General features: G+C 42.6%; 2 protein-coding genes across 3 annotated transcripts; both read left to right on the top strand.

Annotated features, from left to right (window-relative positions):
• Positions 1–4,099: 4,099 nt before the first annotated feature.
• Positions 4,100–35,713, top strand: LOC306934927 (uncharacterized protein; the record flags this gene model as incomplete). The annotated part of the gene is made up of 5 exons (XM_079517750.1): positions 4,100–4,211; positions 17,719–17,754; positions 33,544–34,148; positions 34,468–34,673; positions 35,443–35,713. The coding sequence occupies 5 exons, from the start codon at positions 4,100–4,102 to the stop codon at positions 35,711–35,713; spliced, it is 1,230 nt and encodes a 409-aa protein (XP_079373876.1).
• Positions 35,714–58,389: 22,676 nt separating this feature from the next.
• Positions 58,390–133,284, top strand: LOC306935422 (SH3 domain-binding protein 4). 2 transcript variants are annotated; one of them, XM_079518473.1, is made up of 6 exons: positions 58,390–58,439; positions 59,515–59,640; positions 92,169–92,365; positions 93,481–95,843; positions 130,967–131,155; positions 132,514–133,284. In XM_079518473.1, the coding sequence occupies exons 3-6, from the start codon at positions 92,242–92,244 to the stop codon at positions 132,739–132,741; spliced, it is 2,904 nt and encodes a 967-aa protein (XP_079374599.1). In that variant the 5' UTR covers positions 58,390–58,439; positions 59,515–59,640; positions 92,169–92,241; the 3' UTR covers positions 132,742–133,284. The 2 variants fall into 2 exon arrangements, with proteins under 2 accessions (XP_079374599.1, XP_079374600.1); XM_079518474.1 differs by lacking the exons at positions 58,390–58,439; positions 59,515–59,640 and adding an exon at positions 72,976–73,087.
• Positions 133,285–144,179: the final 10,895 nt, after the last annotated feature.

Here is a 144,179-nt window from a genome sequence, read left to right as displayed (position 1 = left end):
GAACATCTGATTGTTAATGCTAGTGAACCTTTTGACACAAATCGGGCTGGACTGAGACAAACATTCGGCCCGGACCTTTTCGTGGAATTTGGCCCAGACCACCACGCAGATACTAACTAACAACTAATTTAACATTTGCCACAGACCATCCCACCAGAGGGTCGGCCCACCGGACATATGCCTGGTTCGTCCTGTGGCCAGTCCACCCCGTCACACGATCTAAATCAAACAGCCTCAATGCAACAGTATTCATTTATTCACTAATTTAGATGCACGACACATGCAACTTTAATACGGGTCAGTAGACCGTAATCTCACAGCAGCCATATTGACAAATAATTGTATGTTACTTCCTTACCAGGTGTTACCAATGACACTAATTGAGGTTCTGTTCCATGTAGTGCAGCAGAGTCTTTCCAGTGAGCCAACATACGCACACTCTTGTTTGACCTGAATGGAACAGAGCCTTAATTAGTATCATCAACGTGTGATGTGATGTGAGGCAAGCAACATTACACTAGCCTGGTTAACCACTGAATGGAGGAGTGGTTAATCAAAGTCAAAGTGAGACGCCTGAGGGCGAGGGCGCTTGCACGCATCCGCCTTGTTGACGGCCGACTGCTGGGCGAGCGGTGGCGCATTCTCACAGGGTTTGATGAGGGCCCAGGTAGGGCCTTAATTTTCGGGCCTGTTGAGAACTCTAGTTTTCGCCGGCTGCCGGGTGCGGCTGCACTAAGTTATTAGTGCGGCTGAGTTTAAATGGCATTCTAGAGTTTGAATGGTATAAGGGAGACATCGAAGAGGAATGATGGATGGGGAAGGATCAACATATGGAATGACAGGTTCTGACATAGGCCTATATCCATATATGGAGATCTAAGGGTTTGAGGTCAGATGAGTTGCTGGCCAATATTGATAACATCAGGGATCTAGAGCGCATATTATGGGCTTAACTGCGACAGCAGGTCGCATTTACTATATATCCATCTCTGATGATGTCACGTGATGTCACAATGACCTGGGCACCATATATGGGGGCTGATGTCATGTGATGTCACGATGACCTGGGCACCTGGGGGCTTGCCTGGGGTGACCAGGGGGCTGATGTCACGTGATGTCACGTTGACCTGGGCACCTGGGGGCTTGCCTGGGGTGACCGGGGGGCTGATGCCACGTGATGTCACGATGACCTGGGGGCTTGCCTGGGGTGAGTGATGGGGATTATTTGAGTTAGGTGTCGTGACAGTGATTGTGGGTTAGGTGTCAAAAACACCTAACCCAGGTTTCATAGGTTAACTGTGACCTTCGGTCACAATTACACAGCTATATGTCATTAATATGAGGCTTGTTTGAATGCTCGATTCAAATTGGTCAATCACTGAATTCAGCACTCAACTCAATGGGTTGAGTGCCTGGCTCATATCAATCTGTGTTTCATGTAATTTTTGCCACATCCAACATGGCAGCCATGACAAACATGTCATTTGAGGCGAGAAATAGACAAAGTAACAGAATATTGAGTCATATTTCAACACTTCCAACTGGTGTTTTCCGAGCCAACGATCATCAACATTCTGACACGTAGAATGCATGGTTGTCTTTTCACAGTCATTTGAGTCTGGCCCACTGCATCAATGAGCAAGTTAATGATGGAGAAATAACAGCCCACTCCAGAGGGCGGCTAAAATTATTTGAAAACAGAAGGTTTTGGAACAGCTGTAGGTGCAAGTCATTCAGTGGACGCCAGTTTTCTGCCACCACTTTGGCGAGTATCTTTTTTAACAGCTTTCTAACTCTAATGAGACAGCAGGGGCAGCCTAAATGCAGTATTTCCACAATGAATGGACATGTAACACTATAAATCAAACATTACAGTACATTGGAGTACATAATTCATATAGATTCAACATTGCTCACAGATCCACTTTTGCTGCTTTCTGAATCTGAACCCTTCATGACTGTATACAGTAGGCTACTGACATTAACCCTTTAGTTTAAAGGAGCATTCAGTGATTTCGCTTCATTCAAATATCACTTTTTTTTTTTTTTGATAATCCTCCCTACTATAGAGTGTGCTGACCATATGGGGGTCAAAAAACCCTAGTTTCAGTTTTGGTGGCGGGTGGCAAAGCCTTCATCCAATCAGGATGAGAGGGGCCTTCTTCCAATCATGTGTGGGGGCGGGCCTTGGTGCACATGCTGTTGCACTTCCCCCCACTGTAGAGCGTGTGCATGTGCACATTTTGTTACCGGGCGGACTGGGTGGTTTTCCAAATCACCAAAATCACTGAATGCTCCTTTAAGACCTGAGACAGATCCTACTATTGCCTTCTAGATCAGTAGTTCGCACACTTTCTCGAGATGTTATCAAAAATGTTCAAAAATAGCAGATGTAGAAGCTCACATCGTGGCAAACTTGTAGATCTGCTATTTTTGAATAGTCAACGTACAGATATTAATATGCAATTCGCCGCAGATACCCATCTGAAAATATTTTGTGCCAGGGACCCCCATGCTAGATTTCTGTATTCAAAAGGTTTAAAAAATCCTCCAAATTGATGCTATACAACACATTTTTACCCCCTGATACCTGACGGACCCCTGGGGGTCCCCTTTGAGAACAATTTAGGTATTTATCAGATGCTCTTAATCCACAGTTTACAGTAAGCATGGTAAACATGAGGTGGTAATACATCAAATGCATAGAAATAGTGATCTAGCATAGTTGATGCAGTTTGTATAGTTGTACAGATGATTTATTTCATGATATGCTATTTAGTCTGATGATAGGTTCTTTGTAGGAGTATAGGGCAACAATCGCAGAAGGGTGCATCAGCCCTCGACGGCTTCTGTAAGAAATGTGGAGCCCCTCCCTTACTGGGCGGGGCTTTTCGTACCCCTCCCTTACTGGGCGGGGCTTTTTGTACCCCTCCCCTACTGGGCGGGGTTTGTCTACATGAGTTGGGCATTGTCATAATCTAGAGCCTGGAAACCCATTCTGGCAGCCAGCTCATAGCATGCTTTGTTAGTCAATAGACTTTCAATCCATACCTCCTGGGTTTGAATCCTGCTTATGCCACTATGTGTGCCAACCTTTTTTTCCTGATAAAGTAATGTTTTAGACCATAGCCGGTTAAGACTGAGGTGACGGAGTCCAGCATACATGGCCGGTTAAGACTGAGGCAACGGAGTCCGACATACATGGCTGGTTAAGACTGAGGCGACGGAGTCCGACATACATGGCCGGTTAAGACTGAGGCGACGGAGTCCGACATACATGGCCGGTTAAGACTGAGGCGACGGAGTCCGACATACATGGCCGGTTAAGACTGAGGCGACGGAGTCCGACATACATGGCCGGTTAAGACTGAGGCGACGGAGTCCAACATGGCCGGTTAAGACTGATATGACGGAGTCCGACATACATGGCCGGTTAAGACTGAGGCGACGGAGTCCAACATGGCCGGTTAAGACTGAGGCGACGGAGTCCGATATACATGGCCGGTTAAGACTGAGGTGACAGAGTCCGATATACATGGCCGGTTAAGACTGAGGATAGGTTTCTGGTTTAAGGACTGGGTTAGGGTTTGGGGTAGGGTTAGTAATATGTCCGACATACAGTACATACGTTCACTCGTGGCTTCGTGTGGTGCCACTCAAAGTGACTACTGGGTTGGGCTTGCTGGATGCATGGGCCAACTCCTAGTATGTATGTCAGAAGCAGTTGAGGGCTGATTTCACCCCTGTGTACAAGGATCGTGGACTTTAGGAGGCCTTCGGAGAGATCATGCACCTATCCTCATCGATGGTGCTGCAGTGTAAAGGGTCAGCGAGTTCAAGTTCCTCGGAGTACACATTCAAGAGAATCTCAAATGGGACTCACACACCACTCATGTGAGGAAAAAGGCCCAACGACGACTGTACTGCATGGCTCCGACGCCTGAAGGTAGGACACCGCTTCCTCAGGTTGTACTACAACAGCTCAGTTGAAGGTATCCTATCAGTGTCACGTCCTGGTATGGGAACTGCGCTGCCCGAGAAAAGATCAGCCTACAGCGAATAATGCGCTCGGCAGTGCGCATAATGGGAAGCGAGCTCCATGAGCTCCAGGACTGTACAAGCCCAGCGCATCATCAAGGACAAGCACAACCCTAGTCACAAACTGTTCAACCCCTCACAACGCCAGCAGAAGGGCAAGGGGGGCTACCACAGTATCAAGAGCAACAGGGCAAGGATGCCTACCGCAGTACCAAGAGCAACACCACCAGGCTAAGGAACAATTTCCACCCGACAGCCATCAGATTGCTTAAGCATGGCATGAGTCTGTCAGCTGACTGATGACAGGTAATGCCCTGCTCAGCGGCCTGATAGCAGGCAATTCCCTGCTCAGCGGCCTGATAGCAGGCAATGCCGTTAGGCTGGCCTTAGACCTTCTTTTAGCTCTTCCTGAAGCTACTGTGGATTATACCAGGGACAAGCTGACTTGGACTTTAGCTCTTCTTGAACCACCCGCAGACTATACGCACCATGAATAATGTTGCACCTTGAATAATGTCCTTACATGTAGGTAGGCCTATATATAATGCACAGTACACAGCGGCTGCTATATGCTCACGCACCCTATAAAGAAATCAGGTACTATGTGTCAATTTATTTTGTGGCAAAAGATACCCCTCGGTTGTATGGCTGTACAACCTGTAAATAAGCTAAGATAAACCCAACGGCTGTGAAACAAGCTTCTACATTATCTGAAACCCTTTACTTCGCTCAAACTTTCTTCTTTCCTGCCTTCCTTACCTTAGTTTAATGTCTCCGTGTCTCATTTCTAATACATACAGTACCTAACCTAAGCATCTATCCTTCAGGATTACACTATGCACAAAAGTGCTACGGGCTAAGGTTGAGTCTGAAGAGGTGAGTCTTACAGAGGGGAGTAGCTGAGAGAACCATGCACTGAACTAACAGACCCCCTACTGTCTGGTGTTTTGTTTGGCAGAGCCCTGTGGGGCTACAGTATTTCTCTCCAACACTGCTAATGAGAACATATGGAACAGATGTGTAGAATGTGTTTACAACAAGAAAAGATCACCGCACACACCACACTACAGTGTAGTACTAATTAATGGAAGTAGTCCACTTCATAATTAGTGACGCCTGATGATAAAACAAGTTAGATCCATTGAATGGTCTGCAAACAGTGCCTTTATCCAAACTGCTTTACAAATGTACATAGAATTGATAATTGAATAAGATAATAGATCAATAATTGATTCCATTTAATGATTATTATCGTTGTGAGCTTGTAGATCGACTATTTACAGTAGTAAAGTATAAAAATCACTTCTGGATCAAAAACATAATCTCTACGAAAAAAAGAAAATACAGAGTTGCAGCCCTGCTTTACAATGTATGATACATTCACCCATTCACACACCAACTGCGGAGGCAACCATGTAAAGCACCAGCCTGCTCAATGGGAGCAGCTACAGGGCTTCTTGCAATGACACTTCAACATAATGTGCAGGCACTCACTGCTGCCTGAAAGAATGAGAACCATGGCAGACTTTTCTAATGTAATAGTTCTGGTAGTTATGTGAACCGTGGTACGAGGATAATGCACTGTGAGCAGGTAATTTAAGGTATTCATGGTCATGATTCTAAAGAAATATGCAAAGATTCTCTCATAAAATGATGTCCTACTCTACTCATCTGATTAATATATCAGCATTTCTCTCATAGAGATATTTCAGATGAGTCTGGTTGGCGGTCAGACACTCCTCGAGATATGCAGAGGACGGACAGACTAAAATGGTGCATTTATATAGCGCCTTTATCCAAGGCGCTTGACAGAGATTGTGCATTACATTCACCCATTCACACACACATTCATACACCGATGGCAGCGGAAACCATGCAAGGCACCAACTAGCACATCGGGAGCAATTAGGGGTTCAGTGTCTTGCTCAAGGACACTTCGACAGTAACTCTGGGGGAGCCCGGGTGAACTGGCAACCTTGCGGTTACCATCCAGGCACTCTACCCCTGAACCACCACCGCCCCAATCCACTTGGTTTGTAATTAATAGATCATGAGCAACAAAGAGGAAAGTAAACACACAGCATCTGACTTTTGGAACACTATACTAATTACATCAGATCCACAACAGATACACAACAAATACCACCATGTGGCCTACATGCACGCTATCACCCAGTGCAGGTCCTCGTGGTGTTAAGCTGATATGGCTTTGACAATATTGACCATTCCGTCATCACGTCTGTTAATTTGCTTACAAATTACAGGAGCAGCGCAGATGCTCTAACAACCGTATAACTGGATCATACCATACAATTCTTTGTATGATGAATAGCAAAAAATAGCCTGTCTACAAGCTCACAGCATGTTGCGATGTGATACATCGTGAGCTTGTATATCTGCTATTTTTCTTTTGCTATATTTGAAACGTTTGCAACATTTTGAAACCTATACAGACATGGCCAAAATAGGAATAACAGGGTTATGTACAGTATAAAGCAGACTACACACTGGCAAGCTTTCATTCTCTTTCTTTTTTCACAGTGGAAAAAGGACACATGAAAATATGTTGGCCTCTTGCCTGTGGCAAGACCCTTTGTGTAGCCCGCTGGGATAACACAAATCAAGAGCAACCTCAAATTCCTCATGCACTTCCTCACAATGATGCTTAACGTTGCCATTTGTGTGGGCACACAGTAATTCCTAGCCTATTCCGAAAGCAACCGTCATTTTTTCCACTTCATGCCTGCAGGGGCCATGGTGCTCCTGTGGATCACACAACTCTGCGAAAGACAAGGAAGGTGAGTCAAAGCCCTCTTCCCCAGACCTCCACTCCAAAAAAAGAAAAAAAACCCAGACATATTGCTGACTGAGACATATTTCCCCTCTAGCTACTCTTGCCCCTGGACTGCTGGGATTGTGTGTTCTTTTGGGAGAATTAGACCTAGATGAATTCATCAAATGCTCACATTTATTTTTTTTGTTTCGGTCTGGATAGTTCTAGGTTGCGGTCTTCAGATAAACGTTGGTCGAGCACCTTCAGGGAGCTTAGATTTAGAATGAGGCTTTTGAATCAAATGGAATAGCAAATTTTGAAATGCCATCCATTATTCAGTGATACTCAAACGCCCTTCTGACCCACAACACATCTCGGCTACATTGAAAATGAGGGCCTGCCTCAACATGAAATAAAGGTTATAACAATATAATTTTGATCGGGCCCTCACTTTTGTGTGATCATACTACAGCGTCACACAAAAGTAGCAGATTCACAAGCTTGAACGCGACCCGTTGAGCTTTTAGATCTACTACTTTTGCTACTTTTGAATTCGGATCCATGAAAACATTTTGTACATGAGCTTTCCACCCGACAGAGCCCATATTATCAGCCTTTCAATCACCCTGCTGCTCCATCTGGACATGGGCAAACACATTTATAGAGATGTTTGAAGGAGACAGAGCCATAATTAGGATGGAATCCATATTAATCTCCGTTTACGTCTCTGGCACAGCCATTAACCATGATCTGTGTAGCCTGTCTCCATTTATTTTGAGGACCAGCTTTACTTTTACAGACAAGCGTAAATTAATGTCACATCATTTCTAAGCCTTAGGCATCTGGAATAGGATCAGTGGTAGTTGTGCTGTTATTTTTTGAATCATGTTATTTTTTTTATTCAACAAGGAGACCTGTCATATCCCATTAACTTAAGAACGGAGGCCCATTCTACAAATCTTCAAATCTTCAGTCTTAAAAATCCTAAAAGGTTTTCCAGAGTTTGAACCACTGACCTAATATTAAGTCAGTGGTTCTCAAACTTTTGTCATGTCAAGGACCCCCAAAATGATATTTATGTGGACGTGGACCCCCATCTCAAAATATTTCGTGTCCCAGAAATAAATATTTTAGTTAAAAATGTCCACATATATATTCATATATTGAAAAATAGCAGATCTACATATCTACGAGCTTGTATATCTGCTATTTTTTGAATAGCCTAAGTATAAAATAACGGTGCGTGGTAAAAAAAAGTTTGAATGGGATATGCAAAACATTCATTGCCATTTCAATCTTCATGAAAAATGGAAATGACCCAATATTGATGACAGTGGTAAATTGCTTTGAGTTCCTTTCTTGTTTTCTTTAATATTCAAATTTAAAAAAAGAATAGTTAAGGTTATGCACCATACAACTAACATGAGTTAGTCCACTCCAAAAAAGGCAGAATGTCCTTCATTTGACTACAATTACCATCATGTTGGATATTGGAACTACAGTATAGTTGGAAGTACAAATCATGCTAAATTGAGCTGCAAAACACACGCTGCCAAACGAAATGTGTTTAGGATACCACTGGCAGTTTAATGTTTGAAATAATAGATTGATGTTGCATAATGACATTACCAGAGTATGCATCCATTACTGTAAGTATGAAGCTCACAGCTGGCGTTAATTTTACATCAACCGTCTGAAATTGGTTCACATCCATCTTTTTAGTCGCCAACTGTTGCTCCCGAGTCCAACATAATAATAATCTTTATCTGTCTCACCCTCTCTCTCCCTCTGTGTTCACGCACGCACACACACACACACACACACAGAAGAATAAGATATTTTTGACCTCTCAGGAGATAAAAAATCTCTTGGAAGGCGCCTGATGGAGGGGAAAGGAACTGGTTGGAATTAAAGTGTTCCTTCCACGTGCTACGTCCAGCCAGGGAAACTCCCCCGTCAGGTGAAAGACTCCTCATTCATAGAAGGAAGCATGTGGTAGTCCCCTGCCCCCCAGGTTGGCAGAGGGAGTGTACATTAGATCATTGACACTGGGTGAAAAAATGGGTTGCAAAATCGTGGGATAGAAATGATATATATAAAAATCTCCTGGAAGGGAAATCCAGGTGTGAGCAGTGACATCAAGGTTGAAACAGGAGAGGCACGGGTAATAGTAAAAAAAAAAAAAAAAAAAAAAGACTCAGTCATAACTGCCAGGTGCAGCAAGCTCTCGTTTATAGATCAGTTTGTGTGACACAGCTTTTGCTTTGCGGCGTTCCGAGTATGCAGCCAATATGGCTTAACGTTGCGGCATTCAGAGTATGGGTGTCATGCCGTTCAGGCTATGGGTTTTATGGGTAAGTCTCCCATTGGCTTAGAGCCTTAGAGGCAATCATGAAAAGGTGTCTACTAAGGTCGTCTCTACAGTCGCTAGTAGAGAAGTAGCAAATGTAGTCCAGGCACTTTTCAAGCACCTGGCAAAAAGTTATACTGTAGGTGAAAAGATTCAAGAGGTTTTCTCATTCAGATGTGCTGTGAAATGTTAGTTTGACATGATCTGCAATTCTGCAGATTGTGTTAACAGTATAAACAATATACCGGGTACTGGTAGAATACACATTTTTACCAATAAGTCACATTGTTGACCTGGCATCCTATAGTATAGTCTATAGTTTGTACAGATTGTTGATTTTCTATTATTTGGATATTCTACTGTTAGACTGATGATAGGTTGATAGGTACTTATTATCCTAGATGAGTATGACCACATAAATGGTAAATGGTGCATTTATATAGTGCCTTTATCCAAGGCGCTTTTACATAGATAGATAGTGCATTACATTCATCCAACCATGCAAGGTACCAACCAGCATCAGGAGTTCAGTGTCTTGCTCAAGGACACTTCAACACTAACTCTGGGGGAGCCCGGGTTTGAACTGGCGACCTTGCGGTTACCATCCGGAGACTCTACCCCTGAGCCACCGCCGCCCCTACATTCATTTTATGTACCGGTATTACCTTGTGTTGCCCTTGCTTACTAAGGACCACTTCACCACTTTTCAACCAATCTTCATATAATTGGTCCTCACTAATATAATGATAAAATGCCACAATTTTGTTCTACTCTGTCTGTCTCATGGGAGTCTCATGGGCAGTTCAGAAACCCGTCCACCAGTGACATCATCGATGGGGAATCCAAGCCAATATAAACTGCATGCTTTCTATTCCTTGAAAAGTTGCAATGCGTTAATGGAAGCCATCGTTCTCACAATAATAAAAAATAATACAAAATATTGTTTAAAAAAATATGTCAGTGGTGGACGGGTTTCTGAACTGCCCACAGCCCTCCCATGAGACACAGACCGAGTAGAATTTTTATCATGAACATTAGTGAGGACCAATTATATGAAGATAGTTTGAAAAGTGGTGAAGTGGTCCTTTAAGAGCGTCTGCCTAAATTGTAAATTTAAAGGATTGGTCAAATGATGTTAGGCCTGTGCCGAGGAGGGATGAGTCTGTGGCTGGACGATCGTGCCCAGAGTTTTTCATCCAACAAACCAAAGGGGGGTGAAATGAAGAGATTAGAATTACTTAAACTGCTTATTCATCATATTCAGCACATAATGTCGGCCTAATGACTTCAGGGGCAACCTTAAGCTCCGGAAAAAATGCTTAAGCCCATCATTTCAACTAAATTAAGAATACTTGGCGCGGTAAAGTTTCGGCCAAATAAATCAACTAATGAGCTATGGTCTTTTCAAGCTCTGTATGGGGTGAAGTGTGTTTACTAAACAAACTTATTGTAATGAATGTCATTACTATGCAAAGATCACAAAGTCTTTGCAGTGTTGGGGTGTTTTTTGTTGTATACTCATCATTTATTTATTTACTTATTGGGATGATTCAAAGAGAAAACATGTGCAATGTTCCCATGAAGAATGGAGTAAACAAGTAGCTTAGTTACGGCACCAAACTGACCCTTAAATGAACCAATAAACACAGTCAGGAAGCTCTCTTAATTAGGAATTAACATCAACATGGGGGGATGGCACACAGCTACCCTTGGTGTGAAGAACTCTGTTCTCTCTTTATGGAAACCAATCTCCTATATATTATTTCAGAATATGCTGCGTTCTGACACCAGCAAGAGGGAGGAACGGCTCTACTACAAAGTGAAATGGTCAGCTGAGATATAGGCTAAACTTCCCACTACACTGTAATAAACTACAATTGTGTTGCAGATTAAACATTTTCATACTGCATATTTCATAGATAGTTTCTGCCTCAGCAACTTGTTTGACAGCATGCATTATCATCAGTGTTGTGTATGTCTTCTTCTAAAATTGAGGGTAGCCAATAATAGTTTTACCCCCTTTTTTTCTCTCCGCAATTTAGTCGTTATGTCAATTCATTCCTCCCCACACACATTACTGTGTTGTCACTGCTGGTACGTCCTACTGACTCACCTGCCAGTGAGGAGCCCCTCCAGGAAGATGTAGACCTTTGGCTCTGCACTTTTTTTCACCTACCTAACCTCCGATCAAAAGCTCACCAAGCTCACCACAGCTTTTTTCAGCGAATGCTACACAAATGTTGATCGTAGTCTCTAGTTGGGACTACGATCAACTAAGTATAGGGATTAAGAGTTAATAGTCTGATGATCATGGAAAGTAAAATATTATTATTCGATAACTGCAGCAATAAGGGAATAGAGTTCTGAACCTGTGAAGAGTTTTGAATGACAATGTGGCCCTTATAGTTTCCACAGCAGCCAATTGCCATTTGATGGCAACAATTCATCTTTTGTCTTCACAGCCAGACATATATTAAACCTAATTTATGCTGCTGTGGAAAAGACAAAAATAAAATGACACATTTTCAACTGAGGAACAGGTTGATGCAAGTCGTGTTGACAGTAAGTTAAAAGCATTCCCATGCAGGCAAATGAAAATTAATTGATGCCAACAACTCAGCCCTTGTCTTCACACAGCCAGACTTACAATAACCCTATGTATGCTTCGTATCGGTGGGGAAAAGTAACTGTTCTTCAACTAAGAAAAGGCTTGATGTGAGGCGCGTTGACACTTCGAGCTTCTGTCCTATACGACATAGTTAACAGCACACCCACATCTGTCACTTCTGTCCCCTGACTCTCCATCGCTGCCATGAAGGCAAATCAGCCCCCGTGTGAATTATTTTGCTCCCCCCCCCCCCCCCCCCCCCCCCCCCCCAGAAAATTTAACCCTGTAAATAATTATTCACTGCTGCATATTACTTGCACCAGTTATTCTGTATGTTGAGGCTTGTTCCCTTCAATAAATCTTTTACTTCTGCCCGACTTCATCGACACAGCCACCATAAAGCAACCTATAAACCCAAGGTTGACAGGACTCACAACCTAAAAGAAATCACAAGTCTTGTCACTGTGTGTGTGTGTGTGTGTGTGTGTGTGTGTGTGTGTGTGTGTGTGTGTGTGTGTGTGTGTGTGTGTGTGTGTGTGCACTAACACTTCATTTGATCCATCTGCTGATAATAATACTCATAAAAATCTGTCAGAGCAGGTGTTAATTACCATCTTTATGTAAAAGTTACTTTTAGTGTTAACAGTAGTCTCTCTCTCTCTCTCTCTCTCTGAGAAACTTTATATCCCCATCAACTCCATAGCGATAATGGTGACAGTATAATTTCAGGCAGTAGGCACATGCAGTCTACTCTAGACTGGACATCAACAGTAATTAGTGTCTTCTAGAAGTGCTATTAATGGATCTGGTTCACACGATGTTTAACTCGACCCGATTGTCAGATGTATCTGTGGATTCCATTACACGTTTCATGTAATGCGACTCAAAACGAGACAAACACCCAGACCTTGAAGGAAAATTCCGGACCAGCGCTTTTCTTACCGCAATTTGATGTTATTATGTCCAACAACCAGTGGTCGAGGCAAAAGAAGAAAAAAGGAAAATCACACCCGTGTGAAGTGAGTGGTGCAACTCCGTGTGGGGATCTACGGGGGGGTCCCGGAAGTTCCAGACCCACAGGAACATGCCCAGGGTGCCGGCCCGGTTCTGACGAGCTGCCCGGCGTCTGAAACGTTTGGGAAATGGCAGAGTTACTGTGTGGGGTCCCCACTCCCCAGGGGGTCCCTCTACTGTACTGTCACTGTACTGTACTTGTACTGTCACACCCGAAATCATACAGTTAGTGTGTGTGTGTGTGTGTGTGTTTTATTTTTGTGCTCGGACAGACCCAGGGACCCATAGCTCCATAATGGAGTGGTTGCACCACTCAAAAATCTAATTTTATGATCGGTGGCGCGAGACTTGCGAATCTTTCTGCCGGTCATGGGAATGCGACAAAATCCAATGCGACATGAATTCAAGTGTGTAATTAAGAGAAAATAAGTCGTTTTTTGAAGCAAACTACTCCTTTAAACCCTATAGAATTGGGCTGAGTTTCTCAGGGCTCTATGCTCTATGCTATGTATCTTTTCTGTTGTGGGGAAAGCTTTCGCTGAAAATAGCCAGTCGTGTCCGTCCGTGATCGTGTCGCAACGTTAGTCGATCTGCCATTCTCTGCGAAAGCTTTTCCCCACAATACGGATATGATTTAAGTGTAAAAATAAATAATAGAAAATGGAGGAATGGAATGAACGAACTCGCAACAAAAACCCACAACAATGGCAACAACTCAGAGCATTATATGTGCAGATTAAAAGATACACACAATACTGTAGGTTCCATTACAACTTCCCCATGACTGGTATAAGCCGTTTGTTTTTATAATGCTAATAAGAGATTATGGACATACGCACAGGGATAGATGGAAATCCTTGAATGCGGGTAAAATGGAATATCAGTCAAGGTTAAGAGAGTTATCAGTATCAACAGAGATTTGTTAAAAAAAAAAAAATTCAATAGCAGAATCCAAAGCCATTAAAGCGCGTCTCTGAAAAGAGAATTCAGGGCGAAAATAGCAGATTTCGACATGGAACACCATCGTACATTTAACTATAAATGTAAGGTATGGTAAGGTAAGGTACATTATATTTATAAAGCGCCTTTCAAAACAAATGTCACAAGGTGCTGTACAATAAATAAAATGAAATAAAACAAGATCATCATCATAAATAAAATGAAAGAAAACAAGAGCATCACATAGATCAGGGGTTCCCAACCTTTATATTGTCACGGACCGGCTGACAGTTCATAAAATGTTCGCGGACCGGCAAGGGGGGGGGGTTAACGTTCTCACGGAAGACAGTTGACTGGCCCTTAAATAGGCTACCCGCTGCTATATTATTATATCACATCATAACGTTATATCATCGACCTAAATGGCGTTATATCAACAAAGTATGATTATTTATTTTAAGGTTAGGCTTATGTCTTTTTCAGAAATTACTTTGGACATATGTGGAAAACTTTAGTTAAACATGACGCACACATTACTTTACCTGGGTAACATCATCTTCTGATACTTGAATGTTTTGACATGAAATAATAATCCTGTACCGTCACCGCGTGTAGTGTTTTGTTTCATTTAATAGCGCGAGCGACTGTGACGAGGAGGATACAAAGACTGCCTGAAAGGCATGCATTTGCATTCTAATGGGTGATTAAGGGTCGCGCAGACCCGTGCTCTAATCCGCTGCCACTATAGTACTCATGGTTTGGTGTTTGTCCTCTCGTTTTCAAATGGATTTTTGAGTGGTGCAACCACTCCAAGGAACAGCTATGTCCGTGACTATGTGTTAACATATGTGTTAACCTGTGACTCATGTGTGACTCATGAGTACCAGTAGGGGCGCTGTCGTGCCAGAAACAGAGAGAGAGATAGTGCTGCACTGTTGCCACTCAGTTCACACGGGTGTGATTTTTTTTATACGACGGGAACACTTGGGGATTCCCTGCTCGCGTACCAGTGGCACATGTCCCGCGGACATGTGCCACTGTCGAGGTTAGGAACCTCTGACATAGATCAATAATAAAACGACAACACTAACTATAGAAGCTGGCCAAAACTGTCTGTCTGTCTGTCTGTCTGTCTGTCTGTCTGTCTGTCTGTGTCACGCTGTAACACCACCCGCCCGCCACCAGAGGGCAACTGCAATTGGAACGATACAGAGGTCTCTGTGTGTGTGTGTGTGTGTGTGTGTGTGTGTGTGTGTGTCAGACTGCCACAACAGCTTTGTTCGCTTCCCGCGTTTACGCGTCTTACTTGTAGTAGTAATAAAATATATAAACGTGCAGTACAGTACATAGATATAGACAGTATTACAAACCAAAGTGCTTAAGAAACAAAGGTTTTTAGCAGCTTTTTGAAGGTAGACAGTTTCTGCCCTCCTTAGGGAAAGGGGTAGTTCATTCCATAAGGTAGGTAGGGGCTACAAGCGCAAAAGCTCTATCGCCTTTAGTTCTTAATTTCGTTTTAGGAACTTTAAGAAGGTCTTTACCTGAAGACCTAAGTGTTCTCACATTTGCTTTGGGGGATAATAATTCAGTTACCGTATGTACATAGGAGACAGCCCATGAAGAGCTTTAAAAGAGACACATTTTAAAAAATTCTGCAGTCAATTGGAAGCCAATGTAAAGCAGCAATATACCATTGTCCTTGTACCAATGTCTTAACAAATTCATCACTGGCCTTGTAAGTTGTTTCTATAGCTACATAAGCTACAAGCTCACAACACGGCACATAGAAAGATTAAGCATATACTTATCCTGCAGTGATCCTTGAACTGTTACAGGTCCGTAACTCCTGATACTGCACAAATGGAACCAAATGAACCCGTAATAAGGGTCCATTATCTACAGTCTGAGAAGTAAAATAACATTGAGGATTTTACAAAAGTGCAACATCTCCCAATCAATCTGTGGCAGCTAGAGCAGCCTCTGTCAGAGTAATTGATGATGTTCAGCAATATACATTTATGGTATTTATGCTGTATTGTATTTGAAACATGTCGATTCGATTCCCAGTCCCACAGAATCTAAAATGTTTGTGTTTATCCTATGCAGATGCCGTTATTGGGAAGTTGCCTTGATTGAAGCCTGTGTAGTGGGGTGTGGTGCCTGAAGAGCTGATTGATTGCATTATGGGGAGCATCTTGGATGGATTGCTAGTACATTGTGATTTGCTGATTACTTAGCCAGGGGTGGAGTCGGTACTCTATATAGAGGGGAAATGGTTCAGTTGAGAGTAGGCTGCCATGGGGAGTAGTTGACACTTGTGCCTCTGTTTAAAGACCCAGTGAAATGAAAAATATTTTTTTCACACTTTTAGACCACATCCGTGGTCATCATATGGGCATACCCAACAATGGATGCCAAATGTATTTTTTTAAATTTGAATTACTACTTGGGGGGGAAAAAAGCCAATCCAGAAGAAAAGGTCATGTGTTTTTAGCAATTCAACCCTCTTTTTATCCTGTATTATAACAACTTTTCCCCAGCTCCATTGCCTTTTCATAATTGCAACCAAATCCAAAACAATACAGTAGTTTTCGGTTTGGATCGTTGTAATGCAGGATCATGAACACATGTGCACAAACCAGAGTACAGTGTGAGAAACAAATTAAATTAGCCTTATAATTATTAACTTTCATTGCAACGAGAGCTGGATGATTAATTTAATTTAGAAGGATTATTTAGTCGACATCGAAGAACCCAGAGTGGTTGTCTTTCTGAACTCTGACCATAGCTGCCCCAGAGAGTGGTTGCATTGTATTCGTATTTTATTTTTCTGGATATATTTTTAATTGTCTTGTTGTTGAAATAAATAAGAGATAAAATGAAGGTTGTGGCACTGGTTCTGTGCAAAAAAAGAGAAAAATTAAGGGAGTAAAAAAAGAAAAATTAGAATAAATACTTGGAGGTCTGTGTGAGTGGCAAGGCACAAAGGGCTGGAGGTGCCACACTCCACTGGGACCGTCCGCTGCCCTGCCAGCCAACCAACCTTTCCTGTAGACTTCCATCAGGGAGAATGTTGGGGTCATTCGTGACCAAGGCCACTTGCCAAAAGAACACACTCACTCCCCTGGTGCCGTGACCCTAATCAGGCAGCCATCTGGACCCTGCTGATTCCCAGCGTCCCTAATGTTAAATTATACCACTGTGTGTAGAACCATGTTTCCCAAACAGTGGATCGGGACCCGTGTTTGGGTGGCGGACCAATGTTTTTGGTGCGAGTGAATATCCCCCCTCTACACTGAATATGGTAGTCAAAAATAGCTGATCTACAAGCTCAGAATATGTCGCATAGCACCACATTGTGAAGTTGTAGATCTGCTATCTACTGTGCAGCTGCATGTTCACCTTTTATGACCAGAACAGGGACTTGTTCAGGATATACTCAAGTATATTCCTTGTGTGTGTGTGTGTGTGTGTGTGTGTGTGTGTGTGTGTGTGTGTGTGTGTGTGTGTGTGTGTGTGTGTGTGTGTGGCAGATTAAACGGACAGTGATTATTGTCCTTTGCGGTCTCCTTGTCACTGCAGAGGATGAGAGTTCCGTTAGTTTTGAGCAAAATCAACACATGTCTTGTATGGAGAGTATAGGTTGCTGCCTTCAGGAAGGAGATATGGTGTTCCAGCATACAATAAGGTCAGACTGAAGGTCTTTTGTCCATCAATCAACTCTGAGGCTTAATCAGGACTTTGGCCAGAACTAGACTGAGCTGTGGACATTGCTGTATGTAATTGTATTTTATTTCTTCTTTTTTTTTTTTTGTCCTGTGTTATGTCAAATGTGTATATGTATTGCATACAAGGCCGCTGGGTCGCAAAACGAATTTCAGTGCGAACTGACAATAAAGTAATATATCATATATCATATCAGTATATAGCCGGTAGCCCGCTCCTCACTGGAGGGAATGGCTATGATCACTTATTAACTCGTTTCTTTCCCTTTAGGTGCGGAGGCGAGCGGGGGCTCCAGCGGACCATCAGGTGAGTGTAGTTAGGGCTTCGACCTCTAGGTGAGTATGTAGTTAGGGCTTAGAATAGGACTTTAGAATAGTGCTTCCTTCCACAGGGGTCTATGGTGAGACAGGTATGGTATTTTTCCGTAGCTGCTATTCTTCCTTCTAAGGCACGTTATTCACAGGACTGACATGCCACCAGGTGAGTGCCCATAACGTAACAGTCTTTGTGAAATTATAATAAATAGGCTACTGCGCTCCAAAGCAGTGCGCTGTGGCAATAAAGGTTTTCTCCGACCTTGTCTGTGTTCCTATTTCCTTCGTTGCTCCACGCTGAGCTCCTGCGTCAGTGGAGTTACGAGGTTTCCTTATAGGTAGGGTCCCGGTCCTTCCTTGATTCCTCATACATTTCCAGGTCCCATTCTAAATGCCTGCGATACAGAGAGTGACAGTAAGTATATGAAGTTCGTTATACAGAATGTGGGTTAACGAGATGGAGCAGGTGAACTTACCCCCCCCGACAGGTTTCAACGAGGCATGCCTCCGTGAGCCTGTAGTGAACCAGCCGCTGCCAGATGCTGAATGAGCTGGGCAGAGGGTAGCCACTGGGACGTAAGTCGGGACTTGATCACCCTGGCTGGGTCACCTGAGTGAGGGAGGGGTATGATGTTGCAAGACCCAAAACCCTGATGACCTTGGGATACATCACTGAGGATACGTCCCAGGTGCATCCATGCGATGGTTTTTTCGTTCTAGTTATTCTGACTATAGGAATAGACTACGTGACAACCAGGAATAGTCTGGTGGCCACCGGAGAGACGGGTGACAGCCGGAATGTAGATGGCACCTGGGAACAGTATGAGTTGGCGCCCCAGCCTCTGTCTTCCATGAGAAAGAAGCCCAACAAACCCACGGTGAGGCCTTTAGGAGGGCCATTCAAGCCACAAGCGGAGTCTGCAGCACAGGTGCTGGACCTGGTGAGAGCAGGAATGGACCTGGTGAGACGTCGGAGGGGCCCGGACAGGAGTCACCCCACAGAGCCTAGACCTTCCACATGCCAGATTGATCTTCCTCCCAGTCCCGGCAGAGAGGGTAGCCACTGGGACATAAGTTGGGACTTGATCATTCCGGCTGGGTCGCCAGAGTGAGGGGCATGATTTTGCGAGACCCGAAACCCTGATGATCTTGCAGGTATAGAACTGAGGATACGTCCCAGGTGCATCCATGTGATGTTTTTTCGTTATACAGTATATATATATATATATATATATATATATATATATATATACACACACACACACACACACACACACACACACTACACTACACACACACGCACACACAAAATTTGATTTAAAAGGCTATTGCTGTGAGCGCTGTAACAAGAAGAAGGTGTTTGATGGTGTGTTTGGGTGCTTGTGGGTTCTAACACACTGTCAAGTGGTAAATGAAGTGACACGCGGGCTGAGACACATCATATGATATATTCTGGAGCGAGCACCGTGAGCCTCGCTGTGGGTGAGCGTGATAGAGGCTCGTTGCCATGGCAGATGGGTTTTCTTGCCCCCTTTTCCCTTTCATCCGTGTTGAGGTACTAATTGTTTTTGCACTTGGGTGTTCCATTATGGCATCTGATTAAAGCTTGCCACCGTTATACCGCATCGAAGATTGCCGAGCTATTCATCACCTTGAAGCTCTGCCTCATTGCATTGTTTATCATTTTCAACAGGTTCATTTGATTTAGATTGTTTTTATTTTTTGTATTTTTTCTTTACAAAAGAGGGGGCGTTCGCTGTTACCAGGCCTGGAGAGAGGCTTGGCATTATTGAAGAGAGAAAGTTAATTATACCTTTGGTCATAATTTTTGCGTTCGCTCCGGTGTCAGGGAAAACTTCTAAAATTGGCTTAGAAGGGGATGGTGGTTGTTTACGGATGCTGGATTAAAGCGTGTTTGCTAAGATGAAGAGAGAAAAACAGATAGTGACGAATACAGAAAGGAGAGAGAAAGAGAGAGAGGGGGGGGGGGGAGAGAGAGAGAGAGAGGGAGAGAGAAAGAGAGAGGGAGGGAGGGAGGACAAACATTGCTGTCTCAGGACCATTCATTAATCCATACGTTGTAACTCCTGAGAGCAAATAAGCAATATTTGCCTGTGCAGCAGTTGTGCAGATAGCCTATTTCTGTTCATATGGAATATCCCATCAAACTGGGCTATCTATATGTCACCATGTTGCCTGTAAGACCGCTCTATCTGAGCCGCAAACACCTTCATGAGATGCCCCCCCTGTCCCCAGCTGGAAATGTGACAGAGTGACAAAGTGACATCTGCCCCCTCTGGTGGGAGATCCATCAGTTTTGCTCAGGTATTTTTAGCCATGGAGATGAGCCCTGGGCCGTGCCAAAGGAGCGAAAACAAGCTGCTCTCAGCATGGAGGAAAACATCTGTCTAGTCTAGCACTCTAATCAAAAGTCAACCCCCTCTTTGTTGAATTGGAATGAAAGGAGTGGGTGTAATGTATGGATGGGTTTCTGTAGTCATGGTCAATTTGGTAAACAGAGGCAGGGAGATGGTATTTGTTTTTTGTTTTTTTAAAGGAGGCAGGGGGTTTAGGCTATTATAGTTCAGTTACACTTCAGCTTATGATTCATCTTTTACCCTTTAAGTTGTATTGTATTAACATTCTGTACCATACATATCGGAAAATATGACATTTATATTCACCAGTAAGACGCCTGCGGGTGAGACCTCGAGGTTGCATGCACGCATCCGCCTCGTTGACGGCAGACTACTGGGCGAGCACAGGCACTTTAGCAAGGGGGGTCAGATCAACATGGAATGAATTCTGTACTTCCCATATAAGGAGCATGTCTTGAGTGTACAGGGTTTGATGAGGTCAGATCAACATATGGAATGTGAGAACAGGTCAGCTCCATACAGTATATGGAAATATAAGGTTGGTAGCGGGGACATTCTCTTGAGTCTACAGGGTTTGATGAGGGCCCAGGTAGGGCCGGGCCTTAGTTTTCGGGCCTGTTGAGAACTCTAGTTTTCGCCGGCTGTGGCTGCATTAATAACTTTAGGGCAGGCCCGTCTAGAGTTTGAATGGACAGGTATAAGTCATCGAGACATTGAAGAGGAATGATGGTTAGGTAAGGATCAACATATGGAATGTCAGAATATATGTAGATCTAAGCGCAGATCGACGCGTGCACGCATCCGCCTGGGTGACGTCAGACTGCTGCGCGAGTGCGGTCGCTTTGGCATGGGATGAACTTTGACCAATAAATCACAATGACCTGGGCACCATATATGGGGCTGATGTCACGTGATGTCACAATGACCTGGGCACCTGGGGGCTTGCCTGGGGTGACCAGGGGGCTGATGTCACGTGATGTCACAATGACCTGGGCACCTGGGGGCTTGCCTGGGGTGACCAGGGGGCTGATGTCACGTGATGTCACAATGACCTGGGCACCTGGGGGCTTGCCTGGGGTGACCAGGGGGCTGATGTCACGTGATGTCACAATGACCTGGGCACCTGGGGGCTTGCCTGGGGTGACCAGGGGGCTGATGTCACGTGATGTCACAATGACCTGGGCACCTGGGGGCTTGCCTGGGGTGACCAGGGGGCTGATGTCACGTGATGTCACGTTGACCTGGGCACCTGGGGGCTTGCCTGGGGTGACCAGGGGGCTAATGTCATGATGACCTGGGGGCTTGCCTGGGGTGAGTGACGGGGATTTGAGTTAGGTGACGTGACAGGGATTGTGGGTTAGGTGTCAAAAACGCAAGGTTTCATAGTTAACTGCGACCTCCGGGCGCAATAAAAAAAGCTACATAGTGCCGCTTTACTAATGACTAACTGAAATGACATTGTATTTTTGCAAAACTAACTAAAGCAAACTGAATATTATATAAACTTATTTTACATTTGTGTTGATTTATTTCATATACTAAAGTACTTTTCCAACTTTTTAGCTATGGTAGCATTTTGTAAATATTTGATGATGTTTGTTGAATTTTTATTGCACAATACTCTTATGACCTTTTTGAATCTTGCCCTGACAAATATACCCCACATTACAATGAAAAAGTAAAGCTAACTCTAAAAGAAAATAAACAGGTCACACCGAACTTTAATTCTACCTATGTGGGCAGATTCTGTCAGTGCTTTTCAATGGGAACGGAGCGTTTTATTTACTTATTTTATTTTTTTCAGAAATCCACAAATAACAAACCGCTCCGTTCCTCCACTCCCTTCTTGTTCTAGTTGTTGTTGGTATAATTTTCACACTACTGTATGTCTGTCATGTCTTTCCTCAATGACAAAGTCATTAAGTAAGTGGCAGCAACAACACAACACGCAACACCGTAGCCTACAAGCCTCTGTACAAAATCTACAAAGTGATAAATGAACATCTACCGTGCACATCCGAGTATCAATAGCCGATCTACAAGCTCACGACGAGTTGTGAGCTTGTCAATCAGCTATGCTTGACAAGCAAATGCTTTCACCATGATGCAGATGCTTACAATAAGGCTTAAGTGCTTTGTAAGATTGGGTCCCAAGAGCACCTTCCTAGAAACTAGTGGAGTGAAAGTAATGAGCTTGCGAGATAAATGAAATAAATAATTGAAAAGAAATCCCAACATGTACGGTACTCAAATGTACTTGGTTACCAGCCACCACTGAGTGATGCATAGCTCAACTCTTTCTTGATCTGATATAGACTCCCTACTGTATATTGTTTGTCTTTGTGTGAATGCATAATGTAGCCTTTTTGCGCATATAAGGGTGACATCTATTCCATTTCTTTTTTTTGAAATTATGTTTTTATTTTGGTCATTGTGTACAAGCATAATGAACAGCTTTACATCATGTGGTCAAGTGCATTAGATTTGTTTGTGCTCGTTTCTTACAGGTATATTTCCCATGTTCTCAAAGGTGACCAAAGTTACATTTTCTTTTTTTTTAATCTATTCCATTTCTATTGCAAAATCTGGGCTATTGCTAATGATGGACATTAAATATGGGACCACTTCAAACTCGACATGTGTGTCGGTGAGGTCCCGGGATACACCAAGTGGGAAGTCAGGCGGTTCAACAGCTCTCCCAAAAATATCAATAAATCAGAAAATCCCCAGTATGCTCATCAATATGACATCATGGACTGTCCTAGAGACACCATATTTGGAAGAAAGACAGTCAGATACAGAAATCTCCATATGGGCGTACAATGGGTACTATACCTGCATGCATTTCCAATTTTCATTGTCTGCCACAATATAATATATAATAGATACATTTGCAGATTATTTGGCTAATTGCCCGGGAATTAACACAACGTAAACATGCTTTGTTTGTTCATTTACAATTCTGTGTGATTTACTGGATTTCTGTGTGCTGTGTGATATGGCCCAATTAACCCCAGCTCTTCTTATTCTTAGACAAAGCAACAGCCTGCCTGATGGTTCCATACTGCGTGTGGGAGGGTTAGCGTGACAGCCAGGGCTGTTGCTCCTTACTCACTGCAGTCACTGTCGTAGTCGGAATTGGCGAGGAAAGGCACTTTCCCTTTTAAGAGCCGTGTTCAGTGGTGAGGCATGTTCACAGTGTGCATGTCATTCCCAAGACAATAGCTTGGAGGGAGCGCTCGTTTTTGCATCACTCATCGAGTCACTATATTGTTGCCATTGTGCACCTCTTATCTCCATATTTTAACTTTGTGTTTTCTTTGTAAATTAACGCCCTACTTGATCACACTACAGCATCACTCAAAAGCATCAAAAGTAGCACATATAGCCTACTTACCTACTAGGTAGATAGATCTGCAACTTTTGCTTCTTTTTTTTTTTTATCCTGAAAAATAACATTTTTGGTCATAGCCTACCGTATGAGGTTTCCACCCAATGTTTTGTGCAAGATTTTACTTGCACACATGCTTCACATGACATCACGATATATAATTGTAATATAACGAGTGATTCCTTGTGGCTCACGTCAGTGCAAACACACTTGCAATTTCCCAGAATTGTTGTTGTTAAATAAATATGTGAGGCACAAATGGAGGTGGTGGAGGAGGGGGCATCCGTCCTCATCCCAACCGGTTCAACGAAACTGTTTGCCAATCATCTCTTCTCAACACCACAATTACTAGGAGAGCTAATAATGAAGGAGGAGAGATGATAGGTAAAATATATAGGCTAAAATATATAGGCTAAGGAAAATAACTTGGAAATTATGTTTGCCACACTATCATTTATATCACTCAAAGATATAATGAGTTGGAATTTCCATTCGCTCACATCGTTGCCATCTGCAGATTGATCAAGAACTTATGCATGCATGCAAATTCACACTGTAATCTTTAGATTGCCACATGCATAATTAACACTGCCAAGACACAAGGACCAGCTTGCATTTGTGTGTGACAGATACATCTCAGACAGCCTGGTTTCTTCCTTCCATGTTCACATAAAGATACAGAAGTGAGCCACGCTACACCATTGATTTAATGAGCTTATCCTTGGATATTTTAGCCTTTATCGCAGAAGAAAAATCAGGGGAGGGAGAAAGAAAAAGGAACGAAAGAAAGAAAATCACTTGTCTTTTCTCAGCATTTCCTCAAAAAGAGCGCCCAGAAAACATATTGATTAGTCACCCTTTGAAACTGTGCTGTGGGGGAGAGAAAGAAGTGTCACAATGCACTGCCATTTTGTCAGGGAGAGACAGAGAGAGACCAAGGGAGCTGACAGTGTATAGGCCTGGGCAGCAGGAGACTCAATTACATTTTGGAACTTGCTCGGTTCTTTGGTGTTTTACACAAAGGAAACGGCTACATTAATCCAACTCTCTCCCGCAGATGTGCTGCTGTACAATACCTACATCCTCCGGAAGAAAACTCTATATCAGAACACCCTGCTCCTTCCCTGTGTGGCTGTGCCAATGCCAACATGCAGGCAGGCATAGAAAACAATAGTGATAATGCAAAAGAAGAAATGTTGTAACTCTCTATCATTTATGGCCTTGTTGTCTGGCAGACTTTGACGCAGGCAGAGTCAGAAAACATCTAAATCATTGATATTGTGTGTGTGTGTGTGTGTGTGTGTGTGTGTGTGTGTGTGTGTGTGTGTGTGTGTGTGTGTGTGTGTGTGTGTGTGTGTGTGTGTGCGTGTGTGTGTGTAAAGAAATGGACTCCATAAAACTTTGCGAGGTTTGATTTTGAGATGATACATGCCAGGGGGGACCATAACAAGGTAGCTCCTTTCTTAGACAGAACTGGCAAATCCATCGAAGTGCAAAGCAAAAGAGTGAGCTGTGAATGTCTCCTTGTTTCTCAATATTTTATTTGATCGCCAGGTTCACCATATGAGCCCTATAGCGTCACTATTATTGGGGGGTGAACATTTGGCGAAGATAGCCGATCTACAATCTGCATTTCTCCAGCGCCTTTGTTTTTTTATACAATATGCATTCACACACATTCATTCACACACTGATGGCAGAGGCAACCATCTAAGGCAGGAGCAGTTAAAAGGTTCAGCGTCTTGCTCAAGGACACTTCAATACAAAGCCATGAAGAGCCGGGGATCGAACTGGATGGATGCATGGATTTTATGTGTTTCATTGTGTACATGTATGAACAGTGAGGAGTTAATTTGTACTGAGGGGAATAGGCTGTTTCTGAATTTGGTGCATTTGATCTTTTTGAGACATCTGTAGCCCTTTGAGCAGAGGGGACGGAAGTGTCTATTGTTGGGGTGATGATACTAAGGGCCTCTTAGACTGACAGCGTTGTTTGTAGATAGACTCCATTGATGGTACTGAAGAGCCTATGACACGCTGTTTTCACCCCACTCTGCAGTGGTTTCCGCTGCAAAGCAGTACAAAGTCCATGCCAAGCTGTAATGCAGTATAGGTGAGGGTACTTTGAATGCTACAGCGGTTTAAAGTGTTTTCCAGAGTCAGGTGAGCTATGGTGGTGGGGGGGGAGGGATCAGTGACGTGACGCGTTTGGTAGGATTCTTATTTGGGCGCCATCTTCCTGCCTACATGTAGGCTAGTAGGATGCTAGGCTACTTGGCTGCCAGTCTGTAGTTCTTAATTTTGCTCGTCAGTGACTCTGGTGTGTACCCTGTCACTGGCAGTACACCATCTTCCATCTCTCTACTATCTTTGTTTTTTCACAACTCTTCTACTCGGGTGTTCTGATCTGATAGCCGCCTCCCCTCCCCTCACGTCAAAACAGTTCTCAATGTTTACATCTTACTTGACGAGAAGACATGTGGACATATCATTATTGAACCAGAGAGACAGGGAAAAACACCACGAGAGTGACGAGTGATCAGTCAAACATGTGTTCTCTCCGTAGTAAATAAATAGCAGTGTTATGTTGTACAGTGTACTGTGTCCGTACCACGACGCGGCTCTGTCTGTATGCGATCTGACCATTATTATTTTGATTACACTGTCATGCTTGTTTGAGGACAGGTAGAAAGCAGAGCATACATGTGTTTGGGAATGTTGCTGAAGGTCATGTTATTTTGTCAGCTGACACCCAAACCAAAGAAACCATACAGTGTGTATTTAATTATTTGACATCTCTGACAGTCAATGCACTGCGAGGCTACAATGGAAGCATAATTCTGACGGCCCGCGGTGGAATGGACAAGTTAGGGTATACAAACGGACAGGGCATGCAGAACCATTACTGTTGTGGATGAAGGTTATGTTATTTTGTCATCTGACACGCAAACCATACAGTGTTTATTTAATTACTTTATATCTACAATGGTACAGTATATGTCTCCACAGTGAGGCTGGAAAATGTAGCCTAGCAGCCTACTAGCCTACTGGTAGGCAGGAAAATGGCAACCAGAATAACCCGTTCTGAACGAAACTCCTCCCTGATCCCTGGCCCTATAGTTTGATTTTCCTCAAACCTCAAACAAGAAAAAGAGACGCTGGTGCGGGCCTTCCACTTCCCTCCCCACGCTTCTCGCCCTCAGTCTTACTAGTATAATGTAGCCTACATGTATGTTTTATTTTTGAAGCATTTTGATTATTAAAAAACATTACAAAAATAATGAAAATAGCAGATCTACAAGCTCTAAACGTGTCACAATGCTATTTTTACTACTTTTGTGCAACACTATTGTATGATAACGTAAGGGGTTAAGAAAAAAAAATATATATATATATATATATATATATATATGTATTAATTGCATTCAGGGAGTAACTTCAGGGTATAGCCAGCCAGCACATCAAGGAAATGAGCCAAGTCTCATTTCATGTTGAAAGTCACCTGAAACCCGATCCCACAACTGAGCCCCACACATGTCATGCAGAACACAGGGAATGTGGAACCGGAGGACCTATCACTCACCTATCATGCATGACCGCCGCAACGTCCATGGGGCTGGAGGTGACAGATTATCAATAACCCTATTATATGACCTGTCAGCAGATATGACAGAGAACCATGCCACCGTGTCACACCACAACAACCTGAAAACACATCATTTGTCCGGCCGTGTTTTTCTGTCTCTTTCTATAATCGCTGGCGGTGATGGTCAACGGTTGTTGTCGGGGTGTATGATGTTGGCGCGTTGGTACTATGGGCGTCCATTTCTACTCATGTCGTACGGTACCGTTTGATGAAGTAGTATAAATCACTTTGTTAGAACGGCCGTGCGACAGGTATACATTTTAAGCCCGAGGTCTGTGTTGTACCAGTTTGAATGGAATAGCGTGCTATAAAACTTCAAACACATATAGCGATAAACCATAGAGGTGATCTGTCATTAATAACACTAGACCAGTGCCGGTCGGGCACCAGCCTATTTGGGAATGATGCAAGTTAGGAACAATGAAAATCGGGAATACACCACCCTAGTATGCTATAACAGTTATATCCGTTGTCATAGCACCTGTTTAAGTCCTCGTGCAGTGGTAAACGTCTGTGGAGAATGTGTGAACAATGTCTGAAGAGTGCAAACTGACTGTGAAAAGTGGACTGACTGTTTGCCATGGCAATCAATTGGCTTGCACAGGTGTGGGCTCATTACAGTAGGTCCACTGGCAGAGCCTGACCAGGGCCTTTTCTGGCGGTTCTGGACAACCGTGTATCCAACCTACACGTGTGTGTAGTCGGTGGGGCGAACGGTTCTCGAGTTATGTGGATTACAGACGTACGTACTGTATGTACGAGACACACATTGTAAGATATAGTATCTATATTCTGGGGCAAACATTTAGCAAAAATAGCCGATATACAAGCTGATAAAGTGCTGCATTTGCGACCCGTTGTGAGTGTGTAGATCTGGTATTTTGTGTAGAGTGAAAATGAGGACAGGACTTGTAGTATAAAGCCCTTAAGGACTCCGGTCAACTAAGTATGTCGTCTCTGTCGGGTGGAAACCTCATATGTCCAAAACTGTTACTTTTCAGGATTAAAAAATAGCAAAAGTAGCAGATCGACAAGCTCAAAATGCGTCGTTTCACGTTGCGCATCCGAGCTTGTAGATCTACTATTTGTCATGCTTTTGTTTGATGCTGTAGTATGATCATGTAGGCCGTTAATTTATGGATAAACACAAATAGTTATAGTATGGAGATAAGAGGTTTCTGCCCGACAGCAACGTTATAGGGTTTAAGTGGATAAGTATCCTCATTGCATTCAGAATGCGAGCACAGCGGCAGCCATCTTATCTCGGAGTCCTATTCTGAACATGTTGTAATTGGAACCTACGTATTGTTGCTGTCGCTCAGGAACCTGTTTGTGCGTGTTTTCGTAAATGAACGCCCTACTTGATCATTCATAGTACCATTTAGCATCACACAAAAACATAAAATGTATAAGATCCACAAGCTTGAAACGTGATGCAAAGCGACACGCTTTAAGCTTGTGGACTTTTGATGTTTTTGATTTTGAATCCTAAAAAGTAAGTGTTTTGGACATAGGCTACAAAGTTTCCACCCGACAGACAGTATGATGAAAGAAGCTTATGTTGTCTTTCTAATCCTTGTATTTTTCTACAAATGCATCGGTACTGTTATTTTTATGTGAAGTGACAGACATCCCACCCTGGAGAATCAGGTTTGGGGAGGCCTGGCACTGGAGTTGTCATTGGTTTTGTTATTTTATTGTTTTACTGTGATCCATGGCCTAAAAGTGAGTTCAACCTAGTTGAAGTACAGTAAACATCAAAGGTGACATGTCAGAGATGCTAGCACAAAAGCTGAAGCCGAAATGATTCAATTCGGTGAATTATGATTCAAACTGTCTCATTACATAAAACAACACGATTGTAAATAGTGTGAAACATAGTGATTAGAGCATTATACAATTGTATTGTATTATACAACTATGATCCAGGTAAAAACTAAAATGTCATCAAGTCTCCAGCATTTATGAAGTATTATACTTGATCTTATAAGTCACTATGAAAAGCTTTACGATGTGTTTGTTATAAAACATTGTGCATATTCATAATATAATAATCATCAATATTTAGCCAATTATAATGTATTCTAAGTATAGTCATCGCGGTAGCGCACACACAGAGAGAGCGACACACACACACAGAGAGAGAGAGAGCGACACACACACACAGAGAGAGAGAGCGACACACACACACACACACACACAGAGAGAGAGCGACACACACACACACACACACACACAGAGAGAGAAAGAGACCAGATATAGGATCTCATTTACTTCTCCCTTGGAGTGTGCCCACTGCACACAAAACGAGGTAGAGACTGAGCTGCACTTCCTAACCGTCTGCCCACTGTACCAAGACATCAGAGACATGGATTACAATCACCCAAGGAGAGTTTGAAAACATGACTAATGACAAAAAAAACTCCCATATCTGTTGGGTGAAGTACAACAATGTGCAAACACAGCAGCGAGATTTGTGAGCTGCTGTGACAGGAGAAGGATGTCAAATGGAATACAAGCACCTTAAGGAATACAAACCATTGTGTGTACACTGTTTATCAAAAGTATAAAGCTAACGTCTCCTATATGGATGTATATTGTATATTACTATCTCTGAAAATGCACAATCTTTTTAGTTTCACAAGATAGTATTACCCAAAGTGTTCTGTTAACACCTTTATTTAATTCCTATTTATATCCAATATTTATTTGTAAATACATCGTTTTATTTTGATTGTCTTGTTCCACTTCGGCAATGTAAACGTACGTTTACTCATGCCAATAAAGCTCCTTTGAATTGAATTGTGTGGGCCTTGAGTTTGTGGCCGAGATATCCTTGCTTTTGGACCAATTCTGGCACAAATTGTGTTCTGTTATCATTATTTTGGCAATGATAACATGATCATGAAGTACATCAGCATGTCTGGATTTAGCTGCTTTCTTTCTTATAGTATATCGTTGCTGTTGGGCAGAAACCTCCCATCTCCATTATTATTCTAACTTCTTTTTTTCTTAAATGTACACCCTAATTGATCATACACAAGCATCAAAACAGATCCCCAAGCTTGAAGCACGGCTTCAAGAAGCAGATCTACAAGCTCAAAACAGGTCGACGAGCTTGTAGATATGCTACTTTTGCTATTTTTCAATTTGAATCCTGGAAAGTAACAGTTCTGGAGGTTTCCAGAGACGATTTAGAGAGGACTCTACCCCATGTACATTATCTTCCTTCCCCGACTATGGGCACACTGCATGGTCTGGTCACCCCAGGTAAGACTACTATAGGCCTAGAAAAGAAAAATAAATAAATAAAAGAACACAACCTGTTCACACACCACAACACAAGTCATTTTGGGGGTTTGTGTTTTGCCCTTAAAGGGATGTTATTCAGAGTACAACATGCCCACAGCTACACCCTGCCTGTCCAAGTAGCTTCAGTTACTCACATTAAGCTCATGGCTTTAAATCATGAGCATCCAGAACAGCAACAGTGCCATCTAGCTGTCACCAGACTTAAATCTTTATGGCTCCGCATTATACTGGCAGGTCAGTGCTTATAGGACTCATGTTATATGTACAGTAGGCTAAAAGACAGGTTATAATAAGTTATGTAGAGCATCTATTCATACAGTAGAGAGGTTATTATTGCATTCATAATAATTACATAAGATTACACTTAGATTACTGTGGCATCCCCTGGTTTGCCTCCCATTCTAAGAGCAGTGGTTCCTCAACTGGGGGTTAGGACTAGGGACCCCAAATTACTTTGGGGGGTCCCCACATGATTAGCTTAATGTGCAACATTGTTTTATCACTCAATTGTAAACAAACCAACATATGGTATGAGTGTATAGTATACACAGGGTATATTTCTAAAGTTATCTAACTGCGTTTAATACCTTTTTTTTATACCAAATTGGCCAAATTGTCAAATATCACATGAGAATGATGCAAACATTGAGAAAAAAGCAGATCCAAGCTCACAACACAAAGATCGACTATTTTCACAATATTTATCTGTGGAACCGAGTCCAACTAAATGTAATGCCTACAATTTCAAGTGAGCAAGGTGTCCCCTGTTAAAATATGATTATTTTTTTGGGGGGGCACAGTCTGAAAAGTTTGGGAACTCTCTAGAGGGATATTCACGCCTCTCTGACTCTCGGGAGCATCGCCAGCTCGCAGTGCGTCTGAGTAATGAACCTGGGCAGCAATAACGTGTCCCTCACCTCCATCACCGAACCGCTGTGGGGCTTTAACAACGCATCTCTATGGAAAGGACTCTGCTGGCTATACCTGCCTCAGCAGCTCCACTTCCAGGCACTGCCATTCTACTTTAATTCTACTTCTTTGTGTGCTTCCTCTCCTTCTTTTATGGAAGGCCCAGACTTTTAGATGAAAGTGTAAAGTTGTTGGATTGAGACTGTCTGCCGGTGTAACCTTGGGATCAAATGGTTTATGGGGCTCACGGAGAGATAAAGTGGTCCAGCCAGGTTCAAACTCGGGTTCAAACTCAGGTCTCTGGGATGTTGCAGCCTCGTTGTCTCAACCCGGGGCACCGTTTCTTTACAGCTTGGGGAGCTATAACAAGACAACAAGGTGATTGCACACGGCAGCTATAGGCCGCGTTCCCTAAACCCACTCATTCATTCATTCTAAACTGTTTGTTATTATTGTTATAAGATGAATATTTTTTTTTTTTCACTTAATTTTTATTGAAGACAAAACAGACAAAGAACCAAAAAACCAAAAGACAAGACAGGAAAAAAAAGAACAAAAAGAGGAAGACAAAAACAAAAAAAAACAAAAGACAAGGCTGCATTTTTCATATTACAAGATACATTCATTGAAATCCTATTGCATTATCACTAGGCTGAGAGAAGAGATCCCACTTTTCCCACATTTTATAGAACTTATCCTTTTGAAGTCTAAGTATGAATGTTAGCTTTTCCATAACATACAATTCCTCAGTAAATAAGATGAATATTTTAACTTCTGTCTTGGTCAAGTAGTCAGTCATTTCACTTTGATAACCACTGCCATAGATATATCAGGGAGGAGAAACCCCTCCCATCATGGCGAGCTGCAGAAGAGGGTGAGCACCTGCAGCCAGAGGCTTAGTAGGCAGCGGTGGCCGAACGGTTTGCAGAGCGGTCTTGATACCGGAAGGTCGCCAGTTCGTATCCCCGGACCGGCACGTTAAAATTACCACCGCTGAAGTGCCCTTGAGCAAGGCATTGAACCACTACCATGAAATGTTCTATGAGCAGGGCCTGGCTGTAAACAAGTATCTGATGCTTAGTCCAGTTACCCTGGGTAAATATAGTAACTTTGCTTTTTTTTTGCTCACTCTCCCGCTGATGAAAGCAGAGCGGTACAGACTTCCCTTAATGCCAACTGAATTTAGGGAGAACTCTCTCCCTAAATGCATGTGGTCCTGTGTCGGCCCTGTTCTTGTGTGATTATATCCATGTGTGTCTGGTGTGTTTTTTGTCTTGTAGATTATTTATTTTATCACATTTTGCTGCTGTAAGGCCTCAATGTCCCTTCAGGCATTAATAAAGTCTTCATCATCTCATCTCAAAATGGTATTGGTGCATCTCTATTCAAAACACTGCACCGAGATGGCTTCTCCAGCACACGGTGTACTGTAGTGCACAGTACACTACGCCCCAGTGCTTCCTCGTCTCCTTATGTTTGCTGGTGTGGTGTGACCACTCCACTTGTTTCCCTTCCTGCCACAACCTGTGAATTATTCAGAGAGCCATCGTCTGAGTGGCCCTCACCTGTCGACAGGTGTGCTGGCAGCAAGGGGACAGGCGAGACAGTTCTGCTCCTGACAGAGACCTAGCTGGCCTCATCCGTCTGCTGCGTCTGCCGCTCGTTGTGCGCACGTACAGTACTTGAGACAAATGCTGGTGTGAGGATCATCACAGCGAGAGTTACGCAGCTATACAACAGGTAAAGGTCTTTTCTCACGACACTCCAGTATACCGGTAATCATTATAATTTTCTGTTCTTCCTTTTGTTCTTTTTTTTCTCCATTGTAGCTTTTGACAGCCGGTGTGTCTGGCATTTTTCCAGTTCAGCATGCAAGCGTTGTCACCTTGCTGTTGTTGACACCTTAAAGTGGAGATAAGTGACTTCACTTATCTTAGGTTTTTTTTTGCTTTGCGCAAAAGGTTTTGCATTAATCATGAGGCATGAGCTTTGTGTGGGGTGTCGTCCTTCTGAAGTCTGAACTGAAGCGATGTGGATTTATTTGTGGAATAATACTAAGTCGAAGCAGAAAACACAATGCCTGACATGTATACTGGTATTTGTGTGTAACACATGATTCCTGTCTTTTTCTCTCCCCCGTTGCAGGCATGATTGCTTTCCCCTATTGGCTGTTTTTCTTCCAGTATGCCTTCATGCCTCTATCTGGGGCAGTTAGAGCTTGTTATAAGGGCTGTAACTGTCTCCCAGACATAAAATATGTCAACTGCTCAGGTGGGAATATCTCCACTCCAGTCGGCAAGTTCCCCTACGACACAGAATACGTGGACCTGTCCTGGAACCTTTTGACAGAACTCCCCCCGGGCTCCTTCGGGGCTCTCTGGAGCCTCAGGGTGCTGCTATTGAAAGAGAACAACCTCACGGCGGTGGCCGACAGGGCCTTCATCGGCCTTCAGAGCCTGCAGAAGCTGGACCTCAGTCGGAATCAGCTCTCTGCCCTGGGGGAGGGCTTCTCCCTGGGCCTGGACTCCCTGGTGGAGCTCTCGCTGGCCCGCAACCGCCTCGCGGTCCTGGAGACCGGGACCTTCCAGAACCTGGACAACCTCGCGAGGCTGGACCTGAGCTACAACCTGGTCAGTGTGGTCCGGCCCCGGGCTCTGGGCAGCATGACGGCCCTGCGCTGGCTCCGCCTGGACGGGAACCGGCTCGTCACGCTGGACATGGGCCTGTTCTCCACCCTGCACGCCCTGGAGGTAGAGCTGGCACCATTACACATTTAAGTTGACAATCAACGCTTTAATTATGTTTTTGGCATTGAAAATTGGAACATATAGGAGTGATGAATTGCACAGGGCAGATACGACAAATAATTGAAATATACCAAGAAATTACTGGCATTTTTATAAATTGTATACTATAATCTAAACGGGTCACGCGTTGGATTTCTGACGAAGTGACGCGTTGTATTTCTGATTTATTTTCCCCTAACCCAATTATGGCAAAATAATTGCAATTATCTCAAATAATTGTGATTAGACGACTATGCAATAACTGTGACACCCCTCCCTGGAGGTGCTGAGGCTGCGGTGGAACCAGGTCAACACCACCGAGCTGGGCGCCTTCGCGCCGCTCTCCAGCCTCGCCATGCTGGACCTGCGTTTCAACAGCATGGCCACCATGCACTTCAGGACCCTGCTGAGCATCCCCTCGGCCACCGTGCACATCCTCCTGGAGGGAAACCCCTGGCATTGTGACTGCGACCTGCACAGGGTCTTCAGGTAGGTTTTGCAACCCCTGGCATGCACTGTGACTGCGACCTGCAGAGAGTCTTCAGGTATAGGGCTGTCACGGTTACAAATTTAAGTTGACAATGACAATGGGCTCTATGGACACACATAATTTTGTGAAAGAACTTGGGCCCCTTCCCTAATGAAGGCTCTGTTCCATTCTGGTCAAACAGAGTGAGTACATGTGGTGCCGTTGTGCATGTTGGCTCACTGGAAACACTCTGCTACACCAGTGGGTCTCAAAGCGTCCTTGAGTGAGTTCCAAATGGCCCCGTATGGGTCTGTAACTCTCTGAGGGTGTACATTTATACACATTGCATATACACTCTGAGTTATGGGACCTTGAAATTAAAACAGGATTTTCACAGGAACGATTAACGATTTAATTGTGGGTTTTTTTCATTAACCATTGGAACGCTACAATTTATATTTTAAGTTTGCCTTTTAGACTTTGTAATCGCAAATTGCACAGGGCAGATATGACAAATATACATGATACAAATACAAAGAAATCACTGGTACGTTTAATATTTTTTTTATAATTTTCTCTTTCCACAAAATAGCGGAAATAGTTGAACTTGAAATTGTTTAAGCTTGTAGATCTGCCATTTCTGCTATATTTGAAAAAAGAATTTGGAAAATTAAGGACATTTTTCAACGTGTTAATGACTGACGATTATGCAAAAATAATTGCGGTTATCTCAAATAATTGTGATCAGGCGATTATGTAATAATTGCGACGGGCCTATATAATCTTCAGGAAGCTGGAAAGCGTGCGCCGGCTGTTCCTGGACGACTACCACAAGATGCGCTGCGGAATGCCTGCCGAGCTGCAGGGCGACCTGATGGTCGAGGTGGACGACGAGCTGTGCGTGGCCGAGACGGTGACCGTCCTCATCCTGACGGTCACCGTGGTGATCACGGTGTTGGCGGCCATCATCATGGGGGAGAAGAACAAGAAGAACAAGAGTCCTGAGGAGAAATACTGCCCGCAGGAGGTCGTTGGACTGGATTCCGACTGCGATAATTAGGATCGTGTCCTTTTTACTGGCGACGGCAGAACGAAAGTCCCCCGCGTTAATCAGCTCTATGGCCTCTGAACAGATCCCCCTGGTTTTCAATTATGTCCATTCCCTTTTGTGAGTAATTTTCATTTCAATGCAAAGAGGGCATTTATGTGATCTTCAACCTTTTTCATTTCAAAGGCCCCCATACATTTAGTCCGCAGACCACCATTTCTTCTTACCTCCGGGACCCAAGTCTACACTCTAAAATCCTCAGTGTTAATCTAACTCTGACTGTACAAAATGGACCACACCTTTAGAACCAGTGTTTTTTTTTATACAGAGCGTACCCACATGATGAAGAGACTACGTTTCAGTCATTTCTATAAAGCAAGGCTTGGTTATTGTGGTGACATAGAAACTGCTGTTGATAAAGCCAGCCTCTTATCGCTTGCCTCCCACTCGGAAGGAGAAAAGATGTACTCCCTGGAGAAGCAGAGAAAATGTTAAGTTGTTTAGTTGGCTAGCCAACCCTTAGCAGTTTGTCAAGTGATTCGCACCCCTTCACCATATGGAGGGAGAGGCCTTTTAGTAAAGTACAATGGTGTGGGATGCTCGACAACAAACCACCATGCATAATTGATGGCATTAACTAACGCCCATTCAATTCTCAACTGATGTCAATTAGAATTCGTGCTGCCAATGACCTTTGATGCTAATGCTTAAGCCCTTTACAGTATTGTTGTATGACAACTAGTAAAAGTAGCCGTTCTAACAGGGTCACATATTATTTTTATTTATTTTTTGCTCAAAATAGGGATGCATGCCAGGGTTAATGTGGTTGCTGTGTGAAATTGAGAAGTGGGAGAGTTTCCTGTGTACAATAGACAGGATTTTAGAAATACTAGGATAACGCTGAAATATCTTGGATGCACTGTGGCTCCTTTATCATGGCTGTGAGATAACGCCACAGTCAGGACATAACACTTAATGGTACCTATACCAGTTACAGCCCATAAAGCCTAAAATAATTCATGCCAAGACCATACACACAAAGACGTCCCCATTAAATGTTATTCTTCATTCTTTCTTTTTTGCTTTTGATGACCTCTGCCCCCCCCCCAGTCTGAGTGACATATATAGGCCTATTAATGATATTAATTACTTTCTGATTAGGACGGTGTTCTGCAGGTGAATTATTTATTTTGCTCCACTTCAGGCTACATGTTTTATCATCATGGCCCCGTATCGCTGTTACCGACTGATTGTTGATGGCCGTGGTCCAGCATGCCTCCCAGCTCCACATTACACTCTTGGAGTGTGGTCAAGGTAATTAAAGTTGCTAATCCCAGAGATGATTAGCATGAGTTTCTATTGATTCTGCTGGTAGTGAAACCGATGTAATATGGGAATTGAATTAAGCAGTTTTAACCTGGAGAGAGCAATGACCGTTGATACTATCAATTAATTGAGCTCCCTTGTTAATTCAATATAAGAGTGTCTGCATTGCATGTTGATTGTAGCAAACCAAGCTTGCACGTGGTTGTTGCTTAAAAAATACATGTATTATTGACCATCATTTAGTTGCATTAAATTAATAATCCTACTAGGATTTTGTCGTTTGTAATTGTGCATGTGGGGAAGCTAAAGGCTTGCGCTGTATTCAGACCAGGGCTGATGTATTGGCTTCCATTCATCAGTAGAGGGCACTGCAAATAAACCAAAGACCAGCAGCAGTCATGTCAAAATGGAATATTCAGGGTTCTTCCACCTAAAAGAAAGTGACCCAGATGCACTCCATAACAAGGCACTCACACACACACAGCGAAACTCTATAGAGATGACCCCTCAGCCAGCTGGCCCGGAAGGAAAGCCATCTGAAACATTGGTAAGAAGCAACACAAAGCAGAGTAAACTAGAATGCTATCTGGCCCTAAACAGAGAATACACTGTGGCAGGATATGAGCACCAAAAACAAAGACAAATATTGACTAGGTAGTAGTACAGACTTAGTGAGCACAGTCTTGTGATCGAGAAAGAACGTCTCCCTGAATACAGACAATAGGCCTATGCACCCACTGCACACAAAATTAAGTGGAAACCGAGCTACATTTCCTAACCGTCTGTCCACTGTACCAAGACATCATCAGAGACACATACTTCTCACAGATTAAAATCACCCAAGGAGAGTTTGAAAACAATGACAAAAAACTCCCATAGCCTATTTGCTGGGCGAAGAACAACAATGTGCAAACACAGCAGCAAGATTTGTGAGCTGCTGTGATAGGATATCAAATGGAACACAAAGACTAGGCTACTAATCTAATAATGCTAATGGAGCCTATTCTATTCCTGCATTATCTGCATCGACATATTTCGGTACATAGAAATTGATTTATTGGAGAGTCCGACTTTCAATTGCACATATTTTGTTTTTAGCCTATTGTTCCACTTTTTGCTTTTGCAATGTACCATGCTTTTCTCATGCCAATAAAGCCCTTTGAATTGAATTGCTTGTACAGATCATTGTACTCTGTGGATGCACTGATAGTGATAGCCACCAGAGGGGAGTATTTAGTTATGTTTTGGGAGACGTTATGTTTTGGGAGACGTTTTCTTTTGTTTGTTCATTTGAATTGCTGAAAGAAAGAAAAACAAGTACCCTCTTGAAGAAATAAATGGTGTATATCAGGCAGTTAATGTGCACACCTTGACTCCTTGAGTACAAGATAACTATTTTAATATTGAAAATTATTAGTGTATATGCCTAATTTTAAAACCAATCCATTCTTGCACTGTCTTTATAGCAATGACATGATATAAGTGTTATAGTCGTTAAGATTTTACTACTTGAGACGAACCCCTTTTCCCTCACTGTATATGTTTTTTTCCCTTTTTACCTCCAGTATGATTTCCTGCTTTTGGCTAGAAGTGTATATTTGTGCGTCTCTAAATGTTTTGATGAAATGAAAATGGTGGGCCCTATTGTAAACAAGTAAAAATGCTTTTATGCAGTTGTCCACTCAGTTAACAGTTTTGTATCGAGTTGTGCTTGAATGTATTGTAATTCTGCAAACTGTAAATAAATATTTGAATCTATTTCAATCAATCAAACAACAGTCCTGTATATGCTCATTACAAAAGGACTTTTGGCAGCCCCAGTATAACGCATGAAGATAAGCTGATATGTTACGAGTGGCTTGCTAATACACCCTGGCACTGCAATCCATTTGAGGACATTTAAGTGAGGGATTAATCCACCATGGTGGACAGAATATCAACTGCAGAGCTCATTCACATTAGCAACACCAGCATGGATCGAGTCTGATCTCATTAAGTGATGTTTGTGTAGTCTGAATGATACATGTGGTGATTAAAAAACTTTGTATTGGGCATTTGTGATTGTTCTCTATACCCATTCACATCATCCTTGTGTTTTTGTTAATTAAACACTCTGTCAATTCAAATTTCCTTCATGGGGAAAATGTATAATTCGTGTTGTATTTGAAATGTAGATTGCAACAACAGACAAACAGACTTAAGCCCTGTCGAGAAATGTTCAATAATGGGGGCGTCAATGGCCTAGTGGTTAAAGCACATAGGGCTCTATTTCCGTCCATGCTAAACCCCTTATCCCTAAACTACTTTTCCTTTTTCTTTTTTTTTACTATTTTGAAAAACATTTTTGAATAGTTAAAATAGCCAATCTACATCAACATGCTGTGAGCTTGTAGATTGAAAAAAGGCAAAGTAGTTTATTGATTTTTTAGCATGGACAAAAATAAAGCCCAAAAAAGAAAAAAAGGGGGAAAATATAAGTTCAATAGCAGCAGATCTACAGGCTCACAATGCATCAATTATTTATTTCATCGACATTTCTGGGGGTCATTTTCACCTATGTCCAAAATAGGGACGCCAGCCAGGCAGGGTTAAATTGGATTAACGACTGCACATTTCAGCACAGGCCTTGCCTTGCCTGCCAGAAATGCAAATTCAAGACGGGGTAACATTAGCAGACAAATAGTGTAGGTCAGAGAGAGCTGTGGTTGTTTAAAAGGAATTTGAAAGTTGAATGGAACCTAAAAAGGCCAGGTGCACTCTCATACCACTGTCATCTGTTTACCTGCCTGATTACACCTAGTGAAAGAAGTACTCAAGTGTTTTAAGTAGAAGTATCAATACAGCATTGTAAAAATTGTACTAAAATGCACTTGAGTACAAGTACAAAAGTGTTGGTGTCAAAATATACTTAAAGGGTAAGACCACTTTTGTAGAAGTTTGGGTTGTGTAGTTACCTTGCTATGATGCAACTCCAAATGTGGACAAGAAATCTAAAATAATTGCTCCAGTGATTAGAAATTGATAATTCAAAATATGCTCCTCATTGACTTACATGTACGCTGAAACAGCTCTCAAAGTCACTCTTTTAGTATATGTATACAAAACAAACACAAACAAAGTTGGTTCATACAATATAGAGCATCACCAAAACCCATTATTTACTTTTTATAAAAATGTTAACTTCCTGTTGATTTTACCATTTGAGTACCAAAAGTAAAAAGTATTATATGCAGAATGTCCAATTTTCACAAGTTTTCAAAATGCATACAATTCTTTTGAAAATAGCAGATCTACAAGCTCACTGTGTGATCTGTGAGGTTATAGATATTAGCTATTTTCAATTCAAGCCAAAGTATATATAGAGCTGAATTGTTGAATGCATGTTTTATAATAATTCAAAGTTTTCAAAAAATTTAAACGAATACCTAGTGGAGTAGAAAATGTTAAGTACTCCAATAAAGTAAAAAACTAAAATTGTACTTAAGTACAGTACTTGAGTAAATGTATTTAGTTACTTTTCATCCCTGCTTATTGGCCCATACAGTAGGCTACTGTATACTGTATATGTTTTTGTGACATGATTTAATACAATTGTCCAATTCAGCAAAGCTCTACCCAGCGTCAACCTGACTAGGTGTAATCAGCAAGACTAACTACCATATTATGTATTCTCTGAGCTACAGTAACGTAACACCCTAGTACGGATATTTGGACGTCCTTCATTTTTTATGTTGTAGGTCCAAGCACTATATGGTACTTAACTGTAGTTTAGTATGTGTATTTCTTCACTCTACAATACAGCAAGCATAAAGAGTGAGAGTATATCATATTTCTTATGAACTACTATGCTATGAACTGAGGCTTGCACAAATTATACTGCTTGTTTTTTGGAAGAACAATTTATTTTATACAAAAGATAAGATATCTCCAAACTCCCAAATATCGTAGTTATTATAGCCAACTATATCTCATTAATCTGCAACCTGGCAGATTCCAGGTTCACTCTTGAGCAGCCTGTGTTAGACTTTGCTAGACAGGTTTCCATGCTGTTTCTTGAGATATGTCAAGGAATGATACAGCAAAAATATGCAAGTAAGTATGATAGGGATATCCTCTCCAAGTATTGTACTTATCACCGCCTGTCACTCCCAGAACAGCCTGGATTTGTTTTGGCCTGGGTGGCTTCTTTTGACATGTTGAAAGTGTTCCACAGAAATGCTGCCTCTGGTGCCTGTCTTTCCACATAAACATTAGGCTGGCTTGCAGTGAGTCACTACTCTGAGGAGCATCCCCATGTCATTCGACAGGCGTATCAATAGGCTCCGTCAGCGCATTGCATGTTTGTCCTGTTTTTGTCATGTATTTATTGTTACTGGCAGAGCTGTGTCACTTATTTTGCCTCTTCTCTTGGCCAGTTCACACTTGTAAAAGAGACTTCCGTCTCAATGTGGTTTTTACTGGTTAAATAAAAAATAATAAAAAGCGCATAACTGTAGTCCCATGGGTTTCCAGAAGCAGTGTTGATTTTGGCAGCAAATTTTGATTTAGTTGAATAGACATTTGAATAACATTCCATTTTAGTTTTAGTCATGTTTTAGTCATATGAAATGTTTTAGTTTTAATCTATCATCATAACCTTTATTGGGGCAGGCCCTTTTCAACAGAACACAAATCAACAATATACAAGTCAGCAATTTACAACAGAAATCTTAAATATACGAATCAGAAAACATATGATACCAAAACTAAAGAACTATAAGAGCGACAGATAATTAAAACAATTACAATGTTGAGCTGTGCTAATAATTTCCCTGAATTGTCCCAGGGATTTTTAAGGACTTCTGGATCTCATTCCAATCAAAAGGAGCACTAACAGAGTTAGTCTAGTTTTAGTTGACTAAATATCCTAAGATTTTAGTCAACTAAATCTATAGTCTCTATAGGCCTATAGTCTACTAAAATGGAGATGTCATTGTTAAAGGGACATTTCACCCTTTTTGCAAAAAAAATATATGTTAATGACGTTTAGAAGATTTAGAACACTTTCCTGGGGGTTTTTATGTGTGTAATTTGTGGTTTTAGATATTTTAGATTTTAGCAGTGAGTCCAGTGTCTCGGGCTGTCTTACTGAGACAACATGTAGTCCAGGAAGTAAGTGAGCCCAGTGTCCATGACATCAGAGACACGGGGCTCACTGCTAAAATCTAATATATCTAAAACCACATATTGCACACACACAGACCCCCAGGAAAGTGTTCTAAATCTTCTAAACGTCATTAACATATATATTTTTGCAAAAAGGGTCTGTGTGTCCCTTTAATGGCTGATTTATACTAAGCTGCATGCCAGGTGGAAATGCGGGCCACAACACCTACACACAACCAAGTATAAAATGACTCGTCTTAGTTCCTTAACATTTCGGTCTAGTTTTTCTTTGTTGACGAATGTTCAGGTACAGAGAGAGTGGGTGGGTGGATGGGTTGGTGGATTGGTTGCTTAGTTTGTTGGTTGGGTAGTTGATAACTAAGAAATTGTGGGCATTCATCAGCTATGTTTGGCAGGCTGCTGTCTTTCATGTCCCCTGGAATAGCACTACTGTAGAGAGAATACAGTGCAGTGTTTTTTGAAGGGATCAACAAAGGGTTTCTGACTGGCTTCCCTCCGCTTCAATAAACATTCACAGTGGGCCTGAAGAACGGGGCCTTATTCAATGAGGAAAAGCCTTTGTCTTGTGTTTTTGTCAGACTTCTGTTGATTTGTAACAAGGTAAGAACTATTTATACTCACTGTCTCAACCGCCCCAACCTGCAATAACTGTCCCAACTCTCCCAGAGCACTACTGTATGTACAGCATGTTGAACTGCTGTGCTATAGCTATTGTACCAACATATCGTCTGTTGGGTGGAGACCTCATATGTCCAAAACTGGCAAAAGATCGACAAGCTCAAAACCTGCGTTTCGAGCTTGCAGATCTGCTACTTTTGATGCTCCATTTACGAAAAAACACGAAAAGTTAAAATATGGAGATAAGAGGTTTCTGCCCGTGAAAGGCCAGCAAACAAGCTTTCCAACTATATGCCCACTTATGTCATTGATTAATTTGGCTATAAACAGGCTCTCACTCAGAATACAAGCAAACGGCATCTCCCGATTAATTGGGCCTCTCCTTTTTGGGTCCCACAGGTCAAACTGTAGGGTGAAAGTGGTACACTCGGAAGTCTCGCCAAACTCATAATTAAGTACTGTAATTCTCCCTGCGCTGTTATGCTCTCTGAGCCAGCAAATACACCCCTTCCTCAGCACTGCGGGGAGCTGGGGACTGCCAACCTAATTCACAGAAGTGGTGTGTGTACTGTAGTCCCTATCAAAGCATGACCCCCCTGATGCACTATAGAATTCAACTCCTTCGTACACTTTGTATACCAAGCCTGCACTTGTATTTAATATAAGCACAGATGCACCCAAGTAGGCAGGCACGCAGGCACGCAGGCACACACACACACACACACACACACACACACACACACACACACACACACACACACACACACACACACACACACACACACACACACACACACACACACACACACACACACACACACACACACACACACACACACACACACACACACACACACACACACACACACACACACACACACACACACACACACACACACACACACACACACACACACACACACACACACACACACACACACACACACACACACACACACACACACACACACACACACACACACACATTGAGGCAGCAACCCTACTCTGGGCATGTACTGTGAATATTAGACAAAATATAGCGGCACGTTCAGCAAAAAAATGTGTTTCTTTTTTTTCTATAGCATCTCTCCAAAGAACCAGTTTTGGTTCCAGTTGGGTACTTTTATTTTTCTGTGTGCACATACCAGTTTTGCAAACTTCTGAGCACCTTGCATTGACTGGCATTCATCCTTTATTCCCTTAAAACCCTAACCAGCACCATAACTAACATTAACCATAACCAATCCAACCCTAACCCCTAATTAGCTTAAACACTCCAAGCCCCATTTTATATTTCAGCTATTCGAAAATAGCCTATCTACAGTATAGACAAATCCCTGGAGCCTTGTCCTGTAGGCCAGGTGTATGCAATCAATGCTGAGGTGTCAAGCTGTGCTAAATGTGACACCTCAGCTATGGCTGCGCCCAGGGCACTCCTCCGTGGATTTGTCTATAAGCTTGACATGTTGTGAACTTGCAGATGTGATATTTTTGAAAACTCTTGAAATATGTTTTTATGGCTATATATAATGACATGTCTAAAATAGGGACACCAGGGTTCATGTGGTTAAGCCGAACAGACACATGCCTAACCCTAAACCTTATGAAACTGCAGTGACAATAAAGTGGGGGACACCACATTGTGTCCTCAGTTTGACATGGCTGTCACCGTCAACTGCTTTGATGTCCATGTTTTGTGCCAAAATGTGGCCAATGTCTGGGACATACACACACATACGCCTACCGTACACATTCAGACTCAAGAGCATGCCTTTGTGTGTACACCGACATATCGTTGCTGTTGGGTGGAAATGTCCAAAACTGTTACTTCTCAAGATTCAAATAAAAACATAGCAGATAAACAAGCTCAAAACACAGCATAGAGCACCGAAGTCTGACGTAATTTACACATTGTACATTTTATTTCTGATTATTATAATTTTTTTCCTGAATTCCCATACTTTTTTCAATATTAAATAATAACGGTGTTCCAAAAATGAAACAAATGATCCCAGGCGGGATTAACTCATATGGATATGGAGAATCAACTAACGGCGATAAAATGCTAATGCTACTGATGCTGAAGAATTAGTTACATTTTTGCCAGAAACAGACTATCAAATGTGAATGACTTACTATCATAAACGATACAAAGCCACCTCCCCGACAATATCGCAGAGACAGTTTGTTCATTTTTAAGATGACCCAATGTTATTCTCCATAGAAAAATCTGCAACCCAGGGGATGAACGAGTGATTGTAGATCTGCTATGTTTGCTACTTTAAAATATGACAAAGCAGGGCATTAATTTACGGAGGAAAAAAAAGTTTAAATATGGAGATAAGAGGTTTCTGCCCAACAGCAACGATATGCAGCAATGTACAATACCATTCCCACACTGAGCATTCCCTCTGCTCTCCTGAGCAACTCGGTGTTTTTGGCCATAATAATCACTCCATCACCTCGTCCCCTTTCTTTCTCTCATCTGCGTCGCCTTGCCGTGGGAATCCTCTTTGCAAATCCTGCCACCAATCTGACACTCCAATTACACTAAACCATCGCTGTTGCCATGGTGAGATGGCTCTCTTTGTTGTTGTCTTTACGGGGAGTGCCATTGGCCGGCTTCAGTTTGATGCCCTAGTGTCAATGGACGGGCGTGGGGCGAGTGATGGAGACTCAAATTTGTTAAAAGGGATTGGCTTGGGAGAGTGGGACTCACTACACACTGCAGCAAGACAAATTAATTGGGCAAGCAAGCAAACAGTGGCTTGAGTATAACCGACCCTCATTTGGTCTGAGGTCAATTAACTCTCCAATTCACTCAATTGAGAACGTGGATATTCTTTCAGAGTTCCAGACAAAACCACAATGATATCTCCCGAGAATGCGGGAATCTATTCTGTGTGTACAGTGTACACCCAATGACACAGCCAGAGACAGGGAGGTCACGCTGATGCAGCAGGCCCTTAAGCAGTGGTGGAGGAAAGTAACATTTACTCAAGTACTGCACTCAAGTACACTTTTGAGGCAGTTTTACTTTACTGGAGTATTTACAAATTTCAGTAGCCTGCTCTTAAGATTTTCGACACTCCATTACGTGTACTCCCCTACAATTAGCAGTTACTAGTCATTTTGATTATTATTACAAAATATACATTAACCACTTCAGCCCTATATACTATCTACAAGCCCACATCGTGTCACGTGGCATTTTATGCATTTTGAAAACTATGCACAATACTTTTTGGAACTTTAAGTACATTTTGATGCCAACATTTTGTTACTTTTACTCAAGTACATTCTGAATACCGAACATTTACGCGTAACAGACTATTTTGTGGTATTTATACTTCTACTTAATTAAGTAAAACATGTAAGCACTTCTTCCATCACTGCCTGTGAGCCCATTTCCAGTTCACAGCACTGTGACTGATGAACAGCTAAGAGCTAATGGCACCGACTGACATGCACTGCTAATATGGCTCAAGTGGATGCATGAGCTCAAACATGTAGCCTAAGAGATCAGTTCAGAGTTTCGGTGCTCAAGTCATCCATTACATGTTTTAGCTCCAAGTCACTGTAAAATCCACTGCAGGCTTTTCGTCTCTCCCTGACAAATCCCCTGAATTTCCAGAGAGATATTTGAATAGCCACAGACCAACAACAGTGTTGCCATAATGTGCAAGAGAGATAAGCAACTAGGTCTATGAAAGCGAGCCCAAAAGAAGCAAATATAGGCCACATGAGCATCGGCTATGTGAAAATGCTAAATAGCCGATCTACAAGCTCACAATGTGTCGCATCACAGTGTGTGGCGACGTGATACACGTTGTGGCTTGTAGATATTTTCCAAAAAGTTTTGAATAGGCCTATATCCTTTGAAGCATTTTAACACCAATCTCGTACAGGGGTCACACAATACTTTTAGTGAAGGGGTAGTAGACAATATAGTACATACATAATATTAAAAGGGATATTTCACTTTCAAATGAAATAAACATAAAAAATATAGAAAACAAATTTAAAAAGTAATGAACAAATCACGGCCATCTCATGCATTATAATTAGGACGTTCTAATGGTTGAGGGGGGTGTGATTTTCCCCAATACCTTTTTCATTTACTTTTCATGTATTTGTTTATGACACTGAAAATCCCTTGAACATTTAGGAAGTAAGCCCCCAAAAAACAACTACCATATTAACAAGCCCAAAGTGTCTTATATTAAGTGGACATGACAACGCTGCAGATCAACCCTGTTAGACGTCTAGCGCCACCGACAGTGCCACATCGTGCCACAATAAAGTGGAAATACATTTACGCTAGGTTATTTGGGCCAGGGCCATTTCTCAATGAAAATTCTGCTATAAAGCATTTTCCTGCTTCAGCCTTCAACATACCCAAAATATTGTGTGAATTTACTGGTGTGTGTGTGTGTGTGTGTGTGTGTGTGTGTGTGTGTGGTGTGTGTGTGTGTGTGTGTGTGTGTGTGTGTGTGTGTGTGTGTGTGTGTGTGTGTGTGTGTGTGTGTGTGTGTGTGTTGTCTCATTTCTGCCCAGATGGAACCATCTTGGGGACTATACAGACCCATCAAAGTAAAATGTCATCCACTCCCCAAAGGCTGTATATGTTTCCGTCTCAACCCAACGAACCCCGTGAAAGCTACAGGCTCACTATATGGACTCTGGTAGCCCTGCAGTTCACCCGTCAAGTGAAAAGGAGCTTGTCTCAGCCTGTTCGGCTTCAGTAAGCAAACATCTCTGCTGCGCAATGGGCCCTGCTTCCTTTGACTTCTACACTACACAAACCGGTGCACGGAGTGAGGCAGGTTTTAAAAGCTGAACATTATTAAAAAATGCTAGATGGGGGTCAATGGATTATGGACATAACTGCTACTGTATGTCTTTCAAAGCTTGGCCAAATAATTTAATAGAAATGGCAGAACATTGACAAAAAACACTGCATTGCAAAAATCCAGTGTTAAGGTAAACCTGAGCGACTGCACGCGTAACCGTTACTGAAAATGAACCCTTAGTTTGACAGTGTGGATTGATTCTCTCTCTGTGATTTTCTGAACAATGTTGTCAACACGTTGCATTAATTTGTTCAACATCTGTTAAATATTGTATTGTTAAATAAAGTTCACACCGAGTACAAAGTATTGGACGACACAGTCCTGGCTGCCAGGCAGTGAATTTAAAAGAAGATTTGTCACAGGGACCAAATTAAATAGTCGGCGGTTGTAAACTGTGCCCTGATGTATTAGGCTATCACAATCTACCAAATGCATTAGGAAGGAACTTTTAAACATCACCACCGCAAATCTCCTGCACTTCGGGGAAAAAGCAGCCTTAATGCAGCTCACTTATGTGACTGTTCAGTAGTCTGAATAGAGTGGCTATATGTCTGCTTATGTTGACACATCATGCGTCTCCTTTGTTTGTTGTACTGATGGCGTGACTCCATCAGCTCTGAGAGAAAGAAAGTTCTCTCCCCCAAGGCTACTATAGTTCCGATTAGTTTAGATTATTTAACTCAATTTGAGTTTATTGCGTTTAGTTTTAAGTGGATTTGTTAGTTTATTAGTTATTGATGTTTTAATTTGTTTGAAAATTAGTTTTAGTTTAGTTTGTAGTTTTAGTTCATTAGTTTTAGTGTTGGTTATCATTTTTTATTGTAATATGGGGTAGCCTATTTGTCAGGGGTGAGACTCAAAAAGTTCTTGAGCAAAAAGTTCTGAAAAACAGCAGTTCTCCAAGCTTACAACATGTCACAATGTGCTGTGAGCTTGTTCATGGTCTATTCTTTTCAAAACATAATAATTGGATGTGTACAGTATATAGTCAGTGTGTTTGCTGGTGATTGGGAGGGTGCCATTAACAGGGCTTATCACCCATACGCCCTCCCCTAATCCCTATAAGTAATATGTTGTTGGTTGAGTCAGCCAGCCAGGATTAGGCCTAATACTAAATCCAAACAGCAGAAACATATGTGCGAACATGGGCGTTACCCTGTGCACATGCATTTGGTGTCATTGACTTTCTTTGACCTTGACCTCTTTATTGATAATAAAACAAATTACATACATTGTCACACCATTATCAAAAGGATAAATGCAAAAAACCTGTTGCCTGTTGTGGTCCTTTTGTGTGTGTGGGGGTACGTGCGTGCACCCGAGTGTATGCTATGGCATAGCTGAAATGAGATTGATGCGCTTGTTCTTTGGGGACCTTCTTGGTCCTCACAAGAGAAATGGTTGTTTAAACAAAATATGCTTAGAGTTATGCTTAGAATTAGGAAATATTCAGGTTGGTGTTAGAGCTTTATGGTTAGTTATACCTGATTTATAGTTGCGTGCCAGTGTTGTGCACCAAATAATTGCACATCTACAAGCTCACAATGCATCATGACACTGCACTTGTAGATCTGCTATGTTTTCAGTGCAGGAGGCCAACTAAATATCATTCAAGCTTTAGTATTAGGGATCAAAGATAGCCACAAAAATTGTAAAAATTGCATGTATAAAATTGCTGTCCTACAATTTTGATGTACTCCTCATACTTCATAGTAAAACGTGTTTTATATGCCTTGTATGTGTCTGTGGGTTCACTCTCAAAATCCATAGAGAAACACCATAAGGGAGAAGGGGATTACATTTTTTAGCTGTCTCTATCATCCATTGAGAATGCTTGAACTCCAATTTCCACAGAGATGGTGGTGGTGTGCTTCAGTCGGACCTGTGCTCAGAATTTTAATGACCGCGGCCCTGGTGTGCAGCGAGCTCAACCCTCAAGTGTGTTATATCGCCATTTGCCGTGTGGCTTCTATCTACTGTACAGAATGGAGTGCTGCTGCTAGGGAGTGCAGGAGATTAATGGAGCGTGATGATACACACGCAGGATGTGTTTATGCATTCCATTTCAGAGCAGATTGAGATGTCGTGTCACAGCATGTGTTGAAATACTAGTACATGATCCTTGTTAGGAACAGATCACACCCCGTGTGCACACAAGAGCACACGATATCGTTGACATTGTTACCAGACTTATTTTCTCGCACCCCATATACCCATTGTAGACTATCAAACTGAGACTCTGTATTTCCCCCTTCCGCTTGTTATTCATGTAATATTTATCACATGTTCTTTGCTGATACGGTCAGGTCTGAGATGAGATGGAGGGTGAATTGACTCATAAGGCAAAGCTAACATAAATTGTAATTTAGTCTCCTATCTTCTGCAGATATGCAAACACTATTATAGGTGGACTTTTGTGAAAGTGATAGGAAAGGAGGATTTGTTTCCAACGGTCCTAAGCTTTGCATCTTTGAAGGTTATGTTTTGTTTGTGTCTTTTCTACATCTTCTTGGCTGTGGAGGCGATTGTGGAATTGGAAAAATATATTATATTGTGCTTCCTCCGTAAGATGATGCATGCGGTCTCTTGAGCAGCTGCTGCAGCTGCACCCACATTTGTTCAACAGCGAATATGATTTGAATGTGTTTACGGCTTCTTTTGTATTCACTGTGTCCGTCACCTGGTGATTTGTTCTTGTAGTTGTGATTTTCTAAAACAATTTAATTCCTTAGAGCTAGATTCCATCAGGCAACTATACTGCGGGGTCGAGAAACAGAAGAATAACAGGAGTTTTATCCTAAAAAGTGGCTTTCAAAGTGTTATCTTTAGCTACGGATATGCCTGGATACAAGGTCTGCAACTTCTGAACGAAGAGCTAGCTTCACAAATGGATAAACAAAAATGTCACTGTACAGTCAATTGAAATAATTTCTTCAATTATTTACTGTAGCTTTCACTGCGCAAAAAGTTTGGAATACGGATGTGTATATTACAGGAAACTCCCGTTAATCTTTCCAACAAACTCCCGTAAACTATATGCCCGCTAAACTTGAGGTTTACTGGCAAAATACAGTTCCCGTAATTGCCCGTAAACTCCTCTTTTCACGCATTTAGAATTGCTTTTCTTTTTACGTTGGGCGCCGCTACAGTGATCTATTCATATCTTGAACAATGCCTATACAATGATATCCTAATGTGAGCTTAATGCTAACGTTGATAACCTTGCCTAGAGCTTGGCCGTGGCATTTTTGTGTCCGTGTAATTTACTTTATTTGACCTTGACCTCTTTATTGATAATAAACGACGATTACATACATTGTCACATTATCAAGAGGATAAACGCAAAAAAAGCCAGCGGCTTATTTCCCACTATGGTTCTTTTGTGTGTGTACAGTCAATTGAAATATGTTCTTCAATTATTTACTGTAGAGGTAGAATATCTTTTCTTCATCCTTTTACCTTGGGTTACAGTGATGTATTAATATCTTGAACAATGCCTATACAATCATATTCTATAATGTAAGCTTACATTGATAACCTTGCCTACAGAACTTGGCCTTGTGTTTCACTGTCTGTATGCACGTACAGTAGCAGCGTACCGTGAGCTGAGCTTTTGTGGAGACAGAGATACAGTGATAGATACAGAGGTAAACCCTGTTCTGGAGGTTTAGGTCCCTTCGGCACCACGCCTTGGAAAGAAAGAAAACCATTGGAATTTTAAACAGACGCTACTTAAAAGACAGGAACCGAAGAACACGCACGATAAGCAAGTACCAGCCCTTGGCTGCCTAGAACAGTGGTTCTCAACCTTTTCAGGCTGTGACGTCTCAAAATAATCATATTTGAACAGGGGATACCCGACCCTGACAAGCACTTGGAATTGGGAGTGAGCACTCCTATATACAGCTATGTGTGTCCCTGGCTGTGTGCCTGGGTCCCTGGGTCCGAGCACGGAAATAGCGTCACGGCCAGGCCCCCTGGCCGCATTCCTGGGGGTCTGGATGTTCCAGGGACCCCCCGGGGACCCCCACATGGTAACTGTCATTTCTCAACCATTTCCAATGCGGGCAGCTTGCCGGAACCGGGCCAGTACCCTGGGCACGTTCCTGTGGGTCTGGAAGTTCTGGGGACCCCCCGGGGACCTCCACACTGAGTTGCACCACTCACTTCACACGGGTGTTCGTGTGTTTTTTGAGCGGTGTAAACCACTCCTACAACTGGCTTTGTTAGTTTACGTGTCTGTCTCTCTGTTCGTACCAAAAAATGAGCATGGTTGCTATGGTCACCCAGTTCACACGGGTGTGATTTCATTACGTCAGACATTACGTCAGACCACAGCTGATCTGTCTATATAAGACCTTACACCACTCAGTTCACACAGGTGTGTTTTTTATGTAAGTAAGTAAAGTTTATTTGTAGAGCACCTTTCGCAGACTATCAGTCAAAAAGTGCTTTAACAACAATTCAAGTAAAACAAGTCATTAATAAAATCAGACAAAAATAAAAAGCATAGCCTACTGTGGTTGTTATAGTTCTTCAGGGAAGCTAGTGTTTTCATATCAGTTCAGTTTGACAATCAACATGCAGAGACTTGTTTGAGATTGGTAATCAAACACGAAACATTGTTATTGTCTCCACCAGGCCGAAGGCATGGGGAGAGAGTATGTTTTGCACTCCGTCCGTCCGTCCGTGTGTCCGTCCGTCCGTGTGTCCGTCCGTGTGTCCGTCCGTGTGTCCGTCTGTGAACAGCTAATCTCCGGCACTGTTAACCCGGTCGATGCCACATTTTGCACACACACTCCCTGGATGCCAACGATGAACCTCTGCCCCAAAATTTCCAGAACAGCCTGTTATAGCGCCACCAGGAGGCCGCTTTGTGCAAAACAAGTTTTTGGACAGTACACCTACAGATTTTGTCCAAACATCACGCAAATTGGTACACAATCTCTCTAGAGCCATTCAACCAAACGGGTCTTTCAGATTTCTCAGACTCCATCCTGATTGGCTAAGATTGGCTTCCAAAGTTCGCAGGAGTGTTCAGTTTCAAACAAAATGCTGCAAATCATGAACACATTGTGTGATTTCCGTGAAATTGCGCACGCACATTCCCACTAGGCCGAGGAAGAAATGCCACGTGAAAATTTTCAACTCAGCCTCATGGTGGCGCTATAACTGGCCGAAAAGTGTTTTTACCTCCAACTGCACGGATTTGTGGATAACTTTGTATGCCAACTCCCTAGAGGCCAAGGAAAAACCTTTGCCTGGAATTTTTCACATCTGCTCTTTATAGCGCCATCAGGAGGCCGACATATGTAAAACACATTTTCTAATATTACTCCTTCAGATGTTATCCAAATTTCACGCAAATCGGTACACATGCTCTCCATAGTCATGTAATCCACCTTCATTGCCTACGATTGGCTTCTAAACTTTTCAGGAGTAGCCCGCTTGGTACCCGTTTTGTACAAATCACACACACTCCTATCCTCCTGGTGGAGACCTGTGCCCAGAAGGGCACTTTTTCTAGTTGTCAGTATTATCGTTGTGTTTTAAAGCACAAAATCTAGCCAAAAAATTTCCCTGGAAAGGACTATTTTCTCTTATTATGAATGAAATAAAAATGTATGAGACTTATTAATTACACAGCTTTGTTAAGATCACGTTGATTCAGTTGTTCAGGTACAGTAAGTGGCGTTTTAATAACTATGTTCACTGTCAGAGTTACATATCTGTAGGGGTCAGTTTGCTTTCAATGGTACGCTTACACTAGCATACATTTGTTACATTTGTTATGTTACATTTATATTCTCTCTCAGTCTCTATCTTGATGGACAAAATGGACTACTTGAATGTACTCTCGGTCAGAGTTATGTATGCATTGTGTGATATTTATTTTTGTTTAATATTTTTGTGTCAGTGTGTTGGCACAGGAAATATAATGTATTGACAATTGTGTCTGAATAATCCCATAAGGGATGGGCTGCGAAAGGCAGCCAGACACGGAAATAAAATCATTCATTCATTCATTGCAGTTTTTGTAATTTTTTTGTGTACCCAAAAAACCTGAACCTTTAACATTCAGTAGATTTTCTGTGCCTGTGGTTTTCTGGCTCAAACAAGTAATCTGATTTTCCTGCTGTTTTCCTGCTGTTTGTTACCTAGTTCAAATATGAATGCCTGAGAACCACTGCTGTGTAGTATACGTCTGTAATGTACTGTACTGGATAGGACATTGTATGGTATGTAGAGTGTGCATGGCAAAAATGAGAAACCATGACAAATTGAGAAATGACAAACCAGAGAGAGAGAGAGAGAGAGAGAGAGAGAGAGAGAGAGAGAGAGAGAGAGAGAGAGAGAGAGAGAGAGAGAGAGAGAGAGAGAGAGAGAGAGAGAGAGAGAGAGAGAGAGAGAGAGAGAGAGAGAGAGAGAGAGAGAGAGAGAGAGAGAGAGAGAGAGAGAGAGAGAGAGAGAGAGAGAGGTTACTGGGCGGAGTATTCGAGAAGAGTGTTCATTTTCACAACAAATGTTCCACTCAGTGTTTTTGTCCTTACTGTACGTGTAACAGCCCCGAGTCACAGAGTCATGCAGGGACCATGCGCATCAGTGCACAACTTTAATTGACTTTACGTGCAGCAGGCGTTTGGTTGAAGGATCCATCCATTCCATCGCTAAACTGCCCTTGAGCAAGGCACTGCATTGAAGGTGTCATGATTACAACATTTAAGGTGTCGGTTGCTTGTCATTAATGATTATAATATAACGATGTAATTGTGTTTTTTGACATTGAACAACAGTGGAACATATTAGTAAAAATAAAATGTTCGTTTGCCTTTTTAGGCTTCGTAATAAAAAATTGCCCAGGCAGATATGACAAATAACTCAACACTTATGATGCTAAAACCGCAGGGTGCCTCGAACGTATACACGTCTTTTAGTCCTTTTTAATGATATAAATCTGGATCGCTGTAATCCATTTTTTGACAGCGGCCGTTGCTATAGGCAACGCCTTGTTCAGAGCTCCTGGGAATGTTTTGCGCATGTGTGCAGCCATTCACTTCCTTGTTTACAGGCCGACAAATCTCGCTATTACTGTATCTCTGAATCTACGGCGCTGTCCATGGTTTTGATCAGAACGCCGATGTTCTGTCCTAATTTCTGACTTAACCAATCATCTCGTTTGGAATATTAACGCTTCTAAAGAGAGATCAGACGAGGTAGCGCGAGGTATTAATGGAACATTATAACTACTGGTTTTGGGGGGAAATGGAAGGTAGGGCTTTTCAGAGTAAAATCTGCCCATCTGCTTGGCCCTCTAGCACTCTGGCAGCATCAAAAGTGTTAACTATAAAGAAATGACATTTAATAATTTGATTTTATCATCACAATATTTGATGTTGTACTGTAGATAGGGGCCAGCCCTATAGTTCAGCAGTTTCTCAGCTGATGTGAATGCTCTATCAAATATTCTGTATTGATTTTTATTTGCTTACCCAGTGCCAGACTTGTGGCAAATAAGCCTGGGATTATGCAACATACAGCATATTTTGTGAATGCATCTAATCTTCTTTATTCAATACCTACTCACAACCAATTTTGGTTAATGCATTTGGATCTTTTATTCACATCATTGGGAATGGCAGTAGCCCCAAAACGGAATTATATATTTTTGATTGAAAATGAAAGATTTTAGGAGTCACTGATGGTTGCCTGGAGTAAAATGTGTCACATTTTTAAGATAAGTTTAAGATAAGTTCCGTTTGCACTTTTCTCTACAGTATAAGGGCTGAAAGACATTCCTGGAGGATCACTTGATCAATATTTAATGTTGTTTTCATTTTTACAAAAAATGCCAGGGCTGTCGCAGCCGTCTGGGCACCTGCTGCCGCCTGACAGCATGTCGCGGGTTCGACTTGCGGTATATATATATATATATATTATATATATATATATATATATATATATATATATATCGCTCTGTGCCATATTGAAAGGTTCCATTATCCAGGCTTCAGTTGTCATCTCCAGGCTTGACTGCTGCATCACCCTCCTTAACTGGTCTCCCGGCCTGCTCACTAATTAAAGCCCCACCAAATGATCCAGAATGCTGATGCACGCCTGTTCGCCAACCTTCCAAAATCCAATGTTACAGTACTACAAACTTTTGTCCTTGATTAGAGCTATGCTTTCATTTCTGCTAAATGTGCAACTATGCACATAGGCCTATGTCCAATATGCAGGTCTTTACAACTCACGGTTTAGTAAGCAAACCATGTTTTCACCTGTTGGCACTGTCTGTCAGAACTATTTGTAAATTTAGCCTGGTCATGTAGCCTACAAAGCCATTAATGGATCTACAGCAGGGGTCTTCGACACGGGGCCCTTAGAGTATACAAGGCCAAATCTTTGTGTGCAGGAACATTTTCATTATCATTCTTATTTTTCAATGTTAACCACTTGAACCCAAGCATCCCTATTCTGGGGGGAACATTACGCTGAAAATATCAGATCTACAAGTTTGTAGATTGGCTATTTTCAGAGCCAACGTTAAGGTCAAAGTTAAGGCCAAAGACCAACGCGCCGTCGGAATAATGAGCCATGGACTAATCAATGACACGGCAACCCTGCTTCATCTGTCTCTCTGCTAAGTGGTCCTTGGCCTGAAAAACATTGAAGACGTTCGACTCATGTTTTGTAGTCATCAGGCCGGAACCCTCAAACCAGAACTTTCTTTCCCCTCAAACCAAAAGAATAAGCATTGCAACTCTAGATTCAACCTAGCCCTGAAACGTGACTGTCATAATCATGACAGCCAGGCCCATAACGCAACTGAAGCCAGTTTTACGCAATCGCTACATTTACACTGAAAACATGTACATAAACATTCAGATTTCAAATATAAAGTACTCACCAGTCACCACGTGTGTCACGGGTGTTAGAAATTTGCTGGAACAGCGATTAGCATTGCTGCATTCTGCGTTGTTTAATAAAAGGCATTTTTATCCGAGCACCTCGGCTATTTTTCCTCAAACGGGGTTTGTTCGGAAAACTCAGGTGCACACCGGGAGCGCACTCGCCTATTAGTTTGTATTGGCAGTGCGGTCAGCGTGCCTATATCGAACACACCCAGTGGTTCAGAGTGCTACACTCCTCCCAACCGATAGGGGCACGTAGTTGAAAGCCTATGGCAAAAAAAAACAGCTCGGATAAAAATGCCTTTTATTAAACAACGTGGAATGCAGCAATGCTAATCGCTGTACCAGCAAATTTCTAACACCCATGGCCCACGTGGTGAGTACTTTATATTTGAAATCTGAACGTTTACACGGTTTCAGTGTAAATGTAAATGTAGCGATCGCGTAAAACAGGCGGAAGTTAAGCCATGACGCTTGTGAAGCACGAGTGTCATGTGAACCATGGCTAGATTCAACCCATAGTGAAGAGAAGAGAGTCCGCACACAGGTTTGCTCCAATGGTGTTCAGGTGATTCACCTGATGAAGGCCACCTGCGGTCGAAACGTTGTGTATATTATTATGGTGTTTCAATAAAAGAACACCATTGGAGCAAACCTGTGTGCGGACTCTCTTCTCTTCACTGTACTTTAGTCCAGCACCAGCCAGGAACTGGATGTGCGCAAGCCACCTGCTTTTTAAACTAGATTCAACCCATACCCTGTCGCATCGCAACAGGTTGCTGCTTTTTTATTTCCGCTATAATTTTTTTAATTGAATCCTGAAAAGTAACCATTCAGGGCCGTGAATGGGAACACATGAGAAAGACTATGTTCTAACCTGCACATTGTACTTCAGTCTGTAATCCTTTGGCCTGTGTCATCTTCATAAAGAGTAGAGCACGTGGTGTCAGAAACACATGAGTATCTATTATCTATTATGTCACGTGTATACTGTACATACTGTAGGCCTACTGTATATTTGCCCCAAAGACAGTGGGCAACCCTCAACTGCTTGAGGACCGGAAAGTACAGTAATAACTAAGTACATTTAGTCTCAAGTACTGTACTTACTGCCATCCAGTCATTGAGTCTAAAAAATAATAGCAGTTTGAAAAACAAAACAAAAGAACGTTGCAAAATATGGCCCTTGAGGACAATTAATTGGGGAACCCTGGTATACACGTACACAGCATACAACACAAGCAGCAGCAGAAGCAAGCAAAAAAAAAATCCTACCGTGAGCCATCTACTCCACTCACCATCATCATCCCAGCTGCCATCTTCTCACTCACTGTGACAGTGTGACAAAACACTGTCATGTGTCCATATTTTGTTATGGCTCTAAAGTTTAAAAGGTTATTTATTAAGACAACAACAAGCTAATCACAGCCAGCTCTCTCACCGTACATGTAGCTCTGCTCAAGGATCAAACAATCAAAATGGTTCCAGGACTTTAAATAGGTTGTCAGGAAGCACACCTGAAACCACTGATTGGGGCCAATTTGGGCCAAACCAACTCCTTGTCTGTGGACTGGACAAGGTTTTTGTGTCACAGAGGGACACTGGACTTCGACAAGACTTTGAAGAAGCAAGATCTACAAGCCTAAATGAATTGAAATGTACCTACCGATAATGTATTTTCTGCCAATTTTCTAAACAGATGTGACAGGTTATAGATCATGTATCACCTATCCCTCTATTATTTGGTTCTGTCTGGTGGGAGGGGCCATGGGGTGTATATAAGTGTGATATGGAGCATTTCTTCCACTCTGCTGTTCGGTGCTGCTGTCTGTAGAGCGTCAAGAGCTGTCGAGCTCTAAGGAGGTGATGTTTGGATTTTAAAAATGTTAAAGGCGTAGTGAAATGAAAAATACGTTTTTCACACTTTTAGACCATATCCATGGTCATCACATGGGCATAGCCTACCTAACAATGGATGACAAAAAAAATCTCACTAATTTTTGTGTGTTTTTAGATCAAAAGTCCATAAAACATTTTTTTAATTACTTCCTGAAAACGAAAAAGTGCTGCGTGATGACGTGTAGAGATACACATCAATAAAAATGAAGCTCACTAGTTTGTTTCCCATGCATCTTGTCCTCCTCCACACAGCTGGTTTTGATTAAAGAACTACTCCGTTTTTAATCTCATTCAAGATGACTTCCAGACAGTGTATTACTTGTTTTAAACGTAATCATCACGCTAAAATATGTATATAGGTTGTGTATAGGTTAGAAATAATCTGCTGTCACTTTGTTTACTAACGAAATTCAGGTGCAGGCAGTCACAGACTTTGAGACCCCATAGCTTGGAGGGATGCGAACGCTCTGATTGGTTCAGAAACTTCAGAGCCAGCGTTTGAAGCTAAAACTTCAAAATAAAATGTCCACTATTTCTGTTGCCCTACACCTTTAACCATGGTTAAAATGTGTTTGTTGTATTTTGATGGCCTGATTTGTTGTATTTTATAGGGCTGTCAAAATGTGTGAGTTAACTGATTAAATTGTGAAATTAAAAATGTAACGCAATTAATCCATGCTTGGACGCCCCACACATCCCATAATCCCATCCACTCTGCACAAACTAACCCTATCTCGATGGGGAAAAACACAAATTGGATATTGCCAAGGCTGCACAATAAAGGCAGAGGCTCAAATCACATAGCACGACAACGGGGTGAGAGACAGAGATACCATCCTGCCACACTGGATTTGTTATAAAGAATGAAAACATACATACATACCGTACGTATATTAAATGTATATATCCTTTTTTTAGCAAAAGGCCGATGCACACCTCAGAAGCCTAGTGACAGGTGCATAGGGCAATACGCACCTGTCACTAGCAATGTCTGTCCTGATGGTCTAATCGACCGAAACGTCGACCATTATTTTTTCAGTGATGGGAGAAAGAAGCGATGGCCGGCCGTCGGGAACCCCTCAAACTCAGACTGGGCCAAAACTTCATATTTACCCTCTCTGTAACCAACAAAAGTATTTTCTTACATCCTCCAATTCAGCACTGGGTGAGTAATTGCTGATATGAAAGTTCTTTCACATTCTGCACTGCAACACATGTGGTGCTGCTGATGAATGAGCTTGTAGTAGGTAAATATTTGGCCAAAGTAACTATAGAACCATGCCAGAACCGTCCCAAATGGTCCAAATTACCCAACAAATAACCGCTTTCCGCACACGCTCGTGTGCGTGTACACCACAGGGCCCCTTTCATTCTAAGAACCCATGGCTGATAAAGCCTAATTACGCCACTGGTCCTCAGTTTGACTCATGTATGACTAGGTCTTGTACATTTCATGAGCTGTTTGTCAGGTGTCACCTGACAAAAACTAAAATCTCTTGGATGCACCTGGGACATCCACATAGGGTGAAGCCAAGATCCTGCTCTCGTCCACTGATGGCTTTCCTGAGTGCATAGTCCAGGACTATGATGAAGAGGAAGGGAGCTAGGGTATCCCCCTGCATTACCCCAGCCCGGATATCAAACTCCTCGCTGTTGCCATCTGGGGTCACCACCTTGGCCCTTGTTCCTGCATACATGGTCTCTATTGCCCAGAGCAAGTTGGGAGGGACACCGTAGGCCTTAAGGATCTTCACCATTGTGCCTCTGTGAATCGAGTCAAATGCCTTTTTGAAGTCGATGAAGCAGAGAACAGCAGTCAAGTTATCCTTCTTCACCTCCTCAATCATTCTCCTCAGTGCCAAGATCTGTGCTACGGTAGTTCTCCCCTCTCTGAAGCCATTTTGGTTCTCCCTCAGGAGAGGGTCGATGGCATGCCGTATCCTGTTTAGGATCATTCTGTTGTAAACCTTTGCAGTGATACAAGTTAGGCTGATGCCTCGGTAGTTGTCTGGCTTTGAGGTCCCCTGCTTTAGGCACTGGAATGATGTTAGACAGAGACCATATTTCAGGCTGTTTGTTGTTCATTAGTGCCAGGTTGCAAAACGCCTTCTTTGACCAACAGTAACCCAATTGTCACTGATGGCAAACAGTGTTCAGGTTGGTCTAAATGTGTTTAAAAATGCTGCCCACACATCAGAAATGATAAATGGTACAGATAGTTTCTGATATTATTGGCTAAAAAGAAATATTCCCCATAACTTTTGATTGAGTGAGCACCCCTACCTGCCCCTAGAACTGGCCCTGACTTTTTAAGAGCCCTGGGCTGTGAAGCTATAGGGAGTGTCTACCAATGCATCACTTTTAGTTTTGTTGTGAAAGGGGTGTACCACGTCATGACTCATTCCTCTGCATGGTGGGAATGCATGTGCAAGGTTCCACACAATCGGCTGCTGCGTTTATAATTTGAGGCATTTTGTTCAAAATGAGCCATTCCTCCAAACTTCAAACTTAGTCGATCAATTCGGGATGGAATAGGAACAATGGGACAGATCCGCCTCGATTTGTGTGATGTTTGGACAAAATCTGTAGGATTAATGTTGCAATGATTGGCCTAATGGTGGCACTATAAATGGCAGATGTGAATAGGGTGGCATTTTGTTCCTCTGCCTAGTGGGAATATGTGTGCAAAGTTTCAGGGAAATCGGCTGCTGCGTTCATGATTTGACATACAAATAGCCGATCAACAATCTCACAAATTATTTAACCCATTTTGACCTGAGATCAGATTCTAAAAATGTCTTCTACATCCTGACAGTTTTCTGAAAAAGCTATGTTTCTATGTCAGTCGTTCTTCGATTTTTCAAAAATAGCAGACCTACAAGCTCGTAGCGTGCCACTCGGTGGTTTTTTGTATTGACCTGTACTTTCATTGAAATGTACCCATTATATGTGAATATAGATTTTCAATCGATCTAAATCGTCTCCATTGGAAATTTGGAACGCATGTTCTTTGTTTTGTTCCTTGTTTTTTGGTCCAGTTCCTGAAACGTAACAGTTTTGGACACAGCTAGGGGCCTACAATAAGATCTCCACCCGACAGTGATGATATTATTCATGCTAAATGGCCGTATACTGACTAGGAGGACGGGACAATACTTCCTCAGGAACTTGCATAATATTATGACCTAATTCAACTTTAAGAGGAAGTGCAGGAGCAGAAGTTGTTGTTGTGTCTGAATGGCTGCAGAGAAGCTGTTCTTCCTGTCATTTGTTCGGCTACTTCCACGGTGGAAGTTCCACCAGTTCTTTTGGCGGTGGTGCGACGGTCAGACGACCTACTCCTGCAGACTGTGGCCATGTGATCATCCCGTTGTGATGGAAATACATGATGTGTGGCAGCAGGGTTGTTAGCTAAATAACTACACATGGAAAAACATCATATTTAACTCAAATCAATCAAAACATAGCACTTGCCGTAGCACTATAAGCCTGCAGGCTATAGGGCAAGCATGCCCTAGCCTTGACCTTGCAGGCTTATGCAAAGGGTAATTCAGATGTAGACAGATATATCAGACATGGCATTCTTTAGTCACTAAAGTTTAGTGTATATATAGTTTCAATGTACAGATTTGTTTTAAATATATATTATACATAGACAGTATGTCGCTCTGGTTAAGAGCATCTGCGGAATGCCTAAATTGTAAAACAAATCTTTTCCGCAAAAACAAACAAAATCACAACAAAAGAGTAACTATCAGTTCATGAGCTAATTGTTTATCACCAAATATCATGAAAGTTGAATGACCTTTGAGACAAATTAATAAGTAAAGTCAGTGTCTCCAAACATTTAGTTACTCTACTTTGGCTTGTACAGGTGTTGCTTGTTAACTTCTGTTCACATACAATGGCGTGTCAGTCCGTGAGTAAGTGTTAACCTAATGACAGAAACCGCCCAAAAGCAATCGATCAGAGCCAGGTTCATTGGACTGGTAGTAGTCTCTACTGGGACAGTTTGCAGTAATGGGATATCTTGTTGCATGTGTAAACATGTAGGTGCGTTAGTCAGTGTGTCTGTAATCTTGCCTTCAGGCTAAATGTTGCACAATTAAGAACTGTCTTTTTCGCATTGCCATGGTCGTCGTCTTTCTTTTTTTAAGAGGCAGTGCTCTTCAATTAATATCATTTGAGAAATGTTCTTTCAGAAAGAAAAATGCTCTATAGTATGCTCTACATTAATGCCCTATTTCACACTTCGTATGTCATGCAACGGTGTCAAAATTGGAATTGGACTATAAAATTGAAACTGATAAATTGGTACTCTCTTCTGATTAGATGAAATTGGCAATCCACCTGAAAATGTTTTTTCTTGTTAATAAAGAGCTGAAGAGACAGGGAGGAGACCCCTGTTACTGAAAATGAAAGGAAAACACTATCAATGATTACTAACAGAATATAGATCTATTTAACACATATATTTTAACAAAAGGAAACATCACTGACATCACAGATTCAAGTATTGTGTTGTCATAATAAGGCCTGGAGGCAGCCATGCACAGTGGTGTATAATTATGTTATTATTATATAAATGCAATTATGTGCATTTATCGCTGACACCAAGTCTTCACAGTCAATCAATCTGATCAGTGTTGCCATGTCCGCTTATTATTAGTAACTTTGGGCTTGCAAAGTGTACCGGTAGTTGCTTATTTGGGCTTGCTTCCTAAAATGTTGTTTAAACCAGTGGTTCTCAAACTATTTCATGTCAAGGACCCCCTAAGTAATTAAGTAATAACACCATCTGAAAACATTAATGTGCCAGCGAGCCCGTGCCAGATTTGCATTGTTAAAATGTTTCAAAAACAATTGTTTGTTAAATAGTCTACAAAGCTCATGACACGTTGTGAGCATGTAAATGGGCTGTTTTCAAATAGGTATAATGCGTATAAGTGCTCACATGTTAGTGGCTTCTTTTGGGCTAATTTCTCTTGCAAAATCTGGCACACTGTCTGTGCATCTCCTGCTCATCAGACTGATAGATTTAAGGCCTTAATAATAGTGTGTGGAGATTAATCACTCACTGCCTCCTGTGTTTTAAGAGTTTGAGAGTGTTTTTTGACCCACTCGTTTTTTTTTCATTTAGAAAGCAGTAGAAAACTGAACATTATGCAGTGCCTCCATTGCACAGTATGGGCATAATAAATATAGTCATAATAAACCATTTCTCTTGACATCTGCATAGATTTGTTTGGTCATAATGAGAAAAGAATGATGCAGAAAAGCTGCAATATAGTGTAATGTAATAATGCAATGACAAGATGATATGACATAAGACGACTTTAAAAATGATTTAAAACAGTAGTAACCCCAAGGATATTAAAGCAGAAATGTCTAACCTTGTTTTCAAGTCCCTCACTGCCTATCATAAAATATTCTGTCAAGCTCTTTAAAAAAGGTCCACTGACTGAACCATATAAAGTCGGTGGATTTATTCATCCAGACTTTTCCAATTATGGAAAAGTTGATGGGAGCTTGAGAAAAACTCTTCACAGGTGTTCTTTCTGGTGTAAAGCACCAGGGTATTTTTTTCATTTGGTAGCAATGGACCCTTTGACAGAAATATTATCTTGCCATCAAAAACCCATCATTGTTTGTTTGCACCATTTTGGAAAAATATAATCTTTTGAACTTTGAAAATTTTAGAAATTTCAAAAGTGCCTGTTTTATCTTTAAATGTCTAAATGATTTGGCTCCTCCTCCTCTCAAGGAGTTTATACCATAGGACCGGAGCAAAGCCCCGCCCCCCCGCTATTCATTTCAATGGAAGTTTCTCAGTTAGTGGCGTTTTGAAGCACCTGGAAGACTTCCGGAAGTACCATTATAATTATAATAGCATTTGAGGTCCGGGATGAAGCACGTCACGCACATGACGTCACTGAACGTCCGTCCACCACCATGAATGTGCTGCAGTTCTACTTTTCGCCAGTAGGTAGTGGCAGCTTCAACGTTGGATAGCCCTTCTGGGGCCTTGGGTTCATACACAGGAAGAGAGACAGCGGTTATGATACCAGATCTGTATCCAGGGGTGATTGTGAGGTCTATGGCAGAAAGTCTATACTGTACCTTCAGTCAAAATGTTCTTTCTATCCAAGGTTGTCAATACTGGAATGAGCCCAGTCCTGAGGGAGATTCCTACTTTCACAGCTTTTAACCCATTTTGACCTGAGATCAGATTCTAAAAATGTCTGTTTTCTGAAAAAGCTATGTTTCTATGTCAGTCGTTCTTCGATTTTTCAAAAATAGCAGACCTACAAGCTCGTAGCGCGCCACTCGGTGGCGCGCTATGAGCTTGTAGATCTGCTATTTTTCAATAGCTAAAGCATAACATAATGCTAACACCAAAAGGGGTTCCCGCCCAAGGACAATTGAAACAGTGGTTCAAAAACAACCAGTCTTGTGATCACGTATGACTCTCAGTCCACAAATAGAGTAGGCCTACCCTAGCAATAGTTTTAATCTTTTCTTGTCAACTCTTATTTTCTCTTTTTACTGTGTTTGAAATGTTTTTGTATGCTGTCCTCTCATGTCTTGTCATGTCAGTATTGTTTAGTGTTTAGTGTTCGATGTCCGGGGACTACGGATGGAAAATAGCATCTCCTCTAAATCCGGTATATTTAAACTACATTTTTATGTAATGTTCATGAATATACTCTGTCCCGTCCAAATAAACCAATAAATTAAAAGTAAAGTAACCCAGCACTCGGTTTTTATCAATCACTTACACACCATATGGGCCTATTGCCATTGGTCACTTTCAACCTTGAGTCCCTATTTTGGGCACGCCATTATAAGCAAATAAAATAAGTTTATGAACTGTGTGTGTGTGTGTGTGTGTGTGTGTGTGTGTGTGTGTGTGTGTGTGTGTGTGTGTGTGTGTGTGTGTGTGTGTGTGTGTGTGTGTGTGTGTGTGTGTGTGTGTGTGTGTGTGTGTGTGTGTGTGTGTGTGTGTGTGTGTGTGTGTGTGTGTGTGTGTGTGTGTGTGTGACCCCAATTCAACCCCAATTTGCTGCCTGCTTAGTGTGAATGAACAGTGTGTCCCCCGACGACGCCAATCATCTGCAGGGCTCAATCATCATCAATGCCACGCCGGTCCTTCATTGCCATCCCCAGTTCCTGCCTACTGATGCATGTGTCCCTAGCGATGACATCAGGGAACGACAGTTGCTTTGAGGCAGGGAAGAAGGGAAGATCATGATCAGATCATGACCTCATGCTCTGTAACAGTGGCCAGCAAACTGTGTTCTTCTACAGACAGACAGACACAGGGACACACATAGCTATTTAAAGGAATGGTGTGCACCGCTCAAAAATAGCAGAAACACTTTGCACTGGGGGCATGTAGATTGGGTATGTTTGTGCAATACTGCCATACGATGAAGTATAAAGTATGGCTTATACTGTATGAACATCCAACAAAAGACAAACCTAACCTAATCCCAAAAAACAACTATTTGTTTTTGTGAAAAAGCTGCACAAGCATAAGCTCATATATGTCAATGGCTAAACCTTGTGATCATTTAGAGAGCACTGGCATTCAATATCATGAACTCAAGTCATCACAGCTCCAACCAAAACATCTTCACCTTCTGAGAGGAATAGGTATAGGTTTATACAACTCTCTACTTGCTTACTGTACTCTCAGAACATACATACTAGAGTTTTCTAATTCTGCCCGAACCCTATACCCTACCTGACCCGGCCCAAAAATGTATGATAATTAGACAGGCCCGGCCAAGCCCAGAGAGAGAGAGAGAGAGAGAGAGAGGATCATCGAGGGCAGTTGAGGTGAAGCATTGCACATTTCTGGATGTGCGTGCGTGCGTGCGTGCGTGCGTGCGTGCGTGTGTGACTGTACGTGTATATTACTCCTCCTGCCAGAGCCAAAGCACTATAACTATAGAACCCAGGTGTTTCTCAGTGGCTGCCCATGTACACTGCCCCTAATACTGTAGTTATGATCCATTTAATGCAGAGGAAAATTTTCATTACGGGGATCAATTGCATAGTAAGTATAACTTAACCACTTCAGCACTTAAACCTCTTAGTGCAGACAGACCTGAGTTGCAATTGTACATGGATGTTTTTTCTTTGTTTGTGTGTTTTTTGCCTACACCTGGATGAACACGGAGCATAGTATTGACTGGATAGTGTGGAGGCTAGTTTGATCCTTATCCCAAAAGCAGCTACGTTCCCTTAATATGCACAATACTGAACCAAACAGGTTATACCCAGTATACAGGCCATTTGGATTGCACACTACACTTCAGTCTAGGTTGTGTACTCCAGTCCAGAGTAAAGCTCCGCCTTGGGGTTTTTGCTCAAAGATGAAACGTTATGTTGTGTGACATTTTGCTAACTTGAATAGCGTATACAATTCAAAATAACCTGCAATTATCCTTACTTCTAAACTTGAGTTTAGCTGATGCAGGGCATTGCCCTTTGGTTCATTGTGCTGGCTGGCCTTTATCAGGCAATTAAGTGGGTCTTGTTCGGCGTAAATTATCTCTATTAATGTGCCATGGCATTTTGGGGCACAAAGACTTGCACTTTGCAGCAACATCGAAATTGACAACCGGACCATAAAGTAAAACACCACATTTCTGAATGGGTAATAATCAGAGTAGTATAAAAGAGAGTAATGACACTCCCGTTGACTCTCATTGTAACAATGGAATGCGGAAGTGCTCATTCTATCTCAATGGAATAGTTCCAGCCATAGGAGCAATGTTTGGAACTATCGCCATAGGCACCCGCTTTGCGGCGAGATCAAAGCGTGTCACCACTCTCTTATTAGATTACTCTGGTAATAATATAGGCCCAGGCATGGAGTACAGTTTATTTTCCATTAATTTTCATTCTTTCATTTACATAAATAATAGATAAAAACAAATATATATATATTAAACCAAAAATAAAATATATATTGTACTTAAGAATTACCAGCAGAAATGCTGTGTATGATGTAAAGAGGTAATAATTGCATTTGGATGCATGAGGCATAACCTATTAAATAGGTGGGCACACTGTCCTCACTTAAACCAGGGTTATTATGCATTCATGATCATGGCTTGACTTGGCTTTACTCAGTCTTTGCGGTAGCAAATGCACACGGTTGTATAAATGTTTTACAGTCTCTCTTAAACCAGGGTTATTCATAACCTAAAGGTTTGTCATAGACTGAGGAAAACTCTCCTTTGACTATACATTAGTTGGCCCAATGTGAAGTTTATGAACCTGCACAACATAGGTTTATGCCACTTTAGAATGTGCCATTAGTTATCCCATAAAAAGGCTCTAGAATGTAATTAGTCGTGGGATAAGAGTGTTTATAGGCATTTTGTTAACTATAGTGAAAATGGTCATGGAGAATCATGCCAGGCTGAATGGCATATTATTAATTAGGTTGTCCGGATTAAAACCTACTCTATTAACGTCTTCAAGTTTAAGCACTTAAACCCTTTATTCTGTGTTAACTAATGCTTAGTTGACCGTGACTGGCTGTACACTTGGTCTGCTCTGCCTCCCGCCACCCCTCTACAGCAAATCTTTTCACCAAAAATAGTCAATCTACAAGCTCACAATATGTCACATTGTGATGCATTGTGAACTTGTAGATTTGTTATTTTCTCCCGGAGTTTGGGACTCCCAGGGGGCCTTGTTAATAATATGGTTATTTGGAAAATAGCCGATCTACTTATAGATTGGCTAACTTTGGAAACATTCGGAAAGAAATCTTGAGAGATTGTGGAAAATGTTAATTAATTTAGAAGAAATCTTCCCTTATGGGGGCCACCTGGCACAGAGTGTTTTCTGATGGGGTCTGAGGCCAAATAGAATTTGGGGGTCCTCGGCATGAAAATGTTTGAGAACCAACAGGTGCAGCAGCTTGTAGGGGGGAGGGCATACACTTGCTGGCTGACCTCACTGGCCCCTTGCCAGCACAGAAGACCAGGTGGTGGTAGAGAGCCTCTCCACATCACCAGACATCCCTCCCCTCTGGGCCAACCAGAGACTATGAGCCCTGGAAGGAGATGTCTGGTCGCCTGGCCCTTTGAACATCTGGAACTTTAAAGTGCTGCATGGGGTACGAGGAGGGCCCCGAGACAGTATAACTTATAGTGCTGGGGTTTCCCTTTTTACCTATTCTGCGTACTGTGAAATAAAATGTTCAATCAATCAATCAATCAATCAAACAATCAATCAATCAATCAATCAATCAATGGGTTATGAGGAGTGCCCGGGGACAGTATAACTTAGTGCTGGAGTATGAGGGGCCCCGGGATAATATAAGTTAACAGCCCTCACATGGAGGATGTCAGTGGCTGAAGAGTGACTGGCATGCCTCGCATTGCCTCAGAATGTAGTATTTGTTAATGTTTTATCATGGCATCCATGGTTGCCTGGATGTGTGTGTGTGTGTGTGTGTGTGTGTGTGTGTGTGTGTGTGTGTGTGTGCGCGCGCGTGCGTGCGTGCGTGCGTGCGTGCGTGCGTGCGTGCGTTGGGGGGGTTTCTCAAAACTTTTTCAAGTCAAGGACCCCTAAATTGATAAGTATTTGGCCGCGGACCCCCCCATCTGAAAGGTTTTGGTGCATGTGTTTATACAGTCAGACACACCATTTAGACACCCTCCTCGAATTCAAACCCTAACCTCACAGGAAGCCACGTGTATGTATGTATGTGCATGTATGTATGTAAATGTGTGTATGGATACATGCAGGCTATGTGTATGTATATATATATTTATAAATGAAATAGTTAAATTTGTTTTCTTTACATTGCTTCCATTATTGCTAGCATTTAATCTTAATTACTTTAATGCATGAATCTCAAACTCAGTAACTTATTCTGTTTCCCCCGGGGCATGGGAGGGTGAGGGCGGGTGGATACTTGTGAGGGTCTGTTTTGTTTCCGCTTGTTCTGTTTACTGTTTTGTTTTGTCTCTTGTTTTATTTCCTATGTTTTGTTTGTGGTCATGCATGTCTTGTATTTTAAAATGGAAAAAACCTAATAAGAATATAAAAAAGGAAGCCACATGTGACCAACGTATGCACCCCTTTGTGCCAGGGACCCCCAGAAGATATTTATGTCAGAAAAATCCTCAATTATTCAAAATTTCCAACCATTTTCAATATTTTTCAAAAATGAAAAATAGCTGTACAAGCTCGTATGTACAAGCTTGTATGCCAAGTTCTGTTATATTTCTGAATAGCCAACACATGGATAAAGCGGTTAAAATGATTGTGATGCTATGTTAACTACTTTTGCTGGGGACCCCATGCCTGGACCAGTACCATACCCCCAGGACCCCACTTTGAGAATCACTGGTTTATAAAAAACAAATGACTGATTGTCAACCAACCCCTGATGGTATGCTGATGGAAATACAAGTGAAGTGTTCCTATTGTGATTGATTGATTGATTGAAGAATTTATTAACAGTTTGCAGAATTACAGTACATTTCAAGCACAAACTCAATACAAAGGCTGTTAACTGTGAGTGGACGACCCAATTAAGCATTACACTTGTTTCCAATAGGGTCCACCATGTTCAAATCATCAAAACATTTAGAGACGTACAAATAGACACTTCTATAGACAGAACAGGAATTCATCATAAAGGAGGTAAAAAGGGAAAAGAAATATATACAGTGAGGGGAAAAAAGGGGGGGGCGGGGGGGGGGATTCAGATTTTACGGGGGCCAGTTTCGAATTGCAGCCATCCGTAGGTGCCCTTTGAGAGCGGTTTTGAAGGAGTCAAGGGATTCGCATGTCTTAATGACAGTTGGTAGGGCGTTCCACATTTTGGTGGCATAGGAGCGAAAAGAATTTAGTCCCTTGTTTGTGCCGAATCTGGGTTGTACATGGTTCGTTGCACTCCCTCTGGTGTTGTGGGTGTGGACTTCGTTAACATTAAGGAAGTATCTAGACAGGTACATGGGTATCTTGGTGGTGTATCGAATCTTGTGGACCAGACCCATTGCAAGATGCTGTACTCTGTCGTCGACCCTAAGCCATTCCAGCCTGTCGAAGTGGGCAGGGGTGAGGTGGGTTCGGGGGGCTAGATCAAGTAGGAGCCTGACCAGTTTGTTTTGGGAAGTCTGGAGCCTGGTTTTAAGGGCCTTTGAGGTGCTGTGGTACAGGAGGTGCATGCATAGTCAAAGAAACCCTGTACAAGGGCTCCTGTTAAGGTCTTCAAGGTGTTTTTGTTGACCAGTGAGGAGATCCTGTAGAGGAATCTTGTTCTATGGTTGACTTTTTTGATTACGTTGGTGGCCATTTTATCACCGGAAAGATTAGCCTCCAGGATGGAACCTAGGTAGGTAATTTCATCTTTACGTGTGATAACATTGTCACCCACTCTAACCAAGAAGCCATTTGCCTTGCTGAGATTACTAATAGAGCCAAAGAGAATGGATTCAGTTTTTCCCAGGTGTAAAGATAGTTTGTTATCAGCGAGCCAGGTGCAGATTCTACCGAGTTCAGAGCTGAGGGCATTTTCAACCTGCAGTTTGTCCCTGTCCGAGACCAGCAGTGCTGAGTCATCTGCGAACAGGAACAAGTTGCAGTCACAAGCTGAAGTCATGTCGTTTACATATATTAGGAACAGTAGAGGCCCTAGTATGCTTCCTTGTGGAACGCCACAGCTCACTGGGAGGGGGGGGGGACAGTGTTCCGTTCACTTCCACCATCTGTTCTCTCCCCTCCAGGTAGGATTGCATCCAGCTCACTGATGTGCTATCGAAACCAATTGCTTTTAGCTTGTTAACCAGTATGGAGTGGTTCACGGTGTCAAAAGCCTTTTGGAGGTCCAGCATGACCATGCCGCAGTATTTGCCAGCGTCCACCTCTTGTTTGATGTGGTCGCTCAAATAGAGAAGGCATGTGTCAGTGGAGTGGGATGTTCTGAAGCCAGATTGGAACTCGTACAATAATTTATTAGTGGCAAGATACTTTTCAACCTGTTCATAGACTATTTTTTCCATCACTTTCGAGATGGAACTAAGAATAGAAATAGGGCGGTAGTTGCCGGGGTCTAATTTACTCCCTTTCTTGTGCAAGGGGGTTACTTTGGCCAGTTTGAAATCTTGGGGGACCTGTCCCTGTTTGATGGAGAGGTTTACTATGTGGCTGATGATTGGAGCTATAGAGATGGCTGAGTCTCTGAGAAATTTGGAGGGAATGTTGTCATGGCCTGTGGCCTTGTGGGGTTGGAGGGCACTCAGTTTCTTAATTACCTCATCAGTTGTTACCATAACTAGTTTAAAATCGTCTTTACAAACACCTAGGTTTCTGTAGAAGGTTGTAATGTGCTCTACACCAAAGAGCCCAGAGTGGGAGGGCAGTTTGTTAACCAGAGTTGTTGCTATGTTTGTAAAGAAGATATTCAAGTAGTTGGCCACATCAAGGTTGTCAGTGATGAGAGTGTTGTCCGATTTGATGTTTATGTTCGAAAATCTGGTTTTTAGTTTCTGACCATAGCTTAGTTGATTGTTTAGTAGCTTCCAGAGCTCATGAGGATTGTTTTTGTTTTCCTGAGCTTTATCATTAATGAAGTTACTTTTAGCTGATTTGGTCATGGCAGTTACACTGTTTCGTAGCTTGATTCGTTGTGTATTTAGGTTGTTCAAACGAGCTTGGCGAACACTGTCGAAGCGCTTGGCTAGCTTTGACTTGCATTTTAGAAATTCAGAGCATTTTTTGTCTCTGGCTTTCATTGCAGCCAGTATGTCCGAATTCATCCATGGTTCCGAGCGGGTTTTGCCCCTGGTGGTTCTCAAAGGAGCCATGTTGTTCAGTACTGATGTAAATTTGGTTTTGAAGCCAAGCCAAGCTTCTTCGACAAGTGTGCTTTTAAGCTCATCGGACCAATCCAGACTCTCCAATACTTGGTTAAAAACCTCACTAGAGTAGGTTTTGAGGTCCCTTGATATGACTGTTTTGTGGCAGCCGGTCTTAAGTTTTTGTATTTTGCGGGTACAGAATATCATAAAATGATCACTAAGCCCACATACAATAACCCCTTTGAAGAGTTGACTTCACTAACAGTTTAATAAACGCATAATAAACGTGGCTGGCGAGGCAGTCCGTGACAGTAGTACAGTGCCATGCCATTCATTCATTCATTTGGGATTCATTCACTAATTCTTGTTGGAACGACGCGGCTAAACAAATCTGAACGACGGATGAAATAAAAAACGCAAAAAATCTCGTTTACAACACATGATCACCATGTCGTTGAGAGAATGAGTAACGTGAAGCTCCCTGGAGGTGTCATCGTGTTGTGTGGGAAAATAAATGAAAAAAACCCAAAAAACAAAAAAAAGACCAAATCCTCCCAATCCCAGTGTAACATGATGCTCCTCCCTGTTCCCGTGACATCAGAGTGGAGGGGGTCTCTGCTCTCCCATCGTCGATTAGCAGCAGCTCAGCTACACAGAAACAAGTACAAGTTAAACTGGGGAGAGAGAGAGAGACAGAGAGCACTTCACTACAACAGCCCGTTCATGTATCGTTTGGATTTGGATACAATCCGCAGAGTTGTTATAGTATCTCAGGTAAGTTGCGGTCTTCTCTTTGATGCAGGTCTTTCCTTTGTATACTGTATGTGTGTCGAAGGTGGTCTTTCTTTTTCCCCTCTGCCCGAGAGAGAAAGAGGAGGTGAAAGAAACACGTTACTGAAAAGTGTTGTCGACTCCAGCATTCGTTCCACCTGGGAGCATATTTAGGTTCCCCTATCTACGGTTCTTTAGGAATTAAAAGTTTGCGTTTTTTTTTAAACAGAATGCGGTAGAAAATGGATACAATACGCGCACAATGGGTCTGTTTTATCTTATGGCATAATACATGGACACAGCTAAAAAGCGAAGCACGAGTCCTGTAGACACGGTGATTAGAATAGTCTTTTTGTCGTGCTAAATATCTGACCCGTTTTGAATAGACGTTGTCAGTCAATGTCTTTAATCAAGGGTGGTGTTATTATGTATCCTATGGGGACGTCTGTGCCGTCTCTGAAGTTATATATAGCCTACACACGCCTATTATATAGGATATAGGATATATTGTCTTACATTTAATTACAACCCTAAGACGACAAAACAAAAACAAAAAAATAGAAGGATTTGGCAGTGATTGAAACACTCGTATTTTAACACACCGATGTAATGAAGGAAGTCTGCTTTTCCTCCAAGTAGAAATGGCACTGTTATCGCATGGCTGACATGCGTTGCCATGGTATCAAAAAACCCAACTCTCCCTGGATTTGAAGTGAGAGGCTGGCATCATCATCATCATTAAGTTTAACCCTTAGCCTACTGTCTGGCAGCTGGCTGGCTGCTCTGCCCTGGGGTTGGAAGTACAATTCGTAGAGCAACAGTAAATCTCTATTTGATAATTTATTCATATTTGGTGCTTTCAATCGAAAACTATACAGGTATGCCTCAAAATGTGTTGAAATTACTTTACAAACCCGAGCAAATTACGGCCCAGTGAAATGATTGGGATTGGGCATATAAAAGAAGAAGACATTCACACATTGGCTCTGTTTCCACCTCAAACACCTGCAGCTTGTCAAGTTTGACAAGCTGAGAAGTTAGGTTGACACTAACAGTAAAAGCTGGTAATTTGGGTAGGCTAATTATACATTAATTTGTGTTGGATAGCAACTTTAATAGCTAAACAGGATACAAGTTTTTTAGATGCATGATTGAATGGTTAATGATAAATGACAACGTAAATGCATCAAACTATGCAATGCACGTGAAGAAGAAAAAAGAAAACTGTTAAAATGAACTAAACTATACAAAAGGCATGTAAAGATAGGCTATGTAGCTAATAATCGCCTCTGTCTGGTGGAAACCTCATGTCCAAAACTGTCACTTTTCAGGATTCAAATTCAAAATGAGCAAAAGTAGCAGATCTTCAAGCTAAAAACGTGATATTGTGGCACATTCGAGCTTGCAGATCTGCTACTTTTGATGCTTTTGTGTGACGCTCGGCTGTAGTATGATCAAGTAGGGCTTTAATTTACGGAAAACTAAGAAACTAAGAAACAAAAAGTTATAATATGGAGATAAGAGATTTCTGCCTGACAGATATGATATAGTAGGTACATAGGTTATATAGTAAAGTAAAATTAAAACCATTAGTCAGTTATGACGATTTTTGTCAGACCCGCCAGACAGACATGCTGCATTTTTGGGAGAGTTAGAATAACATTCCTCAATGAATTATGCATGGCACACTGTACCCCCCCCCCCCCCCCCCCTCCCACGATATTTCACTTAGATAGCTGAGGCATGAGAGCGTGGTTTACTTTGCTAGCAGCAGCTGTCAATCTCCAGGGAAGTGTGTGCTTCTCTCTCCACGCTCATTAGAATATCTTTTAAACTACCTGCAGGATTCAGCAGGCCAGTGGTTCTCAAACTTCTTCATGTCTTGAACATGAAAAGGACCTCCCATTAAAGTCATTAAAATTTGGACATATTATTGCTTATAGCAGCTTTAAGCGAAGATTCTTTTTTTTAATTATTCAAAAATGTTCCAAATTCTACATTTTTCAAAAGGAACCGATCTACAAGCTCCTGCGACACACTGTGAGCTTGTATATTGGCTTTTTTTGAATAGCTTAAGTATAAATATGGATAAAGTGTTTAATATATATTTTTTAAAGATTTATTTTAGGGATTTTATGCCTTTATTGATAGGACAGTAGGCTGGCAGGAAATGGGGAGAAAGAGATAGGGAGTGACACGCAGTAAATATAATCGGGATTCGAACGCGCGACACGCTGTCAGGTTGCAACCTAGGTGCCCGGACCTCTATGCCAGCGTCCCGGTCCCGGGCCAAAATAGTTGACAATTTTGATGATGTTGCATAATTTTGCTGGGGCCGCCCTGGAATGCCCCCATGGACCTCTGGGGGTACCCGGACCCCCCTCCCCCACACACTTTGAGAAACACTGCAGTAAGCGTTCAAAGAAGTTGGAACTCCTGAAATTATCCTCCAAGAACAACTTATCTGTGTTTTACCCCAAGTCTTGAAAAACCAAATTCTGAACTGCAACTGGAATTCTATTTCAATAGACTTCATTGTGTGAATGAATGAATGTGCTTGCGATTCCAAATAAGATAAGACCACCCCCCCCTGAGTCTGAACATGCAACAACGTGCATCTCCGTGTACCATTGCCAGCCAGGGCATGACAAGTACAGTTTATTACAGCAGTGGTTGATCTCCAACTTTTTCATGTCAAGGACGGACCCCCCAAATTGTATCGTATTTTAAATAGCATATCTACAAGCTCTGAGCGTGTAGATTGGCCATTTTCAAAAAGGCCTACAGCACAGCGTTAAAGTTGTCAATCTGGTCCTGATGCTATATTTACTCATTTTGCCTGTGTGGACCCCCTGAAACCCCCCCAAGAACACCTGTGTGTCCCCAGTCCTCACTATGAGAAGCACTAGCATTACAGCATGCATTATGACACAGAGGAGAGGTCACTGGCATTGGCCCGGTGTCAAACAGAGGAGCTGCTGTGCATGCCACATTGCCACATTCCCACCCGCGTGCCCTTAGCCACCCCTGGCTGTCACCCTCCGCTGTCAACGAAGGAAGGGTACGCCAGAAATCACGTTAGATGTGAGTCATCCTGGAGGCTGACCCACCCCATTGTCATTGACCTCTAACCCTCGCACCAGGCAGGCATCATCTGGTGCTGTATCCAGATTGATGTACGATTTTACCAGGAAGGGAATAGCTTTTTGTTTTCAAATGACTGGTTGCATCTCACTGCTAAGCATTCAAGTGGTGTATTACGCTGATTCTCAACGTGTGTGTGTGTGTGTGTGTGTGTGTGTGTGTGTGTGTGTGTGTGTGTGTGTGTGTGTGTGTGTGTGTGTGTGTGTGTGTGTGTGTGTGTGTGTGTGTGTGTGTGTGTGTGTGTGTGTGTGTGTGTGTGTGTGTGTGGGGTCCATTCAGGGACCCCCTGGGGGATCCTTGAGACGTACAGTTTGTAACTCTCTGTAACTCAGAGACTGTACAAATTACAGGTCTGTGACTCTGAGAGTGTAGCCTACTAATGGAACCAAATGGACCCTTACACTAGGTCTGTAACTCTGAGAGTGTAGTAGGGTTTAATGCCGGGATCCCGGGATTTCGGTTCTCCCGGGCATAGGGCACGCAATTTCCCGCCCGGAAATTTCTTCGGGACCCGTCGTCCCGGAGTTTTTTTTTTTCTTGTAGGGAAATTACACTAAAGGGGTTTTCACACAGTGCGCGTTCTTTCCCCTTATCTATGAGTGATCAAATGTCCAATCTGAACCCTCCCATCATTTTCAAACATGTTTGATGATATTTATATGGAATTATGGATTACACTCGAGGGCTGCAATGGGAACTGGAGCCAGCGGGACCCAACGTAAATGTTGGCGGTGCGGGCGGTATTTAAATAGCCTACCTGCGGACGGGCAGGCACGGCCGGTCAAGATGAAATCAGTGGGACCCCGCAAATCCTGCATCCTCCCGCAATTAATCAGATAGGGCCTACAGAGTTTATATACACTTTAGCAAAATATGAATGTCTGACAGTCAGACATCTTCAGGCACGCTCCCAAAGCTGCTGCACCTGTCAATCATTAGCCTAATCAGTCACTCTGTGAGAATTGTGTGTTTTACGGACGGAGCGAGGAGTTTCCTTTCTCTGTGATGGACATTGTCACTTTTTGCTTTTGCCTGCATGTGTGCAGCAATAACGTGAAACGGAACACAAACAAAGATGAGTAGGCTACACTTTGTTTTATAATAACCACCAGCACGCAGCGTCTCTCTCTCTCTCTCTCTCTCTCTCTCTCCCTCTCTCCCTCTCTCGCTCTCTCTCTCTAATAATCAGTGTGCTGTGCACTGGACGTGCTGGCTAATTTAACACCCAATCGGACTTTTCATAAAGTACAAAGCGGGATGATCACATTCTCTGCAGCGGAGAAGGGGACCCACTGCATGCTCAAAGGGTGAAAGACCATAGCTAAGGTATCTATGTGAAAGACGTGAGGTCGTTTATTTTTTTCCCCGTGCTTAGTCACATTAGTGCAAACTCCTGTGTCCCTTTTTCTGAATAGCGTAGTAGGCCTAATACATTATTAATATTTTAATGTAATACTTTTATTGTAGGCTATATGTTCATATTTCGTTCAAATAAAACGTTTTAAACCAAAAAATATCACTATTCTATTGAACATATGAAGTATCTATACATATAAATGCATTTTGGTGGGCACTTTTTTTCTTTTTTTTCTGACGGGAATTCCCGCGGGAGCCCGGGAAAAGGTCCGCAAATTCCCGGGAATTAAAATGAGCCAAATCCGGGAAAATATTAAACCCTAGAGTGTAGCCTACTAATGGAACCAAATGGACCCTTTTGACTTCAGTTATATAACTCTGAGAGTTGGTTCCGTTTGTACACTCTCATAGTTAATTTAACACTGAGGATTTTGGCAGTGTAGATTTAGGGGTCCTGGAAAAAGATATTAGATGGGGGTCCATGGATGGGACTAATGCATATCAAACTGGGGGTCTTTGAAATAAATAATAAAGTTGAGAATCACTCACTAGTCTATATATGCTATTCACATTCTAGGCTATGTAGTTATTAAGTGTGGAACTCAGAAGAACAACGTGAGAGTTGGGTGAATTTGGGGGGGGGCTGTTTGCATGTGGTTAACTTGGGGCGGGTGGTGGTGGGTGCACTGGGGTGGGCTCACTGGAAGATTCCAGGATGATGCATTCATTCCTATTGGCTTCTATTGTGTGGGGATTCACCATTGTGAATTAGTCGGTGACAAGATTTGTAACGACGAGCGGAGGAGACCAGCTGAAGATCCGGATAAAAAGCCCAGAATGACTTTCTTCTGAACGCTGCCCTCTGACCCCTGGCATTGTTGCAAGTGTACGTTTCCCCCTCCCCGTCTTCCCCTCTCACTTGAATAATGTATGATTTAATTTGGAACGCTGTGGCATTCCACACATTCCTCTCTACTTTATCCCCGTGGCCGTTTCACCTCGCTGTGTTTGTACTGCGAGCTGGGATAGTTGATAGTGGAAGCGAGGGCTGCTGAAGCCAGAGAAATACTTATATTATAGAATTATACTTTGCCAAGTAGACAAGATGTCTACAAATGGGTCTGTCTGTCTGTCTGTCTGTCTGTCTGTCTGTCGGTCCGTCCGTCCGTCCGGTCTGGGGCTAATCTCTAAACCACCGTGCCAAATGTCTTGTGCACGCTGACAGTAGGCCAAGGAAGTACCTTTCACACACGCACACAGGCACAATACGAAATAGTAATAAACAGAAGTACAAGAATACCTTGTACAAAGGAAATAAACACTGACAATGCAGTCAGAAAACAATCCAGGAGATTGGAGAACAATCCAGTTACAAAGTGCCTAGACAGCAGAACATTGTTACATACAGTACAATACAGTTGACAACTTGACATACTTGTCAGACACAGCAGACAACAATCATGGATAAAGGAAACAATGCCTCCAAATTGAGCGGCTTCCTATAATAGCTGATACTGAGAAACACACACACACACACACACACACACACACACACACACACACACACACACACACACACACACACACACACACACACACAGTATATAAACTAAAGTTGTTCCGATACTGATACCAGTATTGGAAAAGCTGCTGGCAGTGCCATGTGGGCACACAGGTTCGTAGTTTGAATCCACCCCTCTATGCCTTGAAAAGCTCGGGGACTTTTGGGCTATGACGTCATAGACTCACTGGCCACACATGCACTCAAGGATCCACACACTGGGAGGAGTCACGCCGTTAAATTAGACACCGTCTTGTAATGTCTTGTCAGCGTGTCTGCTTGCTTGCTTGCAGTGCAAGCTGCACTCTGCATGGTGAGAAGACGTCTGCCAGGACTGATGTGCACGGCAGTTGCACTGCTGGTTGGAGCATAAACATGTACTTAAGCAAATTTACCCTGTGACTCATCATGCTGATTGAGCCAGAAGTGTTGGCCTCCTATAAACATGTCCACACACACACACACACACACACACACACACACACACACACACACACACACACACACACACACACACACACACACACACACACACACCGCAGACACACACACACAAACAAACAAAGTATTCTCTTGCTAGGGCTAGTGAGGCCTAGTCACCAACATATCCAGACTGAACTCACCTCTTCAGACTCCAACTCACCCTCTAGCACTCCTCTCCCCTCATATCACTCCTTTGTATGTTGTTTTTAGACAGATGCTACGTTTGATACTTACCCGGTATCCTAGTTTCTTAGTTTGAGGCACTATTGTTCTCATTGCACTCTACTTTCGTGAGTGACTTGTTGTTACCCTGTCGTTTTTCGACTAGGGTTCATGGCATTTACTCTGATTTCACACAGTTTGCAAGTCGCTCTGGGTAATTAATGAGTGTTAGCTAAATTGTAAATTGTAACTCTGGCTGTGGAGGCTTGACAGTTCTGACTGAGATACGGCCGAGGTATGGGTGAGATACTCACTGCAGTTGATGGTTTCTGGGGGGGAATAAAAGGTTGGAATCCAGCAGTGCTAAGATGTAACACCTTCTCCTAATTCACGCTGGCACAGCAGCACACAGGTAGTTATCACTGACTTATTTATTAGCCAAAATCACTTTCGCCTGCGAGTGATGCAGTACTTTTATGACTGTGGAGAAGAGGAGCACGTTAGGTGAAACAGTTAGACATGCACATTTATTCTAGGCACATAACTGTGTTCACGTCTTTGTAATTAGTTGGTCGCAGTAAGCCAGACTCACTCCTCTCTGTTCATCACCCTGTAAAAGATTCATTACCTTCTAATCAGACATTACTGTATGATTTAGGTGTCTAGCTGTCAAGGTAGAATATGGCACTCAGCACTGACTGGTACCAAGAAAAATAAGGGTTTTTAGCTACATTTTACTAGTGATAAGTAGTCGTTCCCCCTCTGAACAGCCTAACTGAGGCTTAATAGTTCTATCTTCCCCCAGGACAGGAGATATCAGAGCTTTGGTTTCAGTCAGCCAAGGCCAGAAGGAATGCTTTGCTTTTCCCTTCTCCCATTTTCTCTGTTCTGAGAACCAAGGCATCTGTGTCACTCACACATTATCCGGTGAATTCATGGGCAATTTCATGGGTGCCCCTGCTGTCTGGTCTGCCACATTGTCACCAAGGTGATGTATTGTTACCGGGGATACCTTTAACGGTGCACCACAGCGCGCTGCTGTGCTGTATGTGTACTGTCATATTACTGTGAGGATCGCTCAAGCATCGCACACCCCTCGGTTTTCTCATGAATCACGAGTAGACGAGAAGGTTTGCGCGGAAGGCAGTATGTTCAAGGATGGGAGGGGAGCTAGACGGAGCGACAGAGAGAGAGAGAGAGTCAGGAGAGATCTGGCAGCCCTCTCATCACAAAGGCATTTCCTCCCTGTTTCTGCAGCTCGGCCACTTCCTGCTGGGGAGAAGTCCTGCTTAAACACGTCGCAGCAGCAGGGTGGGTGTGTCCTTAATACAGTTGCTGTCAGGCAGAAACCTCCTATCTCCATAGTTGAACTTTTTGTGTTTTTTGTTCCCCGTAAATTAATGCCCTACTTGATCATACTACAGCGTCACACAAAAGCAGCAAACTCGCAGATCCACAAGCTGGAAGCGACACGTTCTGTGCTACATTCGCTGTTGAATATGAATCCAGTATGTGGTTTCCACCCGACATAGACATATGTACAGTATGTGTCTTCTCTTCGGCCTGGTACAGTATTGTTGACTGGAGTTGTTACTGTGGCCTTTGGTTTCATTAACCACTTAAACCCTCTGGGTATACGCATGACGTCATCATCATACCCGGAAGTTATGCTGGAACGCCTACTTTCTGGCCTATACATAAAAAAAATCACACCCGTGTGAACTGAGTGGTGCAAGGTCTTATATAGCCTGATCAGCTGTGATGTCAGTGACGTCACATACTATCCATAGCAACCATGCTCGTTTTTTTGGTTGCTAACCATAGCAACCATGCTCGTTTTTTTGGTACGAACAAACACGGGTACAAAGCCAGTTGTTGGAGTGGTTTGCACCACTCAAAAAACCACAAAAGATTGCATCTGATTGCATTGAACAATGTTAAACGACATTAAACTCACTTTGCCACTCACTTTGCCACTGGATTTGCCACGATGAATGCGGTCAATGCGCATACCACTAGTTGCCTCTATACTTATACACACTCTTTTCCCTTCTACACCAAAAAAATAGCTCACAATGCGTCACGTTGCCATGCATTGTGAGTTTGTAGATCGTCTATTTTTGCCAAATTTGGCAAAAATAGTCATGCTCCCGCTCATAATAGGGTTGCTGGGGTTCAAGTCTGACAATCTGCTAATCCTGTAGCCAGACTTGCAGATACAAGCAGTCTTAAGCTAATGTGGTAATGTAAGGAGTGAAAACCGGACATAATGAACAAAGCTTTTCTGTTCTAATGCGCTTGTATAAATATTCCCCCGTTATGGGACCCATAAGGTCAATAGACGAGTTCAAGGCTGGGTCATATTCAGTGGAGTGGCAGATTCCACGCGGGTGATTAAGGAAGTTGTACTTGAACTCTGCTGTACTGTGAGTTAGTTTTCTTTTAGTGTTCTGTTCTCATATGGGCTTTAGCAGCAGCTTTTATCACCAGAATGCTTTGTACTCACAAGCTTTGCATTGTCCTTCATCAATCTTGTAAACTACTTGGATCCAGAGAACATTGTGCACATAGATGGATATGCGATGTCATTCTCGCTGTCATCAGCAGCACATCCATATTCCATATGATGAACGATCAGTTCCGAAAATACTCAAAAGTGTGAATTAGCTTTGTCGTTCAATGATCATAGAAGTAATCTACAGCAGTGGTTCTCAATGTTTTCATGCAGTGATCCCCCCCCAAAAAAATCACATTTTAACTGGGACCCACACCTGACAAGCACTAGAATTGTAGGAGTTGAGGCATTACATTTAGTTTTTACTAGGTTCCATTGATAAATATTGCAGATTGCAAAATAGCAGATCTACAAGCTCACAATGCCTTGCAATGCCCCCCCCCCCCACCCCCCCCCCAGTACAACCTGCCACATTTGAGTTCAGCTACTCTGAAGCCTTATGACTCTTTGAACACGCCTCTCGTTTCAGAGCACATCAGCGTTGGCAGCCCCTCTTCCTTTGGGCTTCTGGAACTGCATTCAGTTCTGTGCAGAAAGGCTGAGAAGTACTAAGGTTGGATATCCCTTTTCCATTGTCACACTTTGCACATTCTGATTTCTGATAAGAGAGTAGTCATGATGATAAGCAATGATATGTGCCCAGTGCCTTAATGTGGGAAGTGGTGATACAAGTACTGTAGCACTAGCACTAAAGATTAGAGGGCCTTGCAAACGTGAAGCGAGGAACGCAGGCGTACAAAAAAAAGAAGCTAAACAGAATCCAGGTCTGGTGAGTCGCGGGCGTGTGCGCGTAACGAGCACGTGCACAACAAATTCACGGGACCGTGCTCACGTAAATACGCTTGCGTTGTTTTCTTTGAAATCTTCAGAATCAGGTTTTAAGTGTCACTACAGTCTTCTAACTTTTCTTAGATCGCTTGGCAATGTCTTACCAGTTGAAGACGATTGGCTTTGTGCTTTCCCTGACACCGCTGTAATAAAGAGGCATTTGGCTCTGGTCTATTCCCGAGGGATGTCAACACGGCAGGATGTGAATTGCTGAATGAAAGGAGTGGCATGGATGGTAGTTTCATAGTGGGGATTGCCATTGCAATTCTCCCCCCTATATACGTGACAGAACTGAATCGTGTGTGGTAATCGGCTTACGGGGCTGCATTAGTTGGGTTACTGGCCACTGATGTAGCAGCCTGGTGAGTATGGCCACCTCGCTTGGTTGCCCATTGAAGGAATTACAGGAACAGAGGTTGAAGAATCACAGATGTGGGGATTATGATTTTAACAACTTTCAACCTGGCATCCCGTTTTGAACAGTATAATTATAGGTGATTTCTAAATGCTCACAACGTGTGTTTCACAGTGTTAGACAGTGCAAGGTTATTTTCCACTTGTAGTGCAGTGATGTATGTATTATGGCTTAAATGGTTCAAACAAATTGTATTTATTTATCCATGGCTTTGGCTTGTCTTGCAAGGGCCCTATCACTGCCAGTGACTGGCCATTTCCAGCTCCAGCCAAGCAATTCCCAGTCTGTCTCTGTTAGTTCCTTTGTGCTTTCTGACACATTGGCTCCCCTGCATCCCCGCATATCGCCCTCCGTTTCTGACTTTCTTCTCCCCTTCAGACAAGTTGACAGACTGAATCCATTTGAGGTTAACAGGTGCTATCCCTGGCAAACTGAATTACAAATAAGGACAGCAAAACAAAAGCTGTGAGTAACTGGTTCTCACTTAGCCAGCGGCTACGGACAATTCACCTGAACTATCTCGGCAGTTAAATGCTTGTCTGTAAATAATTTAGTGGTTTTTATTACACTTTCGTGTAACTATGAAGACGTAATGGCTGTTGGTGTGGGTTTAAAGTCAGATGGTGCATGGTAAGTGGAGCTGAATTGAAAGCACCCACATATTGATTGAGTCTTTGTCTATTTTCTTTTTACACTTACATCTTGACTTTAACACAAAGTGACAGAAAGCCAGCAACCACATTTCACCCACTAGACTCTGAAGAGTGCTCCCACTTTCAGGGTGAGGTGTGTCTTAAAATATTTTTTAAGACACACTTGCTACTTGTGCAGATTGTGTGATTAAAGCTACTGTGGGATACAGAGAGACCACATTTTGGCACATTTTTTATTTCATTTATTTATTTATTCCGAACATAAATGAACAGACAAAGGAAATAAAGGAACATTTTGATTTAAAAACAAATGAAAATAAATGAAAGAAAAAAAACAAAGATATATCTATTATCCTTAAATGATGTTCGAAAAAGGAGTAGGAAGAAGTTTAAGAAGTTAAAAACGTATCGAGTCCTACACATTAACAAAGTGTGTCAGCATTTAATATTGTTAAACAGCGGTTAGTCTGTGTTGCTGCTGTGTTGTCAAGGCGCTAAAGAAAGTACCTGCATTAGAGCCAAGGACATTCCTTCCCGTCTCAATCCCCAGATCAGATGCATGAGGCAGCGTTAACATTTAATTCCTCACATTGTGTCGACCCCAGGGAGGGAGCCAGTGTTTTCTCTAGCCAGTAAGTGTTGCCATATATAAGTGATATTGTATAGTTGTGGGTCCACTGGGTTGCGTTTTTTCAGGCTTGTTTCTGAAGTGTAGTTGCTTATTTGGGATTTCTTCTTAAATGTTTTTTAAAAGAGTGGTTCTCAAACATTTTCATGTCAAGTAAACCCCACAAATTAATAGGCTTTGTAATGAATTAATGAATAATAATAATAATAATGAATTGCATTTTTATAGCACATTTCCAAGTGCTCAAAGCACTTTACAATGGTTCATTCATTCATACATTGGGAGGTGAAACGGCGAACAGTCGACACCAGCGTCCTCACTTCCAACATTCACACACCAATGGTGGCAAGCTAGCACGGACCGACTCATTGGAGGCAATGTAGGGTTCAGTCAGTGTCTTCATGCCCAAGGACACTTCGACATGTGGACAGGAGAAAGGCGCTCACCTTGTGAGCTTGTAGAGTACAGTACTGGTTTTCATAGACCTGGTTGCTTATTTCTCTCACAAAATCGGCAACACTGTGTGCCGCCTGAGCAGCTATATGGCTGAACAGGGAGTCTTTCTGACATCCCATTACCAGAGACATTAGCTGAGCCACATAATAGCCCTGCTCTCGCCCAGCGTTTTATTATCAGGGCGGCTTTTTGTTCATTTGCGTGACGGAGTTTTATTGTTGACAGTGGGTTGTCTCAGATTTACGTACAGAGGGCCGATAGGGCTCCACCCCACCATTGTTCTCTGTTACGTTTGTATGTAGATGTGTGTGTTGTTGCTGTGGTGGAGGAGGTTAAACATTCCAGGGTAGTCAGGAGGAGAGAATGAGAGCACAGGTTTGGATAGTCTTGTCTGCAGACCACCCAGGCCTTTATGCGTGTCTCACACAGATGGACACACCACCTACATTGACCGTATATACCCTCACTTACGCTCCCCTACCGCTCTCACCCTATCCTGTTTCAGAGGCCCATATAAGTCATGGCATGACAGGAAGCTAATTGTTACCAGAGTAGAAATTGACAGGGTAGAGGGCCGACTTACATCATCACTTGTAATCATGGGTGGACCCCGAAGCAAAAGTCCCTTTTGACATTTTGTTACTTTAGTAAAAGTACAAAAGTATTTTCATCAAAATGTGCTGCTTGAGTGTTCTTAGTTACTTGTACTTAGTTACTTGGTCCATATCGGATCTGTCAACTTTAGTTAAAATACACTGTAATATGAATATGTACAGTAATAATAAAGCTATAATCATTCTTTACCTGTTTATTTGACAATATGAATCAATCACGTATTGCAGCTGACTCACATGTATTCACATATAACTTATATAACAATAAAATTATAATGAATGGACATGCAAAAACAATATTTTTCTTTTTCATTATAACTGACCTATAGTACAATTTATTAAAAGCAATCCACCTGCAATGATTTCCGTAATTAGATTTATTAAGCCATTAAACATCTAAGGGTTGGGCAGGTGGTGTCAAGGTGGCCACAGTGCACACACCAGATGTTGCTAATGCTCAGTAGTTCCAAAATAATGCATGGGTCCATTTGAGGGTTTTCTCAGACCGATGAACATTTTGAGTGAACATTGCTGCAGAGGAGACCACGTCATTAAAATAAGTGCCGGGTCAGAACAGGGCTGCATTACACACGTACAAAACGGTGACACACATAGCTTTGTTTAAACAATGACTGTTGTACAGTACACTGTTTCTTTCTACCCTGTGTTGTTAGCATTTAACCCATTAAGAGCTCAGGCTAATTCTACAAATGTCTTCTAAATCAGTAGTTCTCAAAACATTTTCGTGGAAGGACCCCCACAATTATATATATTTGGCCACGGACCCCCACATCTGAAACTGTTTTGTGCCAGGGACCCCTCAGAAGAGTTAAAAATGTAAAACGATTCAAGATTTTTCCAAAAAAAAATGCTTGCAAGCACTGCAAATCTAAAATGACACAGATTCTTAACCAATAGCAATGTGAATCCAAAACGTTATTGTTAGGTGTGTGTGCACACTGAAGCTCATTGTTTAGCAGTGTGTTCACAGTGGCTCACCCTTTGCCCTGCTACTGGTCTGGTACCCTACTTGAATTACTCATGGCCTAGTAAAAATGGATCAGTTGCAGACTATCTCCAAACTCTGTCCATATAGAATCTATCTCCCACCAATTCCTTCAGTGAGCTCACAATGCTATGACTTATGAATTGAAAAACACAAACAAGGAGAAGCTTGTTTTGTTGATGGCATCTTATATGAACCAGGGTGCTCCACTGACCCACATGCTGTTTGTAAGACTGCATCTTGTAAGTGCTTGTACTGACGCGTTGACCTGTATAGTACATGTCTCACACCCTAGTGCAAACTAGGCCAAAACATGTGGACCACACAAGAAATAAACACACTGAAGCAAAAATAAATACAGTAGACCCACACTAAGCCTGATTTATACTTATTTATACTATACTATACTTTGGTTGCGTGCCGGTGTCATTCACTGAACATAACAGACCTACAAGCTCACAAAACGTTGCAATATAGCGCGTTGTGAGCTTGTAGATCTGCTTTTTTCAGTGGCCGCCGACGCGGCACGCAACCAAGTATAAATAAGGCATTACAGGGATGGAAGAAGCTATAGTGTCATCCCCAAACTATGCAGAGGGAAGGGCACACATGTCTGGACATGTTCGTGGAATCTTAACTCACTTTCAACATCTTCACACTGTCACTGTTTTCCACTATTGGCATTGTAAAATAGTACGCTATGCATTTTAAACATTGTATAGGCATAGTGGTTTTCAATAGAGATGTACCGATACAATTGTTTCCCTTCCCGATACCGATTCGGATACCCATACCTTGCACATCAATCCGATACCAGTGTGTAACTCTTCTCCCTTCTGGCTCCAAAACTATGGAATGCACTTCCCATCACAGTCAGAACTGCAGCCTCACTCCCAATCTTCCGCCGTAGTCTGAAAACCCACCTCTTCAGACTCCACCATGGCCCGTAGCACTTGCCCTAGCCTAGCCCCTTAGATAGCACTTTATGTAGACTTAGATAGTATTTTAAGACTTATAGCTTGTTACGTAGTGTTGCTACACGACTGTTTGTGTTCTGGTTTATCCTAAGGTCCGGAGGCATATACAAACACAGAGATTACCCACTACCCAAAGCTTTCATCTTTTAAAATTATTCCACTGTTTAATGAACGGCAGAACTCAGTGGTACCGATTAGCCTTATACTGGCATATATTTATTGACTACACGGGGGCATTCCCCTGAAATGAATAAGAACAGCATATGAATATGAGTAAACATAAATACGACCTGGTATATCACGAATCAGATTCGCTACATATCAGCTCGTCAATCGGGGCTCCCCTGGAAGCAGGACAGAAGGCTGGTCTGTCATGGAGAATTCTGAAGCTCTTGTCTCTTACCCCTTGCTATATCAAAGCAGCGTTGGCCTATGACCTTGGGTACTGCCAGGCTGCAGTACACTCTTATTAAAATTGTCCTTTTGGATTTGAGGAGTTTCATGAGGGCTACTGGGAAGTAGGGCATTAACGACTTGAGATTTTTCCAAGTCGACTTGTCAGACAGTAAAGTCGAAGTTGAGTCGATTTATCGTTTTATGACGGGGGGGGGGGGGGGGGGGGGGCTTAACAGGGGCGGGTGGAGGTGGCTCAAATACGGAGCCTGTCAAACAAAGCACTGCGCACACAGTGGCCTCTCCAATATGGCACAGTGTATGTATCATCTATATGGCAAAGCACAGACCAGAAAAGAGAACACAACAGGAGAGGCACACAGCGCCAGCTGCAGTGCGCAGCACAGCGCAGCACAGCGGCCCGAGAACACAATACAAAATATAACATTAACACTAGTGGCAGTCAGCCCGACCTTCAGAACACAATATAGAAGACATAGGTCTATATATTATCATCACAGCAGCCAGCAGCAGTTTGGCACATCGGAATACAATCTGCATTACTTTCCACGTGAACCTTCTCCTCCTCCTCCTCCAACAACGCGATAAACAACAACCCGCACTGACCGGAGACGGAGAGGTTCATGTGCCCCGCGCGTAAAGCTAAACCAGAAACAGGACAGTCATTGCGTAAGCACGGATGTAGCCTCAGGAACCCAGACGTTTTATTTCCAGCACGGAGGTGAGGGGGATATTGTTTGGGGATAAAGTTTGCGCGCTTATATCTGTTACTTCTCTGACACAGCGCAGTTAAAACTTCAAATTCAGCCAGTCAATAGTGGGACACCGCGCGCTGAGAGCCACATACACAGCTGCAGTTGGTTTTTAATTAAGGGCGCGTTCTGAATGCAATGCAAACTAATAGGCGAGTGCGCTCCGGTGCATATATGCAAAGGGAAATAATGACTTCTGTCCGTGACAATAATCAATATGCTACAGTTTGAATTCTGTACACACGCACACATAGAGCAAAAAATATGATATGGGGAAAACTTTTTTTTTTTTTCAACTTTCGACTTCTCCTAATCTGAATCGACTTGTGTTAATGATATCGATAAATCGATAAATGTGAATGCCCTACTGGGAAGTACTTGATATAAACAGAAAATGTGAGAGGGGCGGTGTGGAGCACTCCACGGTGCTCTGCAGATGGGATTCGCCAATATAGACATAATAATATGTAATTTATTTAAATTGTTAAATATATCTTGCAGCCTTCTTAGTGACAGCCCCTAGTTATGAGTTGATAGCTGAACATCTTTAGCCCATCAGGTGGTGGACACTAGGTTCAACTTACAGTTATTATCTTGCACATTTATATTCTTACATTTGAAACTTAGACAAAATGACATCTGCTTGAAATAATTTGTTATTCTCTTTGTATGCATCTCGCGTGCATCCTTCCTGCCTTAATTTATTTTACTGTAGCTATGGATGCGTTGGTTCAGTAGTGCATGCTGCGCAGAGGAAACTGAGAGATCAAAGTTATTCCGATCACGCACACGCAGACATGCACACACACACACACACACACGCACGCACGCACGCACGCACGCACGCACGCACGCACGCACGCGACACACACACACACACACACACACACACACACACACACACACACACACACACACACACACACACACACACACACACACACACATTCCACACAAGCCTGTACAGTACAGCCTAATCTATACAGCCTATTCATTTATTCATTATAGCTGTAGCTATTTCAAAAGTTGTAGGAAGCTGAAAAAAGCTTCACACTCAAAGCATCCCAAGCACTGGGTTTGATGTTTAATGATAGCGTGCTGGGCTGTATGACAAGAACAAAATGAACATAATATTATGCAACTGTGATAACAGTAATAACATGGAGGATGCAATGTTTGGTTCTAGTTTACCAGCTATCTTATCTTGTCGGGCAGAAACCTCATCTCCATATTTTTACCAACATGGGTTTTCATGGCCGATAGTAGTGATCAAAGAGACCGATAGCCGATATTAAAAGCAGACAATTGTTTTTGTCTTAATTCATTTAAATTATATATTTTTTAATTGTCAACATTTACAGTAACACAAAACGGTGCTCTTTATATGCATTTAAGACCAATTATTGCCAATTATTTGGGGGCCCACTTGCAATATCGTCACAGCCCACTAGTGAGACCTGGCCCACAGGTTGAGAATCATGGACGCACATTATTTTTATTCCATTAGAACTGTGTGTCCTTCCATTCTGTTGATTGCGTTTCTTTTTTGTTCTTTTTAGCAGCGTGTACAGTAATTATAACAGTGTTTCATAATCAGCAGACATCAGGAAAGCTTAATGACAGCTCAAGGCTAATTACTGAAAAATGCATATATATATACAGCTACACCTCATTGAATTAGAATATTGTGTAAAAGTTCATTTCCCCTCCTATACACAGGTTTAATGTTTGTCTTTAGTTCAATGTTTGTTTTGTAAACAATGAATGGAAAATGTACGTCATAACGTGTCATTTACGTCATATTGTCTCTTTATCGTTTAATGTTTGTGTTTGCACTGTTTGTTTTACATCACCATTACATCACCTAATCAACATGAGTTAGACTTTAATATATTAGTGCCCCTCACTTCACACGGGTGTGATTTTTCCCCTAATATAATTCAAAAAGTGAAACTTTCATATTATTCTCAATTCATTGTGCATGAAGTGAAGTATTTAAAACCTTTTTTTGTTTTAATCTTGATGATTATGGTGTACAGCTCATGAAAATCCAAAAATCCTATCTCAACAAATTAGAATATGTGTGGGGTTCAGGTCAGGCCAGTTCGTGGTCAGTTAAGCACAATAATACCATGGTCAGTACACCAGTTAGTTACTAGTAGTTTTGGCACTGTGGGCAGGTGCCAAATCGAGCTGGAAAGGAAAATTAGCATCTCCATGAAGCTTGTCAACATACTGAAGCACAATGTACTCTAAAAAGATGGCTGTGTTGAAACCATTGTTACGTTTTCACTGTCAGTGGATCAACACCAGCAGATAACATGGCCACAATCATCACTGTGTTTGTCAAGTCCAGAGTCTCAACACAACCATCTATTATGATATTATACAGCACGGTGTGCCTCCGTACATTGACAAGCTTTTTTGTTGATGCTGATCTTCCTTTTCAGGCAGTACTTGGTACCTGCCCACAGAGCCAAAACTACTACTAGTTTCAAGCCTGTTTTCTCAACTCGCTGTTTTCTGCAAGACATTACTCTATAAGCCATATCTCCAAAACTGGTGGGTCAAACTGAACAAATATGTCAATTTGAAGCTATGATTCCCTGCTTTCATATGACATGGAAACACGAAAAATCAAATAAATCCAATGGCAGTCCCTCAGTCAAATTTGGCCACAATTGGTGTGCTGACTATGGTATTACTGTGCTTAACTGACCAGCCAACAGGCCTGACCTGAACCTCACAGAGAATCTAGGTTGTATTGTCAAGAGGAAGGTGCACACTGAAATATACAAATTAATTTACGGTTGTTATCAAAGCAAACCAGGGCTTCCATAACACCTCAACAGTGCCACAGGCTGATGATCACCTCCATGCCACGCCCCATTGATGAAATAATTTGTTCAAAAGTAGCCCAGACCAAGTATTAAATGCATACATTAAACTGTTAAGCCCCAGCGGGGTCCAGGGGGATATATGAAAGTTTCACTTTTTGAATTATATTACGGAAGAAAATGAACTTTTACACAATATTCTAATTCATTGAGCATTGAGCTGTACTAGGCTATATAATTTATATATTCCATTAGTTAATCTAGCATTCTCTATTTCTTCCAGACATCATGGGAGGCTGGTGACACCTGACTTGGCCATTAAGCTAAAGGGAATCCTCGGAGAGAGAAGAGGAACGATGGCCGCCCATCGAATCAGAGCCACCACCAACAACAACATCTCCCTGCCTCGCTGCAAGTCAGAGGGGACGCTCATAGACCTCAGCGAAGGAGTGTCAGAAGCCAGTCTCACTGATGTCAAAGGTCAGCCACTCCTAAAATAATGGCTGATATATGGGTCTAGAGCTCTAATGATTAACGGTCTGTGTTTCAGTGTAGAGGGATATGGGACCATGAAATGACATTCCTCCCCATCACAAACAGCCTCTGCTTCAGGGTGGAGCAGTGGTTCTCAAACGTGTGTGTGTGTGTGTGTGTGTGTGTGTGTGTGTGTGACTGTGTGTGTGTGTGTGTGTGTGTGTGTGTGTGTGTGTGTGTGTGTGTGCGTGTGTGCGTGTGTGCGTGCGTGCGTGTAGGCCTATATATATTTATAGTGCCGCTATATATATTTTTTTTTATCATGCCAGCAGAATTTGATGACAAAACACAACTTGCAAGGATAACTCAATCCAGCAATTGCATTATTCTCCCACTATATTCCCCACACTCGGGGCACAACGACACTCTGGGTTTGTTTTTCAAGTTCAGGTGAAAAACAACAGATTAAAAAAAACAAAAAAAACACGGCAGACTAGTAAGCAACACAGCTGCACCAAACAAATCCATAATTAATGTGTCATTTATGTGTCCAGAGCCAAGGGCACGGCCAATGTGTAAGCATGATAGACAGCATTGACACACCTGAAGTCGAACACACCCATTATTAATTTGGTTAGCTGCAGGCAGCTGTGCTGTTTACATCACTGTGTGTACTATGGTCAGTGTTATGCAGCCTGTCATGTTTTAATCCTGCTGTATAGTTTTTTTTTCACCTGAAGTGGAAAACAAACTCCAACATCAGCCTAGGTCTAGGGTATTGTGCAAAAAAATGTTTTGTATTACATCCAGAATGATCATAGGCAGAGCAAGCCACACCAACATTTTTGCTGCTTGTATCTGAATTAGTGAGTGGCAAATAAACCCTCTTAAATATTGAATGCACTGCAACAACACAACATTGCAACTGTACCTCATCTAGAAAGAATAGCAGCTATTCTATGACTACATATCCTTCATATCCATGATCATATTTTTAGGCAAGTCTTTGTTACATTTCCATTGCAATATCCAACAAGTTGTTTATACTTTATAGCACAGTGCATAATTATGTTTGTACTGAATTGAATGAAGCTGAGATTCCCTTGTGCTTTGTTTCCCAGTGCCTTCTCCTAGTGCCTTACGACTGGATGCCACCGCCCAATTTAGCACTGCCAGGGAAGTTGTTGCCATTAAGGACTACTGCCCGTCCAGCTTCACCACCCTCAAGTTCTGCAAAGGGGACCGCCTATACGTGTTGGACACGTCGGGCGGAGAGTGGTGGTACGCTCACAACAACACAGAGATGGGTTACATCCCCGCGGCTTACGTGCAGCCCATCAATTACAGGGACTCCAACTTCAGCGACAGTGGAATCATTGATACCATTGGAGATGCCAACGAGGAGGCAGCCACAGAGATGGACCTCCTGGGAGAGTGGGCCGGTGTCATTCTGAAACCGACCGCCCTCCAAAACGGAAACCCGTTCACGTCAGCCTGCGCCTCAACCAACCCTTTCCTCAACGGGGGCCTTCAGAGCTCGCTCGATCAGAACAGTAACGAGAAATCTGTAGATTTGCTTCTGTTTGACTCCCTAGCGCCGTCGGCACCGAACTCCACCAGCAGCACTGTCAACTTAAACGGTTTTGGCAGTGGCATTTTCGACGTTAACCCTGTTGCCGCTGGCACGGGAACGGGACAAACGTTACGACGGGACAACCCGTTTTTTCGGAGTAAGCGGTCCTACAGTCTGTCTGAGCTCTCGATCCTACAGTCTCAGTCCGACGCCCCCCAGGCGTCCTCGGGATTCTTCGGAGGCCTGAAAGCCCCCGCGCCGGAGCAGTTCCAGAGCAGGGAGGACTTCAGGGAAGCGTGGCTCAATCACAGGAAGCTGGCCAGGTCCTGCCACGACCTGGACTCACTGGGTCAGAGCCCAGGCTGGGGCCAAACGCAACCGGTGGAGACCAGCATAGTGTGTCGCCTGGACAGCTCCGGCGGGGCCGTCCAGCTCCCGGACACCAACATCAGCATCCACATACCAGAAGGTCACGTGGCTGCGGGAGACACCCAGCAGATCTCCATCAAGGCCCTGCTGGACCCGCCTCTGGAGCTGAACAACGACCGCTGTACCACCGTCAGCCCCGTGGTGGAGGTCAAACTCAGCAATATGGAGACCAAAACCACCATCACCCTGGAGATGAAAGTGTCCGTCGTGGTGAAAATGGAAAGTCGGCAGACGACAGAGGTCATGTGTGTCAGGAGTGACTGTAAAGAAGGGCCCTACACGCCCGTCCCCCAGGCGTACATGTACGGGGACACCGTCCAGGTGTGCCTGGATAACCTGGAGCCTTGCATGTACGTGTGCGTCGTTGCTCAGTCTCAGTCGTTACCTCCGGACACCACCGTTTGGGAGCATGTGGTGAAGAAGATCACACTGGGCGTGTATGGACCAAAGCATATTCACCCCTCCTTCAAGACGGTTGTGGCCATCTTTGGCCACGACTGCGCTCCCAAGACTCTAATGGTGAGTGATGTCGGAAAGCAGGCACAGGCTGCTCCGCCAGTAGCCTTGCAACTCTGGGGTAAACACCAGTTTGTTCTAGCCAAACCCCAAGACCTGCGAGTCGGGGTGTACTCAAACATGGCCAACTACGAGGTGAAAGTGAGTGAGCAGGCCAGGGTCGTCAGGGGTTTCCAGGTCAAACTCGGCAAGGTCAGCCGACTCGTCTACAGAATTGCCTCGCGCACCGACGATGATGTTTCGGATTTCACCTTGAGAGTCCAGGTCAAAGATGACCATGATTCTATACTCGCCCAATTTTGCGTACAAACCCCAACACCGCCACCCAAGACAGGACCCAAGACCTCAGTGCAGAGGCGTTTCCTGAAAAAGAAGGAAGTGGGTAAGATAGTCTTGTCTCCTCTCGCGATCACAACCAAGTACCCAGTTTTCCAGGAAAGGAAAATCAGCAACCTCAAGTTCGGGAAATTAATCAAAACCGTCATCCGACAGACGAAAAACCAATACTTGCTGGAGTACAAAAAAGGCGACTTTGTAGCACTGCTGAGCGAGGAAAAAATCAAGTTGAAGGGCCAATTGTGGACTAAAGAATGGTACATTGGATATTATCAAGGCAAGACGGGGCTTGTCCACGCGAAAAATGTTCTGGTGGTTGGCAAAGTGAAGCCCATTTACTTCAGCGGGCCCGACCTCACCACCACACTCTTACTGGAGCAGATACTGAAGCCTTGTAAGTTCCTCACGTACATCTACGCCTCCGTGAGAACTGTACTGATGGAGAACATTGGCAACTGGCGAGCGTTCGCGGATGCCCTGGCCTACGTCAACCTGCCCTTGACTCATTTCTGCCGGGCAGAGCTAGACAGTGAACCGGAAAGAGTAGCGTCCGTGCTCGAGAAGCTGAAAGAAGACTGCAACAACGCAGAGGGCAAGGACAGGAAGTCCTTCCAGAAAGAACTCCTGACTGTAAGTTATTCAGCAGCCAATTGGCATCAAATCCCTCTCTTTTAATTGCTTTGACTTGCCTGTTCATTGATTTCACAGATGTGACTTGTCCTTCCATGGTTTTTTAATGCTGTTTTTTTGTTTAAATATTGTGTTCTGTGGGCATTTCTTTCTGTGCATTCAGCTCTCCTTGACTCTGTCCCGTGGTTCTGTTTCCAGGGGACTTTTCACTCTCCTTTAGCACAGTTGTGTCTTTCATCTGCTATCTGCTTACAGCTGCTGGAAGCTATGGTCCAGCGCGCTAATTATGTGGAGAGTCAGTGCAGTCAATAAGTGCTGCGTAGGCACCGAGGTCTAATAGGGACCTGGGAGCTGTGGAGAGCTGCAGAATATTTTGCCCTCGAGCCATTGCCCACCCAAGCCACTGTCTTTATTTTTTAAATTACACAGAGTAAGAGGTGCATTCGTAAATCCTGTTGATGGCTTGGCTGCCCTGTTAACAGTTTGTCTTCATTTTAACCCCCCCTACGTATGAATCAAACCCTTCAGGGGAAACAAAGGGGCTGTCAAACTTCCTCATATGAAAAAGACCCTGACTTGTCGTCATCAAAGTGATTTTGGATGCAGTTTGTTTACCACAAGCGGATGTTGGAAAGAGGAACCGTCAAGGATATGTTAATTAACATCATAAACTGTTCGGTGACAGGGCTGAAGAATGCTTGCCAGGTATAGATTTAACATGAAATCCAATTTCTAATACTAATACTTTTGCTGTCACAGCATTGCGAGCTTGTCTTTTCTCTGCAAGGATTTTCCCCTGGCCTGTTCCCCCTCAATTAGAAGGTCAGATACCTATCTTGTGGCGCAGTGCGACTCCAGCAGGGGTATTACGGGTATTATTATGTGAGGTCGGCCGCTGTGGGGAGAAGGGATGTGCCCGTGGCAGACGAGAGGTCACGACCCTCGACATGACCAAAGTCATCCACCGTCCGTATAATTTGTCCCATCCCCCAAGGTGTAGGGTGGGAGAATTATTAACACGCAGATGTCGAGAGAGGAAAGCTCTAGGCTGAAATGTGTTTCAGCTCCAGTAGGCCTAAAAATAATCTAACAATGGCCATGAGTGTGGACTTATTGTTTGCATATCTGATTATTAACACTGTACTCAGCGTTCAGTTTTCGTTCACACAGACGAGGCGAACTGCTGAGCTCTGTGCGCAGTGCAAAAATAATAAAATATGCATACTGTACCAACTCAAATTTTTGCTACTTCAGTGTGCCTATTGTGTCCTGGAGACAGTGGTTTTGTAATGCTGCCTCGGGCGACACGGATGGCAGCTCACACTGAACACCCTCCTTATATCAAATCTCTCACTTGAGGCAAGGGCTCTACAACCGCATACATTGTTGAGCGGAGTCCCTCAGGGCTCTGTAGTAGCGGTGCATTTTCTGTTTTCGCTCCACAATTCTTAAATATCTTCTCTGAACATAGCCAATCTACTTTACAAGCTTGTACTGTAGATCTGCTATTTCCTGCGGAGGTTTTCCCCCAGAATATGGATGATGAGGTTTAAGCTGTTGTTGGCTGATTCTGGTTTGCTGAAGCAAACATAAGGTTGAGCCTATCATATCTTTTAATAGTCACTTGACACTTGAATTTACAATTTGTATTGAATTGAACTTGAATTGCAACATTTTAACACTGTTCCCGCTATTGTTAAGCATCCATTCTTCCTACTTTATGTTTTCCTTTCTCCCCCCGTTTGATTTAGCTTCATCTTTTGACGATATCTCACTGTGAAATGTGAATATCCGTTAAAGGTCATGGCCGTAGTAGAGCGGAGCAGCCTCTGGAGTATAAACACTGTAATTTACAGAGGGTTGTAAACACTAGTTACAGTTATAGACACAGTAGAACTTCAGTGTAATGTAAGACGGCGTAGAGACTAGAGACGTGACATTTCTTGTGGTTAGTACAGTAATTCATTGTGTTGCATATGAGCCTACATGACTCTTTCAAGACTTTTTTCATTTTGCAATCACATTCTAAATTGTGGGTTTAGCTTTTGGGACAGCCGACACCATGCACCAGCCAAATGAGCAAGTTGCTTTTGATTTGCCTGTGTGCTTTTTGATGAGGCTGAGTGGCTATATTTTTTGGGAGAACCCAATCAGAGAGAATTGTGAGCTTCTGAACAGTGTTGCCATGTCCACCTTTTGAGTGGTGCAACCACTCCAAGGAACAGCAATGTCCCTATGTCCATCCCCATGTCTGTATGTCCCTATGTTTAAGGTACCAACAGGGGGCGCTGTTGCACCACTCACTTCAGACAGGTCTGATTTTTGTTGCTTCTTTTGGGCTTGTTTTCATAGATCTGGTTTTCTTATTTGTGATTTTTCTAATCTGGCAATATTGCTTCTAAAAGATATCTGAAGGGGTGGGGGGGGGGGGTGATTATCACATAGTGGAACTGCATTGTTGGCATACTGCTATTAATTAGAGATACTACAGTACATATGCTAATTTAAGTATTAGCATAATGTATGCAGTCTGCGGCTATGCAGTAGTTAGACTGTGAGGTTATATAATTCTAGGTCACTCTTCATTAGCCTGTGAGTGGCTTTAATTTTCTTTCTGTTCAAGATTTATGGTGAAGTAAACATTGAAGATGCTTTGCTACAAGCAGAATCTGCTAGAGCTACTTACAGGTGTTGCAAGATCAAAACAAAACTCCCGTTCCAAAATAACAAGGGGCAATTATGCTTGAAAGGTCAATTACGCTGGAACCTGTTAACCGAACAATAGAGTAAATCATCCAGCGCCGCTCCGTTAATAATAAATGTTAAGACTAATGTTCTGGACACCAGAAGACTTTCACAACATAATTCACTCTCTCTCTCGTTCCCAATTAATTATTGCATCAGCGTCAGGTTTTACATCTTGAAGACATTAAGATTTAAGATGATGTTTCACTTTGTTCCATGTCAGCTGTTAAGAGGACCTCTCGGTATGACAGAGACATAAAACCTATAGCTTACTGTACTAGACCAGTGGTTCAATCTCAACCTTTTCAGGCCGCGACTCCCCCAAAAGAATCATACCGGTATTTGAACTGGGGACCCGCCACCCTGACAAGCACTTGGAATATAGGAGTTCAGGCATCACATTTTCGTTTCCCAATAAATATTGTGAAAATATCAGATCTACAAGCTCACGACTCACGAGTCACAACGGCGTTGTGAGCTTGTAGATCGGCTATGTCTTTATACATTATAAAATACAAGGTAACCTGAGAGCGCTTATTGCTTTAATCTATGATTAAATCTATAATGTAATGAAAACATAAATCACTAGTGGAATTTTTTGGCAAATCCATAATTTGATTTGACTTCATTTTAAAGCTACAATTCAGGACTTATTTTAAAGAATAAAATGTTATTTTTAACCTATCTTTATAGAGTATATTAGTATTTCTGCAGTGTTGGAGCAAAGTGGACTCTCTACTCTCTCCATTGGGAGAGTGAGCCTGCATAAATATAACTTATGGATTTTAGCTCCATGTCCACAATTTGATTCATTTTACGATGTAAAATCGCACAGTGAAGAAAACAAATGATGACAATTCTGGCTTTTTCCAGGTGAAGAAAGTCAAGCTGTATATCAGGGGTCCTAAACTAGAAATGCTGAAGGTCCACTAATAATTTTTGAAAAAGACTAAGGTCCGGTCCCATGCCACGCAGCGCGGGCCACGCAACGGCCAGCGGAGAGCGGGGCTCTATATTTTTTAGTACAGTCACACCAAGGCAAGCTTATACAAATCGGATCCCCTCCCAACCAACCAATACTGGGGTGCAGAGTATGGAAATAAAATGTTTCACAAAAATTCCCCTCCAAAAATTCACAGCAAATATATTGCAATACAGGTATTGTGTTGAGGCACAAAGAACACTTTTATTTTAGTAAAAAGAAATAGGTCGTGGACCTATTGAGGACCCCTGCTGTATATTAAAGTATTTTAACTGCAGTGTGCATTCTTCACATCAAACACAGGGTGCCATTCAGGCATGTTTTTAAAGGTCACAAATCTATTAGATTTTTCACACATTTTGATCGTTCGCTTGAGGTTTTAGATTTCGGTCGATTTCCGTTGACACCCCTATTGATCACATAAAAAGGGAGACTTATAAACAAGAGGTGCAAATACCGAACCACATGAGATAAGATAAACCTTTATTATTGATCCCCGTGGGGAAATTCAGGTGTCGTGGCAGCAACAGCAGTAAGAGGTTCCGTACAGATAACAGTGTTGTCAAGAGACAAACCAAGACAGATAAGAATAAAGATAAAACTAAACAGTCCATGGTGTTAGTCACGCATAGTGCCGCAGTACGATAGGAATAAGAATAAAGATAAAATAAGAATAAAGGATACATATAAAATAAACCTAAAACAAAGTGGCCTAGACTTAACTAAACATCATGTACAGTTTTTGTACACAATGTCATAGTTTAGCCAAATGTATGGTCGAGAACGGACGAGAATAGCAGAGCTACAAGCGGCTCGCAACGTGTCACATCCGCAACGCCTTGTGAGCTTGTTGGTCTGCTATTCTCGGCGCAAGCAGTGGTGGAAAAAGTACTCAAATGTTTTACTTAAGTAAAAGTACCAATACTGCAAGTCCGGAATTCAAAATGTACTTGAGTAAAAGTACAAAAGTATTGGCATGAACATGTAAAGTACCAAAAGTACCAAAAGTACTCATGTCAAGTTTTCAATTGTATAAAAAAATCGTTTGAAAACAGCAGATCTAGAAGCTCACATTGCGACACATTGTGAGCCTGTAGATCGTCTATTTTCAAATGGCCTAAATATTTATAGGGCTGAACTGGTTACTGTATGTTTTGTAATAGTAATCAAAATAACAAAGTAACTAGTAACTAAAGTTTTAAAATAAGTGCAGTGGAGTAAAAGTACAATATTTGGATCCGAGATGTAGTGGAGTAGAAGTGAAAGTATTGAAAATTGGACCTCAACATTGTACTTGCGTACAGTAGCTACTTAAGTGAATAAATGCACTTGGTTACTTAGTTTCCACCACTGGGCGCGAGACACCATCACACCACAAAGTACTGTGTGAATCAGGCTTTAGACTCATGAATAAACCATGATGTCACACAGCAACAGCATCTGGAGCTAAATGGACCCACGTCCAGACTCCCACTGAGCTCAGCAGCATGCACCCTGCCTAGGCATGGATGAGAGCTAGAGCCTGACCAATGCACATTGTTTTGGTCCAATGCTGATCCCGATTTTGGAGTCCTTATTATCAGTGTTTTGAGACTTTTGGCTGATCATTTTGCCATTAAAAAATATGTGAGGCATAATTGCAGATGCCGAGTCAAATAATGTAAAATATGAATTGTATGGCTGTAGTTTTGTGAATGTGACAGCCACTAACCTCTTTCCAGAGGGACGTAGAGAGAAGAACATAATGAGGGCCCAAACTCTTAGAGAATTCAGACGGCACTGTTGAGCCTTACTTTGCCTATGGGTGGATTCATTGGAGAAGCCTTGCATCAATAATCTTTACTGCTTTGTTCCATTTGTCCTCAGCAGCCATAACAATGTGCCATGAAAAACAAAATAGTGACAGCACTTTAAATCACAATGCTATCAAAGTGCATCGTAATGTGTCTGTTTGTCTCTCTGACTTTGGAGTGCAGGTTCCCTGGAGCAGTGGTTCTCAAACTATTTTCATATCAATGACCCCCATAACTCTGAGAGTGTACCAATGGAACTGTACAGGTCCATTTGATTCCTTTAGTACACTCAGAGTTCCAGACATTTGGAACCACCTAAGTTACCCTGAGGGTCCCTGCGTGGACACTACTTTGAGAATGAGGACCACTGTCTATCCTAGAGTCTATACCGTATTTAGGAATAAAATGGACCCTTAGGGCCGATTCATACTCCTATTTTACTGCTGTTTCGGCGCTGTAGTGCCGAAATGATTTCGGCTCGTCAGAAACTTTCAGTAGCACCGAAGAGCCGACTTTAGGACGGTACTCGCCACCCCCGAACCTCAAATGACGTCACATTGTAGGCTCTACAGCTCCGAACCGACTTTTATTCGGCTCTAAAATAGGAGTATGAATCGGCCCTTACAGGTCTGCAGAGTGTACAAATGGAGCCAATTGGTTCCATTTGTACACTCTCTGAGTTAATTTAACAGAGGATTATAACTAACTGGGAATCAACCGGCCTAGTGGTTCCACAAACAGGCTTGCTGTCACATGTAAGTGTAACTGTGAAGAGCAGCACATCATATCCACTAGTTTGGTTCAATTTGATTCGTATAATAATGAATACATAACCATTGATTGCCTTACACCGTTAGGCAATAACATGCATATATATATGCATTCTCAACGTGTTAGCTACTCCGTCAGAGTCTGACTGTGAAGGTTTACAATATACAGCCACTGGCAGGCAGCACTACAGCAGCCTCCGTGTAGACTTTGGCAGGAAGACTTGGGGCTCCTCTAGGATGCGGGGTTACATCTATCATGTTGCATCGCCCTGCCAAGTGGCCAATGGCTCAATGCCTTTCACTGTCATTATTCAACTAAAACAAAAGCCTCCGGCCAGCCGAACAGAATGTATCGAACTGTCCCAGATCTCTCTCTCTCTCTCTCTCTCTCTCTCTCTCTCTCTCTCTCTCTCTCTCTCTCTGTCTCTGTCTCTGTCTCTGTCTCTGTCTCTGTCTCTGTCTCTGTCTCTGTCACTGTCACTGTCACTGTCACTGTCTCTCTCTCTCTCTCTCTCTCTCTCTCTCTCTCTCTCTCCCGACTCTCGACTCTCTCTATCTCTCTCTCTCGTGTGATTTGTACTTATTTATGGAAGTACTTTAGACCTAGCTGATCAACTGAGTTATGACCCGATGTATTAATTCAATCAGAGATTCTCAAAGTGGGGTCCGGGGAACTGTGACGCACTGTGAGCTTGTCGATGTGCTATTTTCAGAGAAAGCTTTCTCCACAACAGAAAACAGAAAAGACACTGAGGGAGTCCTGAGGGGACTCCGCTCAACCATGTAGGCTTTAAGTGGTTAAGATCCTCAACACACATTTGTCTTTCTGTGTGCTTGTGGCCACATCTCCAGTTACCAATTACTTGGTTATTCTCGGTTATGCAAAGTAACTAAGTACATGTACTCTAAGTACTGTACCTAAGTACAATTTTTAGGTACTTTACTTTTCTGGATTATTCCCAATCTTTCTATACCTTAACTTCTACTTCCACTACATCTCCACAACTACAATTATTTGAAAACTTTAGTTACTAGTTACTTTGGGGATTTTTATTATTATTACAAAACCATTAACCACTTCAGCCCTATTTCAACTTTTGCTATTTGAAAATAGCTGATCTACAAGCTCACAACGTGTCGCGATGGGACATGTCATGAGCTTGTAGATGTGCTATTTTCAAAAGATTTTGAATACATTTTACTTGTGAAACAAGACATTCTGCATAATGAGTATGTTCTACTTTTGGCACTTTAAGTAGTCTACATATTTATAGTACCAATACTACTTTTGTACCCTTATTCCAATAGATTTTGAATTCCAGACTTTGACTTGTAACAGCATTTTTCTACATTGCAGCATTGGTACTTTTACTTAAGTAAGAAAATGTGAGTATACTTTCTTCACCACTGGTTTATTCTTGTCCTTGATTGACAGCGGGTCCTTGTCAATCGGTCACTTGGTTGCCCTCGCCTGTCAGTCATGTGTTCTTGTCTATCAGTCTGTCATTTGGAGGGCAAAATGGTTTTGTATAGTCCAAGGTTTGTCCCCATTAAACCCCCCTCAATCATGTGTCCTGTTATCCAGGCATTCACAGAGACCCCAGACCCCTGCAGGTGAAGTGACATATTTGAACAGGTGGTTTCTGATTGATGTATTTACCCATGCGCTGCATAGCCAGCCACGTGGCTGTGTGTGTGTGTTAGTGTGTGTGTGTGTGTCTGTGTGTCTGTCTGTCTGTCTGTCTGTCTGTCTGTCTGTCTGTCTGTCTGTCTGTCTGTCTGCCTGCCTGCGTGCGTGCGTGCGTGCGCGCGTGCGTGCGCGCGCACTGCTGTTGCAGTGTTTGTGAGAGGGAGGGACTCGAGGGAGTGAATGAGTTCACTCCTCAAGCAAACACACCTGTACACAAACATGTACATGTTAGCATAATATCGTCGCTGTCGGGCAGAAACCACCTATCTCCTATGTGTTTTGTCACACATTAACGCCCTGATCATACCACAGCGTGTCATACATTAACACCCTGATCATACCACAGCGTCACACAAATGCAGGAAGAGTAGCACATCCACAAGCTCGAAACGTGGCGCAAGCTTTATTTTGTGCGTCCGGTTTTATAGAGATGAATGGAAACGATGATCATTTCATAATTACGATCATGCAATTATTATGTAATAATTGTGAGAGACTTATAATAATATGTAGGCTATTTTGTTTGTATGTGTGTGAAGTTAAATGTATAACGTGCTGTAATGATATCCTTGCTCAAGCCAGCGGCCCCGGCTTTAAACAATGTAGCCTTTTCTCTGCTGAGCCATTTGTTATATCACAGGCTCTCCGGAAGGAAATTTGCCTACATTGGGGCTCTAAAGCTGTTTACTTACTGTAACCCCTGAAGGCATGCTGCTGAGATTAAAGACCACGGTGATATCTGGCTTTATGAAAACAGTTAGGCCCCAAGGCCCCACATATCCTTACAAATGACCCCAATTAGGTTATGGGGAATGTACTGTATATATTAATTTGCTGCGTTTCTAAAGACTTAACCAGGCTGCTGTGTCTTACCTTGAAAGCCCTGGTTTCTCGATTAATGCAGGAGTTATGTAATCGTGACTGTAAAAGCGAGACATAGGAGGTACTTACTGTACTTAGTCGTGTTTTATTAGACTGATTAAATTGTCTGTAAGAATTATAATGACCGCAGGGTTTTAAGGAAGAGTACTTCTAGTCGAACCTAGTCGAACGTTAGAGCCTACATTTAGCCTATGCATTTTGACATACAGATTATTACCTCGGCTCAGGGCTAACAAACCTACATCTGGATGATTCATGGTTTTAAGGAATAATAATAATAAAAAAAGCCCTATTTGGTAGAGATAAAACATAGCCTACTCATTCACACCATTTCCAGATATCGAGACCATAACCATACCAGATACCTTCATGTGTGTTTACTTGATTGATTGATTAATTGATTGATTAATTGATTGATTGTTTGAATACTTTATTAGTCAGACATGTAAACAGCACGTGGTACAGTCAGACATTAAGGCTAAAAGGAGAATAACACAAAAAAGTCCTGGGGACTTGTTTCAATTGTGGTCCTATTTATTCAATTCATCAACATGTTGTGGTGTTGGGATAGCTAATGGTGCACTGTAGTAAAATCTGATGCTAAGACACTGGCTTTTTACCACATACAGTAGTAGCATGTCAGAGGTGTTCTGTAGTAGAGAAGAATTAAATCTCCATTGTGTGTTCTCCTCCATGATCCTATCCGATGTGTACAGTGGAAGTAACATGTGACAGGTCAGGAACAGGAAACGCTCAGCGAAAATAGCTTCGCCGTGACATTGCAGATCGCCGATCAATAAAACGTGGCAATGTGAATCACTACTACAAAAACTCAATTTAAAGCTGCGGGGAAAAGAACATTTCAGTTTGTGTGATTACAGCTGTCCACTGCGTCTAGAGGAAACTGCAAGTGTTCACGGAAGACCTTCAGGGAGAGAGACATTTCCCCCAATAGTGCAGGAACAGATTCAGGGTGTGTGAGAGAGATGTTTTTCCTCATGTTGAGTTCACAGACAAACTGATTTGCAACTTCAGGTGGAAAAAAAAAGACTGAAAACCGCTTTGCCAGCTTCTCCCTTTGGACAGCAGCTACTGCTGCTCGTTCAGAATCCAATCTTCAGGCCAGCTGTCAGGGGTTTTTAAAGGAGGTAACACATGGAGTCCTTGTAGTGGGCACGTGCAGGAGGACCTCTCCAGATGGAACCGATAGCTCGCTAAGCGAAATGTTGCACTAAGAGATATTTAGAGCAACTGAATTGACCCTGCCATGTTCGGCTGCTACATACTATAGTCTGACACGCACTCTGACACGCACGCACGCACGCACGCACGCACGCACGCACGCACGCACGCACGCACGCACGCACGCACGCACACACACACACACACACACACACACACACACACACACACACACAGCCCTGGTGTAACCTAAGTAGCACTAACCTACTGTATGTAGGTAGACATAGGTCTAATCTGTGTGTGACACACATGCATTTCCCTGGTCTAAGTCTAGATCTAGTCCCTTATCACGGTAGTGTCAAAATAGCAAAGTCAACAGTTGGGGGTTAATTGTCTTGCTGGACCTTCTAATTCCCAGACTGCCTTTAGTGTCCGGGTAGCTCAGTCGGTACAGTTCTCACCTTTGGGCCACAAGGTCATGGGTTTGTTTACGGGCACCGTCAACTTGGAGCTGATGGTAGGTGTGGTGTACTCCACCTCTATAATCCATCTCCCAGGGGTTTAGCGCGTTGGAAAGGGGAAATAATGCCGTTCTCGGCTGATACCGACAATAAGCCCCTCTGACCCACTTACTTACTGTGGCCACCCCAAATACAGTTGTGAGTCATCTTTCTCCTATACACACACACACAGCGTTGTGTCATCAGCGTGTCAAGCTGTGGCGCCGCCCTCACATGGGCATATAAAATATGATTTGCTCTCGTTGACTGTAATGGAATTAGCGGCATTTTCATTTTGATAATTGAACAGAATAGCCATTTTTAAAGGAATTGCAATATCCTACATTGAGTCACTGTTGCCCGTGGACAAGGCATGCTACCTCAGTATATTAAACAGCATCGGAATCGATGTTTGTCCGTACGTTATTCAGGATTGGATAGATGATTTAAATTTAAATAAAGTTTTTATTTGCAGCTTTTATATTGTTTGTATTTAGCCATATGGCTTTGCTTGTGGTGTTATGTCCTTTTATGCTTGTCTTTTTGTGGTCCTGGACCTGTGTAACCTAACCACCACCTCTTGGCTAGCTATTATTATTACCACCTCAACAAGAGCTAAGTCTGATGCACAGACTAAATTGATTAATGTCTTAACTCTTAATATTTATTCATACATACATACATACATACATACATACATACATACATACATACATACATTCATGCTCCTCTCTTCTCAAACAAAGTGGAGACTGCAGACGTAAACATTTTCTGTACTAGGGTTCCACAGCCGGCCAATTTCATCCTCTCGGCGGATGGCTTGGCTTGCAGCCATTTTGTCCTTCTAATGGGTTCTGTTGCTTTCGATGGCAAATGTATAAAGTTTAATTTACGGATTTTATTTATTCGTTGTGCAAAATGTAACACAGCAGCCCTTCGACATTGTCGCTCGTTGCTTTGTAATGGAGCCAAACAAAATATTTTACCCCAGGCTAAAACCCGATGTGACGTTTATGGGTGTTCCTGTCTAACTCCATGTGTATGTATTGTTAGTTTGGCTATTTTTGGCAAAAACTGATAAAATGTTTCACTATTCATATTGTTGTTTAAAAAATACAGGACTTAATGGTTAAAGCTGTGTTATAATAGTTTTTATTTCTAACCAAGCACATTGTCATATAGACTAGACACTTTTTCAGTTTATTCTGAGTATTCAGTCGTTACTCTACGTTTATGATTAGGCTGCTTATTTATTATTCTTGTTTAGTGTGTTTGCCTGCAGAAAGGAAAAGTGCATTGCTTCATAGGCATGCCGCAACTGCAACACAAACCTCTAAATCACCTCAAGTAGGCTATAAATTATGATATTTCAGACGTAAAAAATGTGTGTGACTGGACCTCTTTTAATTTTAATTGAATAACCACACCTTGCTTTAGGCCATACAGGGTTTTAGTCCAGTGGTTCTCAAAGTGGGGTCAGGAACCCCCAGGGGTACAAGTTCACAGTATGTCCTTGTGCCACGATGTGAGCTTGCACATCAAAAAGATATATAATAATAAAGATATCGAAAAAGTATTCTGAATTTATTTTAACATAAAAATTCTCTTCTGAAGGTGGGAGTCCATTGCCATCAATAGGCTCTACATTTCGGGGTCCTTGAGCTTGTACATCTTCTATTTCTGAAAACATTTTGTGGGTCCTCGACAGGAAACAGTTTGTGAACCACAGTCTGTTTTAGTGCATCTCACAGCTCAACAAAGCAGACACCGGTTATCAATGTACCCCCAAATAGAAAGGGTCACTTCAGCGGCCGTCTTATCAATGACAGTCTGCTGCTAGGACCGGTGGCTAGCAGGGGTCGGAGGACAAGGAGGTGGTGTGGACCACCGGCGCCTGCAGGTCCATAACTGGCGCTTCTGTTTAGGTTCATAACAATGGGACAGGAAACATCTGCAGCGTTCTGATCCTCCACAAGTAGATACACATTCTGGCTCTCTTCCACCATCTACTCCACCTCTATCGACCATAGACCACAGACATGCCCCCACCACCCGTCCTCCTCCCCGGGTCCTAACTCAAATTGGATCATTGTTATGTAAGAAAGACATCCAGGCCAGTGATACATGATTATAAGACTTATCGGGACAGGGCCAGTAATACCTAGGGACATCCAGTCATTTGTAATAATTGCCAGGATCCTCTGTGATTTAAAAACCCATCTGCCATGTCGGCAATATTTTAAAGTAAAAGATGATGCAGCGATCAGCTCATTTTGGCCGAGGGGGATCCTGTGTTAACTACTCCATTTTAAACTCCCAGTGGTTCAGTTGAAAAATATTTATTTTTTCTTTCTTCTTTCCAGTTTTCCCATACGTAGTCTAGAGTCACTAGACATTGTCTGGCTAGACCTGTGACTCTCAAAGTAGGGTCCTGGGACCCCCAGGGTTCATTGGGTGGATTTCAGGGGGTCCCCCATTAAAATGAGTTACCACCAAAAACAATTTAACCTCTTCAGCCCTTTAACTCATTAACCACCAGAGTTAAAACATTGTCTGCTCTGCCTTTGCCAGGGATTCTGAGCGTTTTCACTAACCTGAAAAATCATATACAGTATTATTATTATTCACAACTTTGAAAGACGCAAAATGTGTCTGTGACCCACAACTGGGTCCCGATCAGTGTTTGGGAACAAGCTAGATCAACAGGAATTATTCTCTGATTGGCCAAACCAATCCCATCACCTTTGGCCAGGGCATCGTGTGACGTTTGTGCTGCTGTACCAATATAAGGTGAAGTGCACCGAAATTTGTTTTTGTTCTTTTTACCGAACAGGAATAGTCCATTGATCCATTTAGGTTAGATCTGCTGGTGTGTGCAATGTTGCATTGGACGGTGCACCTGAGCACCGCCAGGGCAGCCAGACACAACGTCTTTGGTGCCAAGACCTCTCTCGCTGCTCTGGCGGTCGGGCACAAGGTGTATTCTTTTGGCTTGTCTGATGTCCACAACGACGTGCACGCCGTCTTCAACACAGTGTCCTTGCGCTGGAAGAAGCTGCCTCCGGTGGTGACTACCGGAAGTCGCCCCGAGATCCCCCCTGTGAGTTCCTATTACACGGCCGTGCTGATAGGTTACGTCATCTACATCTGGGGAGGAGTCGGCAACAGCACGGAGAGCTGCTGCAACACACTGTATGCGTTCGACGTGGACACCCACCAATGGTTTAAACCTAGGATTTCCGGGACCATTCCAGAATGGAACTAGAAAAAGTGCCCTTCCGGGCACAGGTCTCCACCAGGAGGATAGGACTGTGTGAGATGTTTGGCAAAATGTTTAGGATTAATATAAACATGTTTTTGAGGCATTTTGTTCCAAAAATGTGTTTTGCAAAAATCAACCTGTTGGTGGCGCTATAACAGGCCAATGTGAAAAGGGTGGGATATATTCCTCAGCCTAGTAAGAAAATGTGTGAAAGATTTCACGTAAATTGCATGCTGCGTTCATGATTTGAGGCTTTTGTTCAAAACGGGGCAATCTTGCAAACTGTGAAAGCTAATTATAGCCAATTAGGATGGAATATGAAATATCGGACAGATCCGACTTGAGCACATGACCATAGAGATAGTGTGTAACGATTTGTGAGATTTTTGGACAGAATCTGGAGGAGTAATATCAAAAAATGTGTTTTACAAAAGTCGGCCTCCTGGTGGCGCTATAAAAGGCAGATGCGGAAAATGCAGGTCAACGGTTTGTCCTTGGCCTCTAGGGAGTGTGCATGCAACGTTTCACGCAGATCGGTGCAGTTTTAGGTAAAACATGTGAAAAGCTGCCTCATGGTGGCGCTATAACAGGCCGTTCTGGAAAATGTGGGGCAGAGGTTCATCGTTGGCATCCAGGGAGTGTGTGTGCAAAGTGTGGCATCGACCGGGTTAACGGTGCCGGAGATTAGCTGGTAACGGACGGACGGAAGGACACACACACACACGGACACACGGACGGACACACACACGGACGGAGTGCAAAACATACTCTCTCCCCATGCCTTCGGCCTGGTGGAGACAATTATGACCACTCGGCCTGTGTCCTACGGAAGGCCATGTACATCTATGGGGGATTTACCCAGGTGGCTAAACGCACTAATTTCATCTACAAGCTGGACACCACGACAATGGTCTGGTCTAAGGTCGACACCACAGGCACGGCGCCACCTGCCTCGGCACGTCACTCTGCCACCATCATCGGGACAAAGATGTTTGTATTTGGGGGCATATGGGACCAGGACAACAACATCAGGGTGTTTGACACAGAGACCAACTGCTGGCTGAGCACGCCTACCTCACCCCTTCTTCCAGAAGCACGCTGCGCTCATTCAGCCTTTGGCTACATTGGAGAGCTGAGCATGCCTACCCCACCGCTTCTACCAGAAGCTCGCTGTGCTCATTCAGCCTTTGCCTACAATGGAGAGCTGTACATATTTGGCGGCAACAACAACAGGAACCGAACCTTCAATGATATGTGGAAATTCAATCCAGAGACCTTCTCCTGGCAGAAGGTTAAGCCCAAGGGGAAACGCCCGTGTTCAGGGATTATGTGCTGTTGCATGGTGGAAGATCGTATCATCCTCTTTAAGGGATACACGTCCAGAGGCACATACCACGGTGAGGTGGACGATGTGTATATTTTAGACTTAAGTCCCACTTTGAAGACCTTATGCAAGCTAGTGGTCAATCAGTACGGACTAGACCAATCGGGACTTCCACACAACATCAGGTGGGAACTGGCAGGCATGACTACCAAGCAACAGCGAGCCCGCCAGAAAAAGCGAGCCCGTTTATTAAAGGAGAAACGAATAAAAAAGAAACAGCAAGCCCAGGCTACTAAATTGAATGGTTAGAGTGCTTAACCACATGGGCTCCAATACCTGATTGCGCCGGCCATGAGATCAGTGAAGAGCCAAAAATATGAGGCAAGTGGCAGTCGGTTTATGTGTGCTGGTTGTCAAGTAAGCTGTCATCGCATCTTTCCCTGTCTATCGAGACTCCAATTCAGCACAGATTGAAGTTTACTGTAAGGTCGTCAGGATACAGAAGTTAGAAATCAATTATGGATAACTCCAGGTAATGGATCTAATTGTGTGGAGATGTACAGTATAGCCTACTGCTAGTAGGCTAGGTCCTGATTCCCGACCATGAACAGTGCATTCTTGAGGCGCTAGCCCCTCCTATGCCCAGCTTTGTGTGTCTGTGTACCAAATGTGAAATGATTTGATTGGTTGAGCACAGAACGTGATGTATGATGATAAGAGTGCCCCTCACTTCACACAAGTGTGATTTTTAATTTATCTAAATGTATGCTGTAATGTTAGAACCACGGAGCATGTGAGCTGTTTATTGTTAGTGGAAATAATATATAGGGGCATTTAGGGTCGTAAATCTCATGGTTTAGTCATAGTAAAAATGCTGAAGTCATTCGGTAGGAGTAATACTTTGCAGAAAACTAAGTGCAGAGCCTAAATCCTGCTTATGTATCAAATGTAGAAGTGAATAGATTAAAAAAACAGTAGACCTGGCTATAGGTAAAACAAACTTCTCTAAAAGGTTCCTAATGTGTTTGTTAGCTGTTACTAGTGGGTAAACCAGCTCTGTTCTGACTTGCAACTTTTCCTCTTCCCACCTGCCAGGTGCATACTGGTTCAGGTTCTGAAGGCTAAAGGCGTACTGATACTGCATGTCTTCCTCTTGCCTTGTAACTTTATTTACCACTGCTGCTCTGCACCATCTGGCTGTCAGTAGTAAGGCTCTAGTAATAATAGATCATCTTTTTTTGAGTGGTGTAATCCACTCCTAGAACTGGCTTTGTTAGTCTGTCTGTCTGTGCGTACAAAAATGAGCATGGTTGATGCTGATTGGTTGATGCTGATTTCATTACGTCAGACATTACGTCAGACCACAGCTGATCAGGCTATATAAGACCTTACACCACTCAGTTCACATGGGTGTGATTTTTTAAGGTTAAATAGTATTTGGATTGGTCAAACTTACTTTTTTTCTTTAATCCTTGTTTCCTAAAGACTAGCTTTACAAAAATGCATTCTTTTTGTAGGGCTGCAACTATCATTTATTATTATCAGTTTAATTCATTATTCTATTCTATCTATTATTTTTTCGATTAATAAAGGTTATTTGAAATATTTTGTTTTATATCAACGAATCAACACAGATTTTGGTAATGGACTAAATTGATCAGGCACAAGGTGTATACTACTTTGTTACACCTTGATCTATTGATCGATTGCCATAGTTTGAGGACTTCTAGTTATGGGCTTTAGCTTTCTAGTGACCATTTTCTTCCTTGCATTTGTACACCTCCTTGTTAACTTCCACACCTGTGTCTTTGAGTGACACTGCCTTGATTGGATGGCCAGGACTGAATCTTTGATGATGCAACGGATGTACGACAGCTGTTTCTTCAGGCTCACATGTGTGTTTGTGATAGTCTCTGAACGGACACGGTGAATGACTGGCCTTTACTTTGATTGCTGCCTTTGGACACTGACCTTCTTTTGACAATACGTTCAGATGGACTTTTGTCATCGATTTTTCTTTTAGCCTTTCTGTTAGATCTTTTGAGTGTTTGATATTTTGGATTCACCCTCTGGGCTTTGTGTTTTGGTTTAACTTTACTGTAACCTTTTCTTTTGAACTGAGTTGTCTCTGAACATTTACATTGACCTTTTTGTTCACAGGTTGTGTCTCTCAGCAGGTTATGCTGAGGATCAGTTAGGCTCCAGAACGTGACAATTATTATAGTTTACAATGTGAGCACTGATAAAATAATAGGTCCCTAAGTACATAGCTGTTCACCAGTCCAGAGTCACCGAAAATATATCCAAATCAACATTTAGAACCAATAAACAGACTTAAAGGGATAGTTCAGATTTTTTGAACTTAAGTTGTATGAAATACTTGCCATTAATATAGTGGTTGCAACTGTATTAATTTATTGCCCGAGTCCCATGGTGGGAGTTCTGCTCTGGTTTTGGTCAATATTAAGTAGTTCCGGTCATTTTGTGGGGGGCACTGGGGCCACGCAGTAAAAGTAAATGAATCCACAAAACGAACGTAATTTGTATCGTTGACCCATTTCTAAAATATTAGCGCAACTTTCGTTCAACTTTGACCCCTCTATCACATGGAACTATTTTTTGGGCGTAGTGATATGGACACAAAAAACATAGTTCTGTGTGATAGAGGGGTAAAAAAAGAACGGAAGTTGCACTAATATTTTAGAAATAGGTCAACAATACAAATTACTTTTACTGCGTGGCCCCCAGTGCACCCCACAAAATGACCGGAACTACTTGATATTTCACCAAAACCAGAGCAGAACTCCCACCACAGGACTCGGGCAATCAATTAATACAGTTGCAACCACTATATTAATGGCAAGTATTTCATACAACTTAAGTTCAAAAAATCTGAACTATCCCTTTAATCTTGCTCATGCAGTTTAATCGAATAATCACAAAGCTTTTTTTTTTACGGCCGCTAGCCCCTCCTATGTCCAGCTTTTAGTGTGATTTTTCTTCTTACAATACTGTAAAAAATATATTTGTTAATATTATATATAATATTTTTTGAGGGGCGCTATCCCCTCCGATGTCTGGCTTACAGAAATTAGTGGCATTCAAGTCTATGGACTTTTAATGTTTGTCTTTAACCATGCCCCTCCCCAAAACAGGACCCCACTCATCATGACATGATGTGGCAGCCAAGTCTATGGACTTTTAATGTTTGTCTTAACCATGCCCCTCCCCAAAACAGGACCCCACTCATCATGACATGATGTGGCAGCCAAGTCTATGGACTTTTGATGTTTGCTTTAAGCAGTGATGCCATGTGGCAGCCACATTGGGCCACACGAATGTGATTTTTTTTTATCAGCTAAATCGATTAGCCTTAATAAATAATAGTGGAAAATGGCAGAAAATAGCTGTTTAAAATAGCAGATCTACTACAAGCTGGGCTTGTAGATCTTCTATTTTCACTTCTTGAATAATTGTTTAATTAATTGTAATCAAGGCAAAAGTATGAACTAACCGTGATATTGATTTGAAGTCATTGCCCAGTCCTATTAGTAAGGGTTAAAAAAAGGTAAGGGAAAAATCTATACTACAAGAACCTCTACTGGATTAACACTAAATCCTGCCATGACCTATTTTTAATTCTCCTCGTGTCTAAAGTGAGCAAAGACTGTTTGCTCCACTCCCCCCATTTGTATAAAGAAAAAATCACACTTGTGTGAGGGGCACTCTTATCATTATACATCGTCATACCTCACATTCCGTGCTCAGCCAATCGAAGGCCCTACTTTCGTCAGTGCTAAACCCCTTATCCCTAAACGTCTTTGCCTTTTTGAGGGGCCTATGTCCAGCTTTTAGTCTGTGTGTAAACACAAACTTTGTCCAAACACAATCATTAAATGCCATTGACAATGAATGGACAATGTTGAGTGTTTGTGTACACACACATTGAAGATGAAGGTGAGGATGAAGGTGAGGACGCAAATTCTGACACATGATAAGAGTGCCCCTCACTTCACACGGGTGTGATTTTTTTTAACTATTTTTAAAAACATTAAAATTGTTCAACTAGCCGTTGTGAGCTTGTAGATCGGCTATTTGAACTATTCAAAAATGTTTTTCAAAAATAGTAAAAAAGGCAAAGAAGTTTAGTCATAAGGGGTTTAGCACTGATGGAAATAGGGCCCCAAATAATTTCCGTGGGGGGGGGGGCACCCCTCAAAATCACACTCTTATCATCATACATCATCATACATCACGTTCCGTGCTCAGCCAATCAGCTGAGCACATTCCGACCATTCCGTGCTCATACGGACAGACACAAATGAGGGTCTATACATCATCTCATTCCGGCCAATCACAATTTGCGTCCTCACCTCCGTCTTCAGTGTTTGTGCTTACACAATGTTTGGTTTACACAAACACTCAGAGCTGGCCATTCTTTGTCAATTGGCATTTAATGTTTGTTTTAACACAATGTTTATTTGTGCACAGACAGACCCAAAAGCTGGACGTATAGGAGAGGCTAGCGCCCCTCAAAAACTGCGAAAATAGCAGAGATACTACTATTTCTTCACACAACACCAAGAGGATAACGGATTATGATTCTGCAAAGTATCTGTAGATTCCGTAAAATATTTATGTTATGTATTTTTCATTTCTTTTTACAAACTATTATTAATTGCACTTTTTGGAAAACGAGTTTCAAAGCAATCACATAATCTCCTTCACAGACCCTCGTCTGATCAGCGTTTGAATAATTTCCAGCCAGATCACTCAGGCTTGATAAGGACTTAGTAGTTATAATGACATCCTATTTCTGGGGGGATGACTTTCAAAGCTGGAGACTGAGAGGGCCTCTGGGGTGATTAATGTGTGATTAGAGCTCTGCTCTTTGTCATTTCTTCTTAACACGGCTTTCTGCTATTTTTTCCCCTCACTACCACATTCCCCAAGGGCTGCTTCTCCTTCCGCTGCGTCCGTCTCCCCGTTAGATTGTTCCTAACGACATGCAGAATAGCATCGCTATTCTGGGCATGTCGTAATGGGGGTGAATAGATGCACATTCGTCTAAAATAACCGATCTACAAGCTCACGATTGTTCCACACACAGTGGTTGCCCTGATCACTCAATGTTTTTTTTTTCCTCCTAGTCCAACTATTACAGATGTCTTGACCGATATTTAGTAAAAACTTAAAAAATGTTCAAATCTATTTGAACAACACATATTGATATGTTTCTAACTTATATCCACGCAACAAAGAAATAATAAAACACAAATAACCCCGATCTACCAAGTACACATACATAGAATTTAAATGGCTAAGTCGCTGGGTGTGTCCCTCTTTTCTTCCCCAGAGATTCTGCTTGTTTGTGTATGTTGTGCTGTTTTTCTCACACAATGCTGGTTCCTATAGAACAGAGGTTCCCAAACTGGAGGTCGGTACCCCCAGGGAGGTCCCCAAATTATTTTTGGGGACGATGATTACCTTAATGTCAACATTGTTTTCTCACTCAACAGTAAACAAACAAACATACAGTATAATGTTATGGGTATCTGCACATTTCCAAATACCCTTTTAACCAATTTTGGGCGGGCCGGGAACCCCTTTTGGTGTTAGCATTATGTTATGCTTTAGCTATTGAAAAATAGCAGATCTACAAGCTCATAGCGCGCCACCGAGTGGCGCGCTACGAGCATGTAGGTCTGCTATTTTTGAAAAATCGAAGAATGACTGACATAGAAACATAGCTTTTTCAGAAAACTCAGGATGTAGAAGACATTTTTAGAATCTGATCTCAGGTCAAAATGGGTTAATACCAAATTGGCCAAAAGAGTAAGGGCGTTACTCGAGTAGGCGTTGTAAGCTTGTAATTAGGATATTTTCGTAATATGTATCTGTGGAACCAAGTCAAACAAACACACGGTAGAGGGTTCATGCAGTGACTGGTACTGAAGGTAAAGGGTTCATGCAGTAGTGCTGCCAACGAATATTCCATATTCGAACGAATTTTCGAATCAAGACAATTATTGAATATATAAAATTAAGGTTCGAATTTAAAACAATAATAAAAATGACGTGCGAGACTCTCGGCCACGTAACATTAATCGGCGGCTTGTCTCGTGAGATCACCAGAACCCTCAGTCAGAGGGAGAGAGGGGCACCCAGCTGCAGCAGGAGAAGTCTCCCCTAAGCTTTTTAATCATACGACGGTGCCGTGAGTAAACGAGAGCAGAGTTAAAAGTTAAAATAAGTCGTTAATGCAATGCGTTGTGAGCTTGCTATTGCTTTGATTATTTCCCATTTCATGTCGAGGTAAGAACTTCTTCTATCACAGCAGCACACTGCAAGCGATGCGTCTCTGTTCTCCAAATTGTATCTAAACTAAACCATTATACAAAAATTAGGCTATTAAGATATTATTATGAATCATTCAATTGATCTCACAAGAGAGCGCATTTCTCAGCACCAACCGCAGCCGATTCAGGACTGGCACATACCGTATAGAGAAAGAACAGAGGAAAGTTTTACTGCATATTAGGCTGCAATATTTTAGATTAAAATTATATAAATTCGACATTCGAGCCGTTAAAATCATTCCGAACACACATGGTGTTTTAAAAGGAATATTTGAACGTAATCTTTGGCCAATTCTGGCAGCACTATCATGCAGTGAGTGGTACTGAAGGTAGAGGGTTCATGCAGTGACTGGTACTGAAGGTAGAGGGTTCATGCAGTGACTGGTACTGAAGGTAAAGGGTTCATGCAGTGACTGGTACTGAAGGTAAAGGGTTCATGCAGTGACTGGTACTGAAGGTAAAGGGTTCATGCAGTGACTGGTACTGAAGGTAAAGGGTTCATGCAGTGACTGGTACTGAAGGTAGAGGGTTCATGCAGTGACTGGTACTGAAGGTAAAGGGTTCATGCAGTGACTGGTACTGAAGGTAGAGGGTTCATGCAGTGACTGGTACTGAAGCTAGAGGGTTCATGCAGTGAGTGGTACTGAAGGTAGAGGGTTCATGCAGTGACTGGTACTGAAGCTAGAGGGTTCATGCAGTGAGTGGTACTGAAGGTAGAGGGTTCATGCAGTGACTGGTACTGAAGGTAAAGGGTTCATGCAGTGACTGGTACTGAAGGTAAAGGGTTCATGCAGTGACTGGTACTGAAGGTAGAGGGTTCATGCAGTGACTGGTACTGAAGCTAGAGGGTTCATGCAGTGACTGGTACTGAAGCTAGAGGGTTCATGCAGTGACTGGTACTGAAGCTAGAGGGTTCATGCAGTGACTGGTACTGAAGCTAGAGGGTTCATGCAGTGACTGGTACTGAAGCTAGAGGGTTCATGCAGTGACTCGTACTGAAGGTAGAGGGTTCATGCAGTGACTGGTACTGAAGGTTCATGCAGTGACTGGTACTGAAGCTAGAGGGTTCATGCAGTGACTGGTACTGAAGGTAGAGGGTTTATGCAGTGACTGGTACTGAAGGTAGAGGGTTCATGCAGTGACTGGTACTGAAGGTAGAGGGTTCATGCAGTGACTGGTACTGAAGGTAGAGGGTTCATGCAGTGACTGGTACTGAAGCTAGAGGGTTCATGCAGTGACTGGTACTGAAGGTAGAGGGTTCATGCAGTAACTGGTACTGAATGTAGAGGGTTCATGCAGTAACTGGTACTGAAGCTAGAGGGTTCATGCAGTGACTGGTACTGAAGGTAGATGGTTCATGCAGTGACTGGTACTGAAGCTAGAGGGTTCATGCAGTGACTGGTACTGAAGCTAGAGGGTTCATGCAGTGACTGGTACTGAAGGTAGAGGGTGTATGCAGTGACTGGTATTGAAGGTAGAGGGTGTATGCAGTGACTGGTATTGAAGGTAGAGGGTGTATGCAGTGACTGGTATTGAAGGTAGAGGGTGTATGCAGTGACTGGTATTGAAGGTAGAGCGTGTATGCAGTGACTGGTATTGAAGGTTCATGCAGTGACTGGTACTGAAGCTAGAGGGTTCATGCAGTGACTGGTACTGAAGCTAGAGGGTTCATGCAGTGACTGGTACTGAAGCTAGAGGGTTCATGCAGTGACTGGTACTGAAGGTAGAGGGTTCATGCAGTGACTGGTACTGAAGGTAAAGGGTTCATGCAGTGACTGGTACTGAAGCTAGAGGGTTCATGCAGTGACTGGTACTGAAGGTAGAGGGTTCATGCAGTGACTGGTACTGAAGGTAGAGGGTTCATGCAGTGACTGGTACTGAAGCTAGAGGGTTCATGCAGTGACTGGTACTGAAGGTAGAGGGTTCATGCAGTGACTGGTACTGAAGGTAAAGGGTTCATGCAGTGACTGGTACTGAAGGTAGAGGGTTCATGCAGTGACTGGTACTGAAGGTAAAGGGTTCATGCAGTGACTGGTACTGAAGGTAGAGGGTTCATGCAGTGACTGGTACTGAAGGTAGAGGGTTCATGCAGTGACTGGTACTGAAGGTAAAGGGTTCATGGAGTGACTGGTACTGAAGGTAAAGGGTTCATGCAGTGACTGGTACTGAAGCTAGAGGGTTCATGCTGAATGTGGATGACAGTAGTACCCATAATGTCATCATAAGACTAAATATATTGACAATTTCGTCAACAAATAAAAACTAGGCTAAAATGTCACAGAGTGACTAGTGGGGAAGATATACAGTAGAACTAACATTTTATGCTTGGTTGTGCTTGGGTGTTGCACTCTGAAAATAGCAGATCTACAAGTAGGTTATTTTCTGCATGCAACCAAACTGTAAACTGCCTGTAAAATCAGGCATCACGATGCCATTAAAGCACGGCTAAATATTTTTTTCAGTTGACTAAAATCTTGTGATATTTAGTCGACTAAAGCTAGAAAATACTACAACCTTTCAAATAATACTAAATTATTAAGACTATGACTAAAACTAAATCTAAATTTTCTGTCAAAATCAACACTCGACAGTAGTAGGATAACGTCTCCTGGGGTTTTGACCAGGGGGGGAGGTATAGTGGGCAGACATGGCATTGTTGACTAGGTTATAGAAAGCCACCAATGGAGAGCGCGGGCAGAAACCCTCCCCATCACCAGAAAACAGGTTAAGAGGAAAGAAATTGCCAAAGCCCACAGGTTTGATTGAGATATAGTGTAAGTGAGGCAGATGGGAATGGAGCCTGGCAGGACAAAACCGAGATGGAAATGATGATGGGTCTGAGAAATAATAGGAGAGAGATTGAAGCCGGGGGTGGAGGACGGAGCCGTGCGTTTTACTTTGCCAGGTGTTGATGACAACAAAAGCATATTTGTTTCCCACTCACATTGAGATTGTTGTTTTTCATGCTGGTTCTCGTGTGGAGGCGAGAAAAACGAAGACACACGTGTGATCTCTAGAGTCTGACCCATGCCAGCTTCCATACAGATTTCCTAGACTGCTGATTTTAACAATCTTTTGACTGAAAACATTTAACTTAAAACATTTAAATCTATAAAAAAATAAACACAAATAACTTCTAGATAATAATAATATTAAAAAGATCACTTGAATTGAACTTTATTGTTCCCATGCAGTGTCCCTATTCTGGGGGCGAGCGTTCAGCGAATATAGCAGATCTACAATGCGACGCATTGTGAGCTTGTACATTGGCATTTTTTGATGAAGACATTCTGTGTAGAGGGAAATGGTGTTCACATTCCCCAATCAGGAACGTAGACACCATTCAAAGTAATAGGGCAACAGAAAAGAACAGGGCGGCTGCGTCCATTGAGTTCAATGGAGAAATGGCACCATGTTCTATTCGGTTCCTCAAGCTACTGTATGACCTGCCCAGGATGGGGATGCAGGACACATCATCTGAAGTGAGTGGTGCTACTGTACTGTACTGTACTGTACTGTACTGTACTGTACTGTACTGTACTGTACTGTACTGTACTGTACTGTACTGTACTGTACTGTACTGTACTGTACTGTACTGTACTGTACTGTACTGTACTGTACTGTACTGTACTGTACTTGCACAGTGAGCCTGTAGACCTGAGAATACTTGGGGTGTGTGTGTGTGTGTGTGTGTGTGTGTGTGTGTGTGCGTGTGCGCGTGTGCGTGCGTGCGTGCGTGTGTTAGGCTGTGCAACAGTGACGCTTAGACATACAGACAAGACACAGAGACATACACACATTGCTGCGTGTAGGAGTGGTTAGCACTAAAAAAAAAGTAAAACAATGGTCGCGGTATCGGGCAGACTGATATGTGGGCCCTATTTTCTGATCTCCCCCCGCCGCATATCAGCCTGAAGTGCATCTGCAGGAGTTGCTTTCACATTTTGACAAGAGGATGATTTATATAGTAGGGGGACGATGCCAGGTTTCACCATGCTGATTGCTAAGCTGGTGAAGCAATCTCTCTGGCATTTAACTAAGCCATGTGGGCATTCATACACACATAGCACGCACACACACACACACACACACACACACACACACACACACACACACACACAATTCCATAACCTCATCCATAATACCCAGCTGACATTTTAGAAAAACAGCGCAGCATATAATTTCTCCTGCGTGTGGCCTAAAGCCGTTGTAAAACGCACTAATTATGCCATGCAGTCTCTGTTCTGTCTCACAGCAGTCTCTCTGTACAACTATTATTAGCTAAAACATCATGCTACTCTGCTGGCTTTTGTGCAGCACACCAGTAACAGTTTTTTGTTGCTTGATTCAGATTTTTTTGTTTTTAGTTGCTTGATTTTATTTTATCAGACTCTCATTTTAACTTCAATCATTTTAACCATGTTAGACTAATTGAAAAGACACGTCCCTGGGGGTGTTTCTTTTTTTTCAATTACGTTTTTCATTTATTATTTAGTATTTGTTTTGGAAAATGAAAAAATTAAGTAAATGAAAAAAGTAATTGAAAAAAGAAGACAATATCAGTTTGTTTTCAAATAATATAACATGATGGTTGAAATGGAGTTTGAAGTTACAATGGATTTATATAGGAAGGGGGTGTGTCTAGGATGCTCACAACAGCCATAGTAGACGTTAAAATGACCCCAGACATGTTTGAAAGTGAAATATCCCTTTAAGCCTTCGGCACATCAGAAATGAATTAAGAGCACAACTCACTTTGTAAGATGTTAGAAGATTCATCAACCGCTCGCTGTGTGCTTTCTTATCTTTATATCGTCTCTGTCAGAAAGAAACCTCAAAACTGTTGCTTTTCAGGATTCAAAAGCTAAACGAGTTCCCAACGGATGTCGAGCTTGTGGATCTGCCACCTTGGATGCTTTTGTGTGAAGCTGTGGTATGATGGAGTAGGGCAGGGGCATTCATTTACCCCCCAAAAGTTAGTTAATATGGACATTGGAGGTTTCTGCCCGACACCAACGATATGAAAACTTTCCACCATGTCTACCTGGGGCACGTTTCACCTCCTGAATAACAACAGAAGGTGAAAAGTTGCCTCTAGTCTCTAAAGAGTGTTGTCTCAACATTCACCAGCTGAGGATGGGGCCTATTGGCCTAATGAAGACAATTTGTCTAAAAAGTTGCACCCCCGTGCCGCTGCCAGACCCGCCTCCACAGTTCACTGCGGAGAGGGAGGTTTACGCTATAGATTACACAAGCAATTAAATGGAAGCTGGAGGAATTAGTCAAACACAAAGAACAAAGCTGCCAGTGGGGAGCGCCACTACTAGTGCAATTATTGATTATGTCGATCCTTTATTCAACATCCCTATCCTTCCACACCAGTGCTTTTCAAAGTGGCCCAGGGGGGTCTTTGGGGGGTTCCACATAGTCCCCATCAGAATTAGTTAGTAAAGCAGCAAGATCAGAGACAAATTGATATGTCTCAGTAATTATGCGACTAGATCCTAGATTGGTTATTTTTAAGAATATTTGTATAGAGGGAGTATGTGTGTAAAATAAATATAAATTAATTTGTGTTTATCTTGTATTATTTCTTTACGTAGAGGTTAAATGTTTTCAATTATAAACTAGACAATTTTGCAATCTTGACAAAATACCAGTCAAACATCAGTATCGCTGAGCAAGGACTGTCTAAAATTGGAGTTTGGCTTTAAACCCAAAACTCTGGCCTCCGTTGGGCTCTATTTATAAGAGGCATGGCGCTTTCAGGATTTTATTAAATATGGCAGCTGATGCTCTATGTGGGTGAGAACAGAACATTGCTATATTTGGTTCTTGGGAACAGTCCTTTCATGTCTCAACATCCATGGCCTGGAGGCATTATGTTTCCTGATTGTTCATCCATCCGCCCATCTGTATATACTGTATGTCTGTCCTTCCGTCTGTCTGTCTGTCCGTATGTCCATCACAGCCTTCTGAACAAACACAATGTTTCAGGAACACCATAAGGGAATTTCATTACAGTTTGGCACAACCTTGATGTGGGATTTCTAGTTGATCAGTTCGTTTAGTTTGTTGTTTATTTGCCTCTCAAGTGCTGTACTATGTGCCCAGGACATTTTCAGCATTTTAACCCAGAATGCAGGTCACCACCAGTGAACAAACTTTGTAGTTTAACCCATTAGAACCGGGAAAGCATCCGTGTCATTTCAGAGGTTCTTGGCTATTCAAACATTCTTGGAAATCTGTGCAAATCTTTATATATATATTTTTAAAGCAAACGTTTTTCACTCAAATCTTTGCTTCTGAGGGTCCCTGGAACAAAATATTTTGAGATGGGGGGGCCGGTGGCCAAATACATAAATAGTTTTGGGGGTCCTTGACATGAAAACGTTTTGAGCACGCACTGATATAGCAACATATGTTTTTTTCAGAAAACCTTTAGGATTTAGAAGACATTTTTAGAATGGGCCTCAGGTCTTCAACAGGTCTTTATAGAGTGTGGAGCAGCCAGACCTTAGCTGGAGGTGAGACAGGACACCATCTCCTTCATTTAGGTGGAGGTGAGACAGGACACCATCTCCTTCATTTAGCTGGACGTGAGGCAGGACACCATCTCCTTCATTTAGCTGGAGGTGAGGCAGGACACCATCTCCTTCATTTAGCTGGAGGTGAGACAGGACACCATCTCCTTCATTTAGCTGGAGGTGAGACAGGACACCATCTCCTTCATTTAGCTGGAGGTGAGACAGGACACCATCTCCTTCATTTAGCTGGAGGTGAGGCAGGACACCATCTCCTTCATTTAGCTGGAGGTGAGACAGGACACCATCTCCTTCATTTAGCTGGACGTGAGGCAGGACACCATCTCCTTCATTTAGCTGGAGGTGAGGCAGGACACCATCTCCTTCATTTAGCTGGAGGTGAGACAGGACACCATCTCCTTCATTTAGCTGGAGGTGAGACAGGACACCATCTCCTTCATTTAGCTGGAGGTGAGACAGGACACCATCTCCTTCATTTAGCTGGAGGTGAGACAGGACACCATCTCCTTCATTTAGCTGGACGTGAGGCAGGACACCATCTCCTTCATTTAGCTGGACGTGAGGCAGGACACCATCTCCTTCATTTAGCTGGAGGTGAGACAGGACACCATCTCCTTCATTTAGCTGGAGGTGAGGCAGGACACCATCTCCTTCATTTAGCTGGAGGTGAGACAGGACACCATCTCCTTCATTTAGCTGGAGGTGAGGCAGGACACCATCTCCTTCATTTAGCTGGAGGTGAGGCAGGACACCATCTCCTTAATTTAGCTGGAGGTGAGACAGGACACCATCTCCTTCATTTAGCTGGAGGTGAGACAGGACACCATCTCCTTCATTTAGCTGGAGGTGAGGCAGGACACCATCTCCTTCATTTAGCTGGAGGTGAGACAGGACACCATCTCCTTCATTTAGCTGGAGGTGAGACAGGACACCATCTCCTTCATTTAGCTGGAGGTGAGACAGGACACCATCTCCTTCATTTAGCTGGAGGTGAGACAGGACACCATCTCCGTCATTTAGCTGGAGGTGAGGCAGGACACCATCTCCTTCATTTAGCTGGAGGTGAGACAGGACACCATCTCCTTCATTTAGCTGGAGGTGAGGCAGGACACCATCTCCTTCATTTAGCTGGAGGTGAGACAGGACACCATCTCCTTCATTTAGCTGGAGGTGAGGCAGGACACCATCTCCTTCATTTAGCTGGAGGTGAGACAGGACACCATCTCCTTCATTTAGCTGGAGGTGAGGCAGGACACCATCTCCTTCATTTAGCTGGAGGTGAGACAGGACACCATCTCCTTCATTTAGCTGGAGGTGAGGCAGGACACCATCTCCTTCATTTAGCTGGAGGTGAGACAGGACACCATCTCCTTCATTTAGCTGGAGGTGAGACAGGACACCATCTCCTTCATTTAGCTGGAGGTGAGACAGGACACCATCTCCTTCATTTAGCTGGAGGTGAGACAGGACACCATCTCCTTCATTTCAGCATGCTGGGATTTCCTGCCACTGTGCAGAGAAAGGAAAAGGAAAGGAAAGGAAACAGGTGCTTGACGAAGGCCTTATCTTTGTGACGGGGGTCTCCTCCATGCCTCCCCCCCCCTCCCCCAACATCACAACACAACATCCCGCAAGGAGACCAGAAGCAGCCACTCTTGTATACAAAGTACCCCCCGGCCCCCCCTCCTCCTGACATTTGTATTATCTCTGTATCTCTGTCAGTCTTGATCGGCCATTCCCCCAATATCCTTATCCACCGTGTTTAACCCATTTAGACCTGGGTTAAAAACATTCACTCTGAAAGAATATATATTCAAAGATTTGCGCCACATTTTTACGATTTAAAAAAAATAGCAGACCTACAAGCTCGTAGTGCGCCACTCGGTGGCGCGCTATGAGCTTGTAGATCTGCTATTTTTCAATAGCTAAAGGGTTCCCGCCCAAAATGGGTTAATAGGCGTACTAATCCATACATGATGTGCAATTCAACATCTAAAGTGCCTATACTCAAGCCACAGATGTTACCCATCTAACCCGGCTGCTTGTGTTGTGAAATATATATATATGCTTTTATGCCATCTGTTCCTCGGTGTGTGTACTGTGTGGTGGTGGTGCTGTTGCAGCAGTTAAAAGTGCTAGCATTACACTTGAGGGAAATGCAGAAATACATGCAGTGAGAATTGAGTTAGTTGTCTACTAATTTAGTAATTAGATTTTAATCGATTTGAATTGATTAATTGCTTGATAGACCTGAGACGGACGGGGATGATATAAATTGCAGAAAGACTCTATATATATAATAATAATACAAAATAAATCTCTTGTCAGTCTTGTCCGAGATTGAACCCCCCAATGACGTGAATAATAATAATTTCCACTATCCTGGCAAAAAAAAAAAGTGGGATCGGATTAGTGGGATCTGTGCTGCTATGAAGACTGTTCTGCTGGAGCCGACACAAAGCTGCCCTCAGGGGGGTGGGGGGGGGTGATGAATTTAATCTGGCAGCGGTTCAACATTCCTGGATAACAGTTAGACGGGCGCGGGGGGGGGGGGGGGGGGGGGGGGCATTGACTGTGCCTATCTCACGTCTCAATGGGAGTGCAACACTGAGGCATGGCATCCCACCCCCTCACCCCTCCTCCCTCCATCTCCCATATCCTGTCATTCTCTGCATTCTTTTGCACCGTGGAACCTTGGCTTCCAAATTGGGAGCTTTTTAAAATGTGACTGAGCGCCCCTAGCCTGTGTGTGACTGACTGCGTCGGGTCTGCATAAGTCAGACGGGGCCGCATGCGCATTCATGAGCGTGCGACTGACTGGCCATGCGTGGCGTGCTGCGTATAGAGGGTTCAGGGGAAGGATTGCAGTGTAGAGCCAGAGTTTGTTGAGTTCGGACTTCACCGAACTCCACCTTTTCAGGCTGTGACCCACAGAAATAATCATATTTGAACTGTGGACCCTACACCCTGATAAGCACTTGGAATGTAGGAGAGTTGAGGCATTACATTCAGTTTGACTCAGTTCCACAGAAAGAATATTTCCACAATGGTTGCCTCCTTCTTATATCTTATATTTGACAATTTGGCCAATGTTTGACCAGTTTTCATAGTGTAGTTTGTTGATTGCTTTCATCTGTCACCCCACTGTCAAATCCTGTAGGTTGAGAACCACTGGTCTAGAGCAGTGGTGGTGCCGACAAGTCCAGGTGTTGGCCTTGGGGTTTTGTGACAAACGCAAATTTTTATTGCAACATATTCAACTATACTGTGTCCGACAAGTCCAGGTGTTGGCCTTAGGCTTTTGTGACAAACGCACATTTTTATTGCAACATATTTGTGTGTGTGTGTGTGTGTGTGTGTGTGCGCGCGTCTGTGTGTGTGTGCGTGCAGGCGTGGACACGTGACCCCTTTGTTTGCATGCGTGTACCTTATTTGCTTTTTGGCAAATCTCTTGTGCCTTGTCCAGTGATTGGCCGGCTGTGTGTATTTCCACTGCGTCTGCTCTTTCCACAAATAACCAACTGTCCTCCCAGAGTGGCTGGAGAGACGGAGAAAGAGCAGCTCCTGCCTCCTGTACAGCAGTAGTTCTGACCTTTTCAGGCTGTGACCCCCCCAAAAAATAAATTTGGCGGGTCATTTTGAACTTGAATGTAGGGGTTGAGGCGTTACATTTCGGTTTGATTCGGTTCCAATAGCAGATCTACAAGCTCACAACATGTCCATCACAACATCAATATAATATGATATCGACGCTGTCTGGTGAAAACCTTTTTCATTATTATATTAAAAAAATAAAGTAGCTGGACTAGCCGATCTATAAGCTTTTGTACAACACTCTTTTATGGTGAATTAGAGTACGAAACAAAGTTGCAATATGTCTGCCAGAAAGCAATATAAAACAATATATCGTTTATGTCGGCTGGAAACCTCATATGTCCAAAACACATTACAGTATTATACAGCATAACGAGTTCAAAACGCGTCACTACGAGTACGCGCCATATTTCGAGCTTATAGATCTGTATTTTTTTTATACTTTTGTATGACTCTGTAGTCATAGGGCGTTATGATTAAAAAAACATAATGTAAAGTAACGTAAAGATGGAGATACAAGGTTTCTGCCTGACAGGCAGCAACGATATGGTCTGTATGTATAGTACAGTATGTGCTACACCGATCACAGTCCCCACAAAGGTAGACCAATGACAGATTAGCTGACGCTGCTATGCCAGACAGTCACAGCTGAGGAACATTTCCAGCTCACGTTAGCATCTTTACTGTAGCTCATCATTGGTGATATGTAGGCATTGTTAAGAATATGTGCATGTCACTGTAGTCCAATGTCAAAAGGTGAAAGAGTTCTATTTTAATATGCTGGCTATGTTTTCCACCCTAAACGAGAAGCAGTTCTGCCTCCCATAGTGCCATATCCCTCCATCGCTAATTTATTAAACATGCACGGTCCTTATTGGACTTTGTATATTTGATTTGACTGTGTAACTTCTTGAATTTGACTTGAATTTGACTTTCTGCTCTATTCTGTCTTTCCCTCTTCTTAACTCCTCCTTTAACTGCAAAGTCTGAGACTCACACAGAAAAATAATTCCACCCACACACACCTGTGATTGCGTGATGTGACAACAAAGTTGATTCTGATCGATTCTGAGTCTGAGCTCACTTAGGTTAGTCATTGATGTGTAGGCATTGTTCCAGATATTATGCATATCACTACTCAGCTGTCACTGCAATGCAAGAACATAACTCATCTCATGCTGCTAGGCTCATGTCAGCACATTAACACACATGGATTAGAGCCCGCCCCAAAGTCATTTGGATTCCAAACATGTCAGCCCAACATTCTCTCATAGCAAACAAACTCTTGGCTTTCTCCTGAGAGGATGATTTAGAGTTTATACATAGTTGCATGCCGGTGTCAAGAACCGAAAAATAGACTCATCTACAAGCTCACTACTATGCATCGGAGCAGTGGTTTAAGGTTTAAGTACTTGGTTAAAGAAAAAGCTATAATAGTGATAATACCAAAACATAAAAATGTGTTCATTGTCTTTAGGAAACAGAGCGCTAGTGTCAGCGTCGTCTTTCGCAATGTTTTGCAAATCGCAGATTGGGACTTTGGTGCTTCATTCACAAACTGCACACTTTCTGTACTAGCTTTGTTATCCATAGATTGCACAGTGAAGTCATCCCATTATTAAACCCTCCCTGTCTTGCGTTTTTAACGACATTGAACCCTATAGGCTTAAGCCTAGGATCCCTATTCTGGGGGAGCATTTGGTCCAAAAATAGCAGATCTACAAGCTCAACAACATGACGTGTTATGAACTTATGATCTTGTTATTTTTAGTGAAGAGATTTGGTGTAGAGGTGGAAAAAGAGTGTGTCATGTAGTAGCAAGTATAGAGGATTTAAATGGGTAAATTATTTGTTTCACTAAGGCCTCTTTCTGTGCTCGCTCATACTTCACCAGTGTCTGGCCATACCTTTTCATGAGATTAAATAGGATGAACATTTATTGATTCCCATGGGGGGAAATAATATACTGCAGGTATCGCAGAAGCCTTGGCAGTATAATCGAGTGAAGCACATAATAAGAATAATCGTCAGGAGTCAAACCAAGTTAGATAAGAATACAGATAAATTGAATTCAAGGTTCATGGTGTTAGTCACGTAGTAGTGCACCCCTTTCCCTTCAGTTTGGAGAGCAACCTGCTAGGTTGTCATTGTACATCCATCCATCCATTGTACATACATACATCCATCCATCCATTCAACCGCTTATCCGTAGTCGGGTCGCGGGGGCAACAGCTCCACCAGAGTGCTCCAGACTTCCCTCTCCAGAGCAACATTAGTGACTTCCTCCTGGGGTACATTTGAAGTACAAATCCCAGCTTTACTTAGCAGGGGGCACTTGGTTGGGACAGCAAAGGGGGGGGGGGGGGGGGGGGGGGTTAGGGGGCAACAACATAAAAAAGATGTCCCAATCTGACGGATAGCAATGATGTGGCATCACATTGCAAAATGTACAAAACACAAGCAAGCTGAGCAGACACATTCACCAATCACCAGTAACGATTGTGCCACGGGGGACACCCATAGTATATATGTGGCCGGTAGAGAGATGTCAGACATTGCGCAATATCCGAGAGATACAATGCTTGGACCTCTTAAGCTACGCCCGTGGCTGTTGTATGATAATAAGAGGAATGTCCGATTTTGGCTTTTTGTGACGACGCAAATTGTAATTGGCCAGCTATTAACCTTCATTGATTTGTTTTTCTGCAGCATCTCTGCCCTCGAGCACGGCCCCTCTGCAACCCAGTGGAACTTGTTTGTTGACTAGAGGTTTTTCATAAGCACAGTATTATACCTGCACAATGAAGTAATATAAACTGCACACTTCTGTATCAGCTAAAACTTTGTCAGGACAGGAAATGAACTTTGAAAGTCCCTTTTTCCCTCAGGTTTGCTTACCATGCTACTCCTGCTCTTTGTTCCCTGTGGTCGGCCCCGTACTGAACTATTAATCCTTGTTCTCTGTCTTACCTACCTGGTCTCTTTTCATTCAATTCTCATCTCTAGCTTGTTCTTTTTTTTAACCACTTACTCTGTTGTCCACATGTACTTGTTCCCCTCCTTTTGTCCATCTACACCAAATCTCTTCGCTTAACAAATTAACCGCTCATGGCGTAACGTTCCGCCAATTAGGGCTCATAATGTGTCATGATGCAGCACCTTATGAGCCTGTAAGTAAGCCGTGCAGAGCCATGTGGCCCACAGGGCAAGAGACTATCTCCTGTTTCTGTAGCATGAGGCAGCATGATGTACAAGTACACCCCCTGGACATGATGCTAGTATGCCGCAGGGACTTACCCCCAATCCGACCCTTGATGCTGAGTGCCAAGCAGGGAGGCATTTCTTTTAATAGTCTTTGGTGTGACCCGGTCAGGCAATAAAACCCCAACCTCACAATCTCAGGCAGACAGTCATATTTCCGCTAAGTGGTTTATTGCTTATGGTACATTGTGTCCTAACACTAAGCTCTCTCCTCGTCTCCTCTTCCCATCCCAGGCTCTGTTAAAGATGGACTGCCAGGGTCTGGTGGCCAGGCTGGTCATGGACTTTGTGCTGCTGACCACGGCTGTGGAAGTGGCCGGCCGCTGGAGGGAGTTAGCCGAGAGGCTGGCCAAAGTGTCCCGGCAGCAGATGGACGCGTATGAGGCCCCGCACAGGGACAAGAACGGAGTGGTGGACAGCGAGGTGAGTCTGGCTTAACTACAGAAGCATAGTTAACCTTCATTTGTGGAGTTCAGTGGCTACACACACGCACCCAAACACACGCACGCACACACACACACACACACACACACACACACACACACACACACACACAATATTATATATTGACACGCAAATCCTCACATTTATTGCAACAGAACAGTAAAGTAGTTGTAACTAGAAAAAGTGCTCCTCAGCACCATCCGATACAGGTTATTGTGGGCTGGAAGTCAATCTTAGCCAATCAGGATGGAATATGAAAAATCTCACTCGTGTGAACTGTGAGGGGCGCTCTTATACATCATCACATTCTGGCCAATCACAATTTGCGGCCTCACTTTTCTGTCCTCACTTTTTATCCTGAATACGTACTTTGCTCACCCAATCAAATCCTCGCTATGGGGTGCTCAGCCAATAAAATCATCGCTATGGGGTACACACAAACACACAAAGCTGGGCATAGGAGGGGCTAGTGCCCCTCAAAAATCCGAAAGAGCTGTTTTGTTTAATGACTATAGAGATACTGTGTACCCGATGTGTGTGATTTTTGGACAAAATCTTTAGGAGCACCGTCCAAAAATGTGTTTTGCAAAAATCTGCCCACCCTATGGTGCTATAACAGCTAGGCTCATGTGAAAGATTTGGCCCAGAGGTTCAGCCCTGGCATCCAGGGAGTTTGTGTGCATAGTTTTGCTGCAAGCAAGACAACAGTGCTGGAGATTAGCTGCGTACTTTCAGACTGGCGGAGACAATTAACTAAGATTCAGTGCATTTTATAATTTAAATTAATAGGTTGTGAACTATTATAATGTAAGTTGAAACATAGTGTAACCAAGCTGACATGGTGTTCTGATTCAGCATACTCCAAACAAAGAGACTTGCACAGAGCTTGCCGAACAGAACAAAGTCCTTAGTGCACAAAACTAGTTTATACTCGCGACAGCTCATCTCTGAGTTCTGACTGTTAGTCCCCACTCAGTAATCTGCCTAGCAACTGCTACAGTGACTCGAATCACTCTTCCAGCACTGTGCTACAGGCTATTTGAACTTTTTTACAGTTTTCTTTTTTTTTAATTGAAACTTTACACCTATAACATAACATCATGCCAGAAACATGGATCAATTATTAATCAATTATTTTATTGAATTATCGATTATCTTTTATCGATTAAATTGATTTGTAATGTCCGATTAACTCGTCACACCCCTAGTGCCACCCAACTCGTATCCTAACCACCTTATCTCTCTCTCTCTCACTCTCTCTCTGTGTGTGTGTGTGTGTGTGTGTGTGTGTGTGTGCGCGTGTCTGCGTGCGCGTGCGGTTGGGACATGCCATGCAGGCAATGTGGAAGCCGGCCTATGACTTCCTGGTGACGTGGGCGGCGCAGATCGGCGACAGCTACCGAGACGTGATCCAGGAGCTGCACATGGGCCTGGACAAGATGAAGAGCCCCATCACCAAGCGCTGGAAGCACCTGACGGGCACGCTCATCCTGGTCAACTGTCTGGACGCGCTCCGCAGCTCCGCCTTCTGCCCCGTCCCTCAGGACGAGTCCTGCGCCATCTGAACAGGCATGGCGACCAATCGAGACACTTATACCCGTGCCACCGCCTCCCTCCCCTGCTAGGTTCCACTAGGCTACGCTAGCCTCTACTGAGTGCTACAGGGATGAGGTCTTTATTCGTAGGGCAACCCCGGAATGTTATATTATCGTCTCTGTCGGGTGGAAGCCTTGTGTGTGTCCAAATCTGTTCCTTTTTAGTATTATTTAAAAATATATATAATTCAAGTAGTGAAAATAGTTGATTTACTAGATGGAATACGTAGATCTGCTATTTTCACTACTTTTGTGTGACACTCTTGTATGATGTAGGCCAGGGCATTCATTTAAGAAACAAAACAATGAAATATGGAGAAGATATAAGGTTTCTTCCCAATGGCAACGATATAATACCTGTCGGCTTCCAACTGCAGATTTCCAATGCTATTTCTGTGTATTTGGAATGTGCTAAAATGAAGCATAAAGCAGGGATATGAGTGTGTGATGGAATGAAGCCTAATTCTCTGCTCTGTAGGCAAAAAGAAAGAACAGATCTACACAAGCTAATCTAGAGCCTGAGGTGTATGGGCTTCATTATCCTCATTGAGGAAAGCTAATCTAGAGCCTGAGGTGTATGGGCTTCATTATCCTCCATTGAGGAAAACTCAAAAACCTAATATTCTTTTCAAGCGCCACAACTAGGTCGTTGAACACTGGAACATATGAATAGAAATTACAACTTTAAGTCATCAGGTGGCCGGTGCCGTGCATCTCCAAAATTATTCCCCTAGTTTAAAATGTGTTTAAAGTTTGGAATAATAGTTTTTATGTTTTGTTTTTTTTGGTATAATAATCGTTTGTATTGACCATGTCTTATTCTAACTCATAGAGCGGCTAGCGAGACTAAACTAGCCTAATTGATTTGCATTATGTGGGGAACAAAAACAATGCAACGCCAACCGAAACCAACCTCTAAACCGGATCACACAGGCCTGTTTAGAACGAATACCAGGCTTTCCTCTGCGGTGGAAATTGTGCTGGTATTCTAGCTAAAACCAACACAGCAGCTACAGCCTCAAGGGTTAAGACAAACTCAGTGTTAAATGTGATCTACCAGCTCAAAACATGTTGTTACATTGCAATGTTTTGTGAGGAACCACTGGTGACTTACATTATTATAACAATATATTATAAAATGAATAATAAATAAATCAAATGTATGTGAAAACAAATATAGGAAAACAATTACTCAGCCCACAGGCAGAGTTCACAAGAAAGAATATAAATTAGCTCTGGACGCGCGCGCACACACACACAGTCACACACACACACACACACACACACACACACACACACACACACACACACACACACACACACACACACACACACACACAATCCACTTTATTTATAGAGCACTTTTAAAACAACAGCGTGGAACCAAAGTGCTGTACACTCGGTAAACAAATATAAAATACTAAGAGTAAAACAATAAACGGGAATAAAACAGAGTGCAACATAGACACATTGCTTAACGGAAACAGCAACTCTCAGTCTGAAGTGTGTTTGTAAACCTAACTGCAGACGTGATTGCCCGTATTAAATATAAAACCTCTATGGGGATCTGAGGGCTGTAGCCTGTCGCGATTACAAATTTAAGTTGGCGATTAATGTCAATAATTGTGATTAACAATTTAATTATTGAACATTTCAGATTGACGTTATTGACGTAATTAATCGCTAATTATTATTTTTTGGCATTCAAATATGTCGTCTGGCAGAAGGCACTAAAAAGCTGCTATTAGGGGTGGCTTCATAACAAATAAGTTGCACAGGGCAGATATGACAAGTAACTGAAATTACTGACATATTTAATAAAGTTATACCTTATAATTTTATGCAAATACCTGATCTACAAGCTTACAACCCGTCACGAAGAGACACCTTATAAACTTGCAGATCTGCTATTCCTGCTTTTGTTGACGATTATGGTGATCATGCAAAAATAATTGCGATTATCTCAAATAATTGTGATTAGACTGTTATGTAATAATTGTGACAGGCCTACCTATGGGAGAGAAGCATTGGAAAATCTGCAGAGGGAACCCGTTGCTGTGGCGTAATGTCCTGGTTTTGGAACTACAAAACTGTAGCATTCGTCTTGACCACATTCACATGTCGGCCATTTTGCTCGTATGCGTCATACCAGTTACATACCAGTATGTAACACACTGTTTCTCACCTGGGGTCCAAATAGACCCTTATTATGTAAGGGATGATATCTGGCTAGGTGGTCATTGTCGGGAGATAATTCACCGACAGGGAGTTTCGCCTCGGTGGTTAATCACCCTGAAAGTGAATTATATCCCGACAATGACCACCTAGCCAGATATTATCCCGCTTATTACATGGCTACCCAACATAAATTAATAAATTAACCCAAAACACAACTGCCCAGCTGCAGGGCTGGAGCACTGTCGGAAAACAAGGAAGTGAGTTGATCAAATAGAACCCATTTTCGGGTACTGCTTTGTCTATTTCTCGCTCAAATGTTTTCAAAAACATTTTTGAGAGCAATGTTTAGCTGTAAATGACATTGTGTGTGTGTTTACATGGCTGTCATGTTGAAAACAACAGTAAATCAACGGGGCCCAGCAGGTGCTCAGGGGGTTTGATTAGGCAGCGGTCTGTTATAGTGGAGCGGTCTGTTATCAAGAAATAACGCACCGCTGAATTCACCGATTGACCAATCAGAATCAAGCATTCAACCAAGCCATGTAATAAGGGTCTGTAAATAAACACTCAGAGCTTTACAGTGTAGATCAGGGTCCAAGAGAATAATCGTAAATGGGGGGTACGTAACGTAATGCATATCAAACTGAAGGGTCCTTGAAATGAAAGCAAAACGGCGTCCGTGTGAATATGGTCCATTAGAGGTATTTTACGTGTGCGTTGTCTGTCACGTTTGCTAGCATAGCATCGACGCTGTGTGACCGTTAGCTTCCTCTCAATGCCACTGCTAGCTACTGTACTTGTATTTTTGGCTCTGCCTTCAAACCCTCACAGATCCGGGAGGGAGACCGTTTTAGTCTGCCCCGTGTGTGTGTCTTTCTCTCTCTCTCTCTCTCTCTCTCTCTCTCTCTCTGACTTTCTTTCTATGGCCGCAAGCCAAAACACACAATACTGTATGTATGTAGCGCTCAAGTATTCACAGAGACTATTTTTAATAGTTCTTGTCTTGCATAGTATGTATTTTTGTACTCTAAATATGGCACAGCGATTTGTTTTGTTTTGTTTTTGTTTTTCTTTGGAACCCCATCGGTTGAACTGTGGACTGACTGCTTAAAAGAAGAAAGGAGAAGAAAAAAAAAACTTTTTTAAAGAAAAGACACTTTTAAATGAAAATGGTTATCCTTGTTACAGTTAGCCTCGTCTCGTGTGTCAAATCAGCTAAAAGTTACATTTCTTATTTATATACAGCATATTATGTTACCTTTTAGAAAGAAGAATACACTCTTTAATTGTTCAGGTTGCCTATGTACTGTGGTCCATTTTTATTTCATTGCATTTCTTTCTGGTTACAACATCATACAATCTCAAGGACCGACACTGATCTCTGTAGTATTATTATTATTATTATTATTATTATAGAAAACTGAATGACCTGATTACTGTACGTTTTTTTTTATCCTTTGCCTCACGCTTCTCAAAACGTGTTTGCCATCTCTGTTGGCTTGTGTTTTTTATTTTATTTCCAATTCACGCTAACCTTTTGTAAGTACCAAAGCTTGTCAAACATGAGCATCACCTCTGTCAGGTGGAAACCTCATATGTCCTATAAACTATTACTTTTCAGGATTCCAATAAAATAAAATAAAGCAAAAGTAGCATATCTACAAGCTTGTGCCGCGTTTCGAGCTTGTGCATCTGCTACGTTTGATGCTTTTGGGTCACGTATGATCAGGTAGGGCATTAATTTACAAAAAACAGAAAAAGTTTAAATATGGAGATAAGAGGTTTCTGCCCGATATCACTCTATGTATAAACACACACACCCTGATTCAGCGTTTCTCAGTGGCAGGGGCCACTGTTTGGGCTGTGAGGATATTGCAAGTGGGCCCCCAAATAATTGACAAAACACTAATATTTGAATGATAATATAAAAAAAACTTTTATGTAAAGTTTATGTATTTGAGACAGAGTAGAAAATGTTTACCATTTTACCATGAACATCAGTGAGGACCAATTATATGAAGATAGGTTGAAAATGGGTGAAGTCAACCTTTCAGTACAGTACTTGAGTACCGCCACTGGCCGTGGATGCTTTTCAGGATCCAGAAAATACAAGGTTGGGAACCGTTGATCTAGCTGAGGCGTAGCACCCACAATGCTTCCGGATAGGATTTTATTTAATTTCTTGTCTCCCTTCTCTGAACAAACATGTGTTTGTTATTAGTGCTGCGTACTATCCACATAGTCACACATGTCCAGCCATCCATATCAATGTTTCTCTTTATTGTTTTTTTTTTCTCTCTCTCTCTCTCTCTCCTTTGTGACTGCATAACTTTTGTGGTAAAGAATACAAATTGAAATGTAAACCTCTGCGTTTCTTCATTTACTCCATCCACTCGTATCCATTCCAAATCACAGTTTTCAGTGGTGGACGAAAGCAACAAAGTACTCAAGTATCGGTACTTTAATTGACTAGAAAGTGTAGGCCTACATGGGGTGCCCAAAATGTAGATCATGATCTACCAGTAGATCACAAAGGCTGTGCAGGTAGACCACATGACATGCCCTAAGTAAAAATATATAAAAGAAAAAAAAGCATCTGCCACTTGAATTAAGGTGATTGACAACCAAAAGGCCTGTCAGCTCATACCCACAATGCAATACTTTGCTTTCAAGTGTTACGCACAAATGTCAGTATAGCATTTACAATGTTATACAAATCAGTAGGCCTATCTTATATGTAAAGCCAGCGCTATATTCCAAAGCCCCTTTGGGTACATTTTTTAACTATTTTCAGCAATGGGATAATTCTTTAGGTAGATCTTGTTGAGCTGGTCATTTTGAAAGTAGCTCTCAAGTCAAAAAAGTGTGGGAAATCCTGGTTTAGCCTATGTAGTTGTGTACTATTAATAGCCTACTTGACTATGACTCAAATATTGGGTTTGAGTACTTTGTTTCTTTGTGTTTGTCTTTGTTTTCTTATCTGAACAAGTGACAGGCTGTTTTGTTCTGTGTTATAATCAGCATTCTTGTTTGTGCAGAAGACAACCTCTTGTCTTACTTTCGGCTGTTCCCTTCAGGGGTCTGCCTCCATCTCACCCTGTCCTCTGCCTCCTCTTCTCTCGCACCAAACTTCATGTCCTCTTTCGCTAAGACAACATCTCACTTAAATGTGAGATTTACCCATTTACCCATAGACGAGTGTATTACTTCCAAACTACCATAGTCTCAAATCAGACATGTATGGGACAATTAGCTATATGGTGAGCTAGCTTTGAAAGCCTCTTATCAATCACATGGAAGGCTTTCTTTCTTCAAAAATAAAAACACAATTCATACAATGCAGCCTATAGTGGGGGTCTTTGCTTCGTATGTCTCACTAAGGGGTTATCGGACTGAAAAACATTGAAGACCCCTGATGCACCATGTTGTGAGCTAGATTTGGTTACGTCATACAACACCATCGAAAAACAGTGCATAAATTAAGCATAAGTGCCTACTGAAAGAACCAGAGTTTCTTTTTTCCCTCTGTCACACTCTTAATTATTTGCTCTGCATTTCTCCCTCGGTTTTAGTTCCCTTTCCCAACCCACCATCTCTGGGTTGCCTCTTGTTTTTCAATGCGTCTCTCGCTGCATTTCTCTGCTGTTTTGTCTCACGCGCCGCACAGTTAAAGCAAGCAGACCTTAATTAAATACACAGATTAATGGAGGCGGGGGGGGAGCCAAAAGGAGTGGAATTTATTAAGCCAGAATATGGGCAGACATGCATCAAATCCTAGCCTGGAGTGTTGGTAATGAGCTACCCTCAGGGCAACTGAGCTAAGGAAGCACAGCGTGCTGCCGCCACACACACACACACACACACACACACACACACACACACACACACACACACACACACACACACACACACACACACACACATCGACACATGTGCACACTGTACACACACCTTCAGTTACCATGGTTTAGAATGCAAACTGGTTTTTAAACCTTATTAAGCTTAGAAGAGTTTAGGGTTTTTTTTTCTCAACTGATGTACCGCTATTGCCATCTTGAACTCGTGTGACTTATTAGCCTGGGATACAGCCTGCTTGCTACATTCTGCGTTTCTTTTCTTTTTTTTGACGAACATAGCAAATCAGACTGGATTCCATAGTGACTTATCAGTTTAGAGTGATTTATTTCCAACGTCTGGCTTTTGAAATAACGTTATATGGCAGCCAAGTCTATGGACTTTTTAATGTTTGTTTAGAGCACTAAACATGACTTAATGTGGCAGCCAAGTCTATGGACTTTTAACACATACTCATACAGTGCCGTTGTTTTCGATCGTAATTAAATGGGCTTCACTGCGGGAGTTTTTCACTAACCTTTGAAGAATCGACACAATCGCATTGAGCCTCGATTACACAGAAGCCCTGTGAAGCCAGCGTCAGTGATTTATTTTTCTGGTCATGTGATCCAAACGTGTGATGTATCCCAGAGTGTCCGCGGAAAACCGTGTATGTCTTAAAAGTTATCAAAAACGGCAGATAAAACAAATAACAATGTGGAAAGGGTGCCATTTCTTCTTACGCCTTGGATGGCAATTGGATGATTTGAGGCATTTTGTTCCAAAAATATGTTTTGCAAAAATCCACCTGTTGGTGGCGCTATAACAGGCCAATGTGAAAAGGGTGGGATATATTCCTCAGCCTAGTAGGAACGTCTGTGAAAGATTTCACGTAAATTGCACGCTGCGTTCATGATTTGAGGCTTTTTTTCAAAACGGGCCAATCCTGTAAACTTTGAAAGCCAAGGTGACGCTATAACAGGCTGTTCTGGTAAATTTGGGGCAGAGGTTCATCGTTGGCATCTAGGGAGTGTGTGTGCAAAGTTTGGCATCGACCGGGTTTCAATTAAGTCAGGAAAGTCTGGTTCGGCAGGGAATGTGAATATTTGTTTACAGCAGTATTACCAGGTGCCCCTCACTTCACACAAGTGTGATGTTTATGTGGTATATGGCAAGTTTGCATGGGGCTTTCTTTAGCCAAGTGAAATGCTCTTCGTCTTTGGCTTATTATGCCTTTCTGCTCACTTATAACACGTGTTTTCCAACCGCCAACGTACCTTGTAAACGAACAGAGGAATGTGTCTATTCCACATCAGTGTGCTATTTTTTTTGCTGTCTTAACGGAGAAACAGATGTAACTATAAGTGGGGGGAAAACAACTCTTTGTAGCTCCTGTCTGGCAACGCCGGCCCGTTGACTGCACGTTGCGTAACCTGCACCGGCCTGGCCTGGTGACGAGTGATTGCTATGGTAGTCTTTATCACACTTGTCCCTCACTGGCTCTGAGTCTGCTGCTCTTGCTGCATGGGAGCTATTTCCATTAACTGTAGTTCCAAATGTGATTCTTTGTCATTGCCTGACAAGAAGTGTTGGATATCAAAGTGTCCAGACGAGACTGTGGACTCAATTATATTCGATTCGTCTCTGCCAGTAACGACCTAACGTCTCATCTTATTGCATTTAGTTTGTTTATTTCTTTGTGCCTTTTTTACGAGTTGATATTCTTCACTACTAGTCAGTCTAATTGGCTAGACTAACAGGATTGTGTTTGCATTCTTTAAATAAGACTGAGACATAGCTGTAAAGCCTTGCTAAGTAGGCCAAACTTTTGTTTTATGAATAAAATGTATTTTTGTGCAATCTGTATGGTAGATTAATACAAGATAACGTTAAGGTGGATGTATTTTGTCTTTTCTATTGAGACATTTTGATTGTGTCAAAGGTCATGTCTCACCTAAACACAGGATTCTGACACGAATTTTGACCTGATGGTCGAGATTAAATGTATCCCCCAAGCGAGCATTAAGTCAATGGTAATGTATTAATATATATTAAAGTCATAATATATAATTAAGCAGGAAGCCTACGCACATGACTATTCCAAAATCCAGTCTGATGCAATGATTCTAATAGTTATTCTATGTTTTTTTGTTTTTTATTCTGATAGTAATAATAGTGTTTGTTGATTAATAGGGCTCTCTGTTTGGCCACTCAGAATAGCCAAATGGCATTGATCACGCCTCCAGGTCTTAAGTTAAGTAATAAGACCTGGTACTTAAGACACGCATAATACTGCCCTATAACTCTGGGGGAGCCCGGGATTGAACTGGGAACCTTGCGGTTGCCATCCAGCTGCTCTACCGGCCACTCCACCCCTGAGCCACTAGCTGCCACCTCAACACAAATCACTTCCTGCACCTAGTGTTAGTATAATATACGAACACTAGGTATAGTGTTCATATATTATACAATAAAGGCATCGTATATTTCTGCAATAAAGGCAGAAAAGCAAAAAGATATCCTGGACCTATCACATTGTTTCTGCAGTCAACAACAGTGTTTGTGTGTGCACTGCATTCGTAAGCTGAGCCCATGCATGCACCTGAGAAGAGCTGGACACCATATGGGCAGAAAGGAATGAGTTCTGTGTAATTCAAGACATTTGTTATCATTCTGCTGTCATTCCACTGCGGCAGGCAGCAGGCATCAGGCGAGCCAAGTTAAGGTCAGTGCCAGGATGAACCCATCTGCCTCAACAACACCCTGCACAGTACACTTAATGGAACCCTTTCCTCAAGCCCCCCAAACCTTTCATACCCCCGTTTTGTGTTCATTTGTTCACGGATAGAGGTCGTTGAACTGCTTAAACCCACAGCCTACTTTGTTGCACACCAAAAAGCAAAGACAGGCGATCCCCAAATTGTCCAATGTCCATTGTGATGCGTTTTAAGCTTCAAAAACAAGAAATGATGACATAGTCATATTATTACCAGCTGCTGTCGTCGTCGTGTTGCACACAATGCACACGGAAGGAAGACAGTTGACTGGCATAGTATAGTAGGCTGCTGCTGCTATTAGTAGTGCGACTTTCTGTAGTGGGCTTTGCTGTCTGTAGTGTGCAGAATCTGCACATGCATTCGCATCGCGCACGTCGTTGATGCGTGTCATTTATTTTGTGTTATGTGTTGTTGCTTGCAGTCGCTGCATGGCGTCAATTTGAGTCTTCATGCCGTTCACTTTGATGCGCGTGGTTTATTTTACACATGGCTATGGTTGGTGCGTGTCGTTTATTTTCCATGTGTTGTTGCTTGCTGTCACTGGCGTCCTGTCGCAGCCGTCAATTTCACTCTTCATGCCGTTGACATTGATGCATTTCTTGTTGATGCGTGTGGCTTCTTTTCCACATGCCTGCTGGCGTCAATTTCCACGCGGCTAGTATCGGCGCGTGTATCTACTGTATGTTGTGAGTGTTCATGGCTTCATGCTGCTCACCCGTGCAGGCGATGGGTTGTTATGGGTTGTTGCCAGTGTTGCCAACTGTTGTGACAGAAATAAGCCAACCCACCGCCAAAAACCAGCCAAGCAACTCGGGGGGGAAAAAACAATCCAAGTTTGGTGGGAAATAAGTGGACTTGGCAACCCGAGGCAGCCAATCAGTGTATCTATGTTGTGAGCGTTCATGCCGTGCATTCTTGCAGACGATGGGTTGTTATGGGTTGTTGCAACTTGCCAGTAATGCCTGCTGTTGTGACAGAAATAAGCCAACCCACCGCCAAAAAACAGCCAAGCAACTTGGGGGGGAAAAAACAATCCAAGTTTGGTGGGAAATAAGTGGACTTGGCAACATGGGCAGCCAAATAGGAGGAGGTCGTGACTGTGACTATAGGGCGTCTACCCGTCTACATTATGAGCTGTGTTTGACCAACAGCGAAAGCAGCTGGAAAAAAATATGTTTGAACAAAGCTTTTGTACCACAAACTGTACCAGTAAAAGGCTTCCCCTGCATGGCTGTTATGGGTCCCCATGTGCTTTTCTTCCCACAACAGATATTGACAAGCTTTTTCTACAAAACTTGTTTTTTACCACAAACTGTACAAGCAAAGGTCTCGTCTTTCCCTTGTATGGGTCCTTGTGTGCTTTAGAGTCTGCAACACTGTTGTGTACTGCCTTTTGTCCAGCAACTGGGCTAGAGTGGAGGTGCATGCTCTATTATCTTTGTTAGTTTCCTTGTGTGCTTTCACACGCTTTCACTCATCTTTCACTCATATTGTACAAACAACTTAAACAAGATCAGATTTTTATTCACAGCAGCAATACCGTATTGCTGAAAATGACAATGTTCTGTTGAGCTTCACACCGAGACATTTTGCAAGTTCCTTCCTTGTATACTGTAGGTGGAGCATTGTTGATACAGTCTTATCAACACTGAGGTTGAGGTGCCAGTTCTTCAGATAGGAAGCCAGGATGTTTATATCTTCTGAGGGTCCTCTTCTACTGCTTCCCAGGATGACTTGCTGAGCAAGGGAGGTCGTCTGTGTAGCCACACTTCGTTGATGTTGTTGCAGGTAGGTAGGTTGTGGATATGTTGAACAGCATTGGTGCCAGCACTGAGCTTCTCACCCTGCTGCGTTGCTGGTGTAGGCCTCACTCAGACCTTTAAAACATTGATGCATGCTTGTTGTATGAATGTTGTGAGTGTCATGGCCGCCCCAATGCATTTCCAATGGAAGTCACATGGTTTGTAGTCCACATTTTGGACTACAAGCTGTTGTATGGCTTTCGGCTGTGTTTCGACTGCGCCCCTCCCCCTCATACAACACAAATGTTGTGTCAAACCATGTGACTCCCATTGGAAATGCATTGGGGCAAGCTGTGTCACACCCTTTGTATACAACAAGCATACAGCAATCTGTTGCGACCGTGTGAGTGAGGCCGTAGAGTGCAATGGTGGAAATTAACATTTACTTATTGTACAAAAGTACAATTTTGAGGTATTTGCATGTAAAAATGTCAGTACTTCTACACCACTACATTTCAGAGGCAAATATTGTACTTTTACTACACTCAAATTATTTTACAACTTTAGTTACTATAGTTACTTTCTAGATTTGGATAATTATTACAAAACATACATTAACCACTTCAGCCTGTGTCTGTGATACTGCCACATAAATATATGTATTGTAATGTAATGTATTTCCTGTCCTGGTAGAAGTATTGAAAGAAAATTAAACATAACATACTGGGTGATAACAAGAGAATCTATTGGTTAAAATATGGTCCAATATTTAACCCTGAAATGTGGTGTACGGAAAAAAAAAAAATTGTTTTGTGCAGTTGAATATGGTCATTAATTTTATGTTGAGGTGCTCATAGGGGGAGCTGTGGGGGAAAAA

The sequence above is a fragment of the Electrona antarctica genome (genome assembly GCF_951216825.1).
Source record: "Electrona antarctica genome assembly, chromosome: 13".
In the NCBI taxonomy this organism is placed as follows: Eukaryota; Metazoa; Chordata; class Actinopteri; order Myctophiformes; family Myctophidae; genus Electrona; species Electrona antarctica.
The sequence above is the reverse complement of the archived record's forward strand: the minus strand, read 5'-3'. Positions and strand labels throughout refer to the sequence as shown.

What these genes read in the sequence shown, in the direction of transcription:
- LOC306935422 (XM_079518473.1), top strand. Translation starts at nt 92,242, where the DNA reads ATGGCCGCCCATCGAATCAGAGCCACCACCAACAACAACATCTCCCTG. An exon ending in CAGTCTCACTGATGTCAAAG is followed by an intron (nt 92,366 to 93,480) that starts GTCAGCCACTCC and finishes TTTGTTTCCCAG; the next exon opens with TGCCTTCTCCTAGTGCCTTA. An exon ending in ACGGAGTGGTGGACAGCGAG is followed by an intron (nt 131,156 to 132,513) that starts GTGAGTCTGGCT and finishes CATGCCATGCAG; the next exon opens with GCAATGTGGAAGCCGGCCTA.